The sequence below is a fragment of the Zootoca vivipara genome, chromosome Z2 (genome assembly GCF_965207765.1).
Source record: "Zootoca vivipara chromosome Z2, rZooViv2.hap1.1, whole genome shotgun sequence".
Classification (NCBI taxonomy): Eukaryota; Metazoa; Chordata; class Lepidosauria; order Squamata; family Lacertidae; genus Zootoca; species Zootoca vivipara.
This window is the reverse complement of record NC_142585.1, coordinates 48,141,218-48,263,780: the sequence shown is the minus strand read 5'-3', so window position 1 is coordinate 48,263,780 and position 122,563 is coordinate 48,141,218. Positions and strand designations below refer to the sequence as shown.

At 45.4% G+C, this 122,563-nt stretch overlaps 4 protein-coding genes and 1 long non-coding RNA gene across 12 annotated transcripts; 2 read left to right on the top strand and 3 right to left on the bottom strand.

The window, feature by feature from the left end:
* Positions 1-22,803: 22,803 nt before the first annotated feature.
* ODF2 (outer dense fiber of sperm tails 2) lies at positions 22,804-62,166 on the bottom strand. Of its 7 annotated transcripts, none has more exons than XM_088665343.1 (22): positions 61,794-62,011; positions 60,812-60,890; positions 59,409-59,570; positions 58,850-58,944; positions 57,331-57,456; positions 52,555-52,725; positions 50,662-50,852; positions 49,719-49,848; positions 47,362-47,493; positions 45,263-45,337; positions 44,153-44,224; positions 43,825-43,941; positions 41,281-41,466; positions 40,144-40,253; positions 38,130-38,265; positions 36,763-36,873; positions 35,089-35,193; positions 31,038-31,196; positions 28,815-28,915; positions 26,758-26,920; positions 24,100-24,225; positions 22,804-23,745 (listed from the first exon to the last, which is right to left on the bottom strand). In XM_088665343.1, the coding sequence occupies exons 5-22, from the start codon at positions 57,436-57,438 to the stop codon at positions 23,572-23,574; spliced, it is 2,367 nt and encodes a 788-aa protein (XP_088521469.1). In that variant the 5' UTR covers positions 57,439-57,456; positions 58,850-58,944; positions 59,409-59,570; positions 60,812-60,890; positions 61,794-62,011; the 3' UTR covers positions 22,804-23,571. The 7 variants fall into 7 exon arrangements, with proteins under 7 accessions (XP_088521469.1, XP_088521468.1, XP_088521466.1 ...); XM_088665342.1 differs by having other exon boundaries at positions 59,409-59,535; XM_088665340.1 differs by lacking the exon at positions 58,850-58,944 and having other exon boundaries at positions 60,600-60,890.
* A 646-nt stretch (positions 62,167-62,812) lies between these two features.
* Positions 62,813-66,217, top strand: LOC148686670 (uncharacterized). The gene is made up of 2 exons (XR_015948732.1): positions 62,813-63,002; positions 65,953-66,217. It is a non-coding gene; the product is annotated as an uncharacterized LOC148686670 (long non-coding RNA).
* Positions 66,218-70,130: 3,913 nt separating this feature from the next.
* PTGES2 (prostaglandin E synthase 2) lies at positions 70,131-89,450 on the bottom strand. 2 transcript variants are annotated; one of them, XM_088665093.1, is made up of 8 exons: positions 89,269-89,450; positions 86,257-86,529; positions 78,533-78,727; positions 77,462-77,517; positions 76,316-76,465; positions 75,002-75,202; positions 73,374-73,491; positions 70,131-72,032 (listed from the first exon to the last, which is right to left on the bottom strand). In XM_088665093.1, the coding sequence occupies exons 2-8, from the start codon at positions 86,518-86,520 to the stop codon at positions 71,904-71,906; spliced, it is 1,113 nt and encodes a 370-aa protein (XP_088521219.1). In that variant the 5' UTR covers positions 86,521-86,529; positions 89,269-89,450; the 3' UTR covers positions 70,131-71,903. The 2 variants fall into 2 exon arrangements, with proteins under 2 accessions (XP_088521219.1, XP_034969373.1); XM_035113482.3 differs by lacking the exon at positions 89,269-89,450 and adding an exon at positions 86,753-87,223.
* On the top strand, positions 88,930-94,473 carry BBLN (bublin coiled coil protein). The gene is made up of 2 exons (XM_035113206.3): positions 88,930-89,106; positions 91,899-94,473. Exons 1-2 carry the CDS (start codon positions 89,010-89,012, stop codon positions 92,093-92,095), a joined length of 294 nt encoding a protein of 97 aa, XP_034969097.1. The 5' UTR covers positions 88,930-89,009; the 3' UTR covers positions 92,096-94,473.
* Positions 94,474-95,106: 633 nt separating this feature from the next.
* Positions 95,107-121,998, bottom strand: CIZ1 (CDKN1A interacting zinc finger protein 1). The gene is made up of 15 exons (XM_060270159.2): positions 121,698-121,998; positions 118,906-119,033; positions 112,410-112,582; positions 111,411-111,555; positions 110,766-110,820; positions 109,789-109,868; positions 108,805-108,884; positions 107,761-107,943; positions 106,224-106,354; positions 105,136-105,220; positions 103,836-103,949; positions 100,955-101,149; positions 100,640-100,697; positions 96,877-96,998; positions 95,107-95,800 (listed from the first exon to the last, which is right to left on the bottom strand). The coding sequence occupies exons 1-15, from the start codon at positions 121,775-121,777 to the stop codon at positions 95,543-95,545; spliced, it is 1,887 nt and encodes a 628-aa protein (XP_060126142.1). The 5' UTR covers positions 121,778-121,998; the 3' UTR covers positions 95,107-95,542.
* Positions 121,999-122,563: the final 565 nt, after the last annotated feature.

The following is a 122,563-nucleotide window of genomic DNA, read 5'->3' as shown; positions in this document are numbered from 1 at the left end:
GCTTAAACAAACATCCATGTTTGTTAACTAATTTGGCTAAACAAAAACAAAATATATATCTTTTAAGAAACTTAAATACTGTCCACTCCAAACAATCAGAAAAATATTGTTTCTATTCTATTCACTGAACTTCTTGAAAGTTAGCACTGAAGGGGTTGATTCTGTATTCATAGGTTTGTAGAACAATAGGATTAAGGTATTTTTCTCAACTCTGTTCATGTTATAACATTTTTGCTGTGAAGAAGAGGCATGTGATCTCTGCTGAGTCAAATTCAGTTTTGAGAACTGCAAAAATAACCCAAGCATCTGGGATAATATCTTGTAGGCAGAGAAACTGCCCAATAATCTTACAAAAACCTCTGGAAGAGCATGACATTGTGAATGGATTAATGGATTTTATTTACCAAAATAATTAAACATATACAACCTTATTCTACATAATTAAAAATAATCTTTATTTCATGATGGAATAACCTTTGGATGGTAATATATTTTCCTCAAAAAGCATTTTATTTAAAAAAAAATCTGATTTATTTTTTAAAAATCATTTATTTTTATCCACCCTGGCTGGAGCTGCCATACTTTTTCTGGCACTGAATCCCCACCCATTTTAGATGCTGCAGTTATTGAGGTGGGGGTGGCTGGTGCTTCCACAGGCCATACCCCCCCCTCTTCTGGGCTTGGGCTGAAACCACCACCCTCATTGCTGGCTACTGAAGAACAGAAGAGGATGTCCCATAATAACTGTCATGAATAAGAAATGAATGTTTTCTTATCAATAATTAAATCTGATCACTTAACTGATGCTCTGTTGTTGTTTTTATATTATTATTATTTAAAAAGAAACATTAGTCAGCAGATAACGTGGTTATAAATAGAGCAGATTAATTCCTGTGTGGGGGTGAAAGGGTGGCGTGGAGGATGAGTGTTTTAACTCATAGGTTAACAAGGTTGGTGCTGGGTGGGAACCTTTAATAAACTGTCCAAATGTTGCAGGAGGGCTCCGAAGCTGCTCTTGGGTTCAATGTTTAAAATGTTGCATACTGTGGCCACAGAATCTAGAAAAGTGCAGTGGGAAGAAGACCCTTGCTATAAGGAGAATTACCTCTATGCAACTTTGAATTTCTGGAACTGTCCCTTCACATCTAACGCCCAGTCTTATTCAACATCTTTCTCAATGACTTGGATGATGGGCTTGAGGGCATCCTGAGCAAGTTTGCAGATGACACCAAATTGGGAGGGGTGGCTAATACCCCAGAGGACAGGATCACACTTCAGAATGACCTTAACAGATTAGACAACTGGGCCAAAGCAAACAAGATGAATTTTAACAAGGAGAAATGTAAAGTACTACACTTGGGCAAAAAAAATGAAAGGCACAAATACAGGATAGGAGACACCTGGCTTGAGAGCAGTACATGTGAAAAGGATCTAGGAGTCTTGGGAGACCACAAACTTGACATGAGTGAACAGTGTGATGCAGCAGCTAAAAAAGCCAATGCAATTCTGGGCTGCATCAATAGGAGTATAGCATCTAGATCAGGGAAGTAATAGTACCACTGTATTCTGCTCTGGTCAGACCTCACCTGGGAGTACTGTGTCCAGTTCTGGGCACCACAGTTCAAGAAGGAGACTGACAAGCTGGAATGTGTCCAGAAGAGGGCAACCCAAATGGTCAAAGGCCTGGAAACGATGCCTTATGAGGAACGACTTAGGGAGCTGGGTATGTTTAGCCTGGAGAATAGAAGGTTAAGGGGTGATATGATAGTCATGTTCAAATATATAAAAGGATGTCATATAGAGGAGGGAGAAAGGTTGTTTTCTATGAATCCTTTTTATTGCAAGGGCCACATGCCAGTGGCAGGTAGGGCCAAAGGTGAAAGTAAGTGGAGCAACAAATCAGAATTTTAACTTTGCACAGTGGGTAGCTTCTGCACACATGCACATACCACACTCTGTCCTCCATTCACGCAAGAGGGAGGCATCACAGTTCAAGAATAGGCAAAAGGTATGAAGTGGGCTGGGGAAAGGTGTAGCTTGGGTTGAGATTGAAAGGCCAGACGAGAAGGCTTTCTCAGCACACCAAAAGAAAATGAAGGCTATTGGTCATGACAGAATAGTATCTCCATAAAAGTACGTGCCACATCATGTTTTTTATACAGGTCTTTTAATGATAGCTACCTGGGTGGCCTGGAGCAAACATTTAACATCACTGTTTACAACAGGTAAAGAGAGCAAATGGGAGCAAAGTGGGTGAAGTCACTTGCTTTTAGCAATAGTTAGGAAGACTTCCTGGGTCACTGGCAGCCTTAGCCATGACCTCAAACAGGTGCATTTTCTGCCCCATGCTTAGGGACCCTTGAAATATGTGCTGGGGAAATTATGTTAAGCTGCTACCTGTTCTGCACACCATCTTATTCCAAAGCTGCTTATTAAGCAAGGGCCAATTTTCACAGCTTTTTCTCTCTTTTTTTCTGCGTGGTGAAGTCATACTTTATTTCAGCTTTTCCTTCCGCCGGATTCCACAGTGCTAAAAAGCCCTGCAAGTACCTCCAGATTGTGACCTAAATCAAAACAGGAGTTTTGCAAGCCAAGGGGAACCCAAATGGAAAAAGTTAAAAGCTCCACAGTTGCATCTTTCTATTATGCTCCTAGTACTTATTGGCTAAATTATTCCAGGATAGAATTAATCACACTTACCTTTTGATTTATGCCAACAAACTTCAATATTCCGTTGGGTGTCCTGCTCAATCCCTGCCATCCTGGCTCACTTTCAGAACATTTTTCTTTGGCTGTGCTGACTGGCAATATCAATTCAGAAGGCCAGTCGAGGGACTGGTGGGACACAGTAGGGTCCTGTGGCTGAAGAAAGTGATCTTGGCGACTTCAGGGCCACCAAGCCTGACCAATGAGCCTGCCAGCTCCCTGGGCTCTTATAGTCCTGTGGTCCTGTGGCCCAGGGCAACTGCATCACATGCACAGAGCAGGCCAGAAGGTCAAGGTGGTCACTGCAGACTCTGAGCTGCAGTGCATTGCCTAAATCAGGGGTTGGGATCCTTGAGTTGAGGGCCAGAATGCATCTCTCCAAGCCGCCTCGTCTGGCCTTTCAATCTCAACCCCAGCTACACCTTTCCCCAGCCCACTTCATACTTCTGATAATAATAATAATTAATCATCATCATCATTTATATACTGCCTATCTGGCTGGATTGCCCAAGCCCCTCTGGGCGGCTTGATCTCTGACTTCTGATACCATTGACCACTGTATCCTCCTGGACAGACTTAGTGAGATGGGCATCAGAGGCACTTTATTACAGTGGTTCCATTCACATCAAATTCATGTCCAGGGAGTAGCACTGAATCAGTGCTATTTAATATCTATGTGAAGCTCTTGGGAGCCGCCATTAGGAGTTTTGGGGCAAGGTGTCACCAGTATTCTGATGATATACAGTGGTACCTCGGTTTATGAACACAATTGGTTCCGGAAGTCTGTTCATAAACTGAAGCGAACTTTCCCATTGAAAGTAATGGAAAGTGAATTAATCCGTTTCAGATGGGTCCGCAGCGTTTGTAAACCAAAAATTCATAAACTGAGGTGTTCATAAACCGAGGTTCCACTGTACAGCTCTTCTTCTCTGTAACATCTAAACCAGGAGAGGCTGTGAACACTTTGGGCCAGTGTCCAGATACAGCGGTTGAATTCTGGGAAGACAAAGGTTATTTGAGCGGGTGGTTCCCACATTCTGGAAACTGGCAAGTTACTTGTTCTGAATGGGGTTGCATCCTCTCTGAAGGAGCAAGTGCATAGTGTGAGGGTACTCCTGGATACTCCTTTATCACTAGGGCCTAGGTGTCCTCTGTGGCTAGGAGTGCCTTTTACCAGCTTCATCTGGTTCACCAGAGATAGTCTGACCACTGCAGTCCACGCACTGGTAACCTCAGGACTAGAGGCTGCCCTTGGGTCTGGTTCAGAAGCTCCAGCTAGTGCAGAATGCTGCAGCCAGATTGCTGATGGGAGCTTCTGCTCAAGAACATGTGACACCATGGTTAATGGCTGCACTGGCTGCCCATCTGTTACTGACCCAGGCAAAGTCCTGAACAGCTTGGGTCCAGCATACCTCAAGCATCGCCTGAACCCTTCTATCCCAGCTCAATCACTGAGATCAGCGGCAGGAGCATCTTTGGTCATGCCCTGAGTTGGTGAGGCTCATTGGACAACAAGAAGAGACGGAGCCTTTAGTGTCACCAGCCCAGTCATGAGGAACACCCTGCTACTCTTGATTCTGCAGGAGCCTTCTGTCCCAACTTTTAAATGCCGGCTGAAAGCTCTTCTATTCCATGAGACCTATGCAGGCAAATAAGATCTGCTGGTATTTGTTTCTAATTTCTTTTTAACTTTTCAAGATGTTATTGTTTGGTTTTATCTTTTTACATTGTTATAAACCACTGTAATATATTTTTGTATATAAATGTTTATTTTAAAAAAATGTAAACAAATCCATGCTCTTTTTGAAAAGGATGGCAGATTTATCATTTTAGAAATGTGGAGGAAGCACATTCATGTATTTGGGGTGGGGGTGGGGGCAGGTGCCCACATGGGAACATAATTGGCAGGTAGGTTCACAGAAAAAAACAGTGCGCATGGCCGTTAGAATCACAGATCTGACGAATTGGAAGGGGCCCTGAGGATCATCTATTCCAACCCTCTGAATTTCAGCTAAAGCTCCATGGCATACAGCCATGCACCCTCCTTTTAAAAACTTCCAATGAAGGAGAGTCCACCACCTTCTGAGGCAATTTGGAAGGCATGGGCATCCATCCAAGTGCCCCATGCTCATACATTGAGGGGAGCAGTTCCAAGGAACATCCATTCAACAGAGGTTGATGAATGAGGACTGGCTGGCAGGGCTCCTGGCAGCAGGGGACTTCCAGGCAGTAGGAGTCTGCAGCAGCCCAGGTAAGCCTTCCACTCGAAACAAAGAAAGCTTCCTCCCCCAAACGCCTGACCACGTGCTTCATCTTGCAAGCAAAGCAGAACAGACTCCTTACTGAGGGCTGAATTTGGCACACCCACACCCCCGCCAGGTGTGTTTGTGTACACACACACACAACACGTGTGTTCATAAAGGGCATAAAAAGTAGGCAGCATATTATTTGAATACAGTACAAAGGTTTATTTTTAAGCAATATTGATCTCCAGCTGAATTTACACAACAAAATATCCAAAATAACATAACAAGTAATCAAATATTATAAACAGTATGCATTTTTCAGAATTAGGAGATATAAACTGCATCAACATATAGCATTATTAAAAAAAATTAACTGCTGAGATAAATAAATTCTTGTTACATATTATATGCCATAATCAAACTGACTGAGGAGGTTGGGGGAAAGTAAAAAACAAAAGAACAATATATATGCTGCACCAGGCAGGACAACACCATAAAGCTCCATGCCAGGCAGATATTCCTGTTCACTTCAGGCATTAAGTTGCTTAAATTACAGTCGTTCCTTGGTTGACACATTGCAGCTTGAACATTTTGGCTCCCGAACGCCGCAAACCCGGAAGTGAGTGTTCCGGTTTGCAAACGTTCTTTGGAACCCAAACGTCTGTTTTGGCTGTCAGCATTGTTTCCAGGACCAATTAGCCAATTGGAAGACATGCCTTGGTTTGTGAACGTTTTGGAAGTCGAACGGACTTCCAGAATGGATTCCATTCGTCAACCAAGGTATGATTGTATTATCATTGGCATATTGTATTAATTCACACCAAACAGCACTAAATACAAGATTTTAAAGCTGCAAATGTATAACAAAGTTTAGAAGCTAGCATATGTTCTATGCCAGGCACCCCCAAACTGCAGCCCTCCAGATGTTTTGGCCTACAACTCCCATGATCCCTAGCTAACAGGACCAGTGGTCAGGGATGATAGGAATTGTAGTCCAAAACATCTGGAGGGCCGAAGTTTGGGAATGCCTGTTCTATGCTGATGATACTTAAGTTGGTTAGTCACTGTTCACTTACTGTGCTTCAGAGATGCACTTTTATTTGTTTTAGTTTGCTAAAACTTTCATTAGAGGCAACTGAAACTGGCATTCAAAGAGAGATTCTCAAAATAGTAAAATTGTGTCTGGCTTCTTTAAGGCAGTCTGTCTCCCATCACCCATCATCTATTTTCCAAGCCGGGTCCTGAGAGGAGACAGCAGTTACTGTGTATGCCCGAGGGTCCCCTTGATCTGGGGGTGGGATGGGGAGTCCCTTAGCTGCAGCCTCCGCTCTTCACGAGTCAAAAGAGGGTCCACCAGAGGAGCGAGCGGAGGCTTCTTTCGACACACTAGACATCCGGACACAACCCGCCACCATTATGGTGAAGCTCGCCAAGAACGTTAAAAGCCTGCCTAAACAGAAGAAAATGGCTCCTCCTCCAAAGGATGTGGACAACAGTGAAGAGGAGGAATCGTCAGAAGAGGAGTGAGGCAGGAACCGTACTCTTTGAGTACTTCCTCTCGACTGGCCATCTCCAGAGTGCAATTCTCTTTCTCCAACATTGTCTTCATGGAAAGTAGTAACAAACTCCAAAGGACAATTCAGATGTCCATATTTAAAAATGTGAAGGGAGCCTGTGAAGATGAATAGTCAACCAGAAAGGGTGAACTGATCACCCTTTTCTCACCCCTGGGCTGCTCTTCCACCTTCCATGATGACCTCATCTGATTCTGATTCTAATATTCTCCTCGCCCCTTCCTCACATTCTGCAGGGTTACCGTAGTAGAGAAAGCAAGAACAACTTTGCACCATCGCTATTCCGTTGCCCACTTCTTACTGGACGTTGTTCTATAAGCTGTGTGAGGCGTGCTCTCGGACAGATTAGAAAATTGTGGGTTTTGTGTCAGCATTCCTATCAACATGGCAGGTAGGAAATAGCGCCATCTAGATGTTTACCTGTTCTGCTTCATTGTCCTATGAAGCAGACAAGAGAAGGCAGATGGGAAGTTAAGGATTTATAGCTGGGGGAATGGATGAAATCTTTGGACAACTTAGAGACAGTAACATACATGCAAGTGGGTGCTGTGATAGACAGCAAGAGAAAAGGGAGAAAGGCAGGTTCCCTTAAAAAGCCACCCCAGTTAGTTAAGGTCCCAGTACCCCCCATGGGGCTTAGATAAGCCATGACTAAGGCCCATTCAATGGCCTTCAGTGGGACTTAGTCTTGAATATATCTTTCACTAAATGTGCCGATAAAGTTTGAGGCTCCTTCAAAATCACGTATGTATTTTCGAAACTACTGTCCATCTACATTGCATTTTGTAGAACAATGTACATTGCACTTGTCCAAAGCAGTTTATGAACCAAGAGTTTCCAGGGAGCAACAACACAAATCATCAGTTTAGGTGGAAAAGCAGCAGAGAAATAAGTAAATATCCATAAATGACCCCAGAACCAAAAGCAGATTGGTTAGATTCTACTCTCATGTAAGAGCCTGGAATAGCAATTGTTCTTTAGATGAATAATGATCTTTGTCGCTGGATTATAGAAACAGGTGAGCTTAACAGGTGAAAGATTTAACCAGTGCCTAAATCTTTAGCCAGGGTGGGCCTCTACCATCATGGAACCTTAGCCCCCATTCCACTGGCACAGAGGAACCCCACTGTCCAGATTGGGAACCCTGTCCCCATGCCATCAGCCGCAAGGAAATGCTTCTGGTCCTCCAGCAGGTAGAACCCCAAACCACCCTGGGACCTACTTGCAAACAGAAATGAACAAAATTCAGGCCTCTTTGCAGAGGATATAATTTTATGCACCTCTGACCCTATCACAGCAGGCAAATGTACAGAGTTGGAACAGTTCTCCAGGGTCTCAGGATTGCAAGAAACTTTTAAGAAAGCAGAGGTAATGCTTTTTCATACACAACCCCATTCATATACATCAGGCTTTTTACAGCAATGTTGGAGATTCCAATAGCTAGGGAAAGTTTTAGATATTTCGGCGTGCAAATTACCCAAAATTTGAACAAACAAGTTGTATCAGTTTAATTATAGTACGGTTTGGAAAGCTCTAAATATGGATATAATATGTTGGAATAAATGAAGACTCTATATTATGGACAAACTCTTTGCATTGAAAATAATGATTGTACCTCCATTTCTTTTCTTCAAGACTTGGGTGAACACCTGAGACGGAGAAGGACCCTGGAACCTATCCCTGAGGATTTCCAAAAAAGCCCACCCACCTGTGGGAAGAAAGATGGGGAGACCTGGCCATAAAAGTGATAGGCACACCTAACCCCCAAAAAGAGAACCCCCCCAAAAGGAAAAAAATACAAAAGCCCCAAAAGGAAGTCCCACAAAAAGTGGAGAGATTGGGCATTTGAGAGATCCGAGGGAACAAAATAACCCTTGAGGAAAAGCCTAAAAAACACTCCAAAAGCTTCTTTCCGCTGACGCCCCCTCCCCAGCCCCCTCCCCTGCCAAAGCCATAAGCCCAATTTGGGCAGAGGCCAGCACCCCTCTCCCTGCTAATCCATGTGGATTACCCCAAGGCATTAGCAGGACTATCTGGCTCGCATCCACATGGGTAGGCACCCCTCTCTCACCTTTCCCTCCCCACCCCCTGGAGACCGCTGCCCAGCATTGCTGACAAGGGTCCCACCCTACCTGACCCACCACTTTTGCCCCCCCCCAACCCTCCATATTGCCAGACACCCAGCCCTCTGAAGTAACACCTCCAGCCCCACCCCAGCCCATCAGGGGATTAAATACATACGAAGGCTCCGGATAATTTGAAACATCAAGTCAGGGGATGAGCGGTTCCCTCCCTTGACCAAGGTGAGTCTGTGCCTGCTCAGTAAACCTCTCAGCTTTGACACAGAGAGAAGGGTATCTCTGCACACGGAAGGAACTTGCTTATTAAAAAATCTCCAGCACAGCTATGCAACACCACATGGAACATTTTGTCAGTAAGGGGTAAAGGGTTAGTAAAGTTTGCTCTCCTTCCCGCAAAGAACAAGAGTCTGTGCTTAAGTGATCAAACAGTTCTGCGATCAGTTCAGTTGTCGGTGTGATTTTCAAGGGGGCTGTGGAGTCATAAGTTATTTCTAAATGTTCATATTCTTTTGGCATCCAGGATAACTTGACATTTCTTATCTCACTTATAAAATTGGGAATGCCAATTTTATAATCCCAGTAGTACTCAGGGGGATAACACCTTGGTTTTCTGCTGCTTATAGTAGTTGTCCAAGACCAGTTTCCCAACTGTTCCTTCCCAGATGATGGGCGCTGACCAAGGGGTCAGGGTGGGCATATCCGTTCGTGCTCTGCAAAGAAATGAGAAAAAAAGCCATGGATGCCCCAAATGGTGGAAATCTAGTTGGAAGTATATATTAGGTGGGGGATTTCAGCCCCACACCACTGTCACCTGAATGCCCTGACTTTTTTATCATTAACAGAGTCGAGGTTGTATCCTGGTATCTTGAGCACAAATGCAATCAAAACAGCTAATGCTCAGTATGCAGGGCAAGCCATTTAAGCTTGAATTTGCAAGGGATAAAAAATAAAAAATGCAGCTAAGAGTCGATAGCAGAGCAAGCCAAGGTGCTTTCATTTTACGGTGCCTTTTAAAAGGTTGCAGCAGGAGTAGAACAGCATGTTTGCCTGGCACCAAGGAGGGCAGCAATGGAAGCCTCAGGAAAACCACTTCGGGGAGAGTATTCCAGGGAAAGGCCGTAATTCAGAGACGGAGCACCTGCTTTGCATGCAGAAGGTCATGGGTTCAAGAGAGGGCATCACTAGGCAAGCCTGGGAATACCCCCTGCCTAAAGCTCTGGAGACTTGCTGCCAATCAATGTACCGTAGTAGACAGTACGGCACTAGATGGACCAATGGTCTGAGTCTCCTAGGATCAGAGAATCATTAGTTGGGCAAGACCCTTCCCTCTGTGTCAAAGCTGACAGGTTTACTGAGCCGGCACAGACTCACCAATGGAGGGACCCTCTCATCCCCTGACTCAATGTTTTCATTTTCTCCAGAAACTCCATATGTACTATTTAATCCCCTTGTGGGCTGGGGCTGGAGATTTTACTTCAGAGGGCTGGATGTCTGGCACCTTGGAGGGGGGGGCAAAGCTGGTGGGGTCAGGTAGGGTCTCCCCTATCTTTCTTCCCACGGGCGGGTGGGTAGGCTTTTTCTTAAACCCTTGATAGGTTCCAAGGGCCTTCTGTGTTCATTTCCGTTTGCAACCACTCCTCTACGAGAGAGGGCATTGCATAACTTGCTTGCTAATGGTTCTAGAACAGGGGTCCCCAAACTACGGCCCCCAGGCCGGATGTGGCCCAATTGGCCTTCCAATCCGGCCCGTGACGACCCCCGCCGCCCGCTGCCGCCGCCCGCTCTCACGGCGCGCGGCACAGCGACGATCTAAAAAATCGGCAAAAAATCGCTGAAAATCCTTTGTGCGCATGCGTATGGGCCTCTCCCGACCCGGAAGAGGTCATTTCTGGTGCACTTCCGGGTCGGGGGAGGCCCATACGCATGCGCACAAGCGATTTTCGGCGATTTCCCCCCCGCCCGTGTGCGCATGCGCACGGGTGCGCACTCCCCCGCCCTCCGGCCCGCTGCGCGCGCACTCCCCTGCCCTCCGGCCCGCCGCACGGTAAGTCTGGGGACCCCTGTTCTAGAACTAATACAACTACCAGGGCTGACAGAGAGCATATTCCCTTCTAACCTCAAAGGCCCCAATAATTCCATATAATGGAGGTACTCCAAACCCTTGAAAATTGTGGTGGTTCTTTTCTCAACCTTTTCCAGGTGTCAGGGACTAGGCAGAGAAGGAACAGTGGAGACCGCCCCCCCCCCATCCTGACCCTTCCAGGAAAGAGGAAGAGGCACACAGTACAGATTTACAACAGTGGTTTGTGGGGTCCTCCTGCTATTGTATTATTATGCCCTAGTGTTGAAGAATCTTTCCCCCATCCTCTCCCTCTTCCTGTCTCTTCCATGGATGAATAGCCCTGCCCTGCTGCTGTTGCCATAACAGATTCTGTCTTTCAAGATGCTCTGCTATTCCCCTTCTTTTCATGGTTAACATAAGGGTGATTCCCACCCCCACCCCTGTAGTCCTCAAACGCTCAGTGTCAATTCAAGTCAGCATCCCATCATAGGAGCCCATGGAACACCTGAGCCTCTTTCCTGCTGTCACCATGGTGACCTCCAAGATTCTAACTGGCTAGAGAATGTTTTGATGCAAAAGGCAGTGCAGAGTGATGGGCAGTTGGCCAGAACTGAAGGTGCCTGGATGGGGGGGGGGAGTCTGTTAGGGGAGGCGTAACTGAAGTTATGACAAGTCGCAACAAGCCCTACCATATGTTCCTCCCCTGGTTGGCATCCCCCAAATTTGACTGGGTTGATCTGGACATCTAGTGAACTCACAGGCCCTGGCTAAAACTGACACCAGTTAAACTCACCTGTTTCTCTTAATTTGGTGAGATAGGAGTTACAACAGCGACAAATATCATCATTCATCTAAAGAACAATTGCTATTTCAAGCTCTCACATGAGAGCAGAATCTAACCAAACTGCTTTTGGTTCTGGATCAATGTGGATCCTTTATGGATATTTATTTATTTATCTACTGCATTTCCTACCAAACTGATGTTTTGTGTTGTTGCTCCCTGGAAACTCTTGGCTCGTAAGCTGCTTTGGACAAGTGCTTTTGTTGTTTAGTCATTTAGTCGTGTCCGACTCTTCGTGACCCCATGGACCAGAGCACACCAGGCACTCCTGTCTTGCACTGCCTCCCGCAGTTTGGTCAGACTCATGTTGGTAGCTTCAAGAACACTGTCCAACCATCTCGTTCTTTGTCGCACTCGTCCCCTTCTCCTTGTGCCCTCCATCTTTCCGAACATCAGGGTCTTTTCCAGGGAGTCTTCTCTTCTCATGAGGTGGCCAAAGTATTGGAGCCTCAGCTTCACGATCTATCCTTCCAGTGAGCACTCAGGGCTGATTTCCTTAAGAATGGAGAGGTTTGATCTTCTAGCAGTCCATGGCAATGTAATACCAAAAATAAATATGTGATTTTGAAGGAGTCTCAGACTTTATCTAAGGCACATCTAGTGAAAGATACATTCAAGACTAAGTTCCGCTGAAGGTCATTGAATGGGCCTTAGTCATGGTTTATCTAAACCGCATGGGGGGTACTGGGACCTTGACTAATGGGTGGAGGGTGTCCGGTGGCTTTTTAAGGAAATATGCTTTTCTCCCTAAGTTATCGAAATATTTCATCCATTCCCCAGCTTAAAATCCTTAACTTCTCAGCTGGCCTCTCTGTCTGCTTCATGGGACAATGAGTAAACACACAAACCCCTGTGACTACAAACAGTGACTACATAATCACATGAGCACTGTTTCAGAGTAATTTTCATTCTCATGTAGATTACATTTATTCGAAAAAAGATTGGTTAATGAAGAAATTGCATATCAGTCTACTTACGAGTGTTTGTTGAACTAATTGGCTGATGAAGAATTCAACGAAACAGTATTTGCTCTCCAGAAACACTGTTAGCAGAGTTCAGTTGGACATCAGTATTGGACATTGCCGATTACAAAGCTTCACAGCTTGTTCTCTGGTGGGTAAAGTCCAGCATTGCAATTCATTCAGGACTTTCAGAGACTTTCAGAGATTTTAGTTTGTTAATCTTCATGTTTTGCATTATTCCATAAACTTTTTCATATTGCAATTGTTTCTGGCCGTCATGGGACAATGGAGCAGAACAGATGAACATCTGTTTGTTTAGTCGTGTCCGACTCTTTGTGAACATCTAGATGGCACAATTTCCTACCTGCCATGTTGATAGGAATGCTGACAGAAAACACAAATATCTAAGCTGAGAGCACGCCTCGCACTGTTTACTGACCGAGCGTCCGGTAAGAAATGAGCAACGGAATAGCGATGATGCAAAGCTGTTTCTTGCTGTCTCTATGGTAACCCTACAGAATGTGAGGAAGGGGTGAGGAGAATATTAGAATCAGAATCAGATGAGGTCATCATGGAAGGTGGAAGAGCAGGCCAGGGGTGAGAAAAGGGTGATCAGTTCACCCTTCCTGGTTGACTATTCATCTTCACAGGCTCCCTACACATTTTTAAACATGGCCATCTGAATTGTCCTTTGGAGTTTGTTACTACTTTCCATGGAGACAATGTTGGAGAAAGAGAATTGCACTCTGGAGATGGTCAGTCGAGAGGAAGGACTCAAAGAGTACGGTTCCTGCCTTTGTAACTTATCCCCACAATATCAAAATAAGCTCTGATAGACAAGAGGGGAAGACTCAAGTGCAGCAGGTGCAGATCTTAGAGCACTCCAAGCAGGCTTTGGAAGGTACAGCACATCAAATGATTCCTGCCCCTCCCCAGAGGAGGAGGAGATGGCAGGTGACTCCCTACTGAGGGGAAGAGAGGCAGCAGTGTGAGGAGGAAACAGGATGTCCCGGGAGGTGTGCTGTCTTCCAGGTGCAAAGATTGATGATGTAGCGGAGAAGTTGCCAAGTGTTATCAAGCCCACTGACCACTACCGCTTCCTTCAGATTCATGTGGGTACAAATGATACTGCCACTCACAGCCTATAATGTATAGCAAGGGACTACGAGACTCTGGGCACGGAGCTGAAGAGCCTTGGGGCACAGGTGGTCTTTTCATCACTCCTTCCTGTTGAAGGTTGTGGCCCAGGAAGAGAGAGTAAAATACTGGAGGTAAGCCACTGGCTGCGCAGGTAGTGTTGTCAGGATGGGTTTTGTTTCTTCGATCATGGTCCCCGCTTCCTTGAGGAAGGACTTTGGCAAGAGATGGGCTGCACCTCACAGTGGTTGGCAAGAATGTGTTTGCTAAGAGTCTCATGAAGGTAATCAGGAGAGCTTTAAACTAGAACTTTAGGTTGGCAAATATGACCTGGTGGGCATTATTGAAACCTTGTGGGATGAGACCCATGACTGGAATGTAGGAATTATGGGGTATAACCTGTTCAAAAGGAATAGACCAAACAGGAAGGGAGGAGGAGGAGTATTACAATGGTACCTCGGTTTAAGTACACAATTGGTTCCGGAAGTCTGTACTTAACCTGAAGCGAACTTTCCCATTGAAAGTAATAGAAAGTGGATTAATCCGTTCCAGACGGGTCCACAGAGTACTTAAACTGAAAGTACTCAAACCAAAGCATACTTAAACCGAGGTATGACTGTATATGTAAAGGATGTGTACACTTGTGGTGAAATCCATGGCGTGGAGCATGGAAATCAGATTGTGAGTACATGGGTAAAAATTGTAGGGGAGAGAAACAACAGTAGCCTTACTGTGAATGTCTGCTGTAGACTACCGGTAATGCCTACCAGGTCATATTTGCCATCCTGAACTAAAAGCTCCAATTGCCTTGCTTGTTTCCCCTACTTCGTGCATTTGTTTAGAGACAACTGAAACCATGAGTCGCTCCCTCCAGCTGCTTCCTTCCTGTAGTCCTATCAGGAGCAGCAATTGAGGAAGCTGGGTATCTTTAGCCTAGAAAAGGAGACTTAGATGAGATATTATAACAATAACAATAACAATAACAATAACAATAATAATAATAATAATAATAATAATAATAATAATAATAAATAATAATAATGGTTTCCCCAGCCACTCTGGGCAGCTTCCAACAAAATATTAAAATACAGTAGTCCATCAAACATTAAAAGCTTCCCTAAACAGGGCTGCCTTCAGATGTCTTCTAAAAGTCTGGTAGTTGTTTTTCTCTTTGACATCTGATGGGAGGGTGTTCCTCAGGGCGGGTGCCACTACCGAGAAGGCCCTCTGCCTGGTTTCCTGTAACTTGGCTTCTCGCAGTGAGGGAACTGCCAGAAGGCCCTTAGCGCTGGACCTCAGTGGATCCTCAATATCCTAGCCATCTTCAAATATCTTAAGGGCTGTAACATGTCTTCTCCTGCTCTGGAGAGTGGGACTCGAACCAATGGGTTCAAGTTACAGTGGTGCCTCGCTTAACGAATGCCCTGCTTAACAAAATTTCCGCTTAACGAAAGGATTTTTCGAGCGGAGCTTGCCTCGCTAGACGAATGCGTTTTACGAAAAATTCGTCTAGCGAATCGCGGTTTCCCATAGGAATGCATTGAAATTCAATTAATGCGTTCCTATGGGCAAAAAAAAATCAAAAAAAATTCAATGCATTCCTATGGGATTCGCTAGACGAATTTTTCGCTATAAGAAAAGACCCGTGGAACGAATTAATTTCGTCTAGCGAGGCACCACTGTACAAGAAAAGAGATTCCTATTAAACATTCAGAAAAACTTTCTGACAGTGAGAGTTGTTCAACAGTGGAGCACTCTCCCTTGGGAAGTGGTGGACTCTTCTTCCTTGGAGGTTTTTAAGTAGAGGTTGGATGGCCACCTGTCATGGATGCTTTAGCTGAGATTCCTGCATTGCAGGGGGTTGGACTAGATGCCCTTGGGTCCCTTCCAACTCTACAATTCTATGATTTTCCTCCTGGTTCCTGCCCCTAGAGTTTCTTTGACTAAAAATTAACTTTGGGGTGACTCGCTCCCATGATGGGGAGTTTGACTTTAAAGACAACCCCATTTTTTGTATAACAAATTTAGCATTTTAGTTTACTTTATTAAGCTGCACAAGGTTTTCTATTTGATTTTTTTCTGAGAAGGAATGCTTCTCAAGTGACTCATTTCAGTTGCCATATGCATTCTCCTGTGTGTTACCTTTTACCTTTTTTTATCTATGTGTAGTTCTTCACACATGGAACTTTTCCACTTGCGAAGCTAACAGCAGATCTCCCAAAGTCACACAGATGCACCTGAGGAATTGCAGCTGTGTATGCAGTTGTGGCATGAATAAGGATTAGGCTTCTACTGTTCACTAAAAAATAAATAAATTATGGTACATCATTCCCTTTATGAAAGTCAATAAACCCAAACCCTCTAATACAGTATGTATCCAGTAGGGTGAACATGCAGCTGTTATGGCCAATATGATAGATGCTCAGGCATTCAAGTGTTCTGCACCCACATGAATAATGAAGTGATTAAATCATATAGCATAAACACTGGGGGAGCGTAAATCCTGATCTTTTAACCTGAAAGTTTCATGTGATGCAAACACACACACACTTATCATTTGTATGTTTAGAAAGAAATAATATTTTTTAAATAAAAATTCCCAGTGCCTTTCCACTGTGAATATACTGTACTCATTATATGAACATGCAAAGTGTGACACTTTTAAAGATGTAAAACCCAAAAAAGTTTAACAATAAAGAATAGATTGCTTTGAAAACAAAAGCATAGTGCCAATATTTTATGGTGAACAGAAAATTAAACATTTAATAACAATTAACAATTTCTATTTTAAAAAGTAATATTAACAATGTGATACTTATGAGAATTGCATACCAGTTAATGCTTTATGAAAAAATAACTAAAAAGTGATGCTGCTTTTTTTTATATAAAAAAATGTGACTAGACATTCTAATTTTGCACACACAACCCAGGTCCCAAGAGCCATTTGGCTCCTAGATTATCTATCCCAGTTTCTAACACTGCTCACCAGTTGGCTTTGACCTCTGGGTTCTCAGAAAACACCAAGTCATCTGCAACGAGAGTCAGCCCATGCAAGTAAGACCTCCAGCCTCTCCACCATACAAAAGGGATACAAAAGGAATTCTCTGGAGGATACCTCCATTGCCAACAACTGAAGAACAACGGCCCATCCGAGGGGCAATGAAAAAGCAAGCTGAGAGAGGGAGGGAGGAGGCAGGACATCAGACCTCCGAAAGGGGAGGGTCTGAGTGTATATGTGGAGTTTGAGAAGGAAATGAAGACCTCCGGTTGTGGCATGAGAGGTCTGGAGAAAGGAGAGATCTGGTTATAGAGGGGATGGGATACCAAACCCCAAGAAAGGCCATCCCAATAATAAAAAGTCAACAAAGGAGAAAGGGCAAAAAGGAACCAGAAAACATCCAGAAAAGAGACGTTAGAGGGAATAGAATCATCTTTGAAGAAAGGCCTGTCAAGAACATGCCCAGGTCTTATCGACCTAAGCTGGCGCCCGCTTCCCAGCCCCACTCCCTGGCTGAGGCCAGCGCCCCACTTCGAGAAGTTACGGAATTTCCGGGGGGGGCACATAAGCGAGAGCCCAGTTGTGTTGTGGGTATCGCCTATCCCAGAAACGCTCCCCCACCCCCATACTTAGACGCGAGACGATTAGCTCAAGAAAACCCTTTCCATACAGTCGCACCAAGCACCACATATATTTCATTAATAAAGACTCTCGGCTTCCTTTTTGTTTTTGAAGCCCCGTATCAATATGAACAAGGAATTGTGAATGAACTCTGTATTTGCATACTACTGCGTATATAGACCAATCAAAAGCGTTGGATTTTGACAGCTAGCCAATAGCGTTTAGCGGATAGCGGCCTCTAGTGGGTAGAATCTCTTCCCACTCAAGCTGCTTTTCTCCTCTTTGCAAGGTAACTCGGCTCGAGCTTTTGCACGCTTGACTGAGCCGCTAAGTTTCGATTGCTAAATTGATACATACTCTCAGCTCTCCTTCCCCTGCTGGTGGAGACCAGTGGCCAGCATTGCTGGGAGGGTACCCTCTACCTCACCAGCTTTGCCAGCTCATACCTCCAGGTTTCCAGACAACATCCAGCCCATGCAAGTAAGACCTCCAGCCTCTCCACCATACAAAATGAATTCTCTGGAGGATACTTCCATTGCCAACAACTGAAGAACAACGGCCCATCCGAGGGGCAATGAAAAAGCAAGCTGAGAGAGGGAGGGAGGAGGGAGGACATCAGACCGCCAAAGGGAGGATTTTAAAAAATTGTGAACTAAGAAAGAAATGAGCATATTGAGTCTCTATGGCTATCCATGGCATTACTGAGGGATCTATAGGTTCAATCTATTGACTAAGGTGAGCCATAGGCTATTGATAACAGTATTGTTTACTTTCCCCCCAACATATTTTCTAGGAATAAGAGTAAGATTATTCTAGAGCAACCTCACTGCTTCCACAGTGAGAGTTCATGATAGTCTGAATTATGGTTGTTGTTGTTTAGTCGTTTAGTCGTGTCCGACTCTTGGTGACCCCACGGACCATAGCACGCCAGGCACTCCTGTCTTGCACTGCCTCCCGCAGTTTGGCCAAACTCATGTTCGTAGCTTCGAGAACACTGTCCAACCATCTCATCCTCTGTCGTCCCCTTCTCCTTGTGCCCTCCATCTTTCCCAACATCAGGGTCTTTTCCAGGGAGTCTTCTCTTCTCATGAGGTGGCCAAAGTATTGGAGACTCAGCTTCACGATCTGTCCTTCCAGGGAGCACTCAGGGCCATGGGCGTACCCAGGATCAAAACTAGGGGGGGGCAAGGGGAGGGGCCAAGGCACGGAAGGGGAGGGGCCACAAAGTGGGCGGGAACAGCGAACTCGCGCTCCGCCGGGCTGTGCCCCTCCCTAGAAGCAGGGCTGGTGGGCGGAGGCGGAGCCCAGCCCAGCGGAGCGCGAGTTCAGCGTTCCCGCCCGCCGCGCCGCGCTCTCTGGTTCCCCGCCGCGCTTGGCCTTGCCAGAGGGCGCGACAGGGAGCTGGAGGGAGGGCGCAGCGCGGCGGGCGGGAACGGCGAACTCGCGCTCCGCCGGGCTGTGCCCCTCCCTAGCAGCAGGGCTGGTGGGCGGGGGCGGAGCCCAGCCCAGCGGAGCGCGAGTTCGGCGTTCCCGCCCACCGCGCCGCGCTCCCTGGTTCCCCGCCGCGCTTGGCCTTGCCTGAGGGCGCGCCGGGGAGCTGGAGGGAGGGTGCGGCGCGGTGCGGCGGGAATGGCGAACTCGCGCTCCGCCCGGGCTGTGCTCCGCCTCTGCCCACCAGCCCTGCTTCTAGAGTAGGGCAGCTGCCCTAACTTGCCGCATGGTGGGTACGCCCTTGCTCAGGGCTGATTTCCTTAAGAATGGATAGGTTTGATCTTCTTGCAGTCCATGGGACTCTCAAGAGTCTCCTCCAGCACCACAATTCAAAAGCATCAATTCTTCGGCGATCAGCCTTCTTTATGGTCCAGCTCTCACTTCCATACATCACTACTGGGATTATGGTACTCTCATTAAATTTCCGTAAACCACTCTAAACATAGAAATGTTTACAGTAGAACTTGCCAGTTGCTTTACCTTGTAAATTTTAAGTTTTAAATATAGTTTGTCCATCTAGCAATGAATAAAATGAAAACAAAAACATATATAGAGTAAGACAGTATTGTAAATCAAGTATCAAAGGTGCTCTTTTAGCAGTGGGGTTTTATATATAATGAATAGAAATATATAAAGAGTAAGCTACATCTTACAGCTATCAAATCAGGACAGTAAAAAAACTGGTACGAATACGAAAGTATCAAGGGTGGCCATCAATGTTAGTCTGCTGTACATACTAAATTACAGCTGTTCTCATTTTTAATAATGTTTTTACCCTGAGTAGCAGAGCTGCCACACTTTGAAGTTAATGTCCCAGGGACATTTCAGTGTTAAAAGCAAGAGTGAGAATATTTGGGTAGCACTTGGTACATTTCATAAATACTGAATTTGAGCTTCAGAGCATGGTGACTCTATTCATGTGAGGATTTTGAAGGATTCCCCCTGGATCATTCAAATCACAGCCTGTGTCAGTGGAATCCTTTCTTGCCAGTGCGCTAAGTGAAAGGACAGCATGCTTTAAGATGGCAGGAGATCATGAGGGCTGGGCAATATCTGCTTTCCAACATTGTGCCTTCTCAATATGGCAGTATATTACAATGCCAGAAAGGAGGTGTGGAGGAAGAAAGCAATTGCCAGCCACAGAGATGATTAACCTCACCATGCAGCGCTTCTGCCTAATCCTGGTGAGGCCAGGTGGCCAGCGCTGACCCGGGCTTCCTGGAACAGCCAGCAGTGGCTCATTCTGACAATAATCTCGCCATACAAGCAGCAGCTACCAGAAGCCACCGTTCCACACGGAGGAAGCAGGCAGCCTGCCAGCGCTCACACATCCAGGGAAAGAAACGAAGGCGCTGGGTGGCTGGCAGGCAAGCAAGCAAGCACCACTCCCAAGGCCAGTGGCTGGGCTGCAGATGGAGGAAGTGGGGTGGCACGATGCTGGCTGTGAGCAGAGCCGGGGATTCGTGACACATCACTTGATTGGGAATTCTGAAATCACTCTCAGGATTTTAATTTTAAACCAGTTTCAGGCAATGTATCAATACCAGCACCCAGGCCTATAAATAATGGTAAGCTTTACGTAGACATTATGTAAGACTGAATTAGATATGTCCCTCCACCCACTCAGTGACTATAAGGTGAAATAAAAATGGCTATAATTCTTTTCCTTTTAGCAGTAGATAAAATATGCAAGCTGCTGCTGTAAACCTGCCAAACCGCATGCATATAGACCCAGGGATGTGTTTGTCAGAAATGGATGCTGTTTGTAGGCAAGGCCATCAATTCTGAGCAATTGCTATGTGGTTACTCTACAGGAGAAACTTTAACATTTTGGGATAGGCATAATACAAATCATAGGCAATGGTAGGAAAAAATAGAACATGGATTCCCAGCACAAAGCGAGCTGTGGGATGTGTCACTCCTTCCCCACAGAAGAACAATTTTCACCGTTCCACATGAAAAATGATCAGTTTTCAATCCATCCCCGAAATCACTGAGGAAGCACCTTAGGGAAATGATTCACTTTGGACACTAAGCTATGGCCAAGGCTGACCATACTTCTCAACAATTAATTATATATCTGTTGGTTGCTGCTCATCTTACTACCCTATGGACCTATGGTTTAAAATAGTTGTTTGTTGGCATTTCAAAAAAACTGACTCATACATTCTGCTAGGGGTGATGCAGAGCTCTCTGACTTTGCTACTGCTTGGTTTGTGATTTATAGGACCCAAGAACCTCATGGATGGAACATTCCCACTAAACAGGGGTTTATGAGGCAACATCCATGAATGGTATGTTTGCTACAACACTTTGTATTCCACTATGGAAAAGATTTTCCTTCATTCTTTTTACGTGTTCTAGGATTACTGTATTGGACCCAATATAAGCCGCACCGTTTTACCGTATGCCTGTTTCAGCAGCGATATCATAAAAGCCAATTTTTGTAAGGTCGCAAATTTAAGCCGCGCTTTTAACTTTTCATGGTTGGAATGTGGAAAAAAAAGTGAGGCTTATACTCCAGCCAATACGGTAAGTACAGACAGGGTGAAACTACAGAATCAGCAGTTTGGTGCAAATAGCCCTTTGGAACTTTCTTCTCTATGAGGCCACTGGCTATTAAGGAAAGGGCTGGTGCTGTGATGTTTTTATTGTAACAATCTGTATGGGCTTTTATATAAATAATTTTTTTTTAAAAAAAATAGTCCAGTAGCACCTTAGAGACAAACTAAGTGTGTTCTGGGTAGAAGCTTTTGTGTGCATGCACACTTTTTCAGATACACTTAAACAGAAGTCACCAGACCCTTATATATAGTGGGAGGGTGGGTAGGGGTATTATTCAGAAGGGTGGTGGGAATGGGTGATTGACTCAATGGGTATGGTGAACCTGTTTGTTAACGACTGCAATTGGTCTTACAGGAAAAAGCAAGGGGTTAGATGGCTAAAAATAGCTTTATCATGTATAATGAGATAAGAATCCAATGTCTCTATTCAGACCAGGTCTCTCCATGGTTTTAAGTTTGGTAATAAGTTTCAATTCAGCAACTTCTCTTTCCAGTCTATTTCTGAAATCCTTTTGTCATAAGAGAGCTATTTTGAGATCTTGTATAGAGAGAGCTGAAGGGCACTGTTGACATTTGATGGCATACACAATGTTAGAAGATGAGGAATTAAATAGTTCTGAGATGGTATGTTGGATGTCGTTGGCGCCAGTAATTGTGTTGTCTGGGTGTATGTGGCAGCAAAGTTGGCATCTGGGTTTATTGCAGGCTCTGGTACCAGTGTCCATGTTAAGTCTGGTGGTGGTATTATTGTGGGTGAGGAGTTGTTTAAGATTGGGTGGCTGTCTGTAGGCAATGAAAGGTCTTCCTCCCAGAGCTTGAGAAAGAGAACTGTCATTGTCCAGGAGAGACTGTAGATCTCTGATGATGTGTTGAACTGTTTTAACTTAGGAGCTGTCCATCAAAATGAAAGACTCTACCCTCCTCTCGAATTCAGGACAGTTGACCAGTCAGTTTGGTTTCATTTCTGGAGGGCAGGATGACAGAAACAGTCATTTTTCAAGGGGGTAGTTGGTGCTAAGAGCTGAAGCCCATCCCCACTTCCAGCAAGAGGCTGACTCTCTTGCCTAAGATTGTGAATAATTCACACCCTTGGATGGAGGATCCCCAGATGCTGAAGAGGACAAGGCTCCGCAATTTGAATTAGCCATGTGGTTTTACAGAAACTCATGAGTAACCTAGCAAGCTCATGCCCAGCAACCTAAGGCCCATGGGCTGGAAGTGGCCCGCGGAGATCGTTTGACCAGCCCACGAGCCACCCCCGAACCGAGCCGCCCACTCATGCGCTGCGCTAAACTAAGTGCAGCACGGCATGGGAACTTGCTTCCACGGCGCCGAAAGTCATGCGCACGCAATCCATGGAGGGATCTCTGCGGGACCGATTCGGCCCAGGCAAGATAAACCCTGCTGGCCCCCTGCTCAAGCCCAATTGTAGTGAGGATCAGTATGTGCAGCATGGAAGCAGGAACAGAGATGTTATTCATAACATAAGGAAGCTAAAAAATAACAGAGACACACAGAGCTTGAAAACAAAAAATCAGGGGATATTTCACAAACAAAACATTACTGCTCAACACAAAAGTCACACATGAAAATCACAAATGATCAGAGATATGCAGCTTTGGAAAAATGGATCCCAGGAACCTTTACAAGAGTACAGATAGTATGAAACACATTTCTTTAAAAAGCAGGGCAGATGCTTTTCTCCTTCACATACACAATTACTGAAATCACACCTTTAAACTGATACTCACCCCTAGAAAAACTGCAATAATGCAATTAAAAGAAAAAGGAATGGTTTCCACACCAGCTGTGTCTGGTCCAAGGCATGCTGTTAGCAGACACAACCTTTAATGGGTTCACAATTTTTCAGATCAAAATTTTTATTATTATTTTTAAAAAAATCTAAATATTTTGTTCTGCATTCAACAAACATGATATTTGAAACTCATGGCATAGTGAGAAAATCATACATAAAACATTAATAAAATTAAAAGATGATTAAAACACTGCAGGTTACTTTCAAAACATGTAACCTCTGTAAGGCACTAAAAGACAGAAGGGGTGGTAAATGTGCCCCTTGTTGGCCGGCTTTAACATGGCTTATGATACCCAATGCAGCCCTTAATGCCACCATCTCACTGACACAAAGGCAGGATGAATCTCCCACGCCAACAATACGATGAAGATCCTGAGCTATGTAAGTTCCAAAATCAGATATGGCTTTGAAATAGGTCCACCCAGCTGAGCCTGTAGCAAGAGGGTATTGGATGTTAAGGGACAAGGTTTGATCACAGTGGAGATCGAGGACGAATCGGGGAGGTTGATAAGGCACTGTCTCCAAAGACATTGGCATAAGAGGACTTGAGGAGCTGGACGTAGCTTTGCATGCTTCGGTTGGTGCTCTCAGACTGTTCAAGACGATCCTTCAGGTCGTGGAGGCGGCTTTCATACCGACACTCTGCCTGCACGAGGACGGACAAAATGGTTGAAGCGAGGGAAATCACTGCCACACCCACCTCATTTCTATACCAGATCAATTATGGATTCTTCATATAAGCAAGTAGCAGTTCACATGCCAAGCAGAAATTCCAGCCTGCTAACCCCTTATCTTACAACTTTAGCAAATCTTCTATGCTCCTAATCAGTTCCCTGTGCTCCATCCTATTTTTTAAAAAAAAACCCACAAAAAACCCCAACCACCCCCCCTCATCTACTTCCTTTCCTCCCTATCAAAATACAAGATGGGATGGACCTAAAAGGCCTTAAGAAAGTTAAGAGAGCTGCTGCTGCTGCTGCTGCTGCAGAAAGCCACTCACATCATCTTTGCTCCGCCGCAGTTGATTCAGTTCCGTCTTTGTCCTGCTCAGTTGAGTTTCCAAATCCAGCATCTTCGACTGAGCTGTTCTCTCCCTTGCTGCTGCTCGCTCCCTTGTTTGTTCCACCTTTTGCAGGCAAGGCAATAGAAACAAGACAACCAATGTTTTGGGCTTTAGCAAACAAAAAAGCATCCCTCAAGAAGCTTTGAGGGAAGAGGGTCGCTTGATCCCAATTTTCTAAAGCTTCTAAAGCCAGGAATTTTTTTTTTTTAATGTAGCACTCACTTTCCTGGTTACAGGTAGGTAGCCGTGTTGGTCTGGATCGAAGTAAAATAAAAAAATTCCTTCAGTAGCACCTTAAAGACCAACTAAGTTTTTATTTTGGTATGAGCTTTGGTCATCAACAGCTATCAGTCAGTCAATCACCCATTTCCACCACCCTTCTGAGTGATCCCCCCTCCCCATCCCCACCCCTCCCCACCCCTTCTCTACATAAGTGCCTGGAAACTTCCATTTCACTGTATCTGAAGAAGTGTGCATGCACACGAAAGCTCATACCAAAATAAAAACTTAGTTGGTCTTTAAGGTGCTACTGAAGGAATTTTTTTATTTTACTCACTTTCCTGTTATATTAGAAGCAGGGTTAATCTACATATCCAATGTTAGCAGGGGAAAGAGCAACAAGACGGTGGGGGGGGGAATTAAAGTAAAGTAACAGATGTAAAGAACTTGAAGAAGTGTGTGTGTGTGTGTGTGTGTGTGTGTGTGTGTGTGTGTGTGTGTGTGTATTGGGGGGAGGGAGCATTGATTTTACTTTAAATATCTAGAGACAGTTCAAGTGGCCCAATACATTATTAACTTTGCATTTATACTTCCCCACTCTTCCCCACCAAGCTCACATTTCTAATATGAAAGACTAAAAAGAAAGAAAGAAAATCAAATCACAAACATACACAGAGACAGGAAACATCCTAGGACCCAGCAGGATATGTAATGGCTAAGTGTTTTGCTTACACTGGAGAGAGCCGAGTGGGGGGTCCCTACCACCCACAATTAAATTGAGTGCTTTCTCTCAAGTGCTGTTATAAGGAGAAAAGGAAAGAGGCTCCTTGCATAGGCTGCTCTCAAGAGCTCCTTGGAAGTAGGATGGGATGGAAGTGTATCAAATATACATGTCCTCCTACTAACTAGGGCAATAGGGAAGGACTCTTTTCAACCCAGGGGCTGCATTCCCGTGTGGGCAGCCTTGGGGAAAGCTGTGGCAGGGCCGGCCCAAGACATCTGGCACATAGGCGAACCATAAAATGGTGCTCCTTTCCCACCACCAGGGAATAAAGGGCGAGTGAATATCTGTATCAAGAAGGGGGTTGGGGAGAATAAAGATCTACATTTGGGGGGGGGGGGGAGTGTCAAATCAACCTTACCAGATGGCTGAAGGGGGAATCAAAGGCCACTGTGGGGAGAGGCCTGTTCTGTATCACGCTGGGAAGCTGCTGCTGCGGCAACAGGAGACACATTCTCTGGAGGCTGAATCTGCTGCCCCTGTGGGTCCTGCTGCCTGAGGCAACTGCCTCACCTAGCCTGATGGCCGTTGTTGGGATTCTGGTGAGAGTTAAAACACTCTGGAGGTGTTCTGATTCTCTGGGTGTCTGCCCACAAGTGATACGGTATGAGGCGTGTGTAGGAGAGAGAGCTAGAGATAAGAGCTGCAAACATGCATCTGGCTTCTGTTGGTTTTGCTGTTTCTTTTATTCTTCTGTAATAAAGTTGAGTTAGACTAGAAGCAACGGAATTGAGTCTGTTTTATTGAAGACACAGACTGCCATCGTGCCAGCTGCGATGTAACTCTGCTGGGTCCGAACAAGAAGAAGCTTTGCAGAGCGAGCTGGGGAGCGTACTGGACAGCCATTGAAGATTGGCTGTGTGGGTTTAAGGAGTTACTATCCACTAATGAACTTTAAAGGTAAAGGTAAAGGGACCCCTGACCATTAGGTTCAGTCGTGACCAACTCTGGGGTTGCGGCGCTCATCTCGCGTTATTGGCCAAGGGAGCCGGCGTACAGCTTCCAGGTCATGTGCCCAGCATGACAAAGCCGCTTCTGGCAAACCAGAGCAGTGCACGGAAATGCCGTTTACCTTCCCGCTGTAGCGGTACCTATTTATCTACTTGCACTTTGACATGCTTTCGAACTGCTAGATTGGCAGGAGCTGGGACCAAGCAACGGGAGCTCACCCCGTCACAGGGATTCAAACCGCCGACCTTCTGATCAGCAAGCTCTAGGCTCTGTGGTTTAACCCACAGCACCACTTGCGTCCCTACTAATGAACTTTACAATACTACATTTATCATAACAGGTGTGATGGCCAAGGCACGTGGAGGGGACTTTTGTATAGTGGGCCACATTTCCAGCCACAGACACCTCTGCCTCCTTCCAGGTAAGTGAGGCATTGCAACAATTCAAGGACACATTCTTGCTGAGCAAAACCATGCAAGGAGGACACCCAGAGCAGAGTTGGAAAAAGCATAGAGTCTCTCAAGGACCACATTTGGGATCCAGGGTTGAGATCCCCCACCCCTTGTAATAAAGCATCTTCTCACTGATCTCCTGAAGCTGGTTCTCAAAAACAAAATACTCATTGCCCAGGGGGAGGTACCAACCTGCCTCTTGGCATCACCTATGGCTATCTCCAGCTGGCGTGCCAAGGAGCCACATTCCCGGGTCTTCTCCTCTAGTCGCAGCTGGGCCTGATGGATCGACTCCTCCCTTTTCGCTATGACCTGGATGAATTCTATATTCTGACCGCTTGCTGCTTCAAGCTTCCTGAATTGCAACCACAAGGAAAATTCATGGGTATAAGCCAATCAAAAGGGCTCAACCTTTGAATTGACTAGATGTGCCTGTAAATAAGTTTTGATAGGTGCTGCTTTATACAGTGGTACCTCTACATACGTTCACCTCCGGTTACATATCCTTCAGGAAGTATTTTTCTGGGTTTTGCTGTGTACACATGTGCAGAACTGCTCTACTTTACCACCACGCACGCATGTGCAGAAGTGGTCCCTCCAGTTGCAGAAACCTCAGGATCTGACCGGAGCTCCGGAACGGATCCCATCCACAACCACTGATTATTAGCTGCTGCCCACAGGAGGAGATTGGTCCTAGGAACCAGCAGCTATGGAGAACCAGGGAGAGGGCCTTCTCGGCAGTGGCACCTGCCCTATGGAACGCCCACCCAGCAGATGTCGAGGCAATAAGCAACTATTTTACTTTCAAAAGGCAACTAAAGGCGGCCCTGTTTAGAGAAGTTTTTAATGTTTGATGCTGTATTGTTTTTAATATTCAGTTGGAAGCCACCCAGAGTGGCTGGGGAAACCCAGCCAGATGGGCGGGGTATAAATAAATAAATAATAATTACATAAATTGCTACAGTTCCTTGACTCCTCCCTCTGCTCTCCCCCCACCCCACAAAAGAAGTATATCATATTGGCCTGGACATAAGCCGCACCCAAATATAAGCCGCACCTTTAAAGTCCAAGTGGGGAGGAAAGAAAAAACACAATACCCAAATATAAGCCGCTCCCTTAAAATTCTGCAGGCACTCACACCCATTCCATTTTACCATATGTATGTTTCAGCAGTAATATTGTAAAAGCCAATTTTTGTAAGGTCGCAAATTTAAGCTGCACGGGAAAAGTAAGGCTTATATTCAGGCCAATACGGTATTAACCTACATTTGGAATGCAAGGGGCTATCACTTTTTGCCTTCCCAACACTGCCAGTAAGCCTAGTTTGCATGTTACAGTAAGCCAAACAATGGCTTTGCGCAAATGCATAAGTGTGAGGGCTCCTGAAGAGGAGATTGTGGCCATTTTGTTTCTCCCTGGTTGTTTTGCTGCTGCATCACACTGAATGAAACCATAGTTTGGCTTAGCATGTCATCCAAACCCAGGCTCTTCCAGGCAATCCACAAGCCAGGAACTAAAGGACAAACCCAGTGGAATTTGCTGCCAAGGCGTGTGGTGGAGTCTCCTTCTTTGGAGGTCCTTAAGCAGAGGCTTGACAGCCATCTGTCAGTAATGCTTTGATGGCGTTTCGTGCTTGGCAGGGGATTGGACTGGATGGCCCTTGTGGTCTCTTCCAATTCTATGATTCTATCAGGGCCGTCTTAAGTATATTTGGCGCCCTGGTGCGATTGATCCCTCTGGCGCCCCCGCCCCGTTTCCCAGCGCGGCGGCCGGGCGCAGCACACAGCGCGGCTGCCGGGGGCGCAGCTCTGCGGCGGGCAGGCACCCTGGCGCCCTGCGCCACCCAGACTGGCCGTAGAGCCGGCCCTGGATTCTATGAACCCTAGCTACCACCACCAGTTAATCTGGAGAGAGTTAAAAGTCTGACCCCAGGTCCAGACTTACAAAGATCACTGCAGATTTGCTGCAGTCAGCAACAAAACTCTGCTGTGACTCAGTTGTGAACTCCATATATTCACGCTGAGCCGTGGTTTGGGCTTTGCGTGGTGTGCCAACCAGAGCAACTGTTTCCCCCACCATCACCACCAAGCCCAGCATCCATGACAAGACTACAGTGTTCCATACTCAACACTGATACAGCACCTGATTGATCTAAACACACGAGAACATTTGCACAACACAGCCGTTCAGTTTTGCTCACTCTGCTCCCAACCTTGACAAAGCTTGCATCCTCCCCACTTGCTCCTAACCTCTCCAGCTCTTCAAGCTTGAGGATCAGCTGCTTGTTCTCTTCTTGGGCAGACTGATACCTCTCTCTCATCATCTCCATCTTGTCTCCCTGAAGCTCAATCTGAAATTTGATTTGACTTAATTTAATATCTGTATTCCGGTTTTCCAACGGCAAATGTTCAGCCCAAAGCAGCTAAGAAGGGCATTAACAAAGCAACAAACATTGCAATATCAAGCACAGCATCATATAAATAAAGCAAACGGCAACAATAAATCATCAAAACAATTAATACAATTAAATCAAATCACAGTAATTCAAGATATGAAAATGAAAGATTGGTTTAAAAAATAGGAAGGGGAAAAGGTAGAAAATGTGTAAAGTCTTTAAGGCCTTCCCAAGCTACCAGTGACAGGTGCTGCTCATTTTCATGTCAAGATCTCCCCATTCTTTATTTCCTAGAGAAACAGGAATGGAGTCATGCAGAGACAGAGACAGACAAAGAGAGAAAAGGAGCAGAAAAGGCTACCATGTCCAGGGCTTAAGTGGACCAGGGCTCATTTGGTGCTTATTTAAAGCTACTGTTTCCATTGCCCCTCTCTTCCACCATGGAAGGCCACTCACATGTGGTTTCCAGATACTGAGCAGACCCAAAGGGATGGTGGCCTTGGGTGCTTTAAACCCAAACCCCAGGAGCAGAATCTGATTTCAGTACCAGGAGGTGGGACACAGAGTAAAATTAAAGACAGCCTTCTGGGGTAGGTGTCTTTGCCTCACCACTAAGCAACTATAATCAGAAGCCCCTTCACCTAGACCCTCAACCCCACTGGTCAGAGGGAAGAGCCTAGGAACCTCCTCTTGTACACATTTAAGCACTGTACGTGTTCCTGTTTTTGTGGCCTTTTCAGAGCCTATTGTCATCCAGCATGAATTTTTTTCTTCTCATCGCTGCACAAATGAGCCGCCAGCCACCTGCAAGCAAAGTGAAGCACACACAGATTGAGGCAAACGCCAAAGGAGAGAAAAATCACAATCTCTTACACAGAGAGAGAGAGAGAGACAAAAGGTGAAAGGCTTATGGAGCCGAACAGAATTAACCATGGGTTGCTAAAAAGATGAAGTTGTCTTTTACAAGGAATGGAGGCTCAGGTGCTTGTGGCCAGGCACATGTTATACTCATGCTGGTTTGCACCTCATACAAAAACAGAAACAAAAAATTATTTGAAAATCAATATAAAAAACCAAGATCTGATTTAATCTGCCAAGAGTTTATTTCACATGGATATACTGTGCATAAAGATTTCTGGCTCAAAAAGAAAGACTTCAGAAGAAGAATTTGGGTCGTTTGGAAGCACAGGACAGCAGCTGTAAAATTAAGGCCAAAAAGGTCACACAGAGAGGCTTAGGTAACCAAGTGTTGACTGTCAGAAAGACCAAAGGACTGAAACCTTAGCAAGTGGAACTCAACCGGTCACCATGAGCTGAACCACAGAAGCTCCCCCACCACCCACAGCCCAGGTTTTTGCTTTCAGTTTTAGCACATACCACACTTACAAGGATGTGTGCATTTCAAGACTGAACACAGGAGAAACTGAACTGAGTGCATCCTAAGAACTTCAGTTTCTATTTCCTTCTTTAAAATGAAAGCAAGCAATCCTCAATGGCATTAATTCAGTGTTCCATGCCTATGTTGCACCTTCTCCCCCCCCCAATAAGATAAATAAATTATGCAAAACAAGCCAACATGTGCAAATATTCTGGTAGGCAGTTTTGATTCCTCCATCCCACTCAGTGCCTAGAGACCTGCCTAACCATTTTCAAATTTTCATTCCTCTCAGTCACGAGGACTAGAAATTTGACTTTTTGTTGATGAATTTAAGTTTCTAGCATGCACTGCATTACACAGAACCGTGAGAAACCTATGAATTGCCATACGAAGGACCCACAAATAAAAGCGTGAAGGGGGCTGGTGGATCTTAACTGCATGCTTTCACAAGCCTACCCATTTGTTAACTCGCCAGAGAGAGAAGGTGTTGGTGGACTGAGAAAAGCAGCAAGCTTAAATGCAGGTAGCAAAACAGCAAAACAAAGACATGCCACACATCCTTTTATTCCGCAGTGCAGATGTTTTAATCATTTCAAAAAGAGACGAGACAAGAGACAAAGATTGCATTTTCTTGATGCTAGAGGCTCATTTTGGTCCTCTGCTTGGGGTTCGTGTGGGCGCCTTCTGCCAATCCCTTACCCGCTGACGGAGGTCTGTGATCATGGTTGACAGCTCCATATTTTTCTTCTCGTAACCCTTTAGCTGTTCCTGGCACTCAGCCAGTTTAGACTCTGTGATCTTCAGGATCTCGGGAAGCTTTTCTAGCTCAGCAACCTGACTCTGGAACTGCTTACGAGCCTGTGAGCAAGAATGCAAAAAGCAGGAATTAAAGATAACAGAGGGTGCTTGGCCACAACACCTATTTATCTGATAACAATGAGTTTGATCCACAATTCTAGATCAAGGGCCAGATAATATGTGAAGCTAGTAGATGCTTCTGAAGCCCACAAGCCACTGGAGGTAGTACATTGCAATTGTGGCAAACAGCCACCAGTAGCCATATCCTCCATTAATTGCGTAGAAATGCGTAGAAATCCTGTTACAGCTTATTTTATGGGTAGGGCTTATTTTTGGGAAAACAGGGTATGTACCATGGGAAAAAGTACTTTCTTTCATCTGTCCTGAACTTTCCAACATTCAGCTTCATTAGATGGACCCAGGTTCTAGCATTATGGGAGAGGGATAAAAACTTGCTTTCCTGCCCTTGTGTAATACAAATCGGCTTGTCCAGCCACTTTTGAGTGACGGAATCTGCGTGGAGAGGGTAACAACGTTTAGATTTCTAGGCAATGAGTTACAGGAGGATCTGTCCTGGAGTGTTAATACGAGGGGGCTTGTGAAGAAGGCGCAGCAGAGACTGTACTTCTTGAGAATTCTAAGGAAAAACCATCTTCCACAAAAGCTGCTGCTTGCCTTCTATCACTGTGCCATTGAGAGTGTACTCACTTATGGGTTATGCATGTGGTACGGAAGCTGTACTTCCCAGGATAGGATAGGGTTGTGCAGAATTATTAAAACAGCAGAGAGCATTATTGGCTGCTCACTCTCCACCTTAGAACAAATCTATATCACCAGGTGCCACAGGAAAACACTAGACATATCAAGGGATCCGCTGCATTCTTCGAGCTCCTGCCATCGGGACAGATATACAGAACAATGAAGGCGAGAACGAGCCGTCTCAAGAACAGTTTATTCTCTAGAGCAATTTCGGCCTTAAATGGAAAGTCTGGACTTTGAAGTCATCTTATTTTTACTTGTCATTTCGTATTGCCTTGGTTAATTAATGTTTTGTAGTTATTTTAATGTTTAATTAATGTTTTAATTAATGTTTTGTAGTTATTTATACACCCAATATGCCAGCAAGTTTGGAAAACTCAGCAATGGCCAGAGGATTGGAGAAGATCAGTCTACATCCCAATTCCAAAGAAGGGCAGTGCCAAAGAATGCTCCAACTACCGCACAATTGCGCTCATTTCACACGCTAGCAAGGTTATGCTTAAAATTCTACAAGGCAGGCTTAGGCAGTATGTGGACCGAGAACTCCCAGAAGTGCAAGCTGGATTTCGAAAGGGCAGAGGAACCAGAGACCAAATAGCAAACATGCGCTGGATTATGGAGAAAGCTAGAGAGTTCCAGAAAAACGTCTACTTCTGCTTCATTGACTATGCAAAAGCCTTTGACTGTGTCGACCACAGCAAACTATGGCAAGTTCTTAAAGAAATGGGAGTGCCTGATCACCTCATCTGTCTCCTGAGAAATCTCTATGTGGGACAAGAAGCTACAGTTAGAGCTGGATATGGAACAACTGATTGGTTCAAAATTGGGAAAGGAGTACGACAAGGTTGTATATTGTCTCCCTGCTTATTTAACTTATATGCAGAATTCATCATGCGAAAGGGTGGACTAGATGAATCCCAAGCCGGAATTAAGATTGCCGGAAGAAATATCAACAACCTCAGATATGCAGATGACACAACCTTGATGGCAGAAAGCGAGGAGGAATTAAAGAACCTTTTAATGAGGGTGAAAGAGGAGAGCGCAAAATATGGTCTGAAGCTCAACATCAAAAAAACCAAGATCATGGCCACTGGTCCCATCACCTCCTGGCAAATAGAAGGGGAAGAAATGGAGGCAGTGAGAGATTTTACTTTCTTGGGCTCCTTGATCACTGCAGATGGTGACAGCAGTCACGAAATTAAAAGATGCCTGCTTCTTGGGAGAAAAGCAATGACAAACCTAGACAGCATCTTAAAAAGCAGAGACATCACTTTGCCGACAAAGGTCCGTATAGTTAAAGCTATGGTTTTCCCAGTAGTGATGTATGGAAGTGAGAGCTGGACCATAAAGAAGGCTGATCGTCGAAGAATTGATGCCTTTGAATTATGGTGCTGGAGGAGACTCTTGAGAGTCCCATGGACTGCTAGAAGATCAAACCTATCCATTCTTAAGGAAATCAGCCCTGAGTGCTCCCTGGAAGGACAGATCGTGAAGCTGAGGCTCCAATACTTTGGCCACCTCATGAGAAGAGAAGAATCCTTGGAAAAGACCCTGATGTTGGGAAAGATTGAGGGCACTAGGAGAAGGGGACGACAGAGGACAAGATGGTTGGACAGTGTTCTCGAAGCTACGAACATGAGTTTGACCAAACTGCGGGAGGCAGTGCAAGACAGGAGTGCCTGGCGTGCTATGGTCCATGGGGTCACGAAGAGTCGGACACGACTAAACGACTAAACAACAACAACAAGTTATTTTAAATTTATGTGGAGTGCCTTATCTGAGTGGATGGAGCAGGGGGCAATGATCTTATCTTATCTTGTTTGGAGGCCACGGCATCCAAAACAGCAAACAATTATTTGTGCTTGCCCTTCATATGAACAAAGGACATACACAAAGCTACAATTGCTTGCACACATGTAACTATGGCTTGCTATGCACATTTGAGCCTGTAGTGCCAAAGCATTACAGTCGTACCTCTGGTTACAAACTTAATTCATTCCAGAGGTATTACAAACTTAATTCATCAACTAGATGGACTCGTAATCAGGGGTCAGCAAACTTTTTCAGCAGTGGGCCGGTCCACTGTCCCTCAGACCTTGTGGGGGGCCGGACTATATTTTGAAAAAAATATGTGAACGAATTCCTATGCCCCACAAATAACCCAGAAATGCATTTTAAATAAAAGCACACATTCTACTCATGTAAAAACATGCTGATTCCCAGACCGTCTACGGGCCGGATTTAGAAGGTGTCTGGATCACCCATGTACTAGATGGAGCAATGGTTTTATTTGATATGATAGCTTCCTATGTTTATTTATTAAATTTTTATGAATAGCTCTGCTGAATTAGACCTAGGCTCTAGCATAATGAAAGAGGATGAAAACCTTTTTCCTATCTGTCTTATCTAACTCATGCCATCTTTTTGTGTCATAACATCTCTATCAAGTCTCCTATTCCTTGCCTTTTTCTATACTAAAAAGCTCCATGCACTGCAATCTTTCCTCATAGGGCAGTTGGCCCTTTGATTACTTTGGTTGTCCTTTTCATCACCCTTGAATACTCAATGTTCCCAACTCCACATCACAGCAAAAAAAAACCACCTCTATAGCAGTCCTACACATAACCTGTATCTATGGAGTTTTACCCCTCAATACATGATTCTCCAAGGTTTTTTCTAGCGCTGCTACCTGACCTTCTCCAACTAGAGATGCTGGAGATTGATCCTGGCCCCTTCTGCATGCAAAGCAAGTGGTCTACCACTCAGCTATGACCCCCTCCTAAATCCAGGTCACCATTTGCCATAATTTTACAGTTTCTTCAGTAACCTAATACTTCTATGGTGCCAATTACACTGTGAATCACTCTGACTGGACAAGATTCTGTTTCTTTTCTTTCTTTTTTAAAAAAGCAGCAATGGAAAAGCCTCGGAGGACTGGGGACCCATGATGAACCATAACTTCCAGATTCCCCGCCTTCTCTTCCTTCTTTTCTTAAAAAAGAGTGAATCTCTAACATTTGTTGGAACTGATAAATATGATGCAAAATGTACAAGCAGTATTCTTCTCATGTTTTTGTGAGGTACTAGTCTGCTCCTTCTCTTCCACACCCCACGAAGGTTCCTGTGCAGGAGCTACAACACATGAAACCTCCAGATTTTATGGCTCATCTAAAAGCTTGGACCAGACACTTACATTTTCAATCTCCTTGGTCATTTCTTCCTTCAGTGATTTGTTCTCTTTTTCACAAAGCTCCAGTTTCACAGTCACATCATCAGCTTCCATTCGCGTTTTCACCACCTGGGGAAAAGAGGTTGATGGGTTGTGGGTTTTTTTGAGAAAACGAACATGTACAGCAGCTATATTATCAAATGGAATTGAATTAATCATGTTTCAGTTTTGGTTTACTGAATGCAACTATGAGAAATCTGAAAAGAAAGTATTAAAAGTCTTGTTCACATAGACAGTCCATATTTTTTAATCAATCCTCAAAATAAAAGTCATTGCAGTTATGTTCGCACCAAAAGGAGTTAAAACTCAGAGGGAGATACACCCACTTGCCCTGCTGAACTGCTTTTCTCCATTTGTGTTAGAACACATAAACTCTACCTTTACAGGTGCCTTTGGTTCATATGTTAGAGACAATTTCCTCTCTAAATACCAAGAGTGGAATAGAATTCTGAAATCCATACCCTACGGCTTTACTCTTCATTAATTAATTCCACAGTGATGGGCTCATGACCATAGGTTAATTCCACAGTGGCCATCGTTCTGTGAATCACTCTGACTGGGCAAGATACAGTGTAATGAATCCTCCCATTGTTCCTTAAAAAAACAACACCACACACCCAGTAATAGAAAAGCCCTGGAGGCATGGGGGTCCATGATGAGCCATAATCTCCAGATTCCTAGCTGTTCTTGGGGGAAGGGAATCTCTAGTATCTATAGAACCTGATATATTTGCGGCAACATGTACAGGGACCATTCTTCTCATGCTTCTGTGAGCTTCTCCTGCATGCAAACCCTTTATGCATAGACTTTGAAAGAGCCTAATTTTACCACAAGTTGAGACAAACTCATTTCAAGTGTGACAGTTCAGTTAATAAAAAGGTACTCTAAATTAGTGGACAAGGCTTTTATACAGAAGTGCTCCAATTTGTTGGCTTTCCTCTTCGTCGGCCTTTGCCAAGCTGGAGTCTTCTCCAGATGTTTTGGGCTACACCTCCCCTCATCTGCAGCATCATACAGCTGTGCTGCCTTGGTCTGATGGAAGCTGTAGTCCAAAACATCTGAAGGGTCTTGGTAAAGGTTGCCATTTATGAGCCTAGCCTAAGCCAAGGCATCTGCATCACCCGAGTCTTTCATTGCTGCCAAGAACAGAGTGAGACAAGCTCAAGTAAGATAAGCCTTCGGGGACTTGAGAAAACTAACCAGTTTAAGCTTATTTTATGCTTTGCAGCTCTCAAATCATTCTTTGTATTTGATGTGCATTTGTTTATTGCTTTTTAATTACTACCACAATTAGGCACCTCTCAGATTTTGAAATACTGTAATCCATCTTGGGTAGGGGTATTTTTTTATTTTTGAAAAATACTAATAAAGGGCTACAAAATGAAATAGACCAGCTTCAAATCCTTTCAGTAACACTAAGGAAGAAGAGCAGGTGCTTTTCAGTTACACCCACCTCTTGCAAATATCTAGAAAAGAAATTGCCAAGTACTTGCTTAGACAAAAGACACAGAATGCCTGGAAACCAAAATGCAACTATGCCCCACCCCCCAAAGTTCCAGGGTTTTTGAGCTCGGCAGGGCATTCCTGCCAGAAGACGAAGAAGGAAAGAGGGTGCCAAACGTCGTTCTAGATCAGTACCTGGTTCTTGTAACTTTCAATTGTCCCTTCGTAGTTCTTGAGGGATGCTTTGAGCATTGCTATTTCCTGTTGAGCTTTATTCAGTTTTTCTTCCACTGGGAGTATGCTATTCTGTAGGAACCAGAAAAGAGATGTGTTCAGTCAGAAGAGAAAGGACTGCTGGGCTGCACAACAAGCATCTCCCTCTCCCTCTCATGAGAGAGTCAGTGTGGCGTAGGCAGTTAAGAGTTTCAACTAGAACCTGGGAGACCAGGGTTCGAATCCTCCACTCGGCCACAAAGCTCACCAGGTGACCTTCAGCCAGTCACTCACCCACAGCCTAACATATAGTATTTTTCGTTCCTTAAGACGCACCCGACCATAAGACTCACCCAGTTTTTAGAGGAGGAAAGCGGGGGGGGGGGAATATTCTGAAGCAAATGTTATACTAAACTATTTAATAAACAACCGGTATATCAACATAATATTTCAACCATGTAAAGTGAACAGCAGTCAACAGTAGCAGTAGAGAGAGAGAGGAAGAGAGGGAGGGAGGGAGGGAGGGAGGGAGGGAGGGAAGGAAGGAAGGAAGGAAGGAAGGAAGGAAGGAAGGAAGGAAGGAAGGAAGGAAGGAAGGGGTGAGAGAGAGTGAAAGAAAAAGGGAGAAGGAAGGAAGGATGAAAGGGGTGACCGCTGTTGGGGCAAAGGGAGAGGAAGGGGACAGCCTAAAAGCGCCGCTTTGGGGCTGCCCCTTCCTCCCCCCTTGTCGCTGTCAGGGCTAAGGCGGCCCGGGGCTGCTCGTTCCTCTCCCCACCACCACCACCCGCAAAAGCAGAGTGCGCTGGCGGCAGCAGTGGAGGAGATGCTTGACAGGGAGCCGGCTCCCGCCTGCCCCTCCTTCCCATCTCCCTGTAAATGAATGTGCTCCGCTTGCTTTACAAGGAGTCTTCACACCATAAGACGCACCGACTTTCCCCCTTCCTTTTTAGGAGGGAAAAAGTGTGTCTTATGGAGCGAAAAATATGGTACATCACCGGGTTGTTGTGGGGATTAGAGGAGGGAGGGGGAGAAGCATGAGCTCATCAGGAAAAAGATGGGATGAAAATGCAATAAAATAAACAAACAAATCCCATTTGGAACATCTCCTGCATTCTCTCAACTGAAACGATTGGAAGTTATTTAAAAAATGCTCCTGTACATCTCATCAGATGGTGGAATTGCCCTTAACAGACCTAGAGCAGCTGGTGCCCTATGAATGTATGTTTTTGGACTACAACTTTCAACAGTCCTAGCTAGCATGATTGCATTATGCTGGGCTGATGGGAACTGTAGCCCAAAACATCTGGAAGGCCCCAGCATGGTGAAGATGAGGACTTTTCTCTACCAACCTTCAACCTCTCATTCTCCATTTTGAATGAGGTACTTTCTGTGACCTGCCGGTGCAGTTTGTCCACCATGGCATCTCTGTCCTCCCGCATCTTGTCTTCCATAGTGTTTTGCTGTTCCACCAAGTCTGAAATACGGCTTAAATACACGTCAGGGAAATATACATTAGCCCAAGGAAGAAAGCAGTTCAAAGCAGAATTTAACAAAGATGACCATCTTTTTAAGGCACATGATTCCCATATAGTAGAAGAGGGAAATCTGTGGCCCTCCAGATGTTGGCTGGGGCTGATGGGAATCTAACAACAACGGAAGGGCAACCGACAGCCCACCCGTTAGAGACAGCCAGTGTTGTGTAAGGGTTAGAGTGTTGCACTTAGGCTGGAAGAGATGAACATAGGATCAAATCCCCACACAACCACAAATCGTGGATGACCTTGAGCCAATCATTATCTCTGATTTCTCTTGCAGCAAAGAGAAGAGATTAATGTTTATATATTTAACAATAATCTGGAAAAATTAGAGCCGCTTCCTAATACCACATGCAACACATCCCCTTTCATTTGGCCAAGGAACTTGAAAAGAACCAGGCCTAGGAATTCACACTAAGGTAAGTCCACCCAACTGTGCTATTATTCACATGGGAAGAACAGTCTCAATCCCCCTATAGAGGTGGACCCATTATGTATGAGAGCCAAAATATATCAAGCTTTGCATGTAAGGGGCACAGGATCTTTGGAAGACATGGGATTGTTTCACATCTAATGTCAAACTGAAATCAAATCCTAGGCTATCATCCCAACTTGAAATGCAAAAAACAAACCATGGTATGCCAGCTCGGATATTAATGACAAATGAACTGAGCTAAGAAGGCTTGGTCACAATTTCAACCCTGGGCTCCAGGGGAGACCAACATCTTCTGACATCCCAACTGCCAAGGAGCAGCTACTGGAAACATTTTACTTTGGATTTCCTAATGGATTCCCCTTTGCACTCAAGCTATCTGGATCCTAGGAACACACTGTGCAACACTATTCCTCAGTTTTGGCAATTGTATAGAATACCTAGATTTGCTCAGTATTAATTCATGCACTTAGCTTCTTTCATATTAGGGAATTTAAATCCAAGTCCACAATCAAAAATCATACTGGTCTGTCTCATAATGGTAGTGAAATGCTGGATATTTTTAAGTTAAAAAAAAGGTAATTTCAATTTTTCCATTTAAAAGAACATACCAAGAGTGGCTTACAAAATGTATAAAATACCTCACAGACATAATCAGGGATTCAACTTCTTTACTGTCTTTACTGGCAGCAATTTTTTTGCGCAAGGCTCTCACTTGCCCGTTTCACTACACTGGGGTGGTAAATGTCAGATCTGAGGGCCCACTGGTATCTCTTTCTGGCCCTCGGAACACTTCTCAGACCAGACTGTCCTCTCTGCAGGCAGCTGTTGTCTTTCATACCCCACACCCCGTTTCATAACCTGACCTCCTGTCATTTCTATAGCCATTCTGCAGAGAAGTCCACATTCTTTGACAACCTAGGCCTTGAAAGCAGACTAAATGCAAAGAAGCCAATACCAGCATTCTCTGACTTATGCAAACTCGCACAATTTGAACCCCCTTTAGCACAGAGCACCAACAGGATTATATGCTGTACACAACACAGTTCTGAATGGGTTTAAAAAAAATAAACCACAGAGCTGGATGAACTGCAGTCACAAGTTGTGGAGGAAACAGAAATGGCAGAGAGCCAGGACATATGGCTGTCACCTTCTTAACTAACTAAAAGAGAGTATTGCAGTGATGGGAAAGCTGTAGCTCTGCAGTATTGCTGGACTGCAATTCCCTCTACCCCAATCCATTGGCTATGTTGGCTGGGGCTGGTGGAGCCCAGTACCTTCTTCAGGAGCTACAGGCTTCAGGAGCCTACAGTAATCTTTTGGATCTGTGTGCTGTGCTGCCTCCCATCCCATCATTTTGTGAGCCAGCTCCAAATGTGACGGCGCAGCTCTCACCTGTTCAGCATCACAATCTCAACTTCCAGATCACTTTTGTCTTTCACCACCTGGTTGTAGCGGCTTCTCCATGATTCCAAGGTGGACAACGCCTCAGCAACATAGTTGTCCTGCCAAGCAAGGCAACAGGCAAGGTCAGAAGAGCAGTCCCATTGTTTGGCATAGAAAACAATAACTCACCTGACACCCCACACTAGTGACAAGTTGCGCAAAGCAAATACAGTGGACATTCGGGTAACGTAACTTTTGGGTTGCGAACATGGCAAACCCAGAAGTGTATACTTCCGGGTTTCGCCGTGCGCAAATGCGCAGAAGTGTTCTATCGCACCGCACATGTGCACAGAAGCGGCGCCTCATGTTGCGGACTTTTCGGGGTACGTAAGGGCCCCCAGAACAAATTAAGTTCATATCCGGGGGGTCCACTGTAGACTTTCACAGCAGCCCTGTACTTCTAGTCACCTTCAGCCAAAGCCAAGCCTAGAACATCAAGGCAAGCCCAATAAAGATCAAATGCTCCTCTATGTCCTAACCAAGTTAAGTGGTCAACAGCATGCTCATTCCCCCCATGCAGATTCTCCCCTTCTATTCCTTTTCAGCTTTCACAAGGGTGGCACAGACAGAGTTACATCCGCAGTGATGACTTTGATTATTCCTTGCTTTAAATTAAGAATTAAAAGCTGTTTTGTTGAGAATCAATAGTTGTCATTTATCTCCAGTGCATCATAACACTAAGCCATGTTAATGTTGGACAGGAAGGGAAGGTGAGAAGAACAGAAGGAAGAAGATGATGATAGGGAGGAAGTGCATAAGCCTATGCAGAGCTCCCAGGTAACATGTAACCATGGTTTACAGATAGGAAAACAAACCAACAAACCAACTTTCCACAGCAAATTCTGCAACCTGTGAGTTTAGCAAAGCTCTTTCTCAGGCAGAATGAGGCAGCTGTGTCTTTCGGACTATTTAACTGGCCTATACAGCTCAAAAGCTTAAATCTCTCCAAGGAAACCTATGGACCAGGGTCCACCCCCCCCCCATGTTCTGCAAATCAAACCTCACAAGTAGCCAATGCCACTCCACAAAACTTTGTCCTAACAGTAAGTCATGCCCTGACATGGAGGCCACCGGAGCAACCATCACCTTTTCTGCCAGCTGGGCGTTCAGTTGATCAGCATACTCCTCACTGCGCTCCGCTCGATCTTTCTGTGCCTTGATTGCATTCTTCAGGGCTTCCTTGTCACGCTCAGTCTTCATCTTCAGCTCTTTCATCTGTTCCATGATATTTTCCACTTCTGCCTTGTGTTGAGATGCAACACGCTCCAGATTCTGAAATGAAGGCAATCAGGGTACATGAAGGAATTAATTGTGCTTCAGGCAGCCAAAGACCGACTTTTCCTCCCCACAAGAGCTGAGAGCAGAGCAAGGCAACATAGAGAAATGTCTCAGACCAGTCTTATAATATCCAAAGACTAGCAAAACTAGCTCTACACAGTCTTAGTTCTGCATCTTTTTCTCGGTCGGTATATTGAAGGAAGCTGTGTTCCGTCACCCCTTTCTTCACACTTATTCCTACCACCAAAAGTTTCTACTATAATCTCTAGCTATCTGTCTATTTATTCTGGAGGATCTGGGGCAAACCACTGCTCTGGGGCAGGATTCTGGAACAGATGCAGAACCACTACAGAACCCCAAGTTTTTGTATCCTTTCCCTACTTCCGACCTAAATGATTATATATATATATATATATATATATATATTGTCATTCATGATATTTTTGTTTCTGTAATTTTATTATTCTATCCTGTTTTTCTTGCTTCAGGACCTTTTAGCGAGAAGTGATGCACAAATTTAATAAACCTAAAGACCAAAGTGGCTCAAGAAACTACTGGATATTTTAGTATAAAAAAAAACACTAGCTAAAAGTTTATAAGTACAGTAGCTATGTTAGAGGACAGGAAGCATCCATCAGCCTGGGAAGCACAAGAAAACTGATGAGACCAAGGGTACATCTAGCTTAGAACTGTCCTACATAGAAACACAAAAGAACCACTGTTTAACTGGGCAGTTTTCTTTATGAATTACTTTTAATATAAGAGCTTATAAAAACAGCAGGCAGCAGACACTATTTTAAGAGGCTCCCGTTTCTCACACACAGGAGGGAATGCCGCTTCTAAAAAGCCTATGGCAAGACAAACCATATCAAAAGCTAGTACAGTAAATGTCTAGCTTCAGAAACACTGTTTCAACCCATAAGAGAATATGACTAAAACATTTCCTTAAATGAGCTCCAACAGTATTTTAATACCATCTCCCAAATTTCAAAAAGCAGGGAACAGATGAGGAACAAGCAATGCAATAATATGTATACTTACTCAGAAGTAAGTCCCACTGTGTTTAATGGTGCTTACTTCCAATTAAGTGTGCACAGGATTGCTACTTCAGTGACTTAAGGTGACCCAGAATGAAAGCAATGGTTCTTTTCATACATGGCATTGCCTCACAAACTAGCACTACTTGAGCTCCTAAAGGACACAGTTGATGGACTCATGGCTAGACTGAGTTGTCATGTATAAGTCCTGTAAAAGCCTTTGTCTTTTCCTCGTTCTGAGGCCATCACTTTGAGGAAAAATACGACAAGGCTTCCACAGCTTGGGCAAAGCTCAGCTCACATGAATAAATGAATTCCATGAAGGCACTGCAAAATCCAGGTTTTGGAATTTAATTATTGGGTGTGGTATGCATAGAGTCTGGGGAAACTGAGGTGCAAGTTGGGCCACAATCTGACTGTATTCATGGAACATGGCAAACTGCTTCCATTCATCGAAACATTAGCCATACCCCTGCTGGAATAAATGCCCCATCCCCCTGTTTGCAGAATGCATAAAATTCTGTGTGTGACCCACGTCCCCACCACCTCATTCACCACAATCCATTCTGAACTCAGGCCTAGTCTAAACGAGCAGCAAAATGAGGTGGCTGAATTCTGTGATGGCAGAACAAACTGTACCAGTTTGGACTGTGCCAGAGAGGTAGTGCCACTTTTCTTTTGAATGCGCTCCTATGTTAAAAGCCCTCTGCACATAGTAAGTGACCACATAACAGAGAAGAAATCTGCATGGTCTTCCTCTTAGTGTACAGTGGAACCTCGGTTTATGAATTTTCAGTTTATGAACGCCGCGGACCCATCTGGAACGGATTAATTCACTTTCCATTACTTTTAATGGGAAAGTTCGCTTCAGTTTATGAACGCTTCAGTTTATGAACAGACTTCCGGAACCAATTACACCCATGCTTCAGTTTAAGTACTTCGCGGACCCATCTGGAACGGATTAATCCACTTTCCATTACTTTCAATGGAAAAGTTCGCTTCAGTTTATGAACGGTTACTCCGCAGACCGTCTGGAACGGATTAATCCACTTTCCATGACTTTCAATGGGAAAGTTCGCTTCAGTTTATGAACGCTTCAGTTTATGAACAGACTTCCGGAACCAATTGTGTTCATAAACCGAGGTACCACTGTACTAACTAAAAAAACGCACACACTCAGAGCAACATTAAAAAAACAATCGTTTTCCTCCTCCCCCAACCTGCAGTTTGAACTGGCAGAGTCCACTGTACCACCTCATCTGGCTGACTGTAGAGCACCAGGCACTGTTTGCTCAATATCACAAAGATACTGTACCCGGATCTGGATCTGCAGGCGGTTATTCTCCGCTTCTTTATTGCGCAGCTGTGCCTGCATGTGGCCCCTCACGGCTTCCATGGATTTGGAGAGTTCAGATGCGGTCTTTGCTTGATCCTAAAAGAAGTGGGGGGGGGAGGGAAACAGATGCATAAGATGAAGCTCAGCTTCTCTAAATCTTCACCCTATTGTTCCCCCCCCCCAATTTCACTGTGAAGCCAGGTAAATGCTTCCCAGCCAGATGGGAAGGGTAGAAATAATAAAATTATTATTATTATTACTATTATTATTATCTCACAGCATAAAATGCCCCAGGAAAAAAACTTACCTTTTCTGTCTGTATCTGAACAATTAGATCATCAACTTCTTTTTCTTTCTCTTGCAGTTTTTTTACCAATTGCTGCAAAACAGAGAGCCCACAGTGGTCAATGATGACAATCATAATTATTTATCAAGTGTTCAAAATTTCCTTGGTGATGTGTAACAACTGAAACAACCAAGCAGCCCCAACTTCAATCTTGTATTTAAGTACTAGCCTGGTAGGCCTAGGTGAGAAGGAACTCCATGTAGGTCACGGAGTGGGCGGGTGGGGGAGTGCCAGAGGGCTTCCTCCTCCTCTGCGCCCAGCACAGAAATGAAGCAGGCTGCTGGAGGGATGGACACTCCACCACCACCCCTTCCTGGAAAAGCAGGCTAGTATTATTAATTTTCTTTTGTGGACAAGTAACTGTTTTGCACTTATTTACAAAGCAGCTCTAACAGCTGGCTTATAATCTAAGAGACGCAACAGCAAAGTAAAGGAAGAAACAGGAAAGTGAGCAAACTGAGGCTCCACTTCTAAACATTGATGTAACCCAACCCAATGAACTTATGATGAAGGGTGGATAACCAATTGAAATATGTAAAGGTAACTTGCAAATTACACAAACTTGACTTGTGTGCAAAAAAGTTTTTTTTTAAAATAAAAAGGGTGCAAAACTCTGGGGGGTGGTGGTGGTGATGATAGGGGCTTTCACAATCCCACCTGCCACTGAACCCAGTGCATTTTCCCTATACATGATTTTTGCTTTACCCTGGAACATAACCCCCATGTAAGTTGAGAATCACCTATAACAAAAAGCTACGTGAGGAAGAAGAACTGAACAAAGATTCATTTCCTCTGGGGACTGCTTACAAAAGAAGTATGTTAATTGATGAACTGGTCCTCAATTGTCCTAGATAATTTCCCCCATTTTACAGATCAAGGAACTGAGGCAAGTGCCATTTCTTCATTAGAAAACTAATGTGCCAGTTGCACCTCCAGTACAACCTGGTTTTCCTGTTTCAGGCACAGCACTTTGTCCGCAGGCAAGAACTGAGCATTTTGTTTCAAGAACATAATCTTAAGTCTCTTCAATATACAAGCAAGAAACATAGTGAATTTCTGGCATATATTTACCGCTTTTTCGGCATCAGCTTCAGTAAGCCTTTTCATTAGTGCCGCCTGCTGCTCAGCCAGCTTCTGAGAGTCTTTCTGCAGAAAGTGTTAAAGGGAGAGAGGAAGAAACCAACAGGATTTATGGAAGATTTTTTTTAAAAAATCCTTCCCTTTTTCCTATAGGGCTGCCTTTTGCAGAACAATGATGGTGTTGCTTCTGAAAGGGTGTGTGTGTGTGTGTGTGTGTCGCTGACTTCTGTACGAAAAAGAAAACTATATGGTAATGATATAAAATGATAGTAATGAGAATATATGTAGATAAAAGACTACAAAGTTAAGATAAAATAATGTAAGCAGTAGTATTGTATGTACAAAAAGCCAGAAAGAGGAAGTTGAGAGAAGTCGGGGATGGGGGGGGAATGGGTTGCTTGAATTTTGTTTTTATATTATTTATGTGACTATGAGAAATTTAAATTGTAAAACCTAATAAAAATAAATAAAAAAGAAAAAGAAAACTATAGCTTTGTGCCCATTTCCCTAATGCTAGCAAACCCAACATTTTGTACAGTGGTGTACAAAATAAGCAAAATTGCATGTGTGTGTGTGTGTTATTACAATACAGGACACTAATAGGCAACCCTTTTGATTATGGAACTTCCAATATTATTCTAAACTTTAGTAATCAGAAATGAACAAAAGCAGATTAAAGAAATAGAATTCAACACCACACACAATCATAAAATCTTTTTTAAAAGTTGGGAAAGGGTAATGAAATCTTAAGGGCACTATGGAAAAATTGAGGTGGCCATCCCTAGGGGGAGAGTATAGAAAGCAGGAAGTACTGTATTAACTGTAACCCAGGGATAGCCAAGACAGTGCCCTCTAGTAGTTTTCAGACTAAAGGTAAAGGTAAAGGGACCCCTGACCATTCAGTCGTGACCAACTCTGGGGTTGCGGCGCTCATCTCGCTTTATTGGCCGAGGGAGCCATCGTACAGCTTCTGAGTCATGTGGCCAGTATGACTAAGCCGCTTCTGGCGAATCAGAGCAGTGCACGGAAACGCCGTTTACCTTCCCGCTGTAGTGGTACCTATTTATCTACTTGCACTTTGACGTGCTTTCGAACTGCTAGGTTGACAGGAGCTGCGACCGAGCAACAGGAGCTCACCCCGTGGCGGGGATTCGAACCGCCAACCTTCTGATTGGCAAGCCCTAGGCTCTGTGGTTTAACCCACAGCGCCACCCGCGTCCCAAGTTTTCAGACTAGAGTGGGCCATATTCAGGCACAAAAGGAATTGGGAGTCCAGAAGAATGGGGGAGGCACCATGTTGGCTACCCCTGCTGTAACAAATTCTCTTGCCAATTGCACGTTTAAGTTCAGGTGGCATCTGGTGCCACGTGTTGAATCCCAAAAGTCTTGCCCTTTGTGCTTTCAAACAGCTACTACCTCACTAATGTGCACACGCAAGTTAACGAAAGATGCATGCAGGAAAGGAAAAGCCTTGTGCTCTGCATTTCTTTCCCTTGCTGTTTAACCACAAGGTCACCTGTCATCACCATGCTTCCTACCAAAAATATCCCAGCTTCAGGCTTGTGTTTTTTGCAAACATAAAACAAGCAATCCAAGACACTTCAAGCTGATTGTGAGAATGATCAGCATTGCAATCTGCCTAGATATTTTGATCAGAAAATTTGTGTTTTGTTGGACCAGTTTAGGTGCAGACGCGATTTCCAGCGCTGCGCGGGCGGCTCAGTTCAGGGGTGGCTCATGGGCCGGTTAAACAACCCATGTGGGCTGCTTGTGGCCCATGGGCCTTAGGTTGCCGACCCCTGATCTAGATTCTAGAGGCACCAAAATAGCTACCCCTGAGGGAGACGAGTCAGATTTACCAGTGGGCCTACTCAGTAGAAGACAGCTTCCTGAAGAAGCAACTTCCTCTTGCATGAGCAGATTTTGAGAACCAGATAGGAATTTACCCATGACAGCATTATGCACTTCTACTACCCTGTTTGTGCAAAACTACTAGCAGGCATATTTGCTGCACACGCAGTTCTTTAGGTCGAGTCCAAAGAAAAGTAGGAATCTAGTACCAAAGAGCAGGTGTTTCGGTCCTCACTCACCTCTCGACCATGTTGCTCTCTAAGCAGGTCTCGGAGTGTACGGTTGGTTTCCTCAAAAGTACTTAACTTCTGCAACAGCAGTTCTTTTTGCCTGGTAAGTGTGTTGATGTCCGAGACTGTCATGTTCTTCTCCTGGGGGCAGGAAGAAAAAAACCAAAGCCAAGGCTATCAGATTTGCTATCCAGCAGTACAGCTTCCAAATCTTTATTCAACAAGGCTTTGCCAGTTACATGTGTGAACAGCTTCAGGGCAAGTTTTGGATGGCAGAAAGATCTACTATTTCTGCTATTCAGGTGCCATACTTAAAAATAAAATTGTTCTCCAGCGCTTTACATTTGCCACCTTGCCTACAGTGAAATCTAAAATTAGCAGAGCAGAGCTGCAGATATTAACAGATCAATTCATTACTTGATTAAAGTTGTAGGATTGAATAAAAAGATGCCACTGCTTAATTAGGAAGCAAAGTCTTTACTTGAAAATTACGGTAATTTTTTTAGTACATAGCTCTAGGTGTAGAGCAAGCGCCAATACATTTTGCTCCAACTTATCCCAATTTCACATACAAAAGTTGACTCTTACACCGGGAACTAAACAGTGTCCTCTGCTGTCAATAAAAGCAGCAGGACAGTTTCCTAGAAGGAATTAGCACCCATATTAATATGGATCTTGAAAACCAGGAGACTTACTGAACTGCAAGCAGTCAACTGTTACTTCCATGCAAGGAGCACAATTTAGCTTGGCCAGGTTTTAACTTGCCACAAGTTTTTCCTCAAACTGTGCCCATCTACCCATCAGCTGGCATCGCTTGTGACATCAGCCAATAGGAAGGAGGACAAAGTTTAATCTTCTGCTGTTGCTGTAATGGGAACAGGATCACACAGCCTAAGCAGCAGGATTAAAGGTGGGAGCCTGAGATTGGGTACTTGAAAGGCTTTTGCAAATCTCCTCCTTCTTCCCTTCTAAATTCCTGGTTCCAAGCAAAGTCAGAGCACTGGAGAAGTTCCCTCCTTTACTTGCAAGACTTGCCTCTCTTAGTCCCTTCCTGATAAGGCCCCTGGAAGCTAAAGAGGTCGCCCCCCCCCCCACTTTATGTAGGAAGCATGGTGCCCTCATTCGTGAGGGCATGCTGCTTTTTTGTGGGATGGTAGTTCACCCTGGGAAGAAAGACACAGCTCACCCTTCTGGTGGGCTAAATCTGCAAGGCGGGGGGGGGGGGTCTAATCAAGCAGGGGGGTTAAGTCTAACAGTCGAGTGGGAGCTCCTTTTAATGTCTCCGTTAAGGGGCGCACACCCACGCCCCTCAACAGAGAGGTTTAAGGGAACCGCAGCCCCGTCTCCAGCTTGCGCCAGCCGGAGGTGAGAGGGGGCTCCTTTCAACATCTCCGTTAAGGGGCACACAGCCATGTGCCCGAGTGGAGAACTGTGATGGAGCCTGCCCCTCCCCATCTGAACAGCAGCGATCATGCTCCTACTCACGTGCAAGCAGGAGCCGAAATAGGACTCTCACAGCTAGGGAGCACATTGACAGAGCCCCCACCCTGCCACTGGCTCGTGTGAGCTGGTGGCAGGTCGGGGGCTCCATAAAACTGATTGGCTGAGGCGAGGGCAGAGGCGCACGCCTCAGCCAATCAGTTTAAGGAAGCAGAGGGAGGAACAAGCTATATCATGCCTGGCCGATGCAGCTTGCTTCTCCCTTTGCCAGTATGAGGGACAGACCACGATGGCGGTTTCACTTGATGGGATATCACTGGTGAAACGGCCGCCACTCCTGAGTCCGCTGCCTTCAACGCCCGGCTGCAGTTTGTTTCCCCCTCAGCACGCTGGGCGCTGGTAGCAGAGGAGGCAGTGGCTTCATCCACGATAAATTGCTGAGTGAAACCACCATCATGGTCTCCCTTCTCATACCAGTCCTGAGCAATATATCAATATGTCGCCCAGGCCTGCAACTCTCCCTTTGGTCTCCCCTGCCAAGTCCCGTATTGTTCAGGAGGGTCCACCCAGTGCTCTGGATAGGATTTTTTGAATGGGAGTGGGTGCATCAGGAGAAAAAGAGAATCGAGGCACAAGAGATGCCCTGTCTCATGAGCAGAACTGTTTTCCAGGGGCTCCAAATCCAACCCCCTCCCCCCGCATTCTGAAGTGGTGCACAATGTAGTGTTACCACCTCATCTTCCTTGTACATCTAGACAAGCTAAAGCAACACCGCCTGGGAATGGACAGGGGAGCAGCCTGTGGCACTTTTGCTCTTTTCCCAGTCAAGAGACTAAGGCAAGCCACCAGATTCCCCACCAAGACTGCCTGCTCCTCCTTGGGGATGCTCCCAACCACCACCTTTGAAAAGCTTGACTGGCACATACAGATTTTAGTTTGCTGATAGCGTCCTTCAGGGCCTTGATCTGTTTGGCAGCAGCTGCTCCATCTAGCTCAGCCTCCACTAGCTTGGACATCAAGCATTCCTTCTCGTGCATCAAGTGCCGTTTCTGAAGTCTGGAAAGGAGTAATGTGTTAATCCTCAAACAGCATAGGACAGGGGGCACAGGATAATTACTTATTCATTTTTAACCCAAATTTTATTAAAAAATAATAATAAATCATTTTCATAAAAGGTAGAAACAAGCAGGTCAGAAAAGACACTAGGCTGGAGACTGTGTCCCTGATGTGCCAGTTTTAAACATATAAAGAATCTTGAAACAATTATAAGGAGGCACTTAAAAGTAACAGAATTCCTCGCCTCTCACCATGAAGAAGCAGCCTACCAACTCAGGATTCTGCCACATGTTTAGACCGAGCCTGAACAACATAATCACAACAACAGCAGAAGGCGTAGGTCACACCACATTGCTCTTAGTTGCCCAGGAGCTGCAGTCTATCATTAGAAGTTTGACCCTCTCCTGACAGTTCTGCTGCTGCTTAAGAGCACCTGTCTGGGACAAATGGGGGCATTTCCCTTGGGTTTGACACAGGCCCCACAGGAGCAGGGGTAACAGTGCATACAACAGGGTTGCCATTTTCAGCGACTTCCACCCAGACTGCTGAATCCTGGCTATGTCAGGGATATTTGGTTGTAATGGTTCAGATCACTTATTCCAAGAAAGCCCTGCTGCTCTGAAGCAGAGAGGCTGCTGCAGACGAAAGAGGCCAAGTGTAAAAATCATAACCCTGCTTCAAAAGTGAGAATAAGAACCCACTCCTGCACGACCACAACCACCTGTAAATTGCAAAGGGCCGTGGGCTTTGCCCACAGCTGCTCTCCCAAACCCAATGATATACAGAGATAGGAAGGGTGAAAAGCTTAATTACATGCTAAGGTCTTTCTCCTCCTTCATACGTTCAATATTGCGCCGGAGAACAGTGTTCTCATGCTCTGTCTCCACCAGTTCCTGAGTGACCTCATCCAGCTCTTCCTTTTGCTCTTCAAGGAGACGCTTAGCCACACATCGCCCATCATCCCGCTTTGGCATTTTGATCTGAGGACATATCTGAGGACACATCTAACAAATTCAACAGAGAGAGAGAGAGAGAGAGAAGAGAATTTCACCCACAATGTATCTATATATGAAATGACAAAAGAGGTGATGATAAAATGGGCAAGAGATTTTGGGTATAATATTGAATATGATGCGTGGTTGAAATTGTGGAATCAAACACTGAAATTCACTGCATGTACCGCTTTGAAAGAAAATGTAATGAAAATGATGTATAGATGGTATTTAACACCAGTAAAATTAGCTAAGATGTATAGAATGAATAGCGAATCATGCTGGAAATGTAAGGATAAAGATGGTGAATTTTATCATATGTGGTGGACATGCGGAAATGTAAAAAGATTTTGGGAAATGATATATAATGAACTGGAAAAGATTTTTAAGTATACCTTTTCCCCAAAAAAACCTGAGGCCTTTCTATTGGGACTAATAGGAGAGGAGATTGCAAAAGGATCCAGCCTCTTGGCCCACCAGGTCCCACCAGGACCATGAGGTATGCGAGGGGGGGGGGAGAGGGAACGCCAACGGAGAGTGGGCAGCTCCTGCTCTGAGGCCAACGCCCGGATCCGACCCCTTCAACTGCCGGGCCACGCCGGGAACATGAGCTATACAAGGGGGGGGGGGAGGAAACGGCAGCAGATAGTGGAGGACTCCTGTTCTGAGGCCGACGGCCGGATCCTGCCCCCTCCCCTGCCTGCCCTGCCAGGAGCATGAGGTATACGAGGGGGGGAGAGGGAATGCCAATAGAGATTGCAGGAGACCCATGCCTTTCGGGGACCCTCAATGGGTTGGGACAGGGTGGCGGGATTTACCAGAACGCCCTTGGGGGACTGTGAAACAGGAGGCTAGGGGGGCCTTCTCTACTTTAACTACAACCCTCCTATCTGTGTCTAATCTACAAACGAAACGTACATCCATTCTTAGCCTCAGCCACAGCAACGCTAGTCAGAAAATAAAAATACTTTGGCCAACAAAGTTAGCAAGATTTCAGTAAAAGGGGAAATATTGCAATTCTGCCCCTTCATCCAGCCCATTCGAAGTGGAACAGCTTCTGCTTTGCCCAAAAGGAAGGTGGGCTCTAATAATGCAGAAAGTGAACACGGTCACATGAACGGAACCCCAGTACTTGGAGCTGTTCCATTGTTACAGCATACCGTAGTGTCTAGACTAAATGCCCCCAGTCTTATTCTTAGAGGGCTACAGTTTGGAGGATGTCATTTGAACAGGGCAACATACGATATACCAATTTACATGGTAGCCTGAACATGAAGAGCAAGTCAATAATCCTCTTAATAGAAGCCTGCTAATTTTGCTACAGCTGTTTTGTTTTGCTAACTTTGGAAAACTTGTCATCAGGCACCTTTCCTTGTTTTCTGCTGTCTTTTTTAAATGCAGTTTTTTTTAAAAAAATCAGAATAGGTGGGGTGGGGAACCTGAGACCCTCCAGATGCCCATCTCATATCACTCCCAGCCAGCATGGCCAGTGGTCAAGGGTAATGGGATTGGAATCCAGCAACATAAGGAGTGCCAAAGGTTCCCTGTTTCCCCTTCAAACTCAGGTTTAAACAATGAAATTGACTGGCAGAAGGATGGGGCGAAAATCTTCATGCAATTCACCCTAACACCACAAGATGTTTTAACAAGGGGGTCATTTTCTACAAAATTGTTGGAAGATGAAGAAATATCAACTCAACTCTGACTGCCTCACCTCATTCTTCAAGGTGCCCACCACGTTCATTAAGCTCCCTATCTTCTTCTCGTACTTGTCCATTTTGCAGTGAATGGCGTCCTCCTCGTCTGTTGAAAGATCACTCAAGCGGAGCACTGACAGTAACTTATCTGAATCTGGAGGAGTTATTTCCAGGCGATGGGTTGGTCCCTGATTGAGGAGGATAGGACAGAGGCTATTATTTTGCTTCTTACACCTTTCCTCTCGAGAGGATTTTTTTAAAACAACAACAAACTATTCTTTAAAACCTGTTTTTAAAAAATCATTCTACAAACAGTTAAAAACATCATGATCTCGGGGATGCCCGGAAAACTGTCATTCAGCCATCAAACTCCCGGGGTAAAGAGGAATGATTGCTCTTTTAGGTCCTTGATCCCAATCCATTCAGGATTATATATGCTGGTACTAACACCATGAATTGAGCTCGGTCGCTCACCAGCAGCCAATGCAGTGCTTTCTGGACCAGTGGCATATGGTTTCAAGGGGCTGCCCCACTTACTACCCAGCAGCTGTATTCTGCACCACCCTCCACGCTGTCCTCAAGGGCAGCCCCACAATTTAACTAGCTATTAACAGACAGGTCCTCAGCCTTCCCTCGCCAGGCGCCAAGCAAGCTGGGGCACCAGCAGCTCTACAGGAGCCAGGGATCCCGGTTCTGCCACGTGTGCTCCAAACGCCACAACCTCATCCGCAAGTACGGGCTCAACATGTGCCAACAGTGCTTCCGCCAGTACGCCAAGGACACCGGCTCCATCAAGCTGGATTAAACAACTGTCCACCCACAGAGATGGCCTGAAGAGGACGGCAAACATGGAAGCTGCTTCGGCCGGATGAGACCCTCTTGCCGCACATAAAATGCTTTTGTCTCCAGAAAAATAAAAAATAGGGACTTGTTGGCCCGGATTCTCAAAAACAAAAAACAAACAGACAGGTCCTCAGTTATTTTGTCTGATGACTTTTTAATTAGGTGTCATGCCACGTTGCTCACTCTTCCAGGACTGTACCGAAGAAGAGAATATGAGTCAGTCTCCCATCTCCATTGTTAAAGGGAAATGCTGAACTGGAAGATTACTTCACTCAAGTAGATGTGTTCAACTCCGCACGCATCTGGCTGGGTTTCCCCAGACAGTCTGGGTGGCTTACAGCGTATATAAAAACATAAACATCAAGCGCTAAAAACCTCCCAATACAGGGCTGCCTTCAGGTGTCTTCTAAAAGTTGTGTAATTCTTTATCTCCTTGACATCTGAAGGGAGGGCGTTCCCCAAGGTGGGTGCCATTACTGAGAAGACCCTCTGCCTGGAACAAGCAGAAGACCCTTGGAGGAGGACCTCAGTGTCCGGGTTGAGCAGTGGAGGGGGGGGGGAGAGACACTCCTTCAGGTATACTGTGTCAAGGTGGTTTAGGGCTTTCAAGGTCAGCACCAACACTTTGAACTGCACTTAGAAACGCACTGGGAGCCAATGAAGATCCTTTAGGACTGGTGTTATATGGTCCCGGTGGCCGCTCCCATTCACCAGTCTAGAAGTCGCATTTTGGATTAGTTGCAGTTTCTGGCTCACCTTCAAAGGTAGCCCCACGTAGAGCGCATTGCAGTAGTCCAAGTGGGAGATAACCAGAGCATGTACCACTCTGGCGAGACAGTCTGCAGGCAGGTAGGGTCTCAGCCTGCGTACCAGATGGAGCTGGTAGACAGCCGCCCAGGACACAGAATTGACCTGTGCCTCCATGGACAGCTGTGAGTCCAGCATGACTCCCAGGCTGCGCACCTGGTCCTTCAGGGGCATGATTACCCCATTTAGGACCAGGGAGTCCTCCACACCCACCCTCCTATTGTCCTCCAAAACAGTACTTCTGTCTTGTCAGGATTCATCCTCAATCTGTTAGCTGCCATCCATCCGCCAACCACCTCCAGACACTCACACGGACCTTAACTGTCCTCACTGGTTCTGATTTGAAGGAGAGGTAGAGCTGGGTATAATCCGCATACTGATGAACACCCAGCCCAAACCCCCTGATGATCTCTCCCAGCGGCTGCATGTAATTATAAAAAGCATGGGGGAGAGGACAGAGCCCTGAGGCACCCCACAAGTGAGAAGCCAGGAGTCTGAACACTCATCTCCCCACACCACTTTCTGGAAGGAACGGAACCACTGCATAACACTGCCCACAGCTCACAGCTCCTCTGGACGGTCCAGGAGGATGTCATGGTTGATATCAAAGGTCACTGAGAGACCCAGCAGGACCGGGAAACAGCTTTCACCTCTGTCCTTAGCCCACTGGAGATCATTGACCAGTGAGACCAAGGCCGTTTCAGTCGCATATGAGGCCTGAATCCCAACTGGAAGGGGTCTAAATGGTCTGCATCCTCCAGGCATGCCTGGAGTTGTTCAGAGACCACCCATTGCTCAGCAACCACCTTGCCCAAGAATGAAAGATTTGAAACTCGGCAATAGTCATATTGGCCAGATCCAAGGATGGTTTTTTTAAAGAAGCGTTTAATAACCACCTCTTTCCGTGGGTCTCAGAAGGCTCCCTCACAGAGGGAAGCATTCACCACCACCAGAGCCCATCGCCCAGCCCTTCCTGGCTCACTTTTATTAGCCAGGATGGGCAAGGATCAAGGAGACAGGTGGTCGGTTTCACTCATCCAAGCAGCCTGCCCACATCCTCGGAGGTAACAGATTGGAACTGATCCCATGCAACTTTAGCACTCTCCTGGAGTCTACCTCTTTCCAAATGTGAGTGACTTTATCTGCAAAGAATTTAGCAAAATCATTGCAGGAGATCTTGGGTTCCTCACCAGGCCGCAATGGTGAAGGAGGTTGTTAGATTGGTAGGCTCAGCGTTGAGCTCTAACTTGTTTCTGGTCCAATTCAGAATAAGTTTTCCGCCACCAGCGCTCTAGCTGTCTCAGCAATTGTTTCATTGCCCTCAGCTCCGAGGAAAACCATGGGGCTGTCCAGGATCCATGCAATCAGAGAGGGCGCTTCAGAGCCAAACAGTTGACAGGCCTGCTTAACTCCGCATTCCAGCAGACCCACCAGGGAATCAGCTAAAAGGCCATAAACATGGGATAAAACATCCCCTACCACTCCCTGGAAACGCTCTGGATCCATTACGTGGCAGAGCTGGACCATTTGAATGAGTCCCATCTCCCTTCAGAGGGGAAGGGTCACAGAGAAGTCTATCATTTTCATTTTACAATAAGAACACTGAATGATGATCTAAATATCAAATACACATTTAATTCTGACTTCCCCCTGCCCTTTCCACGGTTCATTTCATGATTTTCTTTTCCATTACATATTCTAATTAATCTCGTTTTCTATATCTCAATAGTTATTACTGCTGAATTTACTCGGTTACTGCTAACTTTTTAATCCCAAGCATGGTGCAAGAGGAGCAGATGGAACACAGAAGTTCCACGTCTGAACCAAAGTCTTCAAGATTATGGTGGCTGTCCCAAACCTTCATCTCCTTTACACTGCACAAGGGAAAGGGAATGCCCCATCACAATACAATAATTTTTTCATACCAAAGCATTTGCATTGAAGATTCACCATCCTTTGTCCCAAAATATAGACCTAGACCCCCAAATTGCCACACAGTTCCATTGTCTTTTCACGATCCTCAAACCAAAAACCCATGGACCAAAATAAATGGATCTTATTCTTAGCCATTAATGATCCCTGCGGTCGTATACCACAGGAAGTTACAACCCAAATGATTCATTTTACTTGGTTTTTTGTTCTATATATTAAAAACAAGAACAACACTTTCATAAAAGCAAACATCTTTTTTAAAAACCCAAGGCTCATTCCCAAGCTCTTTCTGGGGGAAATCCTGGGGGTGGGTACATATAGCTTATGAGCATGGGAAGCCAGAGAATCAACTAGATGCTGGGCAAAAACATTCCTCTATAACCAGGCGTTTGGCAGATTAAACCATTCACGGCCTTTTAAACAGGGCAATGGTGGGAAGTTATTGTTTTCGTTTCTTATGTATTTTTGTTTTTATACGGTAAACCGCCCTATGATCCTTGGATGGAGGGCAGTATAATTTTTTTAAATAAATAATAACTGTTGGCAAGGTGGCCAACATGAAAAGCTGCCTTATACAGAGAAAGACAGTTGGTCCATCTAGCTCAGAACTTCCCAACGTGCTCTATAACCAGTGTGTCATGGCACCCTGGAGTGCCTTGAATGATGGTCAGGGGTTTCGCAGGCAACACTGGCCTCTCTCCCTCTTTTCTTTCCTTCCCTACCTTTTCTGATGCCCAAAGACTTGCACAGACAAGTGGGAGGCCAGGCAGGCATTGCGCTGGCCTTTGTTGTGCTTGCTGTGTGCAGCGCCTGCCTGGGAGCTGAGTGCCCAACGCCAAAGGTGAGCCTTTTTGCCATGCAGGTCCAGCGGCACCTGCTACTGCCACTGCTGTCTTCCAAGGTAAGGCGCTGGCCTCACATTCACTTTGGCCAGTCTCCAAGGGGCAAGGGGTGACGTAACTGGACTTCTGAGGCTCTGAGCATGTTTCCCCATAGGGGAGCCGCATAAAGAATGTGGTTGGTCAAGAGAGCCATGAACTCAAAAAGGTTGAAAACCTCTGCTCTACAGGATTTCAGCCAGGAATGCTTCAGCACACCTGGGACCTTCCGCACACGAAGAATGTGCTCTATGACTGAGCATCAGCTTCTTTCCAGTTCAGCTTCTGAAAAGGCCCATTATTAGGCTGCAAAAGAAACAGCAGCTGTCCTACCTCCCACTTGTATGATGAATCTCGGCAAGATGTTTTGCCTGGGGGCATCCAGGGGACTTTGGTTTTTACTCGGACACTGCGGCGCACATTCACGGTATCCCCTTTCATTTTCTGCTTGTGCTTTTGCTGTGAGGATGGGAGAGCAGAGAGGGGGAGAGGAAGAGAGAGAGAGAAGCAGCATACTGTTTTAGTTGCCCAAAACACTTGCTGAGATTACTTCCACCCCTAAAATTTGTGCAACGAAACTGGAAGCCCCCAACAAAATTATTCCAACAAACTGTACCACGGAAAAGGCTTCACATTCTACATCACAGTGAAGTCTCAGTAACCATGCTCAGGAAAAAGAAATATAGGTACCGCATAGCTAGGAGTATGGCACCCCTGAAAGCAGCTTTAATCTTTGTCAGTCAGGATCATTATGACATCATCATGTCTCTTAGTCTCTTATGATGCAAGGTGGGCCTTAGTTACCCTGGGAAGATTAGATCTAGTGTATGGTAGGAAAGATTTAGGTCACAGCTGCAGCAAAGGACTGATTGTGAATCTGATCCCAGGGCCACCTACTACAGGACTTACCAGGAACCTGAAGCTGCTCAATGGGTAGGCTGCAATACATCTTTGAAAGTGGCCTTTACTGCTGAAAGGCCTCGGGCCAAAACGCATGTATGGAGACAACAGAATCGCAGACAAGACACCAACTCTTGGAAAGATAATGAGAAGGTGTTTCACACGACTAGATGGAATTACAGTTCTCCTGTGGCCCACAATATTTGTTAAGAAAGATTCAACAAGATGCTTTGGGCATGGGAATGTGCTAAAATTGAAAGGGCATTAAACTCAACTCAACTTCACCCATTTTGGCAGCTCTGTTAATTAAAGCCCACAACATACACACATTTAACTTGTGCATGTTCAACTTTACACACACGGGGAGGGGGGGAATAAATTAAATTTAAAGGGGGCAGAACGTGGGTGGGGTTCCAGGGAAAATGACTTTGGTAATCCCACCCATCATTGAACCTAATGGGTTTTGACTATACACAATTTTGACTTTAGGTGTGATCCACAGAACGTAACCCCGCACCTAAGTTCCGGGCTTACTGTTTTTGATTAATTAGCTGCTCTTCAGCTGCAGGGTGTAACGTTTTTAAGGAATTATACAATTTTCGTTCTCCATGGTAAGAATGCATGGATTCCACTGTTTCTGCTGGTTTGGAATACCCAAGTTGCCAAACAGTGGATGGTTTACTGGGCATGAGTTCATTGCACCCACTATTCCTCTCCCCACAAGCATTAGGGAGAAACAAATCAATAGCTCAGCATTAGTTGAACCAGCTTTCTTGATTTGTTTTGCTCTCCATAAATCTTGATGGATAAGGCCAAGGTTTCTTCTTAGCTTACTGTCATTTGTTTGAGCAATGGAAACCACCATCCCTGGAAAGAAACAGTTTGCTTTTTTTCATGCACTTGGTAAAGGTAAGGACCCCTAGACGGTTAAGTTAAGTAGCGCTCGGCTCACTTTTCAGGCTGAGGGAGCCAGAGTTTGTCTGCAGACAGCTTTCTGGGTCAAGTGGCCAGCATGACTAAACCACTGCTGGTGCAGAGGACTGTGCTCTAGCAAAGAGGAGCAAAACAAACCAAATTCGGTTTACCATGAAATGTGAACTGGAGAAATATGTTAATTTCAGCAGAGTTTTGAAAAATCCCCTTCCTGTCATGACATTTGCCATCCTAACCCCCCCCCCGGCAATTATTTCCTTGATTAATGTATAAGACTTCAAATATAATTTGGTATTAATGGGAAGAAGTGGTATTGATTTTGAAGGAAGCACTAAACAAAAACAGTCTTTCAGCAGGAAGATATGGCACCCATGAACACAAGCCAGAGCAGTAAAAAAAAATATGCCAATTTTCTACATCTACACATTTGTGACAAGAGATGCAAAGTAAAGCAAACAAACCATTTGGGCCTGCTCTTCTTTTGCAAGGTAGGAAGAGGGATGGGTTTTCACTGGTGCTTCTGGGGGCTGGGGCTTTCATGATAGAGCCCCTACAAACACCCAGCTGCACACTCATACCTGGGATTTTGCAGGTGGTGGTGTTTTCTGACCCTTTTTAATATGGACATGGACAGGGGTATTTTCATCCACATGGACGTGCAAAGGGGGAGTTGTGGAGCGGCTCTTCATGGTTCTTCTCCGATAACTGGGAAAGGGCATTCAATACAATGGAAAAAGGACCTGTGAATAAGTAGACCGGAAATAACAACTGTTCCTTGGACCCAAGTTTTTTTATATTTAAAAAAACCAGGACGTGTAGCTCTCTTGGGTAGGAACATGCAACTGCTTTGAAGCCCACTTGATCACGTAGCCATCTGGCCAATGTACAAAGGAATTTAAAACAAGTTTAAAGGGAGTCTGGAAACTGTGGCTTTAAAAAAAATGTTATATGTGTCACTTAACTGTGATTGTTTAAATATGGTTTGTTTTAACAAGTCACCTCCATGGTTTGAAGTTGACTAATTCTGAACAAGCCATAGTTGAAATTCTCCAGAGTTTGTTAGTTCAGATGACAAATCAAGCTGCAGAAGCTTCCAAATTCCTAGACGAGAAGGCAGGGGAGCATGCAAGTCTCAGGCTCACTGCTGCTTATTCTCATGATGCAAAAGCAGCTGTGGGGAACCTCTATCCCTTCAGATGTTGCTGAACTATAACTCCTATAATCCCTGGTCGTTTTTACTGGGGTCGTTGGGAGTTGTAATTCAGCAATGTCTGGAGGAATGAAAGCTCCCACCCCATGCTAAGGTTTAACACAGGCATCCCCAAACTGCGGCCCTCCAGATGTTTTGGCCTACAACTCCCATGATCCCTAGCTAACAGGACCAGTGGTCAGGGATGATGGGAATTGTAGTCCAAAACATCTGGAGGGCTGAAGTTTGGGGATGCCTGGTTTAACAGCTAAACTACATTGCCTCCAAACCAGATCAATGTATCCAAAGAGCATATTATGATCCTGTGCGTGTCTAAGAGATTTTAAGAATATGCTAATCAAGCAACTGTGCATGCTCCAGCTCTTCTTCATTTCATTTTTTAAAAAAACTACTCAATAAAACACTCTGGAATACAGACAATAAACTAAATACCCCTTATTTTTCTAGGATTAACCTAAAACATTGTATTTCAACTATGAGTGCATGCCTGGAATAGAAACTCTGTATATAAAAACTCTTTACATCTTAAACTATGTTTGTAACTTACCTCAATACATACCTGGCATTTTGTCCAAGTTCACAAAGTGTAAATGCTGCTCTCTGCCCTCATTTAATGACCGCTAGAGTGTTTTGATAACTTCCCTAGTGACCATCCATGAATACATATAGCCTAGCATACATCCTGTTCTTGCTGCCCTCATCATGTGGAGACAACCCCCTCTTAAAAGTTTGCACTATGGCTAACTTATGCTATGTGGTACAGTTACATACAGTTAGGAGAGTGTCAGATTCTGGTGATCCGTTTTTTTGAGTCGTGACAATTACTCCACTCCTGAAAGAAGGGGAAAACCTAGAAAATAAAATGAAGCCCCCAGTTTAAAACAGCAAGCATTCTTGTTTCCAGTACACAGCTACAGCAGTGAATCCAGAACCAACTGACTGAACATTCATACTGTTATAACTGTGCTTCTCGCAAGCTACCCATTTATTAGCCTCAAGCCCAGATAGTTATATGTAGGCTGTTAGCACAGTCTGCTTTAGGTACCGACGACTAGTACAGGCATCCCCAAACTTCGGTCCTCCAGATGTTTTGGCCTACAACTCCCATAATCCCTAGCTAAGAGGACCAGTGGTCAGGGACGATGGGAATTGTAGTCCAAAACATCTGGAGTGCCAAAGTCTGGGGATGTCTGGACTAGTATATGCTTACCCCCAAAAAGGGCCTCTAGATGTTGCTGGACTACAACTCCCACAGTCAATAACCATTGTCCATGCTGTCCAAAGCTGAAAAGCTGGGAGTCCACAGCCTCCCCATCTCTTGAGAACTAACTCATGTACCACTCTTTTTCAATATACTGGCCTCTAGATGTTTTGGACTACAATTCCCATCAGCCATGTGTGCCCTTCCTGATACTATTGGACTACAATTCCCATCAGACACAATATACAAGGCCAATTGTTAGTGAAGATGGGACTTGGAAGTCCCACAGCAGCTGAAGCAGGGGCCCCCACACTCTTTGCCCTCCCCCCCCAAAGGATGACTTAGTTAGAAGTTGCTGGTGGTGTTGGCAGACCACTTATATGATTTATCTGGTTGCTGCAGCAATTGAAACCCACTTTGGTAGGTGCTTGGTGGTTTTGCATTTGCACCGTTCCTTTTCCTCTTCCGCCAGGAGCTCCCGCCTTGCCCTCACTCCCCACCCCGAGCAACGCTCCCAGCCACCGTTTCCTCAGCATCCTAACCCCGGCTCACCATGGGGTTCTCAAGCGGCTTCGCAACCGCCGCCTCACGACGTCCTCAAAGCCGTGGATGAGGCGGCGGTAGCTGCAGAGGCTGCGGTTGCTGCTGCCATAGCTGCTGCCATGGAGACCTTGGCACCGTTGCGGCGCCGCCGCCGCCGCCGCGCGAGTGCAGGAAGTCCCACCGCAGCGGCACGGCCCCACCGACGAACAGCTGCCGCTCCAGGACGCGCAGACCGACTTCCGGCTCCGCCCCCGGCACGCCGCACGCCGCTCCCCCATTGGACGGTTCAAACCCCCGCCGCCGCCGCCCTCGTGACCCCCCCGATCGCCCGGCCGCCACAGGCGCTCTCTTTGGCGCTCGCGCGCACTCCTGGGCACAAGCCGGGGGCGCGCGTGGCGTCACAAGAGCCCCGCCTCCTCCTGTCGGTTGCCATGGGAACTGAGCGGCTTGCGTCCTGGGTTGGGACGCGCGCGAGATGAGGCCTGGAGACGTTGCCAACGGTTGTTGAGTTGGACTCCAACTCCCGTCAGCCCGCAGCCGGCGTGGCCAATGGTTAGGGCTGACGGGAATTCGAGTCCGGCAAAGCCCGGAAGTCCGCTATGGGGGTGGGTGAGGCCAGCTGGGCATGTATTCTGTATCTGTATTTAGATCGCTCTGCCGCCGCCGCCAGGGCAGCACTTGTGGTATTTTTAATCCGCACAACATCTTTGTGAGGTACGCCTGGTTTGGGAGAAGTGGTCATGCGCAGACCCACAGTACTTCATGGCTGAGTAAAGATTCAAACCGAGGTCTCCAGAATCACATGTGAATGCTCTCGCCTCTATGGCAGGCAGGCTGCCTCATTTTCTGAGCCAGTTCTCCAAAGAGCATAGTAACTGAAGAAGAGGACATGTGCTTTGGAGCACGTGTAGATGAGTCATCATCCATCATAGAATCATACAGTTGAAAGGGACCTTGAGGATCATCTAGTCCAGGGTCACCCAAACAGGTCCTGCTAGGGAGGGATGATGGGAGTTGTAGTCCGGAAACAGGTGGGGACCCTAGTTTGGGAAACGTTGATCTAGTCCAACCCGCTTTATTGCAGGAATCTTTTACCCAAAGTGGGGCTTGAACCCACAACCCTCTCATTAAGAGTCCCATGCTCTACCGACAGAGCTGTCCCAATTGAACCCTGTACTTTAAACCCCTGCAAGTCCTGTCCTGATGGTGCCACTACAGGTAACTCACATCTTATCATCTTATTCTTATTTTACCTATGGCAGGGCAGTGGGAAGTAAGTAAGTAAATGATAAATGGGAACAGAGGAAACCCACTCTCCATTTATTTACTGTATTCTGCCTCCGCTGTCCCACCTGCGCAAAGCTTGACTTTGACGCACAGTCTTTGAGAAATGAAACGAAGAATTGCAATGCAATAATGTTTTAGCCTCCATGCCTAAGGTCATCTTAAACTATATACCTAATATATGTGGCTTGAAATTGGTCGATGTAAATAGAATCTCTGTTCCTTACATCTGCTACCTAACTGAATCTAGAGGGAGCCATAAGTTCATCAATTTACATATATACTATATAGTTCTATAACCTTAATTGCATTTTTTGTTGTTTGTTATTGTTGTTTTCCTCTGCCTTTTGAAATGTTTTTCATGTATCCTTTTTATTTTTCCTTTTAAATCTTATTTTGATTTACTTTAACTCACTGTAGTCAAACACACACACACACACACAGCTGAGCAAGCACTTAGTAGGTTTCCAGCTTTGGACTGGTGGTGCCATAACTTATCACCCCCAATTGGATTTTCTCACTTATGGATATTCTCAGTTATGGATCTTGTCAATTTTGCAGCACCTCAGCACTACTTCTGGCTTTGTCCCAAAGGAAGTGCCAGGGCTCTGGCAGCATCCCAGAGCCCTTGCACCTTCCTTCCAAGGCCAAACAAAATGGATGGGACTTTGTAATCTTCCATAAAATGGCGCGTCCTTTAGAGGCCAATATTTGGCGCCCCCAACTGGACCGTCTCAATTTTGCACCACCTTGCATCAGCACCCTGTGCAGAAAAACTTCCAGTGCTCCAAATCCCGCACTGCGGTTAAGCAAGGTGCCTGGCTCTGGGAAGGAAACTGCAGGGCTTGGCCAGGTCCCAGAGCCCTCCGTCCCTATGAGACGCAATACACTTGCAGCAAAAAGTGTGCACCGCCTCCTGCTGCTTCTGTCCTTGTAGCTCTAGCTAGCAGGTGGCTGATATGTACAAATCCCACTATTTATGATGTTTTTGCTGCTGCATTTGCAGCACCAAAGTGAGCTCTCTGGGGCGCAGGTCTGGCAGTGTGTATGGAAGTCCTAGGCTGCCCAGATACTCTCCTCCGCGCCTTGCTGATATGGTCCAAAGGAAAGCAGAGCAATAGGTCTGGCACCAGTCTGGCTACAGCAGTTGAGGCTCCTATGGTAGGGTTTACTCCTTAGCAGATGTATTGTCGTTGAAGTGTGATAAGGGGATGGCTCTCCTGAGGTAACAAAACATAAGCCCTTAAAAGCCCACAGCCATAGCTGCCAACTTCTCCCTTTTTTAAAGGGAAATTCCCTTATGCTGAATAGGCTTCCTCGCGAGAAAAGGGAAAACTTGGCAGCTATGCCCACAGCTGAAGGGCAACATCGTTTCTCAGAAACCATCTTTAGAAGAAACAAACTTAAGCATAGTAGTTCAACTCTGGAATGCTGCCTTCCCAAAGCCGAGGATCCACTTGGGGGCGCCTAATATTGGCCTCTAAAGGGCGCCATTTTATGGAAGATTACAAAGTCCCGTCCATTTTGTTTGGCATTGGGAAGACGGCGCAAGGGCTCTGGGATGCTGCCAGAGCCCTGGCACCACCTTCGGGACAAAGCCAGAAGTGGTGCTGAGGTGCTGCAAACTTGAGAAGATCCACATGGGGGCGCCAAATATTGGCTTCTAAAGGACGCGCCATTTTATGGAAGATTACAAAGTCCCATCCATTTTGTTTGGCATTGGGAGGAGTGCCCTGGCACCACCTCCCTCAAGCTGGAAGTGCTGAGGTTCACAAAAATGAGAAGATCATAACTCTGAGGATCCACTTGGGGGCGCCGAATAATGGTCTTGCACTGGGCTTTGGGAAGGACAGGAGGGCTTTAGGACCCTGCCTGGAGCCAGGCGCCTTGCTTGCCGCAGTGCAGGAGATCTGCAATTTTCCTGCACGGGGCTCCGAGAAGATCCATAACCGAGAAGATCCATTCAAGGGCATCAAATATTGGCCTTGCATAGGTCACAAATTTATTAAAGATTACCAAAGTCCCTCCATTTTGTATGGCATTGGAAGGGCAGTGCAAGGGCTCTGGGATGCGTAGAAGGGGCGAGGAGGACTCTTGGACCCTGAGCCAGGCGCTTTGTTTAGCAGAGAGGAGATTGACACAGGGTGTTGAGGCAAGCTGGCACAAAACAGACGGTTCAATTGGGGGTGGTTCCACTTAGGGGCAGCAAATATTGGCCCCCCACTTTGGGAAGAAGGGAAAGGCTATAGGACCCCACCAGACCTCTGGAACCTCCTTTCCAGAGCCAGGTGCCTTGCTGAGGGGGCTTCAGATCACCCAATAAAATATTTCAGGTGACCGCTGTTAACGGAAAATATGAGGGCTCCCTTGGACAAACAAGACTCCAGCCAAGAATATCAGAGCAAAACAGCAGCCAGTAGGCTTGGTCTTTATTAAAAGAAAATAGAAGAATAGTTTGGATTTGATATCCCGTTTTATCACTACCCAAAGGAGTCTCAAAGCGGCTAACATTCTCCTTTCCCTTCCTCCCCCACAACAGACACCCTGTGAGGTGAGTGGGGCTGAGAGACTTCAGAGAAGTGTGACTAGCCCAAGGTCACCCAGCAGCTGCATGTGGAGGAGCGGAGACCGAGTCTACCGCTCTTAACCACTACACCACACTGTCAGAAAATACTGACAGAAACAAGGTGAAGCAAGATTGAGACCCCGAACAAAGGGGGTCTTCCCTTTTTATTAGCATCCCACCACCAAGGTACACCCCTAAAGATACATCACTAGTATGTCATTAATACATCACAAAAAAGAGAGGTTCAGAGGTAGAAATTTGAGTATCTGGCCAGCTGCTCCTGGCCTCTTGTCACCCCCTCCCTGTTAAATTCCACAGGACAAAGAGAAGTTTCACAGTCATTAAGATGACGGTAGTGGCTGTCCTTTGAGAAGATCCTGGGTTGAATCCACTTTGAGAGGAAAATCCATTGTATAGAAGATGGTCGGCTGTCTGGCACAGTTGGAGGTGGAAATTCTGTCCTTGGGCAGGTTGCGTATGTGTGGTCATGCTTGCTGGATTATGGCCGTTGGCTGAGTCCTCCCAAAATCCCCCCTTTGAAAAAATTTAGACACAGAGTACAATAAAAGTGAAATAAAAGAAATCTGACTCATGGCTGGGTTTTTTCCATGAATTTAAGTATCAGCAATAGAATCCCATCAGTAGTGGTTTTAACAAGTTCTGGTTGCAGTCAATTTGGCTCAGAAACATTGTATCAATTACCTGAGGTAAGTGAATGGGAAGACTTTGGAATACTGTTGTAGTAATCGGTACGCAACCACTAAGGACACTGTTTGCGAATGACAACTGATTGGAGCGCAGCGAGCTGTCAAAATAGATTCTTCTGGTCAACCCATAGAAGTACATGGGAGCAGGCGGAGGAGACGTAGCGAGCTGTCAAAATTTCCTCACCTCAGCACCTTGAGCAGGAAAGCTGCCAATCTCACCCCTAGCAGAGCACTCCCAAAGTCAGACAAAATCCTAAAGCCCACCCCTCCTTTTCAAAGCTGGGCAGCAAGCACTTCCTAGGCTTATGGCTTTCAGAAGTTGGTGCCCGGGCTCTTTTAATAGATTAATCCATTACTCTCCTGTGAAGAAACGTTGCAGCCCCTTTCGCATAACACTAGACATCCAATGAAGCTAAATGTTGGAGGACTTCTGACAGATAAAAGAAAGCACGTCTTAATGCAGCAAATAGTCAAACTATTTACCGTAACTTGCTCCCCCAGGAGGCAGTGACGGCCATCAAAGGTGGATTTGATCCTCCCACTTTGTTCCCGATCTTCACTCAATCCTTTTTCTCTAGAGGAGAGGGCTTCATTTTGTGGTTCACTCCAGGTGCCAACATTTCCTCAGCTGGTCCTGCCCCAGAAGCAGAACATGAGTGCAATAGCACTCTGACCCCACCCAATTGTGATTTCCATTAACTAGTGTTTAGAAGCATCTCTGATACTGATGGTAGCATAGAGCCATCATCGCTTGTAGCCATTGGACCTAACCTGTAGGCCTCAGCCACCTCACAGGGCTGTTTGGGGCTTAAACCTTCTATGTTATGTTCCTTGGTAGGAGATTGCTTCGTTAGTGAGAAAGTAAGCTATTAAGCTAGGAAATTCCTATTCAACTACAGTGGAACCTCGGTTTATGAACACCTCGGTTTATGAATTTTCGGTTTATGAACGCCGCAGACCCATCTGGAACGGATTAATTCACTTTCCATTACTTTTAATGGGAAAGTTCGCTTCAGTTTATGAACGCTTCAGTTTATGAACAGACTTCCGGAACCAATTACACCCATGTTTCAGTTTATGAACGCTTCAGTTTAAGTACTCCGCGGACCCATCTGGAACGGATTAATCCACTTTCCATTACTTTCAATGGGAAAGTTCACTTCAGTTTATGAACGGTTACTCTGCGGACCGTCTGGAACGGATTAATCCACTTTCCATTACTTTCAATGGGAAAGTTCGCTTCAGTTTATGAACGCTTCAGTTTATGAACAGACTTCCGGAACCAATTGTGTTCATAAACTGAGGTACCACTGTATATCTTCTAGATTGATTCAGCCTGAGCCCCTCTTCTGCAGCATGCCCTACTTCATGGGATTGTTTTTAAGGATTATCAAAATAACATATGCAAATACTCAGGGCTTTTGTTCAGCGGAACTCAGGGCTTTTGTTCAGCGGAACTCAGGGCTTTTGCTCACCGGAACTCAGTTCCACACCTCTCAGGTAGGCACCATTGCCATTATAAGAGAACAAGATGAGTTCTCATGAGTCATGGCGAGTTGTGGAGAACGTCAGCAATATGCTGAGGGCACATGTTATGTACTGAGCTTGGATCCTAGAATAATACCGGTAGGCAGGTAGGATCCTAGAAGGCAGCAACTTGATTGGACTGCAGGAGCCACCCAATCTGGCTCCAGGAGGAAGTGAATCAGAAAGAGCATGAAATCAACACTCACAACTCTACTTCTCCTTTACATCTGCTGGTGAGGCAGTGGATATGCTGGACCAGTGTCTTGCCTCGGTAACTGACTGGATGACAGCCAACTGATGCAAAATTCAGAAACACTGCCTCTGAAGAGCAGGCACACTGTTTGTGGGCACTTCTCAATCCATTGCTATCGCTCGAGGCTCAGGTGGCCTCAGTGGCCCAGAGTGCCTTCCATCTGCTTTGGCTGGTGGCCCAGCTGTGCCCCTATCTGGACAGGGATAGTCTTAACTTCTGTTGTCTATGCTCTGGTAACCTCTAGGTTGGATTGCTGCAACACATTCTACATAGGTCTGCCTTTGAAGATGGTACGGAAGCTTCAGCTGGTGCAGAATTTGGCGGCCCGGTTGCTCACCAGGGAAAGACGATTTGAGCATATCACACCAATCCTGGTCCAACTGCACTAGCTGCCAATCAGCTTCTAGGCCCAATTCAAAGTGCTGGTTTTGACCTATAAAGCCTTTAACTGGGGGTTCAGGACCACAATACCTTAAGGCAGTGGTTCCAAACAGGTGGTCCGGGGACCCCCAGGGGTCCATGAGCTATGCCAGAGGGGTCCTCAAGATCCTATTAGAATAAAAAATATATTAAATATATTTCGTATGATAACAGATTTTTTGTTTTGGCCGCTTCCTGCATGAGCAGAGTCTAGTGCAAAACTAGAATTAGATAGAGGCAGTAGTTCTGCTGTATGCCGCAAGGACTACAAGAAACTTTGAGATAAGGCAATGAAAAAGATCCTTCCATTTGCAACCACATATCGGTGTGAGCAAGCATTTTATTCCATGTGTTTCATGAAAAACAAATATAGGAATCGGCTCGACATGCGGTCGGATTTCAGAGTGAAAGTTTCAAGTTTGGAACCTAATATTTCAGAAATAATGGACTCAAAGGACAGATTTAACTCATCTCATTAAGAACTGAAAATTAAAACTAACTGTATGCTGATGGAGTACTCTGTTGTAACTGTAAAAAAAATGTATAAATATAAAATATAAAAAGACTCTTAATTTGGCTCTCACTTTTTAATTTTAGGATTAGGAATTAATGGGGGTCCTTGTCACAATAGCGGCTCGATGAGGGGTCCTTGAGAAAATTTTGTTGGGAACCCCTGCCTTAAGGACCGCCTCTCGCCATATAAGCCATCCTGGATTTTGTGTTCATAATTCATGTGTCTCCTCCACGTAAGGTCTGAAGGGTGGCAACACGAGAATGGACCTTTTCTATAGTGGCTCCCTGTTTGTGGAATGTTCTGTCCAGGAAGGTTTGCCTGGCACCTTCATTATGTATTTTTAGGCGCCAGGTGAACACGCTCCTCTTCAACCAGGCCTTTGGCCTACAGCCTTTTAAATGTATCTGTGGGAGGGCGGGTATTGTTTTGTTGCTTTGGTTTAATTATTTACTGTGTTTTATCTTGTATTTTATTCTGTGAACCGCCCTGAGATCTTCGGATAAAGGGTGATATATAAATTTAACAAGCAAACAAACAAATAGAAAAAAATTGTCTGAACCGGGGGTCATAGTTTGTTTTGCCCTAACAAATCTTGATTGCAAAGCTAACAACAAACCATGGCTTCAAGCTGGCTAATGATGGTGGTTTGTTTCAGTATGAAACATACAATGATCCCCAATTGGGATATCACACTAAGCCAACCAGTTTGTGTTTTGTTTTGTCACTGGTGGCAAAGAGGAGCAAAGTGGGAGTTGCTCAGGCAGCATGTACTGTCAAACAAGCCACACTTTTTGGCATAGCGTTATGTGCAGATACAGCCTGTGTGTTTTGGACTGGAGTAAGATTGCTTTGAAGAGATGAGAAAGGATGCAAGATTAACTCCAGAAGATACCTGCATCGAACCAGATAAAAAAGGTTTGGAAGAATAAATGCAGGTTACATTTTAGGGGCAAGTTCTCTATCCACTTACAAAGGAACCAGCCCATTAACTTCAGCAGGAACATTTTGGTCTAGAAATGTAATCAGATGTGCTAGCTTCATGTTCTAGAAGCTGGTTAATAAGGACACTAAAAGCTCTACCACCAAAATAAGCCCTTTATTTCCAAGTAGCCCAACTGACACCAATACTTTTATCCAAGGCAGAGTTTGCATATCTGAATTTTGCAGCGAAGCTACACCAGAGTACGTATCCAGGGTTGCAATCCCAAAATGATTTGGGATCAGGCTGAAAAAGCAGAGCATGTGCCAACAGCAGCACAACCTTGTGTGTGCATTTGTTTGAAAGTAAGCCCTACTGCACACGGTGGTGCTTGCTCCCATATACTATAGGTTGTATCCAACTCAGTTCTAATCAGAGTAGACCCACTGAAATGAATGAACAGGACTGCATTGCAGAGGGTTGGACTCGATGACCCTCAGGGCCCTTCCAGTTCTATAATTCTATGACTAATGTAGGTTAATTTCAATGGGTCTTCTCTGAGTAGAACGTAACTGACCACAACCATAGGCATGCAAACGACTGCAGCCTAAACTCAATTATTCACATCAAATAATTTAGTCCCACTGGAATCAGAGGCGTACCCAAGGGTTGATGAAACCAGCCCTGACCAGGGTTGCAGGTGCAAAAATCACCCATCAGACTATGGAGTGTATGGTGTACATGCGTGTGCTCTCACACCTTTTGCCCTTCCTCCTTGACTCACCCTTCTTCTAGATGTTTTGAGTACTTGGGTCTCATAAAAATATAGGAATTTGTCATGTGGCTATTGCAGTAAAGTGGTTTTTTTTCCTGGGGGGAGGTGCCAAGACAGCTCCTTGCCAAGGGTGCAAGGGACCCTAAGGTATGACTCCGACTCGAATAAAGGCCAAATTACATTGAAGAAACTCTAGTCTACAAACTTAATCCAGTTTTAAATTGAGCTGTTACTTGTACCCCCCTTTCTCCCCCCTCTCCCTCTAAAGAACTACTGTAAGTAACTGAAACCCTTTGCCCAGGCTTTGCAAAGTGAGCTGTGTCTGTTGAACAGGTTTAAGAACAGAACTTGCATGTGCTCCTCCTAAGTGCGAGAGCTGCTTCACACTTTACAACCCTTCTCCAACATTAACATGCCACATAAGACAATCTTTTATGTGGCAGAACATCACAGATGTGTGCCATCGTCACATTTTACAAACCACACATTATTTAAAAAGGAACTGCCTTTCATTTGGAAATCCTGACAGATCCCTTTGATGGGTAGCAGGAGTGTAATGCTCTTCTGTTGTCATTCTTTCTTAGAATGTCATTATCCCTGCACCTGCTTCAGATAAATATTGCACACTATTTCATAATTGTTCTTTATTTGTTTGTGTTACCCGCTCTGGGTCAACTGTCTGGTCATGGAGAAGGTCCCACATGCCATGCAGGGCACAGAGAAAAGCAATTAGAGTGTGGCTATTCACTCTGAACAACAGAAGGACTTAGTGTCCTGCAAACAAGCAGACTCTTTCCCACCAGCAGAATGAACCCCTAGCAAAACACTCACTTCTTCCACCTGCTCCAGGACCAAGCAAATATTTTGCAGGCAGACAAGGTTGTTTTAGACACTTGGAAAAACAAAGTCAAATCCCAAAGCAGAAGGGCCTAGTAAGGGCCTTACAATCAAAATTCACTCAGAAAGTAAGATACCCTTAATTCTTCCTAAAAAAACACTCCATGTGCCATGTTTCACTGCTTTCTCCAAGACCGCTTTGGTGGTGGGCACTTATTCCACACACCCTTTTTGGCTGTAAAAAATCCTGCTTTGCTTTATGAGCTTTTCCTGGACAATGTAAGGGTTGTTTTTAGCATCTGGAGTACTGTGTGACATCAAATGGCAACTCTAGACTGCCCAATGGCTGCCTCCATACGCCGGTACCAAGGTTGGATCATGGTGTGGGTCATCATGTCATCAAAAGCTTCCAGGCCTTCCATGACGCGCAAAACTCCATAAACCGCCTGTGCAGACAGTACAGAGAAGAAAACGGGTGAGAAGAACATCAGCTACAAGTGAGAAAACACATGTGTTGCAGAAGCTTCCATTTTCAATTCCCAGCATCTCATAACTAAGAAGACCTTCAGAAGGAGGTACTGGACAAAGACTCAGGGCATAAAAGAGTAAGAAGAGCATTGCTGGATCAGACTGAGGACCCCAGCAACCTATTCCCTATTTTGGACACCCCATAATTATTGGGGTACCCTCATACAAGGGTGCTTCAAAGCCCTAGAGACCTGTGGTGGAAATACTCAAGCTCCCTCTTTTGTCTCCTTCACAGCACATAGGTCAATTACTCACATTACTTCATAACATGCCTGCAACATGATTAATGGAACTCAAGTTAAGGAGAGCAACTTCCCTGTTTTAACAGTGCTGAACATGTGGCGTGCTGAAGTGGCATGCAAAGTTACCACCCAATATTGAGGGGGCCCAGCTCCCTCATTAAGAGCTTTAGGGCCCCCCCCAAAGTGCCTTGCCCTCCCCCCAGCTGGCAGGTGCAGAACACTGCATTAGTTTTCTGGATTACAATTACTTCCATCCTGTTTTCACACTGCAGTACCTGTTGCATGATACGGAACCGTGGCTTTTTGACTGATATACCGGCAGGTCTCACTAAATTTCTTTCACCACCGGGGGGTGGGGTGACACAACAATCAGTGTCACTGGACAATATCGCTACTCCCCCACTTTCCACTCCCCCACTGAAAACTTATTTGTTTCCAGTGTGATGAATGTCTTCTTCTGAGCATGAGGGGTTAATCCCTGTCCCCACTTATCTCATAAGGGAGTTCTGGCAATCAAGATTTATGCCTTCCCCAAAGGAAGTCAGATTAGCCTCAACTAGAAACAGGGCCTTCTCAACACTGGCTCCGACCTGGTGGAACGCTCTGTCTCCTGAGACCAGGGCCCTGCGGGACCTGATTTCTTTCCTCAGGGACTGTAAGACAGAGCTGTTCCTCCTGGCCTTTGGCCTGGAACCGACTTGATCGCCTCCCCAACTTTCCCTTTTTCCTTTTTCGTTCCATATGAGGCTGCATTTTAATTTTAATGTTGTATTTAATCTTGTTTTTAAGTTGTATCTTAATCAATTGTTTTGTTTTTGGTGTTAGCCACCCTGAGCCTGGTCTTGGCTGGGGAGGGTGGGGTATAAATAAATTTTTATCATCATCATAATCATCATCATTATTTAATCACTGCATAATTATCTCTGCTAATGGGAGTGTCAGAAGTCAATGACTGGCCTGCCACCATTCCTCCCCAGAATGGTGATGATTTCCAATGGCCACTTGCCAGGTCCTTACCAAATCTGCAAGGTTTGGCTGGGATCCACCCATGAACATCCTGTGCTTGCCGACAGCTTTCACCCAGTCGTCTGCTGCTTTGTACAAGTCTTCCCTGACATTATCCTGCAGGTGGTGCCTGCAGAGAGAGAATTGGGGTGGGGTGAGGATGGCTTAGTTTAAAGCTTCCACAACTGATGAATTTCCTTCGTTCACATTTCTCCAACTTTAGACACTGCTTGCAAAACAGCAAACTTTTTTTTGTTAAGATTCCAAGTCTGCCCTCTAGGGATAAGAAGCAACAACTCTAAAAACAGAGACATACTATCAGTTTAGTTAATTAATTAGATTTAGTCAAATCATCCCGCAGGCAAAGGAAGTCCCAAAACGAATTGCGGGGGGGAAAAAACACCTTGGAATTCAATTCATAATAATGCGTTATGGGCAACTAAGTTCTACTCAGAGTAGACCCACTCTAATGAATGTTGCCAGTTGTGGGGAAGGGGAGTGCTCTTGTCCGGGTTTCCCGTGGACATGACGTTGGCCACTGTGAGAACAGGGTGCTGGACTTGATGGGCCATTGGCCTAATGCATCAGGCTATTCTTATGTTCTTTACCGAGTTAGTAATGTCCATCACATTTAATAGAGCTACTACCCAAATGTTCCCATTATGACAATATCAGAGTGTCATTGTAAGGATTCTGAATCTTAAAGAGGGAAGCAGAAAAAGGGCTGTCAAAGTGGATTCACTGAAATAAATGGACTTGGGTTAGACCAGAGCATTGATTGCAATGGGTCTATACTCTAGAATATGATTCAATCTAGGATCCTTTTATGATGATCTAGGTGGGACAGCAACTGAACTTTCCTAAGCAAACTGAAGAGGGACTGCTGATCCTGAAGACAGATCAGCCATCAGGTCCTGCCAAGAACATAAATTCAAGCAGAGGCAATCGGGTGTAATTTTAAGACCACTAACATAAGAACCAAACAGACCCACGAGAGGACCCACTCCTTTTTTTTAGTGTTTCAAATTTGTAAAGCAGTTTGGGTGTCTTGGCAAAAAGGTGAGATACAAAATCTGTCAAGTAAATAAATAAGTTAGCATATAAATGTGTTCCCATATTACTCAGCAAAATAAAGCTGGAGGATTGCTATACATCATGCTGAATCATCATCTCAGTGACTTCAGGAAGACCCCCTAAGGCCCCTTGCTGTTTAAATATGTGCCGGACATAAAGGTTAATAACTTGGTCAAACACAAGCAGACATAAAAGAGAACCATGTCATGGAACCCCAGTGGCAAAAGTACAAGAGGAAGAGCTCTGCCTGCCCCACTCCTTCCCCTGGCGGCGGCAAGAGAGGAGTGTTCTGGCATGTGACACTCATTTCCGCCCCCACCCCCGGTTGGAGAAGCTGAGCGGTTATGCTTTACAGAACGCCTTGGCACCCCTCTCCCCAAGTTCGGCAAGAGCCAGGGTGTTCCTGCATACTACATTGCTACTTGGCTTCTCCATGGGGCAACATGGGATGGTCCGCCCCTGGTGAACCCCAACAACCAACAGCAGCCTGGCTGTCCTTGAAGTCAAGAAGAGAAAGATAAAATGAAGGTGTTACCCTTGAGCTTTAAAACTTCGGAAGCACCAACCTGGCCTTTAGCCTTTTGCTGATGAAGAACATCGCAGCAGCCCCAACATATTTGGCAAAGAAGCCTTCGACTGTGCCAAACTTGCCCTCGTGCACAATGTAGTCGAAAGATGCCAGGGCTTCACCAGCCGTGCGGTAAACATTGGGTGAGATGAGGTGCACAAGCCAATCGTCCGCCCACTGCCTCCATTTCATTTCCTCCCTGCAAATAAGACAGGAAAAGCTGAGACATTTTTTGCGCATGGGATTGATGACAAAGAGCTGGATAAAGCCGGGTGGGGAGATAAATGGTGCCACCAGGTTGTAAAGTCCCTTAAAACTAAACTATTAGCCTGGACCACTCTGAGATTGTTTTTTCTTACAATCAAGTAGTACACACGTTTTATGGAATAAAGAATAAGATCAGCACAAGACTTTGGGGGTGGGGTGGGGGGAGTCTGTTTCCAAAAGACAAAATAATTTGTTTAGAGAAAATTAGAGCATGTTTATTGTGCACTATGGCAACAAAGTACAAGAAAATACACATAATGTTTTACATTACTGAGTTCACCAGAATATATATTTTATTCAAATTTTCACCCTCTTACTGTTTTACACAGTACCGTATATTCCGGCGTATAGGACGACTGGGCATATAAGACAACCCCCAACTTTCCAGTTAAAATATAGTTTGGGATATATTCGCCGTATAAGACATACGACCCGGCGTATCAGAAGACCCCCGACTTTTTAGAAGATTTCCCTGGGTTAAAAAGTAGTCTTATACGCAGGAATAGACAGTAAATGCTTCCAGTGCACAGGATGGGCCTGCCCTTGGGTCTCTTTCAGAAGCTCCAGCTGGTGCAGAATGCTGCAGCCAGATTGCTGATGGGAGCCTCTAGTTGAGAACGTGCAATACCAGTGTTAAAACAGCTAATCCAGCTGCCCATTTGCTACCAAGTCAGATTCAAGGTTCTTGTATTGATTTACAAAGTCCAGAACAACTTAGATCCAGGATACCTCAGGGGTCCTGGGAATCCTTACCTCCCAGCACAATTGCTCATCTGTGCCAAGAATTTCCCACATCAGTTGGAAGCCAGCTGAAAAGTCATTTTGAAGGATCCTAGTATAACCTTTTCCTCTAATAAGCTGATTTTTGGGACAGGGTAGCATGAAATCAAGCCATCCCCAGTCACATTCTGAAGTGATAATTTGGGCGGGAACTCCCATGCTTTTTCTGAACACACAGATGACTGTTTTTCCTTATACAATAGCAGCCGGGGGGCAGCAGGGTCAAGACTGCTGTCCAAGGAAGGGTCTCTGTGTTAATACCTACACTCTTGCTTCCTTGGCAGGATAAACATTCAGAGTCTCCTTTTCATCCAGCATAAGCCAGTATTTGTTGCCATACTCAACCACCTCCTTGCCCCGGTCATTGGTGGCTTTCATAGCAGGGTAGTATGACATGATCTCGTCCAAACTCTTTCTAGGAAAATAAAAGCAGAAGTCAAAAAACAACCACGCAGTTTATATTCCATCCTCCCCATCCCATGACCAGGCAGTGACAGAAGGAGAGGGGTTGAATAAGAACATCTCCTGAAGTAAGACAATGGCTAAGTTAGAGTAACTCTGACCAGACATTTCTGGGCACCAACAGAAAGTGCCTAGTTTGCTCAAAAACTTGAAGAAACAACAAGAGAATCAATCAATGCTGTTTTGAAAGGTTCCGTCTGCCATAATGGTTCAAAATGGTGTCTGTACAGTGAACAGATCGCGAACCCTCCAAAATATATAGCAGACTAGCTGAAAGTACCCGGCATTGCTTAAGAATTCTAAGAAACAAACAAAAAACCATGAGCTTCATAAATGGATAATGTAATCTGTTAGTTTCAAGCGCTGCACACACACAAAACCCCAACCTGGGGAACACCCAATCAGGATCCAGCCTCAAATCAATTCACTGGTGAAGCTAATAATTAATTGTGGCTTTTTAAAAAAAATAGCACACCTTTATTTTTCACTTTTCAAGCGCAACATACATAAAAGTACTCCCTCCTCTCCCCCGCCCCCTGAGTACAACAAGATTTATCTGAAGCTAGTGTTTATCATATCAGCAAAACCATTCCTCATTATTAGTTAAAGGTGTGTATCTGTCGGTTCTTCTGGGATGGCGGGATCCTAGCTCCACGATTGTTTTAGCAGTGTACAAAACGGAACCAAGTCAAGTAAAAAGTGCCTGACCGTTTGCTATTCCTTTGTTCCCGGAGCTTATTTTACCCTAGAAGATTAGGTCTCATATTTGGGGTGGGGAGGGGGAAACACATTTCAGAAAAGTTTGCGTTGGGGCAAGTCCTAAATTTGTGGCAAGTCCTAAAACTGCATCATCATAAAGGGATTAAAAAATAATCTGTAGACACATAAGGGTGGTTTCATTTGTAATAAGCTCAGAATCTTTTTTTTTTTTTTAAAAAAAATCCCTTACCTGGAAATGAGGTAGGTTTTAAATGCACTGATGATCACGGAAGAGTCATTCAATTGCTGGGGGGGAGGGGACAGAGAGCAAAGCACAGTGTTACACAAAAACTTGATCCATCCATGTAGATACCAAACCTACAAGAGGTTTTGTCTTCAGGGCAGAGCTTTCCAAACTGTGTGCCACAACATGTTAGTGTGTTGGCTGCAGTTTATAGATGTATCATGTGAACGCTCCCTGCGCTCCTCCCGGGGATGGAAAGAGGTTAATTGAATCTCCAGTTTGCTAGTGAAATGGAATTACTGCGAAATGATGCATGTCTAAAAATGTGTCATCAACATGAAAAGTTTGGAAAGCTCTGCTTTAGGGTTTTGATCCTGTATTTGAATGCATTACATTGCTTTGGTAGACACCATGATAAAATCAGGTAGATGCAATAAAATTAATGAAAGCTTAAAGGTAAAGGGACCCCTGACCATTAGGTCCAGTCATGACCGACTCTGGGGTTGCGGCGCTCATCTCGCATTATTGGCTGAGGGAGCCGGCGTACAGCTTCCAGGTCATGTGGCCAGCATGACAAAGCCGCTTCTGGCAAACCAGAGCAGCGCACGGAAACGCCGTTTACCTTCCCCTATTTATCTACTTGCATTTTGACGTGCTTTCGAACTGCTAGGTGGGCAGGAGCTGGGACCGAGCAACGGGAGCTCACCCCGTCTCAGGGATTTGAACTGCTGACCTTCTGATCAGCAAGCCCTAGGCTCAGTGGCTTAACCCACAGCGCCACCTGGCGCTAACATGCTCCAAATAAAACAAGTCAGTTATTGTTCACTGGCACCTGACCAATTTATTGTTTTTAAAGGTGAATGAAGTTGTCACCAGACTTCCAAAGCAAAAGATCATGCGGGGGGAGGGGGGATATTGGTTAGCATGCTGGACTGGGACTTAGGAGACCAGGGTTAAAGACCCCACTTGATCATGAAATATATAATATATAAAGTAGGCCCTTCTCTGCATCCCCTGCGACAGGCCACACCAGGTAAAATAAACCAAGGAGCTTAAATTGCCAAACCTGAAACTCACCAGTGTGCTTCCAGCGCTGGCAAGGAGAATGGGCACCTTCCTGTAAGCAGAGAACTTAATCTCCCGCCGCATGACTGGATTCACCTCCACGACTTCGTAAGGCAGCCCATGATAATCCAGGAAAGCTCGGACCTTGCTGCAGAAGGGGCAGGTCTTGTATTGGTAGAGGGTCAACTGCAGGTTGTCCCCTGGGAGCTGAACAGGCAGAGATCACCCGTCAAGGGCATCACTAATCTGGCTAAAGAAATATCTCCCCCCAAAAGCAGTGTTTGTCACAGGCAGAAGAATAAGGCTACAAAAAGCTGCTTATTACAACAGCTGAATGGAGCCCTCACGGCCAGTCTACCCTGAGTACCCTTGCTTTGGGTCTCTACTGAGGTGGGGGGGGGCTTCCTGGCAGCACCTCCCAGGCCACTTTGAGGAACATAAAAACAGAAGAGCCCCGCTGGATCAGTCCAAGGGGGTCCATTTCATCCAGCATCTGGTTCTCACAGTGGCCAACCTGTTGAATGATTGTGTAAAAGTGTCATTATTGTTTCACTGTATCTTTAAGAGTCAGGAAAGATTTAATGATTGGGGCTCTGCAGCTGTGGAGCAGCTCTACAGGTGTTGCTGTGAAGCTGATGATGCAGGGTATATCAGGGGTGTTGTGTGTTGCCTCTGTGCTGGGCATTTTCCCAGTGTGCTCTTGGTGGGTGGTTTGGTTGTGTGGGTATTTTGTATAAGCCTGATTTATTTTTTGTTAAATTTACTTTCTCCATTAAACCAAGCATTTGTTTAAGTCTTGGTCTCTATGTGTAAGTTCCTCAACCAGTTTCTGCTGATTTTGCTTTTAACCCCAACATCTTGGTTATGGGCCCAGTGGTTGAGCGTGGAACTGCACATGTTAGTTTTTGGAGAAAGGTTTAGAAAGGTTTTTTCCTTCTTTTTGCTGCAACGGTTTTGTGGGCTGGTGGTTGAAAAGTTCCAGCATGGCAGACCGTGTTGCTGAGGCTGAGAAGGCTTTAACATTCCCGCAACTAACGGCCGAGAACTACAGTCTATGGTCCTTTCGATTGGAAGCACTTCTAACTTCCCGTGATGTGTGGAAGTACGTGACCGAGGACCCTCCTGCTCCTGTGACCGATGTCTGGTCGAAAGGTGATGCTAAAGCAAGGGCATTAATTAACTTGTCTGTTAGTGATCAGCAAGTTGTGTATATAAGAAATAAGAAGACTGCCAAAGAAATGTGGGACAGTCTTGCGGCAGTGCACGTTAGAAAGGAGTCAGTGTCTGCCATAGCTAGCCAGATATCTGCTGTACCTCCAGCAAAATTAACTGTGGAAGGGGTAACAGCAAGATTGATGGGCGAGCTGGACAGAAGGGAGGCTTGTGGGATTAGCACTCCTATTTCTAAAAATAATGAGGAACGCCGTATGCAAGTCTGTGGTGATTCATCTGCTTTCAAAACTTCCAAGCATTGCTGGTTTTGTAAAAAGCAGGGGCACCTTGTGAGGGACTGCAGATTTAAAAAGCAAAATGCTTCAGGGTCCGTTACATTTCGTAAATCACAGACAGCAACCCAGCAGTCGGCAGCACATCGTAAAGATGGACGTGAGCCGCGAGCATTCCATGTTCGTGAATTAGGTCGTAAAGTAATTAAAGATGACACGTGGAAATCGTTTGTAGTAGATTCCGGGGCGTCAATTCATCTTTGTAACGACCGAAGTCTGTTTGTTTCTTTCGAAGAGGAAATTGGCACCATTCATCTGGCCAACTCCGACGTTCTACAGTCGCTTGGCAGAGGTACTGTGAAACTTGACTCCTTGAACATCACAATAGCAAATTGCACTTACTGCCCATCAGTGGACAATTTATTATCAGTAAGTTGCTTTGCACGCCAAGGAGTAACTGTGTGCTTCACAAAATCACTATGTGAGTTCTACAAAGGGGGAAAGCGTGTATTGTATGCCAGAGAGTCTGAAGGTTTATATAGACTATATTTTAAAAAGCATTCACAGCCACCTGTGAACTGTAGAGTAACCCAGCCAAGTCAAGGGTTGAGAAAAAGTCAGGGGCTGAGAAATGTAAAACCTCACTCTGGATGTATTCATGAGGCGCATAGACTTTTGGGACATTTAAATTTCACAGATGTGATAAAGACAAAGAAGATTGTTGATGGACTAAACTTGAAGCCATGTAAATACTATATGCAATGTGTATCTTGTTGTAAGAATAAGATAAAAGTTGCAAGAAAGGGTAAATGCTCAGGCAGGAAAGTAACAGAGCCATTTGAACGTGTGCATTGTGATTTAGTAGGGCCACTCCCTCCTTCTTTAGGAAATTCAAAATATTGGCTTACTCTTATTGATCAGTACAGCAGATATTGTTTTGTTTACACCATTGCTGAAAAGTCACAAGCACTTGAGAAGTACAAGATTTTTTGCAACTGGGTAAAAACCCACTTTAACAAACCTATAAAGAATTTGTTTTCTGACAGGGGGGGAGAATTTGTTTCTGAGGAATTTTCACATTTCCTGGAAGCGCAGGGGACTGTTCACGAGTTGTCCTGCCCTAGAAGTCCTTGGCAGAATGGGATTGTAGAAGTAGTGCAACGTGATTTGCAGGCAGGTGTTAAAACTTACTTGCATGATGCTAATTTGGGGAAAGAATATTGGGCGGAATCTCTTCATGCCTATCTTTTTGTTAAAAACAGATCCTATCATTCTAGTTTAAATGTTACACCCTATGAAATGTTGTTTAAAAAACGCCCTAATTTAAAATACCTACGAATTTGGGGTTCAGACGTTATTATTCACTACCCTGCTAGACACAAGTTGGATGAGCGTAGTGTTCAAGGAAAGTTTATGGGCTACCAGCAGGGGGCATACAGAGTTTATGTACCAGCAACTGGCAAATTTCATATTACCAGAAGCATGATTGAAACTGTAAATTGGAATAGAGTTGCTATTTTTCAAGATAGTGATGGTTTAGATAATGCTGATGAGGAGGAAGTAGAAGTAGAAGAGGAAGAAGCTGGAGCAGGGGATACTAGTGAATCTGAAGACGAAAAGCCTGTTGTGTCTGGTGATTTGTTTGAAAATTTAAAGACACAGACACCTAAAGAAAGGTTAAGTTCTTCTGAGTTTTCTGAGAGTAAGAAAAGCCCACAAGAGTCTCATCAGTCTGATGATAGCAATTTACAGTCTGAAGCTAGAAGTCCAAATAGTTCTACTGATTCTGAAGGGCCTAGCTCTTCAGGACTAAGACGTTCAGACAGAAAGAGACAGGAACCAAGACGGTTTTCAAAAGAGCAGTTATATACTGTGTATGCCAATAAAGCAGTTTTTGAGCCAAAATGCTACAACGATGTTCAAAAATTACCTTTGCATGAAGCTGTAAATTGGTACAAAGCTATGGATGCTGAAATAGCTTCTTTAAAAGAGCATAACACTTGGTCTCTTGTACCACAAACCCCAGACATGAGAGTTATTGATTCAAAATGGGTTTATAAAGTGAAAATGAATGATAAAAACGAAGTTGTAAAGTACAAGGCTAGGCTAGTAGCCAGAGGTTTCCAGCAAATCCCAGGTGAAGACTATGACTTGTGTTACTCACCGAGCGTAAAATATGAATCTGTTAAGCTTTTGTTAAAAGATGCATCCCAGCGTGGACATTCTGTCTATCATGTAGATATAAAAACTGCCTATTTGTTTGCAGATTTAGAAGAACAAATTTTTATGCGTGTCCCTGATGGCGTAATTGCCACTAAAGGAGTAGTGTGCAAACTAAATAAATCTCTTTATGGTTTGCATCAGAGTGGTAAAAACTGGCATCAGACTTTAGTGAAGGAATTGCTGAATTTTGGCTTTACACAAGGCAAGGCAGATAACTGTGTATTTACAAAAGAAAATGGAAATTCTGTGACCAAATTATGTGTGTTTGTAGATGATATATTAATTTCTACAAGAACTAAACATGAATATACACAGATAGTGTCACTGTTACAAGAAAAATTTGATGTGGTAGAATTAGGCAAAGCTAAAAACTATATATCCATGCAAATTGAAGAAGGCAAAAATGGTTCTTATCTGATTCATCAAAATGCAAAAATAGATGATCTTGTTGAAATGTTATGTTTAAAGAATGCAAATGGGAAAGAAACGCCTATGGTATGTGGTTTCACTTTTACAGATGACAATAACACGTTCTCTGACAAAACTTTGTATCGCTCTGCCATAGGCAAGCTCAATTTTATTCAAAGAGTTTCAAGGCCAGATGTGACTTATGCTTTTCATTTTCTGGCAAAATTTGTAGAAAAACCCACTACCCAATGCTTCAAAGCTCTTAAGAGAGTGGTGATGTACCTCAAACACACAAAACATTATAGGTTGGAATTTACACCATCTATTGACAAAGGTTTTGAAATATATTGTGATGCATCTCATGCTGTAGAGCAAAATAATTACAAAGGTACATCTGGTATGGTTTATTTTTATAATGGGTGTCCTTTTGAATGGAAAGCACAGAATCAAAGGATTAATTGTCTTTCTTCAACTGAAAGTGAGTTATATGCCTGTACTCAGGCCATTCGTGATATAGAGTGGTATTTACAAATATTTGAAGACTTAAAGATGCCAGCATCACTCCCAGTAAAAGTTTATCTCGATTCCCAGAGTGGACTTGCTATCCTGTGCTCAGAAACCAACACACAGCGCACTAGAGTGTTGAGATTACGTTTACAATTTGTAAAGAATTTGATTGCTGACAAAACAATTGTTTTTGAATATGTTCCAGGTGACAAACAAGTTGCAGACATCTTTACTAAAGCACTTCCCAAAGTTGCGCATGAAAGACATGTACAAAGTTTGTCTCTGTTTCACAATAATGAACTGCAGGGGATATGTTGAATGATTGTGTAAAAGTGTCATTATTGTTTCACTGTATCTTTAAGAGTCAGGAAAGATTTAATGATTGGGGCTCTGCAGCTGTGGAGCAGCTCTACAGGTGTTGCTGTGAAGCTGATGATGCAGGGTATATCAGGGGTGTTGTGTGTTGCCTCTGTGCTGGGCATTTTCCCAGTGTGCTCTTGGTGGGTGGTTTGGTTGTGTGGGTATTTTGTATAAGCCTGATTTAATTTTTGTTAAATTTACTTTCTCCATTAAACCAAGCATTTGTTTAAGTCTTGGTCTCTATGTGTAAGTTCCTCAACCAGTTTCTGCTGATTTTGCTTTTAACCCCAACACAACCAAGTCCCCAAGGGCACTCTCCAGCAACTGGCACTCAAAAGCAATAGTGCCTCCAGCCGTGGAAGCAAGGCATAGCCATCATGCCTAGGAGCCATGGATAGCATTCTCCCCTGTGAATTCTTTGAAGCAATCCAAGTTGGTGGCCATTACCGTCCTCTGTGGGAGGGAGTTTCCTATTTTAATTATGCACTGCACGATGGACTTCTTTTTCTCTGCTGGTAGTCCTGAACATTCAGCTTCACTGGATGTCCCACCTTGACTTCTACGGTAGTGTGATGAGAGAGGGAGAAACATTTTCCTCTAGTCCAGGGGTTCCCAACAAAATTTTCTCGAGGACCCCTCATTGAGCCGCTATTGTGACAAGGACCCCCATTAATTCCTAATCCTAAATCTAATTCCTAATTCCTAATCTAATTTTTCCAGTAAGCTTAACACTGATCTTGGAAGGGTTAGGTTCAAGGGACGCCGACGATTTAGGTTCAATGGACACTGACAAGGTCGGTTCGAGAGTCACTGACTTACTTGCTTGAACATCAAATGCATTATCTTCCTCTTCATCTGTAGGCCTTTGTCGTTTTAAAGAACCACTTTTTAACCAACGGTCCATTTTTAACTACGTGAAATGTAGCTTCCGCGAAAAACAACACTTTGTTTACAAACACTACTGTTTTGCAAAGAGGCAGCGCACGCCAGGGAGGAGGGAGGGGAATGGAGAAGACAGGGTACCTGCGCAGTAGCGCACAAATGAAGCTGACGCGCGCAAAGCATATTGGGGAGATGAGCATTAGTAGAATGCGCGCGCTGCCTCTTTGCAAAACAGTAGTGTTTGTAAAGCGCCACCTAACGGCATACAGCAGAACTACTGCCTCTATCTAATTCTAGTTTTGCGCTAGACTCTGCTCATGCAGGAAGCAGCCAAAACAAAAAATCTGTTATCATACGAAATATATTTAATATATTTTTATTCTAATAGCATCTTGCGGACCCCTCTGGCATAGCTCGCGGACCCCTGGGGGTCCCCGGACCACCTGTTGGGAACCACTGCTCTAGTCTATCCACTTACCACACATCATAAAGGGGAATGAGGAATCAGCCAGACCTTTTCATCTGATTGAGCATGGCTCTTCTTTCATTCATCTGTTCCCTATCCCTATTCCAAATAAGTGGGATAAGCATCAGGTTCCTCATGCTCAAACTTTCCAAATCCGCATTTCCCCTCCAGGTGCAATGAAGAATCACTTTTATTTATCAGCTACAACAGTTTGCACTGGCGGCTGTTTTAAACTGCTTATAAGGCAAGAGTGTTGCTGGATGGCAAGAGTTCTTTTTTTGAAATTTTTGAAATTGATTTTCATGACAACGCAGAAACAGGTAATAAGTTTTAAACTGCTGTTTTCAATGGCTCTGCTTTATTGGAATGGGGCATTCACTATTTCAAATGGTCCCCCCTCCTTTGTAAACAACCTTTAAATGGCAGCACAGAAATATTTTTTAAAATAATTTATTTATACATTTATTAGAATGGTATCAGTGATGCTGCTGTTGCTACCCACCTGAAATCAGTCTGCAAGGCTGCAGAAGTTCCAAACTCACCAGCTAAAGACCGTCAATAGGTTGGGTTAGCAATTAGCGACCTTTGCAGACCCTTATTTAGCCCAAACACCTTTCTCCACATATAACTGTATGGTGGTCGTTCTGCTCCTATGACCCACCTTAGACTGGGCTATATGACCCAGGCTCAATCCACAGTGGCAATTCCAGCCTGGGAATGTCTCCTGCTCTGAAACAGAGCCATTGCTGCCGGCCACTGTGGACCAGGGATGTGGGACCTTTCACAGCCCAAGGACCACAATCCCATATGGGCAACTTTCTAAGGGCCATATGCCAGTTGCAGGCAGAGCCGTAGGCAAAAGTGGGTGGACCAATGAATGTAAATTTCACCCATATAAAGTAGAAGCTTCTACACACCCTCCCTTGCCTCTCTCTCTGTCCTCCGCCCAGAGAAGCAAGAGGCTTTTGGTACATATTATCAGTGCTTTTTTCCTTAAAAAAATAATGTTTAGGGTTACTCTCTTTTTGACTCAAGAAAATCACCATTTTATAGTTCAAATCGGGGGAAATAAATACAGTAGGTGGACAAAAATACAAAGATTCACAAAATGTTTAGGAGTCTGTCTGTGTACCCCCAGGAAAAAAAGCACTACATATTATTATACATTGCACTGCACTGAACTTTTTTGGCACCTGCGGCCAAGCTGGTGTCAAACACATTGCTTGTCAGAGCAGACCACTCCAAGCCAGCTTCCTTTCTTCCTTTGTTACCAGCTGGAAGGGAGCTTCACAAAACTGCGGAGTCGGAAGGGGGTGGGTTCCCCAAGGGTCATCTAGTCCAACCCCCTGCCATTCAGGAGCCGCAACTAAAGAGGCGCCGGCAGAAACGGGCATATGCAACCTTCCCTGGAGGAGAGCCCCGTTTTGCTTCCCTCCCCGCCTCACCTTGGCTGCCTCTTGCTCGGCGAGATGCTGCTGGCCTTGGAAGCGGCTCTGGAGGGTCCGGTAAGCGCCAAAGGCGCCCCCAAGGGCAAAGGCTGCCCCCAGCAGAAGGGGTCTCCCTGTCCCGGGCCAGCCTCGCCCACAGCTGCCTGCACCGGAGGAGGCGATGCAACGGGCCCGGCCCCCGGCCCCCAGGGAGACCAGGAGACCCCTTCGCGCAAGCTGGCCCAAGCCCTTCAAGCTGCCGCTGCCGCAAGCTGCTGCCATCTTCGCTCCCTGGGAAAGAAAAAGAGACGCGGGAGGGTCACGGAGTTTAAAAATAAAACAAAGGGGGATTTAAAGAGACAGGGCCCCCCCCTGCCAGATTTGCAAGATTTTTGAGGCTCCAGCCTGAATTGCACGTGGGCAACCCGACCCCCACACTGATTTTTTTTTTAATCGCATTGGATCGCATCGCATGCGCTGCGCAGTAAGGTAACACATTTAGTTTATCGCTCACCTATTTCTCAACGTGGTTCTTCCCATCATTTGTTTATTTGTTTGTTTGTTTGTTATTTCTCTCCATTATTCATTCATATGCCCCCTAACGACAAAAGTCCTCTGCGTGGTTCACAAGTTAACAAACTAAATTTTTTTTAAAAAAAATACAGAAAGGGATCTGCAAATATAATGCAGAAAAAGAAAATGACATTCGGCAGCAAGAGATATTTTTTAAAAGCGGTAAAAAAGGGGGAGAAGAAAACACGACTGAAAATGTCTTCAATCTTGAGGGAAATCAGGCTGTGAGAATCATTTTAAGGGGAATACTCCTCTCACTTGAGCCTGTCTAGGCTAGTTGCCCCTAATACAGGGGCACCAAGAAGGAAGTTGCACCGAATTCTATGGGGCATGCTCCCATGAAAGTGCGTGGGGAGGGGGGGATTGCAGCCCTGAGCCCTTCACTCCCAGATGCAGCGCCCACTGTGTGTGTGTTGGGGGGGGGCGGGTGTCAGTTTCTCTCATTGCACTTAGTAGGGCTTAAGGTTATTTCACGCATGCTTTACTTGGAAAGAAAACTAAAGTGGGTATGAGTGGGTTGGTTATGATTATGATACTGGGAATAACTTATCCCCATAGCTGTCAAGTTCTCCCTATTTTTAAGGGAAATTCCATTATGCTGAATAGGCTTCCTCGCGAGAAAAGGGGGAACTTGACAGATATGCTTATCCCGTGCATTGCAAGAGCGTTTATGCAACCTGCAATAAAAATTGAAGCACAATCCAGCATGACAAAATACCCCCGCGCCAGCCGTCTTCTTTGCAAAAGGAGGAACTTCAGAAACACACAAAAAAGGCCTCCAGTTTGGGGATCTTTATGCATTTTGTGGGGCAGCTTTCAATTACGAAGACAGTTTCTCGCCCTTCCGATCTTCGCCAGGTGCCCACCCTCTCCATAACCATACAATTTAAGCAGCAGAAGGGGCGTGGTTTGTCTAAGTCACAGGCTTTGACCTTTCCTCCCCTCCGTCATCAACCTCCACGCCGGGAGCGACCCACGTGGTGGCGTAGGACTACAACTCCCATCATGCACGCTGGCTGAGGCTGATGGGAGTTAAGAGTCCAACATCAGGAGGGCGCCAAATTGATTCCTCAATGCTTGCAGGGACCGTCTATTCGTTTGCATCTGTCAATTCAGATGCAATTAGGGTGATCAGATTTTTTTCAGTTGAAGGCGCAGGAAATGAGGCTGGCAGCTCCCCCTAGAAATTGCTTCCTGATTGGTTCAAAATTGGGAAAGGAGTACTGTATGACAAGGTTTTATATTGTCTCCCTGCTTATTTAACTTATATGCAGAATTCATCATGCGAAAGGCTGGACTAGATGAATCCCAAACCGGAATTAAGATTGCCGGAAGAAATATCAGGTATGCAGATGACACAACTTTGATGGCAGAAAGCGAGGAGGAATTAAAGAACCTTTTAATGAGGGTGAAACAGGAGAGCGCAAAATATGGTCTGAAGCTCAACATCAAAAAAACCAAGATCATGGCCACTGGTCCCATCACCTCCTGGCAAACAGAAGGGGAAGAAATGGAGGCGGTGAGAGATTTGACTTTCTTGGGCTCCTTGATCACTGCAGATAGTGACAACAGTCAGAAATTAAAAGACGCCTGCTTCTTGGGAGAAAAGCAATGACAAACCTAGACAGCATCTTAGCCTGGCGTGCTATGGTCCATGGGGTCACGAAGAGTCGGACACGACTAAACGACTAAACACACACAGTTTTAAATTTCTGCAAACTATTCTTTGGATTGCTGTTCCATCATTCAGTTGCTGTGAGCATATGCAAACAAACTTTGTATTTCTGTGCAGCAGCGTTTGTATTTTTGAAAATGAAAACCGATAAAAATTAAATTGTTGGTGGGGGACGCAAGGACGTGAAACCAGTTTCAAATCCAATATAGATCTGAAAGTGGATGAAATACGTACCATCCGACACACACGCGCACACTATTTACTATTTACTTTTACACTTGGAGGGTTTACTTCCTTTTTGACAGCTCGGTTCTCCTTCTCCCGCGCTCCGTCAAGGCTGAAAAGCCGTGGGCTAGCGGGCTCAATTGAAGCAGTGAGCGTGGGAAAAAGGGGGCGTGACTCGCCCCTTTGCAACGGCGTCTCCGCGCGTTCCATCCGGGAAGTAAGGGGCGGGGCTTAACCCCTTACACACCCACCCGCTTTGCAAACCTGGGAGGCGATTTCCGAGCTCGCCTGGGCAGCAATGTCAGGCCCCAATGGAGAGCCGCACCTGAGCCTGGGGAGGGGCGAGGAAGAGGAGCGGGAGGACGGCGAGGAGCACAATGGCTTCGGGGAGGCAGGTAACACTGACAAGCCTTCCAAAAGCAGCAGCGTCCACCCCCCACCCCCCTGCGATGTCCCTTTTTCAGCAGAGCCCTCCACCGCAGAGATCGCTGGCTGGGTTTGAAAGCGCAGTTTTTAAGCCTTCAGTCATATCGGTGCGGCATCCTACATGCACTTACCTGGGATCAAACCCTCCTGGCCCTCGCAAACGTCAGTTCTACCCTAGTGCAGCAGCAGGCTGGTTTTCACGCACTCAGGCGAGCAAGGGTCGTCGTCAGAGTTCAAGGACACGTTCCAGCCAAGAAAAAAAATGCTCAAGGAGCTGGTGAAGCGGGGTTCTCGAGGGGTGCGACCCAGGGAGAAGGGGGTGCGGCTGGGGAGGGTCCTGATGGTCAGGTAGAGAGACTGCATTTGGCCCCTGGTACAGAGCACGTAGGGATTGCAGCATCTATATACAGTATATAAAAATGTAAACTGGGTATGTGGGTTATTATCCACTTTTCTCCGAAACCGCTTCACCGATTGTGTTCAAATTTGAACACAACGTCCAAAGCGAATGTCCAAAGGCTTTCAATAAGGTTTTCAAAGACAGATGCCACACCTCCGCCAGGTGACCCCCCCAAAAAAACCTCTGTTCCAAAACACACCTCTCAGCCGAAAGTGCATGCTGGGAAAAGGACCAGGTTGCAAACCAGCACCCTCTAACGGCGGCTACACTGGTACTACACCTATAGAACCTTCCCTCTCAACAGCACTTGGCTGCTATTTACATACTAGGCCGAAGCCTTTACAGACTAGGCCAAAGGGAGGTACTGACTCGCCTGGGTGGGGGTTGGGGGGAGGAGGGGACGGGATAGGTCAGGACGCGGTGGGGCCAATCACAGGAATGACCCGGGGTGGGGGGAAGAGGGGGCATGATACGTCATGGGACGGGTCAGTTTGGGGGGAATCACAGGGAAAAGCTGGCGTGGGGGGGAGGTGGCGGGATACATCATGGATCGACACAGGGTGGTGGCAGTCACAGGGATTAGCCACAGCAATGCGTGGCAGGGCCAGCTAGTTAGGATTTGAGCCTCGCTGAGTAACCTGTAGGAACTGTGCCTTTACCATGCAAGTACAGACTCCCCATAGTCTAGCTTTCTTCAATATTAAATAACAATAATCCCTGCCTGTAGAAAACTAGAATGTCCAGGAAACAAATCTGGAACCATTCTTCCCGATTTCTAGGCTTCGTTATTCGTTTTAGTTATTCCCAGAGTGCCTTCCATCAGCTTCAGCTGGTGACCCAGCTGCTCCCCTATCTGAACAAGGATAGCCTAACTTCTGTTGTCTGTGCTCTGGTAACTTCTAGGTCAGTGTTATACATGGGGCTGCCTCTGTGGGGCAACCTCTGAAGACAGTTCAGAAACTTCAGAAATCTGGTGCAGAATTTGACAGCTACATTGCTCAAGGGGCAAGGCGGTTGCACATATTACGTACACTGATCCTGGCCCAGCTGAACTAGCTGTCAATTGGTTTCCAGGTCCAATTCAAAGTGCTGGTTTTGACCTATGAAGCCTTAAATGGCTCAGAACCACAATACCTCCAGGACTGCCTCTCCTAATAGCAAGTCTCAGACCCTGCAACCATCCTCTGAGGCCCTTCTTTGTGTGCTTCCTCCACAAGAGGTCCAGAGGGTGGCAACATGAGAATTTTCTGCAGTGGCTTCCCATTTGTGGGATGCTCTACCCAGGGAGGCTCACCTGGAACCTTCATTGCATACCTTTAAGCACCAGGTGAAAACATACCTCCTCTACCAGGCCTATGGCTAAACAATCTATGGACTGGGGGGGGGTATTGTTTTGTTTGCTACTAGGCTATGTATTTCTGTGTTTTTATATTGTAAACTGTCCTGTGATCCTCATATGAAGTTTAAAAAATAAATAATAGTCTAGCCAAACTATGTCCGGGCAGGGGCTCTTCAGACTGACAGGGTGGGGGACTCCTATTGTTGAAGGGTTTACTTCAGGCACCCCGAAACTGCGGCCCTCCAGATGTTTTGGCCTTCAACTCCCATGATCCCTGGAATTGTCGTCCAAAACATCTGGAGGGCCAAAGTTTGGGGATGCCTGGTTTACTTCATGCAACTCTATCAAATCCCTGCAGATGGAAAGATATAGCATCAGGGGAAAGTCTTAGCTTGACTGTTCTCATTCTTAGAGCAGCAAATGTGTGCACGTTTGGAGGACAAGTCTAACTCTGGGTACAATCCTATACCTATTTACCATTGGCTGTGGCTCTTATAGCTGAAGTCCCCAGAGGCAGTTTGATTGATTTAAATTATTTAAATCATTTAAAGTCTCTGCCTGGTAACAGGGCAGATTTAAACTTTAGAATAATGTCCCATACAAGTACAGGTGCAGTTTGCTGCAAGTAGTTTAAAACTGTCCCCCCCCCATGTGCACATTTTTGTCGATTTGATCTATTCAGTTAAATCCCATGGTTGAATCTTCTATGCCTGCCTGCCTGACAACCTGTTTCAACCTTGCACCGGCCCTGCACACTGTTTCTCCAGTGGATTCTGTGGCCTCCCAAGTGTTGGACTCCCATTGGGATGATGTTGAGGTCCAGCAGAATTAAGAGGGAAATGGCATCCCCACCCCTGAATTAGTGGCTCTGTGGTTGATATGGACCTTGAACCCAGGTCTTATTCTGTTTGTAGGTAACACTGGCTACTGACTTAAATTTTACACTGTCAATTCATGCTAGGACAAAAGGCCTGATTTTTGTACCCAGGTCATCTTATTCCCCCCCCCCTTTTCCCAACCAGAATATGCAGCTATAAATTCTATGCTGGACCAGATCAACTCTTGTTTGGATCACCTGGAGGAGAAGAACGACCACCTGCACGCCCGCTTGAAGGAGCTTTTGGAATCCAACCGTCAGACACGCCTGGAGTTTCAGCAGCAGCTGAGCGAAGGCGAGGACGGGGAGAATGACACGCAGAGACCCGAACCAGACACTTAATGCCCACCTACCTTCTGTGGGATAAAAGGAGGTGTGGGCACATAGTTGCTGCTACCAGTGGGACCTCCCCTTCACCATGGGGTTAGTGTTTGAGTAGAAAAGGTACTTTTGGTTCGTGTGTTTGTTTCAAATATCTCCTACCTGCTCTCCTCTCCTCCGGAGTTGTGGTTATGGCTGTTTAGGTTGTTAAGCTCTCAAGGAAACGGGCCCTGCTTGTTTGTGAAGGGTAGAGGGCAGGAGCTGGATAGGTCTAAGCTGAATCACACGTCAGGATTTATGTTGAGCCGTGTCCTTTCTGGATGAGTTTACCATGGCAAGAATTGGAAGGCTCTTGAGAAAAATCTGATTCCCAAGGTTGCTAGCCCCTAGTTCTGTCTGCCTAGATGTAGTTCCATGATTAGACATGAAACAAGTCTCCTTAGTTTTGACAGAAATTGTTGGTTATTAGCAGGGGCGTCTTACGCATACCCGGTGCCGTGGTGCAAAGATCCCTCTGGCGCCCGCCCCCACCCCCCATTTCCAGCCCTTAGAACAAAATACAATGAAAAGGCAGAAGAAAATCTAATGAAGTCCTCAATTCCAAAGCAAGACTCATTCAAGACTCAGCAGTTCTTCTAATTCATCCTCATGATTCAAATAACCACATCAAAAAGTTAAAGCAATCGCCAGTTTGTTGTTTTTTAAATAAATTGATAAAGACACAAGAGAATGAATTCCCGGCCAATTTGTGTTTAAGTACAAAGCTCACATTTTCAAATATTGTGGAGTGGGGGTGGGTTTAAAGCAGTGACACCCTGAACCAGCCAGCATGGAGAGTGCCCAGGAAAAATGGGAATTACAAGAGTCCTGCAACATCTGCCACACTGCAGGTTCCCCATCACAAAGGTAGAGCAACTGATCCAATTTAGAATTTTAACTGCATGGCTCATGGTCCTTTATTTCCATTATTTAATATTAACCTGTGTACTCCTTGTACAACTTAACTGTCAATTAAACAAACAATTAAATGATCCTATTTATCTACCCCGTTACAAAATTTCTTATTACCTAGTAGTACTAACATGCTACTTCAACCAAGGTCCACCTAAGCCTTAGTGTCATGGCCTCAGACCTCTGCAGCTCTGAAGAGGACATGGATCCACATTCTGGTCCTTCTCTTGTGGATCTACAGCCTGCCTCTCCTAAATCCAAAGGAGAAACCTCTGCCACCAAGCTCAGGCTAGTCCTCAGACTACTTTGAGGTGATCAGGAAAGCCCAGAGAGATCCCCCAAGCTGGGAACCCCATTACCATGAAGAATCCAACACTTACAGGTAGTACTGGCCAGAAGGTGGTCAATAAGGCTGCAGTGAAGGACAACCCAGCCCTGCTATGAAGTCCATCCAGTTGCTCCAGAAATTTGCTGAAGCAGTTTAGATGTTTTGTCTAGTCATCCAGAATGACTGTTTTCCCCTTGCTGGGCCTTCGCCCTTCCTTGGGGATGGGCACCGCTGTGGCCCAAAACACCCGGTGTTCTTTGCAATAATCCTAGAAGAATCTAAGCAGTCCTCCAGAACTTGGGCTATGGCCCACAGCTAGATAGCCATGCACCTTCTGCAACGGGGTGAACTCTGCAGTAAGTGTGTCTAGGACCAGTCTTCCTCAGCTGAACAATGGTCTTGACATGTTTGTAATCTTCTGAAGCTGTACTAAATGAATCCACTGTTTACCAAAATGGTTAATTTTTTTAAAAAACAAAAAAAGATAAGTATGGAGTATATTGCATCTGGCCTCCATTTGTTGTTTGTCTTTTATTCTCCCCCCCCCCCCGGCAATCTTGGGTGGCACACTCCTGATTTAGTGATTTGTGTAAAAGCATTGCCTGCTTTTCTCTAGTAATTCCTGGTTGTGGCTCAAGAGGAGGAATATGAGGAACTTGAAGCCCCCTCTCCAGCTGCTCCCACTAGCGCCCCAGCCAGGAATGGTGGGGGTTATAGTGTAGCAACAACTGGAGGGACACAGCTTCCTCATCCTTGCTTTACAAAGAAGCCAGTGCCTGTGGATGACCAGTGTTTTTCTAACTTGAATCTCCAGCTGTTGTTGGACCACAATTCCCATTATCCCCAGTGAGCAGGACCAGTGGTCAGGGATGATGGGAGCTGAGGTCCAACAACCGATGGGAGAGACATGGTATTACCAGTGTTTCCCTATCCCAATGGGATTGGACTCTTCAGTCATTGCACTTGGGGATGATGTCAATTACCCTTTTAAGCCTGCGAAATTTCTAATTACCATTGTAATCTCACAATAAGAGCTCAGAGACCAATTTTACTCTGAATAACCTCCAACGTTTCTAAAGATGCAACTTTTAATAAATCAAGAGTGATTATGGAAAAAGTCTCTGGGTGTTCTGTTTGGATCTTTTGCCCAATGTAGGGCTCGAACTTGCAATCCGAGATATCCTGAGTTGCTTCTATGAACATAGGTTTAAAATGCAAGTGTCAGTTACATCTGAGATCAGAGAAAGGGAGCATGTGACACACCAGGTTCTATTGAGAGCTGGAGTCCCATCAGCCCGAACAGCCAATAATCTGGGGTGTTGGAATCCAATTAACAAATGGGAGGGCCACATATTCCTCAAACACCCAGCTTTTCCCCACACTGTACTTGCAAAAAATGCAAAGTATATTAGTGGCTCTATTAAAAAGCAGGAAGATGAGGTGGAAGATCATAGGCTGGATGCTTTAAATGACTTGAGGAGGAATTCTCTACACCAGCCTTTCTCAACCTTGGGTCTCCAGCTGTTGTTGGATCGCAACTCCCACCATCCCTAGCAAGCAGTCACAGTAGTCAAGGATGGAGGGAGTTGTAGTCCAAGTTTGAGAAAGGCTGTTCTGCAGAGTGCTTTTCCTGGTCCAGTGGGTTCAAGAATTGCCATGAAGAGCAAGGCTCACAGTAATCCTGCTAGCAAATGGACATGCAAAGCCATGGATTCACCCCACCCTTAAATTCTTCAGAACAAAAACAGCCAACAAAACTACAGCATACTTTTATTTCTCTAAAAGGAGATGACGAGGGGTGAAAAGATGGGGGGGGGACAGAAAAGGAATAAGGCTTTTCCAGGAAAAGAAAAAATTAAACGAAGGGAAAGCTCCCCCTCCCACCAAACAGGCAGCTTAATCTGGCCCTCTACTTAGCCAACCGGCTGTGATGAAAAGAGGGCTCCCCTTGGGGCTGGGAGGGGGGATCCGCTTCATTTCCCTGGCCTCAGCCTTTTGCAGATGCACCTGCTCCAACATCTGCCGAGACCCTCCCTACAACCGTGGAACTCTTCCACCTTCACAGGAAGTCCTGATCCTTCCCCTACAGCAGCAGCAGCGGCCTCTCCCCCCAAGGAGCTATTGCTAGCAGCCAGGAGGTGGCCCTTGCACCTCCTCCCTCCTACGTGATGGGCAGGGCTCCACACACCTCATCTATTACAACTGTGCCTCTGCGCTGCGGCGGAAGTCTCCTCTCTTGAAGACTGACATGCTTCCATTAACACCGTGATTTGCTTTCCTACACTAGGAGCCTCTGTTTTACCATCCATCTTGTCAATGGCGGCAGTGGTAGCAGCAGCAGCAGCAGCAGCAGGAGGAGGAGCCTGCAGGTCACTCAGCCCCTGCTGGGGATAGATGGATGTGTCCACAAATGCAGTAGCAGGCTGGAGTTTCATGGCTTTGTACCGCTGTAATTGAAAACAAAAGTAATCCAAGGTTACTGTTAATCTGGTCCCCAATGTGAGGATGCTCCCCCATGAACATGTGGTGGGCAAACTTGTGCAAAGGCAGCTGGGAGAGACTCTTCTCTCAAGAGGGTCTCTACCCTTGATAGCCAGTGGGCCTGATGCAGACCTAGGGGAACATAACCCAGCACTGTGCTTTATTTTATTTTTTTACCAAAGATGTATGCTAGTCCTCATGGCTTCAGATAAATCTGTGGGGAGTTTAGAAGAGAGATGGTGCTGAGTAAGATTTCCAGTGGTTGGGGAGTCAGGACTTCAGGGCCCTTTCACTTAGTGACAAGCAAGACCAAATTTATATAGTAGGTACTGCAGAACTGGCTGTGCATTTTTGCTGCATAATTTCTCAGGTTTTAGCATGAAATATGCACCGGTTCTCCACTGCACGATACTTGCTGCCTAATGGGTTAGCATCGCACATAACAAGTTTGACAGTTACGGACATACCGGTAGTCCAGTGCAACGTAGAACCACTCAGGCTAGTCTGAACAGAGAATGGGAACTGCCTTAACCTGAAATCCAAGTCATTCTTCAGGGGCAACCCCGTGGTCTGTGCATTACAGCACTCAATCCCAGAAGCCAGTAAATGTGCAAATGCTGGATGCAAGGTTTTTGCTCTCCAGGAACGGCTGCAGCTGCCACATCATTGATTTCAGAGTAGCCTAAGTGACAACTAACTTGTCTCATAGAGAACTTAGTCTGGAATCAACCCCTTAGACACCATTTGGTCACATGCAATTGGCCAGGATCCTCAATGGAGAGAAGGACCATTCCTCTTGGGAAAGCAGGCGGAATGGACAATATGACACAGCAGGACTGCCAGCCAGTGGGACAGATACTGATCTAGAAGCACAGAGCAGTCATTGGAGGGAAGGTTTGCGGTGGCAAGACAGCAGGGGCGTAATAGGAAGGCGTTATGGAGCCGGGAGCCTAAAGGTTGAAGCATAAGAGGAGCCATGGGGGGCGGGGCGGAGAGCAGACGGACATGGGATGGGAGGAACCAAGGCAGAAGAGGGTCTCACCTGGAGATTCTCAAAATGCATCAGGGACTTGCAGTGGGCAAGTTGGGCAGCAGTGTCGTTAGGGCAGAATTTGTGGCACAGCCGGCAGAGGTACCCTACCACAGGCACTACAAAATCCAGGCCTGTGAAATGAGGGAGGGGAAGGGAAGTCACACATCACACTGAACAGAACCAATATGAATTAATAAAAGCTTCCCCCCCCATAAAGCGTTATGTGATACATAAATACAGGAAGCCCACAACTTGCATGCATTTCACTTCTGCACATTCAGCTTTATGTGCTTAGCAAAAACATAATAAATAAATAAAATTAAGGGGCAGAAAGGGGTTGGGTGGGACTTTGGCAATCCCACCTAGCATTGAACCTAATGTGTTTCGACTATGCACGATTTTGGCTTTAGGCGCAGTCCCCCAAATGTTTAAGTCGAGGGCTTACTGCAGACACCCCCAAACTTCGGCCCTCCAGATGTTTTGGACTACAATTCCCATCTTCCCCAACCACTGGTCCTGTTAGCTAGGGATCATGGGAGTTGTAGGCCAAAACATCTGGACGGCCGCAGTTTGGGGGTGCCTGGCTTACTGCATATGGGTAGGGGGATTTATTTATTTAATATTTTAAAAGGCAACATTGCTCGTTAAATAAGGAAAGCATTTTTTTAATAGAGCGCTTTCTGCTCACAGTAGTCCAGTTGCAAAACCGATAACCAGGCAGCTCTTTCTAGCAACTGGAACAAATGGAAAAAGTGCAAAGTGTGTGTGTACACACACACACACACAGAGAGAGAGAGAGAGAGAGAGAGAGAGAGAGAGACAGACAGACAGACATATACAGTAATTAAAATTAAAAAGAGTAGGGTGTTAATGTTGCAACCCTCCTGAGCACATCTGATCTGCATTGAAATGACAGACAAAACTAGCAGGAGGGAGGCAAATGAAAGACAGATAGGCAGGCACAAACAGATCCTATGTGGCAGGAGTCATTATTCCATCTGTCTTAGGAAAGGGAAAGTGAGAAGGGCACCAAACAAAGTGGGGGGGAGGAGAGAGGAGATTGAACGGCACCCACAGAAGCCAACGTGAAATCTGCCATGGTATTTTTGTTTTAAGTAATTATTCAAGCAAGGCTTTAGAACAGAGGCAAGGAATCTTTTTCAGCCCAAGGGTTGCAGTACCTTTCAGATGGTCGTCTGCCGGGGGGGGGGATGGGGGGGCAGGGGCAGCATGCTGCTGGTGGGCTGGGCCAGAAGCAACAAGCTGACTCATAAGCTTTGTTCTGCAGGCTCCATCCTAGCCATACAAATTCAGGGGTTTCCAGCCAGGAGGAGGAGACAAGCCAGGGCCTGAAAGGGTTATGAGAGTTCCTAGAACATGGGGCCGGGGGTCAGATCCGGCCCAATCGCCTTCTAAATCCGGCCCGCAGATGGTCCGGGAATCAGCATGTTTTTACATGAGTAGAATGTGTGCTTTTATTTAAAATGCATCTCTGGGTTATTTGTGGGGCATAGGAATTCGTTCACGCCCCCCCAAAAATATAGTCTGCCCCCCCAAGGTCTGAGGGAGGGACAGTGGACCGGCCCCCTGCTGAAAAAGTTTGCTGGCCCCTGTCCTAGAGCTCAGAGGGCCCCCCCTGCTTTAGGGAGAGGGAACAGCAGACAGAGAGGGGAATTGAGAAAAGGCACGTCCTGGAGAAATGGATGCAATGGAAGAGGCTGCCTTGCAAGTCCAGAAAGCCAACTATGCAGCCATTTTCTTTTTTAAATGTTGATGTCAAAATATGATCTTCGACATTAGCTACAAGATTGATCTAGAATAGGTATTTATTTATTTATTGCAATAGTATCATTCAAATGGATTTCCTGAAAGGTAGAAACTTGCAACAAACTTCAGGAGGTTGATAAACACAGTACATTTCACAGATGTAAGTCAACAACTACATGCCTTCCTGTTTTTGGGTGCAGAGAAAATGCCTGAATGGAGTTACTTCTCTGAAGTATTGGAATTTTTAAATGTGGGCTCAGAATTTGGATTCAGCTTTTGTATCAACACCCAGAAGCGCAAGTAATGGCAAATGGAGTGTTGTCAGAATTCTTCAATTAATCTAGAGGAACTAGACAGGGATATCATTTATGCCCTCTGATCTTTGCTATTTTTATTGAACCTTTGGCTATAGCAATGAGCAAAAATGTACATATTCATGGGATCTAATATAGCTCTTTAAAACACTAAGGTAATGTTTTATCCGGATGATGTGGTCCTCCTTTTGCCTCACCCTGAGAAATCTTATAAAGAAGGCATAAGGTTATTACCTTGTTACAGGGAAATAACAGGTTACAGTATAAAATAAATTACAACAAATCATAAGTGGCTTGGTACAAACATTTCAAATGAAAATTTAAAAGATAATGAATGAATAACCAAATTACAGTGGAGAAATAAACACAGACTTAGATATCTGGTAATATGGGTTACAAACAAATTAGAATATATAGTAAAGATTAATCACCAAAAGCTGTTTTGTGAGTTGGGAGAAATAACTGGAATTTTGGAATTCCTTATCTATCTCATGGTATGGGAGAGTATTTATTGTAAAAATGAATGTCCTACCCAGAATTTATTTATACTCCTAAACATTCCATTAGTATTCCATCTGAAATACTGTCAAAATGGCAGAGATTTATATAGCATTTCTTATGGAACAAAAAACCACTAAGGGTAGCTGCCCCAAACTCTGTACATTATTTAAAAAAACAAGCAGCAGCGGTATGGCAGTACCCAGAATTAACAGTAAAATTGACTATGTTAAAATAATGGTTTAAAGAATATCTAGTATTGGAGGACAGATCGTGAAGCTGAGGCTCCAATACTTTGGCCACCTCATGAGAAGAGAAGAACCCTTGGAAAAGACCTTGATGTTGGGAAAGATGGAGGGCACAGGGAGAAGGGGACGACAGAGGATGAGATGGTTGAACAGTGTTCTCAAAGCTATGAACATGAGTTTGACCAAACTGTGGGAGGCAGTGGAAGACAGGAGTGCCTGGCGTGCTATGGTCCATGGGGTCACGAAGAGTCGGACACGACTAAACGACTAAACAACAACAGTATTGGAGGAGGAAAAGAAAAAAAATTAAGCTTAAATATCTGCTGTTTTAAAGAAAACTATTGGGAATTTTACTTTGAAATCCTTCCCTCAGTATTAGCTACTGGAAGAAGAAGAAGAAGAAGAAGAAGAAGAAGAAGAAGAAGAAGAAGAAGAAGAAGAAGAAGAAGAAGAGGAGGAGGAGGAGGAGGAGGAGGAGGAGGAGGAGGAGGAGGAGGAGGAGGAGGAGTTTGGATTTGATATCCCGCTTTATCACTACCCGAAGGAGTCTCAAAGCGTCTAACAATCTCCTTTCCCTTCCTCCCCAACAAATACTTTGTGAGTATTTGTCAAAGAAGTGTGACTAGCCCAAGGTCACCCAGCAGCTGCATGTGGAGGAGCGGAGATGCGAACCCGGTTCCCCAGATTACGAGTCCAATGCTTTTAACCACTACACCACACTGGCCTGACCTGAAATTAAAAACAGGTTACCTATGGGCCTATTGCCTTTAGTGTCCCCGTTTTATAATGATTTTCTAAATCTAGGGTAGTCAAAGATTTCAAGCAATGGCAAAATACTAGTTTAGAAAGCATATATATGATGTGGAGGGGTCGCAGGGGTGTAGTAGCAGGAAGTAACAAGACAAAAAAGCCCCAAGCCAGCAGCAATTGTGATTGTTTCCTTACCATAGATGGTATCTGGAGAGTATTCCTCCCTCCCTCCAGAATCTTCCAGTGCTGCTTCCTTCAGCCCAACATGCATGAAAAGAAGAAATGGGAGTCAGAGAATTGTGGGGTTGGGAGGGATCCAACACAGGGGTCATCGATTCCACGGTGAAGGGAATCATGCAAACTAAAGCTGAGGTCACAGGAGCATTTCACAAAACCACAGAACTAGAGTTGGAAGAAATCCCCCTCCCCAAGGGTCATCTAGCCCAACACCCTGTCCCAGTAGGGCACATCCAATGCAGCCGCTGCGGCACTCCTTCTTGGAAAACACACCTGCTTGATGAGAGACTCTTCCTTATCCAGCTGTCCTACTTCAGAGGATCCCTCATCTCCAGCATTTCCCTGTTTCTCCTCTTCTTCTTCTTCCTCTTCTTCTTCCTCGTCATCTTCAAAGCAACCAACAGCATCGACTGTTATGAGCTCCTCAGAATCCTCCGGCCCAGCCTGCTCCTTCTCCCCCAACTTCACCTGGCCAGACACAACAAAGGGAGGGTGAGAGACAGGAAGGACAAATCTCTTAGGAGGCTAGGATCCAAGGGATGTACACTTCCCACCACCCACTTCTTGCACTCCCTAGTGTAATGGCATTCCACACTTGCAGGAAACACATAAGCGCACAGATCCCACCAAAGGGCAAGTAAACAAAACGCCATAAAATATGCTTATAAAGTGTGAAACTAACATAAAGAAGGCTGATCGCCAAAGAATTGTTGCTTTTGAAGAGGAGGAGGAGACTCTTGAGAGTCCCATGGACTGCAAGATCAAACCTATCCATTCTGAAGGAAATCAGCCCTGAGTTCTCACTGGAAGGACAGATCCTGAAGCTGAGGCTCCAATACTTTGGCCACCTCATGAGAAGAGAAGCCTCCCTGGAAAAGACCCTGATGTTGGGAAAGATTGAGGGCACTAGGAGAAGGGGACGACAGAGGACAAGATGGTTGGACAGAGTTCTCGAAGCTACGGACATGAGTTTGACCAAACTGTGGGAGGCAGTGCAAGACAGGAGTGCCTGGTGTGCTCTGGTCCATGGGGTCATGAAGAGTCGGACACGACTAAACGACTAAACAACATGCAGAAGCCACTTGCTTCGTTTGACCGACAGAAGCTTGGTCTAGCCCAGGGATAGGCAGCCTGTAGCCTTTCACCAGCTCTTGAACTACATGCTGGAAGGGGTTGATGGGACATGGAGTCCAGCAACCCCTGGAACATCAAAGATTTCCCATTCCTGGAATAGCCAAGGAGGACTAATAGTAGACATTTTTTCTGGGGTGTGTGTGTGTGTGTGTGTGTGTGTGTGTGTGTGTGTTAAGATTCCCCAGGGCAGGGGGGTACTCTCTCAGTAGTTGCACCACCCTAAGAAGCTGGCATAATGTCATAGTCGCATTGCCCAGCAACTGCATGCAGAGTGTGAGGCCAAACAGACAGAAGAGTCTCAAACATGGCAGAGTCAGAATATGAAGTCAAGTCTGTTCCAAGAGTTGGGCAAGCAGCAATCCACGTAGTCAGACCATTGAGAGGTCAGGAAATCCAATGAGTCCAGATGGAGAGCAGGAAGCAGCAAGGTAGGTCTGGGAACCACAGGCATTGCTTCCAGTGTCTGACTGCTGCTGAAAGTTCTGTTTAAGAAGGCTGAAGCCAGCTGGTTCTCATCAATGCCTTCTCCTCTGTGTCACTGGAGGTAAACCAGCTGCAGGTTAGGTCACTCTGCCTTCTCCCTTTTCAGATGCTGTTCAGTGGATTAAGCTGACTCTGGGCCCATGACAGGTAATGACAGCTTAAATGTAGTATAAACACCGACAATTGGGAAACACTGGCCTGCTAATGCTCCAGTTGGAGAACAGCCTTTACCAAAGGTGTCATGGACTTTGAAGACACTCAAACTCAGGTTGAAATGGAGAAACGAGCTAAGAGGAAGGCACATTTGGCAACCCTTCACTGTGATCAACTCCCGCCCAGAAACCAACGTCCCCATTGTGGAAGGACATGTGGATCCAGAATTGGCCTCCATGGTCACTTACAGACACACTGTTAAGACAGTGTTCATCAATCTTACTCAGTCACAAGTGATCACCAAAGAAGATTATATTGCTGTTAACCCATCCTGGGACCCTTACCACAAAGGGACAGGTAAAAAAATATCTAATCAAAGCAAGTAAACAGGCCCAGCAACAAAACCCACACGCCCTTGCAGTCTTGTGCACCTCTAGGCCATAAAGCCCACAGGTGGCATATTCTCCTGCGAGGGTCTATAGCTGAGGGGCAGGGCACTTGCTTTTCTTCCAAAAGGTCCCAGGTTCAATCCCCCAGGATCTCCAGTTACAAAAAAGGCCATGGAGAAAGTGACAGGAAAGACGTTCCCTTGCCAGAGACCCTAGAGCAGTAGTTCTCAAACTGTTTTCTCCGCGTCACACTTTAAGAATAAAAATTTGTTTGTGCCACTCCAAATTTTTAATTGGTAAGAAATACATTGGGGGGGGGGAGAGAGATAGAGACAGACTATTTCTATTTACAACATAGAACATAACTACTTTATAAAATGATCACGGGACACCCAGAAAGTATAAAACCAGGCAGCTACATAAGAACACAAATCATTCCTACACACTTGATGCCCTTGTTCTCATTTTGAAAATAAATCTACCCAGATTCTGCAAATAAAAAATCTCATACTATACTATACGACACTGAAATGTTTTAATGTTTCTTTGATTGTCCTTGAATCTTCCTTGCCATCCTTCTCCTGCCACACCCTTTGAGAGCCACTGTCCTAGGAAGCTGCTGCCTGTCACAGTAGATTATATTAAAGTTGATGGACAATAAGTCTGGGGGCATAGGAAACTGCTTTATATTGAGTCAGACAATATAACTGGTCAATCGAGTCCAGCAGTCAACACTGACTGGCAGCAGTTCTTTCAGTTTCAAGCCTTCGTAGCCCTCCCTGGAGATGCCAGGGATTGAACATGGAACCTTCTGCATGCAGAGCTGGTGTTTTATCCACTGAGCTAACATCCTCCCCCAAAGCCTGCCCAGGCTTCTGATGTTTCTGAGGCACAGCTCTGTAGCAGACACATAGCCCTCTGCCCACCCGCCAAAGTCCTAACTAGCTCATCCCAACAGCCACCACATTCCCTGAAGTATATATAGCTGCCATTACCTCTTTGGCCTTCTGCTTATGCTCTGGAGACTTCATATGCTCCACAAACTTTCGTGGAGTCTTGAAGTGCCGGCTGCACAACATGCAAAAGGGGCGGAGGGAGCGTTTGGCAAGCTAGGATAAGAAAAGAAAGGGGGACAGGTAGGAAATAATGTGGCATTTGCTCACAGGAAGCCTTCAAGCACACCTGATCTGATGCCACCTTAAACACTAGGCTCCTTCAGGAGGAAGTGCAGGATATAAATAAAGGAGGTTTTTTTTAAAAAAAAATAACAGCATCAGCTAGAACCCACCTCGTTAGATGCACAGATGGCACCTTTACGTGCACATGGATGTGAAGGGGGGGGGGGCGGAAAGGCTGGGGTTACATGGCAATAGAATTCCAACAGTACAGTCTGTGAAACTTGTAATTATTGCAGCTTAAATGTATGCAAAATGACCCTTCATAACAGTAGTAATTTGTGATAACACAAACACCTTAGCAGTGCTGAGTAAATTAACAATTGCAGTGGGACAGAATAGCACAGTCTCTATTCAAATCCAAATCAACAGAACTGAACTAGCAATTCAGGAGTTAGCCAACTGACAAAGTTACTGAAGGTGAGTGATTCAAGTGTTGTTGTTTTTTAAATCACTGATAAAGAGGCTTTGGTGGCTGATGGATGAGAAATGGGAAGAAAGCAAGGAGCCAAACTCAAAATTCTTTCAACCAGTATTTTTTACCCCAATCTAGAGATTTATTTCGGGCACCATTTGCATTGCTGAATACATGAACTTATTCTGTATGTTTTTCACTGGTGATATTATCGTCGATCACTCTGAGATGCTTCACAGGAAGCAATCTGTAAGTGGAATTAATAAAACAAATGGAGCTTTAAAAGCGATTATTTTAAAAATACTGCAGACATGGAAATGGTTGAACTTGAATATTACTGCCCGAGTCTGCCAGGGGGGAGGGGGAGACTGCAAGAACAAACCTGCAAATATGTCTTTTTCAGAAGGAGTTACTATGTTTTTTGCTCCCTTTTTAACCCAAGAACCTGCTATATAATATCAGCAAAAATCCTCCACCAGCTGTTCTATAGTCAAGGACAGACTGAGGGCACTAAACTGTCACTACTGTTACTTGTTAAAACTGCCTATGCATGGGCCATATTCTGCTTTAGTGTCAGCACCTTAATTTGCCATTAAAACATCCTCTAATATAAAAAACATTAACCTATCACCTCCCTTGAGGTAATCAGCATTCAGCCCCTTCCTTGAACATTTACAGGAAAGAGAAATCTGGGAAAAGACTCACCTTGTGTTCCTGAGTCCGACGATGCTTGATCAGGTCACCTGTAAAATGTACCTGGCAGGTGTTACACCACCGCTGCTGGCTCTCTCTGCAAGAACAAGAACATTCCACTAAAATGGCAATAGAGCATTATCTCTCTTTCTGTATTTTTTTAAAAAACCATTCTGCTAGTCAATCATTTGGGATCTCATACATTGTTTGGTGACACATCTGGCACTATTGAGAATCTCAGCTCTCCAGGCTGTGGGGCGTTTAGAGCACAGTTCTAACCCTCAAACAGGAAACATGCAGAAACACAAAAGACTCAGAAAACAAAGGGGAGGTTGTGAAAATATTACATTCCCAAACCAGACCCCCGTATCCTCAATTCTGCCACTACCAGTTGTCCCATGTGACAATTTTCTGAACACACGACTTTTACACCTGAAGTGCCTACAAAGGAATGGGGGAACCTGTGGTTCTCTACACGTTGCTGCACTCCCTAACTCCTGGCACCTGACTGCTGGCCATGCTGGCTGGGTCTGATGGGAGCTGTGGCCCATAATATCTGAGCAGCACCAAACTTGCAAAGTTCGTTGCAGGTTTCAGCTATCCAATAAGGCACGCAGGTAATTTGTGCCTAGTCCCTTGGCTAATCAAATGAATCCTGGAGGACATGAAAACAAATCGTTTCACCTTTGCACTGCCCCAAATGGTGCATTGTCTTGCAACAGGAGCCACTAAGGAGTAAAGCTGAAATAGGTGTTTTCATACCCGCTTAGAAGAAAAATGAACATGCACAAATCCCAACATACAATTTTGTGCTCTAGAAACTATAGGGGTGAGGATTCTGCACATGTAAGGGAGAGAAGCAGCCCACACCAGGATAAGTTCCCCATTGCTTGCAGAGAACACCACAACCTACCATATTGAGTAACTGAGCCAGAAAATGCTCTCCAGCCCTAATTTATTCTTCCTGTGAAGGGTTTGGGTGGGTAAACAATCGGTTTGAGAGTTTCACATTCTCCAGTCACAGAATTTTACAGCCTGCACATAGAAGCAGAGCTGGAAGGAACCCCCCCCCCCCAAGGACTACCCAACATCCAACATACCCATCTTCCTCAGCCAGTGGTTTCTGCTCCTTCACCACAGGCAACAACGAGACAAGGCAGATGTTGCTCATGTGCTGGATCTCTCGAAGGCGCTGCTGGTGCTGAGCTCCTGCCATGTGCGCCTGGAAATTCTGACAGAGAGAGAGAGAGAGAGAGAGAGAGAGAGAGAGATAGGGAGAGAACATGGAGAACATTTGAAACCTGGCAAGCCTATCTGGTTCAGATGGGCTACTTCAGAAGTGATGAAAGGGGTAACAGACACGCTCAGAAATACTGGCCAGGATCAGAAATGGCGCCATAAGGCTGCCTTCCCCCAACTTGATGGCTCCCAGGTGCTGCTGGGCTCCCACCAGCCTGACAGCATTGGCCTGTGGTCAGGGACGCTGGGAGCTGCTGTTCAGCAACATATAAAAGGGCTCAGATTGGGAAAAGGGTCCTGAAGGCACACCCAGTGGGATGAGAATGTCAAGCCCCCCTGCAACACGTTATATGTAGAGTTGCCTCTTGAGACGGTTCAGAAACTTCAGCTGGTGTGGAATTCAACAGCCAGGTTGCTCACTGGACAAGACGGTTTGAGCATATTACACCAATCCTGGCCCAACTCATCATCATCATCATCAAACCTTTACTGGCATCACTTACAAACATTCAAAATAAATAGGCCAGTACGATCTCGTCGCCATTTCAACAGTACAGTCACTTGCCAAAGGGAAGAAGATGCAAGCAATCTATTTCACCTCTGTGGGTCTCCAGCGAGGGTGGGGTTATCTTTGTTTCTGTTTTTATTACACATTTTCCTCTTCTTTTTTGTGACTTTATGCTGTGAACCACCCTGAGATCTATGGGTATAGGGCAGTATACAAATTTAAAAAATAAAATAAAAAAATAAACTGACTTTGAAATAAATCCTGTTTCAGAAGCAAACTGGTGCTTGAGAAGGACCCCCTCCTTCCCGAGCACACAAAATAAGTGTTGTACCATAACACCACTGTGGTATTATATGCTACTTCAGGTAGCAAGCTTTCTTCTCCAAGCTTAAACCAAGCCAAGCTATTCTTTGCCTAGTCCTATCCCTGAAGCAAATGCCCATTTTTCTTTGACAACACACAAATCCCAGCCTGCTTTTGACACAACCACATTTTACCACTAAGGTAACTGAATGACTGCAGTGGTTGTGGGAACGGATGGCAAGAGTGAGACTGGGTAAGCAGTTGTATGACTACAGAGTTTTATGCTCGCTAGGATTCTGCACTTTTGATTTTATTTATACTGATACCGTTATTGTGAATATGAATAGAGGTTAAAATGTGAAGTATTGGATATTGATTTTCTAGTACATTTTTTGTGTGCATACACATACGTACACACACACACACACACACCCTTATATTTTTACTTACTGTGTCACTTCTACAGACAGTAAGCTTTCTAGGAAAGGAATAAATACATGAATACTGATGCAGGTAAGGAGTGGGAGGGCGGCAGGGTTGCAAAAATCCTGACTTTGCAACTCCTCAGATGAAGTGTTTCTTGTTACCTGTTGATTGTAACAGTTAGTCTTGCATATGTAGCAGTAGAATTTCAGGGTAGCCTCGGGGCTGCCTTCGGCTGTCCCCATCTCAGAGGTCCAGAAGGCTGGCTTTAGGGCTGTGGTGCTGATGGCTCGGTTCTCGCTGCTCTGCTGAATTGTGACTTTCAGGGACCCTGCAGAGCTGACCACCTGGAGAAGATTCAAGGGTTCAATTCAGGTTGCCCACCAGCCAACTATTAAATCCCTCAGCTCCAGAGAGTGGAAGAAGCCTGTAATTCATGCCACATCCAGACAACGGCTTTACATACAGTTTGGGGATAGAAGGCAGTGTTTACAGGAAGAATACGGAGGCTGCTTCTGGAAGGAGATTTCTGCATTTGCACACAGAAGGAATTTGGACAGTCATATTTCAGCTTAAAAAGCCAAGGTAGGAAAAAGACTTTTGCCCACATACAAAGCCCCAGCAAGAATAGGAAGGCTTCCATTAACTAGATTTTCATCCAAGCATATATAATCTACTGGCACATAATGAGGCACTGATGTCTATGCAGTGGCGGTACAAGGGAAGCAGTTCCCTCTCAACGTTACTTGCCCCCCACCCTCAATCCCAGATTTCCTTTTAAATGAGTCAGTTTCTAGCATTCCGAGAACCTGAGATGTACAGGCACTGTTTCCCTCCTCTTTTGTGAGAAAGTAGCTTTTACCCATGGTTTCCTGGTTTGGGCAGGATGAGAAACTATGGTTAATTTGGTTTGCTTGATGGCCCTCTTGAAGGGAGGAGCAAAGAGGAGAGCATGCTGGGTAAAAGGCTCCTTCGGATCTTTGGTTATTGGGCCAGTGTGTGTTTTTCCATGTCGCTATTTGTGTACACCCGCCTTCCCCACCACGGTGCCTCCAAATGTTTTGGACTGCATCTCCCATCAACGCCAGCTAATGAGGCCAGCTGGGGGGAACTAGGCTGGCAAAGGATGCCACCCACATTTCCCCAAGTTTTTAACAAAGCAGCAGAAGACCCTCCCCCTGCAGGGGCTAAAGAAGCTTTCTGCTCACCTCCGAAATCTTCAGCTCTCCAGCAATGTTCTTTTCCTTGGAAGGATCTGCAGCCAGATTCTCTTTCCCATTGTCTGCCTCTATGAAAGACAGGCAGACAGAAAGAGAATTTAATTTCCCCAGGAGCGGGAGGTGGGAGCTCTCAGGAGCACTGCCAATCCTTGAGGTCCCCAAGATGGTGCTCACAGGCAGCATGGCACTTCCGGAAACCCCTGCAGCACCCACCAGATTTTTATTCTGGAGAGCTCCCTCCCTTTGCCTATGAAAAGAACAACAGCTATGCTCTCTTTCTCTCCATTCCACAGAATGCCTCTGGACCCCATGTGGCCTCAGAAGGATGGGAAAGGACAAAAAAGAGGGGGAAGCAGCTGGAGGGCAGTGTCTGGCCTTGCAGATGCTTGCTAAACCCCTTCGGAAAAAGTATGCCTTTTAAGACTGAGGGCAATTTCCTAGACAACTGAAAGGAGGTATGTGTGGTGCAAGTCCCCAGCAGGGGCTGTTTGCTGGTGGTGGGTGTTCCTGTCCAGCCCTTCCCAGACTCAAATCTAGTCAGAGGAGTAGGAAACATGCAGCACACACAGACATACACTGGGCAGATTTCTGCACTGCCAATGACCTTGAAGAGTCAGGCAGGGCCTAATTGTCCCTGTTCTAGGACTGGAGATTCCATGCACCAGTTGCCTGGGCCTTGCAAGCTGTGCTTCACAGTTATTATTTTATTATTTTGTGAATCGCTTCCCATAAAATATAGTACTGAAGCGGTTTCACAGTAAAAGCATGGGCAACAAAAACAATATGTAAAAATACTTAAAATCCATTTTTCCTATAAATACAATTCTAAACTGAATACAGATATAGGCTGGGGTGAATATATTTGTATTGCTTTCAACCTATTGCAAGGCAACTGACTATTTTCCCACAGCTTTTTGCTTCTAGACCCTTGAGACTGGTTTGCATGATCCCAGGCAACTGTGAAGCTCTCACCTTCCAGGTGGGATTCTGTGTTGGACTCCTCCACTTGCTGAAGACATATTGCTTCTTCTGGGATTGTGTCCTCAGCTTCCCTGGTGGGATAAATGGTTTTTTTAAAAAAAAAAAAGAAGAAGAAGAAGCTGTTAGTACATTAAATATGGGAGGCCAAGAAACTATGCTGCAATGGCCATGACCTTGTATGCACAGCCCAGAAATCTAAGGTTCCCACACTAAGTAGCAAGATCTGCCAGGATGCAACCACTGGAAGCCTTAGAAGAAACTGCTCCAGGAGAGGGACTGTGAGCAACATCATAGGAGGGGTTTTTCTAGGACCAAAGTGAAATTGTAAAGCTCCCTTGTTACTTTTGCTATTGGAGTTTAGATGTTGCTAATATAATTTTGTTATCTTCAAAGTACTTTTTTGTATATTGTTGTTGTCTTATTATGTTGCTACGATATTATTTTTGCACTGTTTGGGGTTTTGAAATGCATTCCTGTTTTCTTTGTTGTAACTTGCTTTGAGCAGGTTCCCCCCACCCTCCCTCTCTCTCTCTCTCTCTCTCTCTCTCTCTCTCTCTCTCTCTCTCTCTCTCTGTGTGTGTGTGTGTGTGTGTGTGTGTGTGTGTGTGTGGTGTGTGTGTGTGTGGCAAAGCCACAAGTGGAATGACACCTACAGGGGCAGTGGGAGGTGAGCAGGGGAGCTTATGAGGGCTAGTCTGTCCAGCAGGCTACAGTGCAAGCCCTTAGACAGGGAGAGGGGGCTGGGGAGCAGGGCCTCTGGGTGATCCTGCACGCCCACTCCCACCAGCAGCGCCAGGCCCATGCACTCAGGGCCCAGTGGAGCCACCAGCAGTGCCGCACCTGTTGGAGAGGCTAGCCCACCACCAAAGAGAGGTACCATGCGCCAGGCGGATCTTTTAGATTCAACCTGGCAAAGCTGTTCTTACAATTCAGCTAGGGGTGCAGTTCCCGGCAACTGCCATCCTTACCTTCTGAGCCGCTTGGCTGCCGGTTCACCGGCTGAAGAGGATTCTGCCAGTGTCTCTGTGGGCCCAGAAAAAGGAAGTTATTGCTTCAGAGCAGCCAAGTACCCCCTGGAGCAGTGCTTCTCAACCTCAGGTCCCCAGCTGTTGTTGGGCTACAACTCCCATAATCCCCCAACTGCTTTTCCTGCTAGCTACTATTTTGGGGGTGGGGGTGGGCGGGGGGCAGGGAGTCATCCAATGAGACTAAATGGTGGGGGATTTAGGACAGTGAGCTAAATAATGGAATTGCTACCAGAAGATGCAGTGATGGTCACCAACCTAGACAGCTTCAAAATGGGATTAAACGGGTTTATAGAGACAAGGCTATCAATGGCAGTCAGTCCTGAGGCTGCCCCCGGAATCATGGCTCTCAATACCAGTCACAGAGCAACAATATTGAGAGAGGGTTATTGCTCCCAAGCCCTCCTAGGGGCTTCCCAGTGTCTCTGGCTGGCCACTGTGATAAACAAGATGCTCGATTAAACAAACATTTGGTGTGATTCAGCACAACTTTATCTTCACCTGCTCATTTTTTACTTTTTAAAAAACACCTCCCTATTCTGTGTTGCTGGAGAGGAAAAAGCAAACTCAAGTACTGTATTCGCCTACCTGGAGGTGGAGAATTCGGCTGCTCAGACCCCTCTTTGATGATAGACATATCCAGTACAGGCAGGCTCTCATCTGCTCCTTGGCCCTGAGAGGAGGAAGTTGCAGAATCCGCCTCCCGTTTCCTCTCAGAGGTCCTCAAGAAATCCTGCAGTTGAGAGTGCAATGGTTCAAGAAGATGCAAACAATCCACAGAGCCAGGCTTGCTGGAACTACACCTTATTTGTTTATTTATTTGCTTGCTTATTAGAACCCTGAGAATGACCAACCAGAATGAGGTACAAAAACCGTACCTCTGAACATATTCTGTGCACAGGAATTTGTGCTTGAGACTGGAACTGAACTGAGCACAAAAAAGGCTTTTGATCCCATGGAGGCATCCGCTAAAGGGAGGTGGGTTTATTTTTTTATTTTTACAATTCCCTTTTTCTGCTATGTGAGCAAAGAGAATTTTGTTTTTAAAACTGCTGGTGCAGCTTTCTCTAAAGTAGGGCTCTCCACATTCTGCAGGGCTACAAGTTTCATCATCAGCTGGTGGGAGTTGGTAGTCTGGAGAAGGATGTACTAATTGAGGCCTTTGCTGGATCAACAGCCCTTCCATAAGCGCCAACTGAGTTTCACTCATAATAATAATTTATTATTTATATAATAAAATGACGCATAGGAGGAGAGACTTCAAAAACAGGCCAAAATTCACCACAATTGAATGTGAGGAAACTCAACACATCTGAAAATTGACCACAACGGAACACCCTCCCTGGTGATGTAGGTCTGCCTTCTTAATTTTCAATTTTCAGGAGGAATTTAAAAACATTGTTCAACCAGGCTGAAAGATAACAGCACCTGGAAACATTGAAATTATTAGCTGTGAGGATACTGTATGGGTGTTTGTTTGTTTGTTTACGGTAGGTTCTTCATGTTTTTGGGAGTTTTTAATCAGCATTTTGGTGCAGGCTGCCTAAGGCTCCTTTGGGAGGAACTAATAACCCAAAATGAGCTCACCTTGCGAAAGGTCTGATTCTGCCGCTGAAAAGGGAGGCCCCCAGGGAAAGCCAGGCGAGTGGGCTTCAAGGAGACCCCAACAGGAGGCGGACCCAAAAGGGAGTGTCTTGTTGCCTGAGGGAAGAACTGCTGGAGCACAGGGGCTGCGGCCATGTTGAAGCCTCTCAAGTTACCTGCCAAGGACAGGAAATAGCGGTAGGTGAGTGACACAGAGATACCATGTTAAATACCATGCAACTAGAAGACACAAAAGAATCATAGAGTTGGAAGAGACCACAAGGGCCATCCAGTCCAACCCCCTGCCAAGCAGGAAATACCATCAAAGCATTCTTGACAGATGGCTGTCAAGCCTCTGCTTAAAGACCTTCAAAGAAGGAGACTCCACCACACTCCTTGGTAGCAAATTCCACTGCCGAACAGCTCTTACTGTCAGGAAGTTCTTCCTAATGTTTAGGTGGAATCTTCTTTCTTGAAGTTTGAATCCATTGCTCCGTGTCCGCTTCTCTGGAGCAGCAGAAAACAATCTTTCTCCCTCCTCCATATGACATCCTTTCATATATATGAACATGGCTATCATATCACCCCTTCACCTTCTCTTCTCCAGGCTAAACATACCCAGCTCCCTAAGCCATTCCTCATAAGGCATCGTTTCCAGGCCTTTGACCATTTTGGTTGCCCTCCTCTGGACACGTTCCAGCTTGTCAGTATCTTTCTTGAACTGTGGTGCCCAGAACTGGACACAGTACTCCAGGTGAGGTCTGACCAGAGCAACAAGCCGTTTGTGGTTTGGTCACTGCGCACATGCTCAGGACCTCCTCCTCCTTTTATTTGTATGCCGCCTTTCCATAGCGAAGACTCCGCTCAAGGCGGCTTACAACATGAAAAGATTTACACAACTGCAAACATAACAGAAGCAGTCATCAACAATAAATAAAACTCACATAAACACTGTGGAAGTACTCCAAATCAGTTCATGGCTCAGATCCTCTAAGGCAGGCACCCCCAAACTGCGGCCCTCCAGATGTTTGGGACTACAATTCCCATCATCCCTGACCACTGGTCCTGTTAGCTAGGGATGATGGGAATTGTAGTCCCAAACATCTGGAGGGCCGCAGTTTGCCTATGCCTACTCTAAGGTCAGTTCAGGACTGCTACACCTTTGCAGATATTGGGTTGTAGACAACCAAGTTCTAGGCAGGGTACAGCCACCAAAATTAAAAGACCCAGTTAGTCATTACTATCCATTTCAGTGGGTCTACTCTGAGTAGGATTAACACCGAATACAATTGGCTTCTAAATCTGGCCTGCTGACAGTCCAGGAATCAGTGTGTTTTTACATGAGGAGAATGTGTCATTTTATTTAAAATGCATCTCTGGGTTATTTGTGGGGCATAGGAATTTGTTCATTTTTTTTCTTCCAAAATACGGTCCTGCTCCCCACAAGGTCTGAGGGACAGTGGGCTGGCCCCCTGCTGAAAAAGTTTGCTGGCCCCTGGCTAAGAGGCTTGGTTAGCTCTCTAGAAACCACACCTCCAATTTTGCTACAGAAAGTGGGCTGGGAGAATTACACACTCAGCTTACTAGTTTCCACTGCTGAAACCACAGGTTAAAACACCCGCTGAATTATTCACTCAGATCTTTCTCAGATACCAAGTATCTGGGCATCAAGTATTCTCAAACGTAACCCAAACCTTGCAGTTGACCAGGAAATTTCAGAGGACTGTCAGTGCCCAGGCAACTCCTTATTACAGAAGGTAATGTGATTATCAATTGCATAACACCTGAATAATCAACTCCATAAAGAGGAGAGCTCTTTTTTTTTAAAAAAAAGAAAAGGCTATAAGAACATGCATATTTATGTGCACACATACATAGAAAGAGGAAGAGAAAACAAAAATAAATGAAATTTAAAAATAAATAGGATACTAGTCAGAGATATTCTGACCACCACTCTGGAACTGTGGCTCTGTACGATAAAACATACTTTTATACAAATGAATCAGAAAATGCAACTTCCCTTTCATTTTATTAGTGTTGGCACCAACTTACACAGCACAGGCAGCTGCTAAGTATTCGGCATTCCTCAAACACCCCCAATTGATTTTTAACTGATTGGAAGGCTAGTGGCCTTCAGGGACTTTCCCATCACTCACTGAAGCTGCAAGACTCTTCCTGCCCTGACCCCATGGCTAACACAGCCACCTCCTCAGACAAACTCAAAGGGCATTATCTCTTATCTCTTCTAAAACGATAAATAGGAACTTGGCTTGTACAGTCATACCTTGGAAGTTGAACGAATCCGTTCCAGAAGTCCGTTCGACTTCGACAACCAAGGGGCAGCTTCCGATCGGCTGCAGGACCTTCCTGTGCTCAATCGGAAGCCGCGGAAGCCGTTCAGCTTCCAAAGAACGTTTGCAAACCGGAACACCCGCTTCCAGGTTTGCGGCGTTCAGGAGCCAAAATGTTCAAGTAGCAAGGCGTTCGGGATCCAAAGTACGGCTGTACTACAGAATAGTTAGGACTGTGCCCTCCTGATTTATTGGACTCCAAATCTCTTCAGACCCAACCAGCATGGCCAACGATGATGGGAGTTGGGAGTCCAGCAACATCTGGAGGGAATGCCTGCATGGAGCACCTAGAACATGCTTCAACAGCTGGTGCCATTTTATTTTATTTTTTAATAAAATTTATACACAGCTTGATTGTTTTTTTGTTTCATTTCGTTTTGACAAAGAAAAACCTTAAGGCTGTTTACAAAAAGATAAAACCATAAAACTGGAGGGGAGGGGAAATACGATACCATTAAAACATACAAAAAGTTAAAATACTTAAACAAATTATATTTCACACCACGCTTTCTAAGCATCTAGGTAGGCTTGTCTAAACAACAACGTTTTTAGCAGGTGCGGAAAAGATGACAGTGAAGGAGCCTGATTGAATCAATAGGCAGGGAGCCGCAAAGTGTAGGTGCTGCCACACTGAACGATCAGAGTTCTTACAAGTGTGGAATAAGCACCGTGGGGAACCTGTAGGAGTGCCAATTCTGCCAATCGAAACAGTTGAGTGGGCACATGTGGGGTAAGGCGAGGTTGTAGCTGTTACAAATGATTTTTGAAATGGTTTTAGATGTACAGATGTGCAGCTTGGGAGGGGAGACGTAAAACTATGTGAGCCAATGTGGTCGCTGGTTGGGCAGAGGTGTTAAAACTTCTGTATGGAGAGCTGGACGGAGAAGAGGCCAACCCTCCGCAGAACATTCTGGCAGGTGGGTGAAGCCTGGCAAATGACTCAAGGTGATTGAACCTCCAAGCCAGAGATGCAATAGAAGAATTGGGAGTGCGTGCTAATTCAAAGCTTTGTTAAGAGAGACAGCATGACGTAGTGGTTAGAGTGTCAGACTAGGACCTGTTCCCGTCAGCCATGAGGCTCACTGGGTGACCTTGGGCCAGCCACTTATTCTTAACCTAACCTATATCTTGCAGGATTGTTGTGAGATGAAATGAGAACTACATATGCCACCTTGAGCTCCTTGGAGGAAAGGCGGTATACAAACATAACAAACTTGGCACCCTCTTCTGTCGCCATGCAGCAGAACTTTAGGAAGAATTCAAGCTGCAGCTACAAAGGGAATTCGCCTTGGCCCCTAAGTGTTATTTATACAAAATACACTTTGCTTAATGCCACCAATCTAAGCGATACATGTTACTAGACGTCATATCCGTAATAATTTTGCTATGTACACTTTAATACAACTTTCATATATTCATAAACATTTATCTGAGTGTTTATGGTTGTTTCTAATTTATGTAATTGTTTGAATCAGAGCACGTGGCATGCAACAAAGACCTCTCTCAATGCAACCATGTTAAACAGTTTAAAGATGAAAATCTTCCTGACTTGAGCTCAAATGATTGTGGATGCAGGGAAGGTGGGCACAGCTGGGCCAATTCCGCCCCTGGGGCAGAGGTTCCTCATCGCTGTGCTAGAGTGTGAAACTAGGACCAGGGGTGTAGCCTTTTTCTGGGGAGCGTGCTGCCCTCCCCGAGCCAGCCCTGTGCTGCCTTGCAAGGCTGGGATCATTCCAGCCTCGCGAAGTGGCTCAGGACTGGTGTCTCGGCAGTGGCGAGGGCTGGGCTCCATCCAGGGAGATCGAGATTCAAACCCCCTGCTCAGCCACAAGGCTTACTGAGTTAACCTTGGACCTCAAAAGAACCTAAGAAGAGCCTGCTGGATCAGGCCAATGGCCCTCCTAGTCCAATATCCTGCTCTCACAGTGGCCAACCAGGTGCCTATAGGAAACCCACCACCTCTCCCAGTATAGGAACAAATTCCAATGAACTCAATGGGGACGACATGCATAGAATTGCGCTGTCAGCTGCTAAACCAGAGATGTTCCTGGACTGTGACTGCCATCATCCCCAACCACTGGCCATGCTGGCTGATGAGTCCAGCAACATTTGGAGGGAGATAAGTTCCCTCTCCCTACTCTGAACCTACCTCAAGAATAAAATGGGGTAGGGGAGGAAACCCCGCTGGCCTCCCTGTGCACTTTAAAGCAGCGGCTCTCAAAGGACGCACCACACTGATGTAAGAGAGGATGGCAGGGAGATTCAAGGATAACCAAAGAAACATTTAAACACTTCAGTGAGTGAAGGATCAGGATCAGGATCAGGATCAGGATCAGGATTAGCATAGCATAGCACAGCATAGTATAGTATAAAATTATTTTTTTGTGGATATACAACCATAAACTCCACACTTCTACAGATCTCCTTGATATATGGTTGTGAACAAATATCAAAGATGAGAAAAGAGAAAGGCTTCTTTGTGCTAATGATATCGAGTTTTTCTCAAATTAGACCTAGTCTAAATGGGATTACCTGGCCAAAGCAAGCTCACACCTCTCACTGAGTTTGTAGACACGCTTCATGTACATATATGAGGTTCATATGTATATTTTGGGAATCATTCATGTTCTTATGTAGCTGCCTTGTTTTATACTTCCTGGATGTTCCATGATCATATTATAAGGTAGCTGTGTTCTATGTTATAAATCAAGCACTGCTAGTTGTTTCTTTTTGTTTCCCAATTTCTTACCAATAAAAAAAAATATCAGTGTGGCATGAGCTAATATTTATTCTGAAAGTGTGGCCCAGAGAAAAAAGTTTGAGAACCACTGCCTTAAAGAATGGGATAAAAAAGGAATAAAAACATGATCTGAAGACACAGAGCACAGCTACTTTGCAAGAGCTCAGAATCTGATTAGTACCTGGGAAAGAACCTACGAATCTAATATAGGGTGCCTTTTGTTCCATGATAGAAAAAAGCAACATGTAAATAGGGGTAACCAGTAGGAGCAGGGAACAGGCATTTACCTAACCTCCCAGCAGATGAGTTGCTGCTGCTTATCAAGAAGGGGTGGGGAAAGTGGTTGGGAGGTCAGCGCAGCGCAAACATAGCAATGGAAACAATCCAGCCCTCCTACCTGTGTATTTGCATCTTGGCACCCTCCGCACCACTGCCTCACGCTTCCCTGTCCCCAATAAACAGAAGTTACTCACCTGCTGGGAGATCAAGGAAGCACCTCCTCAAAACAACCACTACTCTCCTGCCCATTACTGAACGCAATCAGTTCATTCCCTCTACAGTGGACCCTCTGGATACGAGTTAAATTCATTCCGGGGGTCCGTACTTAACCCGAAAAGTCCGTAACTGGAGGCACCGCTTCTGTGCATGCGTGCGACGGGTTTGCCGCATTCACAACCTGAAAGTTACGTATCCAGAGCGTTACATAACTCGAGGGTCCACTGTATTTCCAATACAGGTAGGTAGCCGTGTTGGTCTGCCGTAGTCGAAACAAAATATAAAAATTCCTTCCAGTAGCACCTTAGAGACCAACTAAGTTTGTCATTGGTATGAGCTTTCACGTGCATGCACACTTCTTCAGATACCAAAAGAAGATATCTGAAGAAGTGTGCACGCACACGAAAGCTCATACCAATAACAAACTTAGTTGGTCTTTAAGGTGCTACTGGAAGGAATTTTTGCATTTTGTATTTCCAATGTTTGCGTGGTGAGTGCCATTAGTTATGTACCCAGAATAGCACCTGCCACTCACAACAGGGAGGCACCAGAAGCTTTTTGGGGGGAGGGGGGACCTTAATATTTGTGAAAGAACAAAGAACATTTAGGTGGCTGATGAAAACTGAGCATGCTCGGCAGCAGCAGAATGCAGACTAAAGGAGTGGTGGAGGTGGTGAGACGTGGAATTGAGTGGCTGGAATAATGACCATTTTGTTGCAGGTCCTACCTGGATAATTTTAATGTCTTAAACTGCCTTGGGAGTCACTCCCCCCCCCCCAAATAACACAGATACCCAAGTAAATAAAAACCCTCCAGTTTGACTGTTTCCCAAGTATCCCAGCATGCATTGCTCAGCCTCTTCCACATCAATCCTGCAGGGTTCCCATCCCAAAGCAGAGGACAAGTGCTATACCTTGCATCTGGTGGATGAGCAGGGCCCGCTGCAGCATGGGGTTGGCGCTGAGGAGCGAGGCTTGACTAGTAGCCCGCAGGTTCAGCATCTGCTGCTGCTGCTGCTGCTGCTGAGATGGTATCACACACCTGAGAAGGAAGGGGGGGGGAATTAGATCAGCAGAAATCCCAGGACAGAGAGCGGCTTGCAAGAAACCTAAGGCAACATTAGGCAACTACTGAAGATGTTTTTGCCCAAAAACAATTGCCTTATAGTGTGACCCAGTCAATTTATGGAATATTAACTGTACAAATAGATATTAACTGTACAAATAGTGTATCTGATGAAGTGTGCATGCACACGAAAGCTCATACCAAAATAAAAACTTAGTTGGTCTTTAAGGTGCTACTGAAGGAATTCTTTTTTTATTTTGTACAAATAGAGTTAATGAGCATATTCTTGGTCCTATGTGTTGCATCCAGTTAAGCTGTACTCAAGGTAGACACACTGAAATGGCTATAACTAAGTTATAGTCTTGGGTCTACTCTAAGCAGGACTGACACTGGATACAACCCTCTATGTGTGTGCACCTGCCCTAAGCAATAAAGGGGTATCCAGGAGCTCTCTCACAACCTTTGCATCGTTTTGGAAGCACCACTGACACTGTTTTAAACAGCCTTCCAATGTCAGGATTAAGCAGGTTCAGAATAATTTCATTCAACAAAGTATAAGGAAGCTGGATTCAGAGGGTGCCTTACAGATGCTCGAAGGCTTCTGCATCCTCCATGAGGATCTTCAGCGATCTTCAGCCATCTCAACCCTTGCTTTTTCATGCAAAACCATTTGCAGTCGTTTGCGGTCATCAACAGCTATCAGTCAGTCAATCACCCATTTCCACCACCCTTCTGAGTGATCCCCCCTCCCCCTCCCCACCCCTCCCCACCCCTTCTCTACATAAGTGCCTGGAAACTTCCATTTCACTGTATCTGAAGAAGTGTGCATGCACACGAAAGCTCATACCAAAATAAAAACTTAGTTGGTCTTTAAGGTGCTACTGAAAGAAAAAATTTTTTTATTTTGCATCCTCCATGAGTTTTGGTTATTATTATTTTACTTTTTTTCCCCTCCTTGAAAAAAGAGGGCACCCCATAGGACATCATATAACCCTTTTAAAAGGCAGCTTCAAATGTTACCAAGGAGCATGCGGATAGATTTGGGGGGTGGGGGTGGGGGGTGAGGCGAGAGACTCAACTTTAGGAGAAGCACATCCAAAAACATCTCAGGTACTTGGCACTAGTTGAACAACTCCTTTGGATGCCGTATGGCACAGGCAGGCGGACCTCTGGCTAGCTGGATCTATTTTGTTTTCTAATAAGAGTCCTAAAGCTCCAGAACCAGGTGAAAAAGGAATGCGGTTAGAATTAAAGAATAAGGTGCCTCTGAGCACATTATCAGTCTAGGAATTTGTTTTCCATTCCAGAACTGAACTGACTCTCAACAGCCCTTTCACTCATGTCCATGCTTAGCTATCTCCAAGTTTTCTTCAATTCAGCACCCTAATTATATCATTATTATGTACATGGTGAAGCCATGTTGTCATGTGTGACTGTAAGTAAGAAACACGCCTGTCTGCAAGCTTAGGGATAAACTTATCAATTTTGCAGGACTACAGTGCTTAGGAAGAGGGGGAAGCGTTTTTATATTTTAAAGGGGTATATTTAAACAGACGGATGTATGCGCAATATTATTATGGGATAGGGTTGACATGGAGATGCTTAAGAAGGCAGGTCCACACACAGTCCATGTACCTGGAACAACTTCCAATACAAGCACCCAGGTGGTCCAAACTCCTTTCAGAACTTGTTATTATCATGCCCTACAAGGGACATTTTTCCATCCTAATTTTCCAAAAGCTGCCTTTCAATACCAAGATGTGGCCGAGGAGACTCTGTGAAATTAGTGAGACCTGCACACCAGCAAAACACTTGACAAACAACAACATAGCTTGGCTCTTGCACAGGACAGCTTCCCAATGGATTGTGACCCAGAACTGTTAACAGTAGGCCAGCCAACCCTTTTCAGTTGGGTTAGTGGGAGAGTTTGCTTTTATGTGGAGTAAAGAACAAGCTGCTTCGTTTGCAGGTGGGGAGCTGAACCAGGAGGGGGGTTTAGAAGCTATTAGAAGCTTGACTTGGAATTTTTTTTCCCCTAGAGTGTGTTGGGTGGGGTTGGAGGGTAAGGAAATAACTAAATATATTTTTTGCACCATGAACACTGCTAGGCCACTGGCCACAGGTAATTGTGCATGTGGAGGTTCTTGGACCTCAGCAATATATGCCAGCAGCAGGAGTTGTGAGATCTGGCACCAAAGCTAAAAATATGTTATTATACTGTACAAAAAGCGCACGCGAACACACACACAAGCACACACACACACACACAATATTCGTGCATGTGTTAGGCCCGCTCACATAGCAGGGAGCAAGTCCCATGGGCTTACTTCTGAGCAGGTCCACTGTAGCCTTAGTCCTTGAAGTGCAGCAAGGCTCGCTTGAGGATACATTTTAAATACATATGTACAGTAGTGCATTTACATTTAATACACATGTTAAAAGGGCCAAATGCAACTGAATTTCGAGGCAGGCAGGCAGGAGCGCTTCAGGAGAAAGGTGCGAAGAAGCAGATGCAGTCACGCCAGCAAAAACTGCGCGGAGGAGGTTTGCAAAAGGGAAGAAGGGGTGTGTGTGTGTGGAGCAGGCGCCTTTCCCTTGGAGCCAGGCCCACGATCCCCGGCCTCGGTTAGAGGGTCTTACCGGCTTGCTTGCTGCTGAGGCTGGTGCTGAAGGAGGTGCTGGAGCTGCAACAGTTGCTGCTGGAGCTGCTGGTTGAACATGGCTGGGGGAGGTGGGGTTAAAAGAGACGCGCGCCCCCTCCCGCCCCGAGACCCCGGGGCAAAACCGGAGGCGCAGGAGGCTCCCGTTCCAGCAGGGGAGCGAGCGGAGCTAAAGGCGCTGCTCTGCAGCCAGAGGGAGATCCATTCATTGCTTCCGGACCGGCGGCGGCGGCGGCTCGCGTGCGGGTGGCTGCGTGGGTTTCCACCACCGCGATCACGGGACACCTTGTGGGTGTGTTTGGGGTGGGGAGGTGTCCCCACCCCTTGCACGTACCGGAGAGCAGCAATGGCAATCACGCACGCGCCCCAGCGCATCCTTTTTCGCAAGTGCAAAAAAGGCTTCAGTACTCATTTGTTTTTCCTGTAAACAGTGAATGCTCTGAAATACGCAGGGGAAGAAGAAAAGTTTATTTAATGCACCCTTTTGTAAGCGGGGTGGGGGGTGAGGAGGAGGAGGAGGCGGCCGCGGCGGCAGCCGCTTTATTTTCTTCCTTACGTGAATGTTCAGAAATGCTCATGGGAAATTAAACAAAATTCAATAGCGGGGAAAAAATATATTAAAAATATTAAATGCAAGGCATCATCACACATGTCTGCACTCTGAAGCAGCTTTTTAACAAACAGGCAGTTAAAAGTTAGCTGCTTTTCATCATCAGCAGAGGAACATAGGAGGGTGGCTTGCAGTGAGCCATGGCATTGGTACATTAGCTCGCCGCTCTGACTGACAGCACTGGTATATCCTGTCTGCACTGACTGGCAGCAGGGTTTTAATATGGGAGATTTCCC

Coding starts and splice junctions, on each gene's coding strand:
- ODF2 (XM_035112906.3), bottom strand. CDS start 62,062: ATGGGGGAGCGGCGTGCGGCGTGCCGGGGGCGGAGCCGGAAGTCGGTC. Junction 60,891..61,793: donor AGCCGCTTGAGAACCCCATG/GTGAGCCGGGGT, acceptor TTTATTTTCTAG/GTTTTCCCCTTCTTTCAGGA. Junction 47,494..49,718: donor CTATCAGCAAACTAAAATCT/GTATGTGCCAGT, acceptor TCCTGCCCCCAG/GAGAAGAACATGACAGTCTC.
- PTGES2 (XM_088665093.1), bottom strand. CDS start 86,520: ATGGCAGCAGCTTGCGGCAGCGGCAGCTTGAAGGGCTTGGGCCAGCTT. Junction 77,518..78,532: donor CCAGCGCTGGAAGCACACTG/GTGAGTTTCAGG, acceptor CCTCCCCCCCAG/CAATTGAATGACTCTTCCGT. Junction 76,466..77,461: donor AAAACCTACCTCATTTCCAG/GTAAGGGATTTT, acceptor TTATTTTCCTAG/AAAGAGTTTGGACGAGATCA.
- BBLN (XM_035113206.3), top strand. CDS start 89,010: ATGTCAGGCCCCAATGGAGAGCCGCACCTGAGCCTGGGGAGGGGCGAG. Junction 89,107..91,898: donor CAATGGCTTCGGGGAGGCAG/GTAACACTGACA, acceptor TTTCCCAACCAG/AATATGCAGCTATAAATTCT.
- CIZ1 (XM_060270159.2), bottom strand. CDS start 121,777: ATGTTCAACCAGCAGCTCCAGCAGCAACTGTTGCAGCTCCAGCACCTC. Junction 108,885..109,788: donor CACAGAATCCCACCTGGAAG/GTGAGAGCTTCA, acceptor TGTCTTTCATAG/AGGCAGACAATGGGAAAGAG. Junction 95,801..96,876: donor TGCATTTTGAGAATCTCCAG/GTGAGACCCTCT, acceptor TTTCAATTACAG/CGGTACAAAGCCATGAAACT.